This window comes from Girardinichthys multiradiatus, chromosome 9 (assembly GCF_021462225.1).
Source record: "Girardinichthys multiradiatus isolate DD_20200921_A chromosome 9, DD_fGirMul_XY1, whole genome shotgun sequence".
Taxonomy (NCBI): Eukaryota; Metazoa; Chordata; class Actinopteri; order Cyprinodontiformes; family Goodeidae; genus Girardinichthys; species Girardinichthys multiradiatus.
The window spans coordinates 36940858-37081764 of NC_061802.1; the positions used below are offsets into that span (position 1 = coordinate 36940858).

Here is a 140907-nt window from a genome sequence, read left to right on the forward strand (position 1 = left end):
TCCAACCCACTTGATGAAGCTGCATGTCGCAGTTAGGAGGAATTTGTTACCTCCTGTTAATTTTGGAGCTGGTTCGACCCAGTTGGTCTGAAGGAGGAACCAAGGTAATGTAACCCCCCTTCGCTGAAGCGGAGGTTGACTGGTTGGCTGGGATGGCTGAAACTGGCGGCAGGTTAAACATCCTTTGATGTAGACCTGGGTGTCGTGAGACCTTGGAGGCCAGTGCGCCATCTGCTGGAGGGTGTGGAGTGTGGCTTTGTAGCTCCTATGGCACCCTACAGGAGAGTAATGGGCGTCGGATAACGTGACCCCCCTTTGGTCTGTTGGAACAATGTCCACAGCATGGGAGATCTGTTTGATGCCAATCTGCACACTGGCTGTCTTGAGGAGAGGGCGGAGCCTGTCTACTAAAAGGAGTGTGTGGCTGTGTTGTGCCTCAGTTACAAAGGGGTCTTTTTGGCACAAACGGTCATACAGCTCTCTAATGGTTGATGGATGTCCCAGCCAGAATGCTAGTAGCACTTCTGGTATGAACATGGTTTCCAGGTGTACACCTTCCACCACTTTGGGGTTGTAAGTGTCCACACCTGGGTTCTTTAAAGAGCCAAGCAATGCATGACCGCCTCTGGCAGGAGTTTTCTGGATGGCTGGGTGCAGCTGTGTCTCGGAGGTGCACATGACCGGCTCTGATGAGGGCCTGAGAGGTCCTTCGGGCTCCTCTAAGCTGGTGACCTGATTGGTCACAACGAATCGTTCGCTGCGTGCACCCCGTCGGTTTTGCACCTCCGCCTGGACCCAGAGTTGGTCCTGGTGGCAGTCAATGAGTGGGGCCAGCCTGTCCAGCAGGTCCTGGCCACCAAGACAAAGGTCTTTGTTTAATGTGCACCTATAGATGGGGTGCACCAGAGCCGTGTCTTCGAGTGTAATGTCCAGCTCCACCCAATTAGTGATGCATGATCGGTTTTGGGTGCAGCTGGTGATACTTACATCACGAAATTCAGCCTGAAGTGGTTTACTGAGGGAGAGCATGGCTCTACTCGCCTCCTCAAACGAGACCGAGAACAACAGGCTGATCTCTGATCCTGTTTTAAAATGGAACCTCAGTTTGACATGTCCTCCTATACTGGTGAGATAGTATAGGTAACCTATATGTTCATTATAGTTCAGTTTACCTAAGAACCTTGGAGCAATGATTTGTGGTGTTTCTCCTGGAGAAGTCCCAAGGGGTTCTTGGAGTTTCCCAGGTTTGTCTCCCCATCCGATCAGGTAGACTCTGTTGGCTGTGGAGACTGGGTCCACGCCTAGTCATGCTGACAGGAAGTTTGGGTCTGGTTTAACTAGGTCAGCTTCCTGTTTCAAGGGTTGTGGGGGCATGGTGGCCTGACGCACCGCTTCCGTCACCATCTTACGCAAGGCCTCCTCCATCTCTTTCCCCATAATCCCTTCTGCGTGTCGGTTCCACCCTCTTCCATCAGGTTTACCTTTAGGCTTCACGTGATGGTCAGGTCGTCTGTTCGACCGGAAGTGGTCCGGCAACTTTGACTGTGGTTGGTATTCAGTACCACCCCCCCAGTCCAGCTGACCAAACCTATGTTGTTCCCTGAACCTGTTCTTCGCATAGGTTGAAGGCCTTTCCTGGCCTTCTAATGCATGGCTGGTTCTTTCAGTCTGGACCTGTAAAACCCTAGCCTCGATCTCCGATCCCTTGGTCGGGCGAGCACGTGTTTCCCACGCCATCTGAGCATATTTGCGGATCTCTTGCATGCTCATGGCCTTGGTTCTGCAATACATAGTCACATCGTATCGCACACTTTCATGAAGGTTGTGGAGGAACAGGGATTTAAAAGCATGTTCCTCCTCAATGCCTGGCGCATTGCGTCCTTGGAAGTAAACGGCTCTCAAGCGCCAGTAATACTCCCTGGGTGCTTCGCTTTTCTTTTGCTGGATCGTGAAAGCACCAAGTGTGGCTGAGGCCCGGTCCGTGTACACAGAATATTCCTCCCTTAAAGCTTCGCAAAGGGTTGAATAACGGTCTCGGACTGCGGGTGTCAGGCTCTCCATGAAAACATGGACACTCCTGGACGTTGTCTTCCAGATGAGCTTCAGTTTCTCCCGTGCTGATGGGCAGTACAAATCTAGAAGACAGCGTTCCACTTCCCTAAGGTAATCATCAATGTTTGATTCTGCTTTATTAGGGTCGAAACGCTCTATGTCTTTAGCAAGGGACTCAACCTGGCGGGTGCACAATCCCCTCTCAGGGATTGGTCCCGGCCCATCTGAGTCATCATCGGAGAGTTCACTCCGGCTGCACTCAGAGGGTATTGGTGCATCACGCCTCATCCTCGGGGGAGGCAGTGGAGGCTGCTCCCGGTATAACTGTGGGCCCTGTGCTTCCCGGACTCGGGTCCTGGGCAGCGGTTGAGGGCGGTAGGAGCCACCTGAATCCCAGGGGCGGCACTCCTGTCACCGTGGCGGAGGTGAGGGATTGTAGAGGACCGTACTGCGAGTCACGTTTGACGGCTGCTCGTATCTGAACCGTGAACTATTTACACCTGCTGGGTCCCCAGCTAGGTACCGTTCATGGCTGCTGATTGCAGTGGGGTGGGGCACCGCACCACTGAACCTATTCTGACTACTTACCCCTGTTCTTGCCTCGGTGGATGCCTGGGGAACCCTATGAGCCTGGAAAGGTAATCTCTGGAGAGCAGCTTCTACATCCTCCAGATCTGACCTGCAGGTTCTCTCAGGGTTTCGCAGGTGTGGCTCACCTCCAAAGGTTTCAACCTGTGAGGTGGGTTTCGGTTCGTCCCCCCATTCTTCCAGGGGGGGCGGGGTAGCATGGCTACCCTCTATTGCTTCCAATCTATTTCCCACTTCTGTTATTTCACCTCGAAGGACATCCACCGTCTGCAAAGTATCATTCAGCTCGAACTGCAGTTTAACGCGCTGGTCAACTTCCAACATTAACCTTCGCTGAAACAACAGAGTGAGCTGTCCTAACACATCTGAGACCCGTCTGTCCTTCGGTGGGTTTTTAATGACTTGGAGCAACTCCTGAATCCTGGCTTCACATTGCTCGATGCCATAATCATTGAGGCCTTTACGCTCCTCTGGGGACAACAGAATCAATGACCCAATCACCTCTTGCGCCTGCATTCCTATGGGGTCCTCCACCATACACACATCTCCAGCTGCAGTCTGGGATGTTCCCTCCATCTTTGGCCCAAAATGCACAATGCACACACACAAACTGTTTATTTATGAACCACCACTAAAGAAATTAGCAGCAATTCAACAGGCTAAGCTATTCAGTGATTAACGATTGCTAAATTAATTAGCTGCACACAAACAGGCTAAGCTATTCAGTGATTAACGATTGCTAAATTAATTAGCTGCACACAAACAGGCTACGCTGTTCAGTGATTAAGGATTGCTAAACTTAATTAGCTGCACACAACAGGCTATCAGTGATTAAGGATTGCTAAACTTAATTAGCTGCACACAATAGGCTAAGCTGTTCAGTGATTAAGGATTGCTAAACTTAATTAGCTGCACACAACAGGCTAAGCTGTTCAGTGATTAAGGATTGCTAAACTTAATTAGCTGCACACAAACAGGCTAAGCTGTTCAGTGATTAAGGATTGCTAAACTTAATTAGCTGCACACAAACAGGCTAAGCTATTCAGCTAGCTGTCTGATTCATACCTGTCTCTTCCAGGTGTATGGGTTTGCTTAAAATGGGCACACAGGTTTGACCGTTCAAACTGTGGCTTACCCAAGTCTATGCTTTAATGGGGTTAATCAAGCAAACATGCAAAAAAGGGGAAGAAGGGAAAGAATTTTTTGAAATAACCCAGAAACCAAGTTCAAAATAAAATTTTTAAAATGGGAAAACGAAACTAAACATTCAATGCTGTTCTTAGCTTCAAATAAATGTTAGTGTTCTCTAATATGAATCACCTACCTTCCTGTTAGACAACTAAGTTAGTTTTATGAGTCAGATCAAAACATGCTTCACACACTAAAACCCAGCAAAAATGCTTAAATTTTATCCAAAAGTGGTAATGAATGATCTGTAACTTCAACTTTCACTTTAAGTTATGTCCTTTTGATCATAGGTGATGGAATAATCTGACTGTGTTAATGAATTGAGTGATTTTAAAAAAATATCAAAGTAGGAAATGCAATTCGCACTAGTGACCACCAGATGGTACTGAGTGCAGGTCTGCGGTTTGGGAAATCCAGCTGCAATCTGTAATCTATTAAATGGCCACCAGATGTAGGTGTTGTTCTCTAACTGACTGGGAGAATGTTGGTCACAACTGTAATTACGCCCAGCGGACACTGGGGCAGGTCTGCTGCTTATCAGCGCTGGTTTTTACAGCTGCAGCAGCAGGCTGGCGACTGGAAATTAACTTTAACTTTTCCACAAGTTAAACCAACTTTCACCTTGCATCCACAACAAACACCTCTGAAAGCTAATGTTATCCTTTGCAGTAGAACTGAGCACAACCTAATCAAAATCCCCTAATTCACAAACGTTCTGTGCGAAACTCAAGTCTCCCAATAAACGTCTTGTTAACGGAGATCACAACTGTTCATTCTGTGCAACAGTGATTTGATGTCTGTCTTTTTAAGGCCCACCCAGGGACGCCATATGTTGGGTTTATGATTATTGATTGAATAATCTTGATCAATAATTATAATTACAAATCATAATCTGACAAAATCAATTTCTTAACCATAAATCCTCATTTACGAATCGAGACCAGAGATGTTTCTGGTGTTGTAATTGTGGCTCAACGCCTCTGACAATTACAACCGTTAAATACTCCGTAATAATTAATAACTATTGCCGGAGATGTCACTGTTTAATTGACCGTTTCTGCCGAAACGTGTGGAACTTGAACCTTATTTTACTGACACATCACTTTTTGCACACAATGAAACACCAAACGCTCTCTCTTTATCTATGTGAATATTTATTAATTTTCACCTACTCAACATGCAAAATTCTACAAACACAGGGGTAACACATCTAAATAAGCAAAATCAACAAACGGTAGTGGGTATGTATTGAGTCAACCAGCAGTTTATGGCACTACAGACGAAGGGAGAGGGGGATATGAGTGGTGGCGAGTGGTGGGGGTTGGAGCTCAGCTCCGACTGTCCTTATGGTCTTCTGATCATAAAACTTCCCCCTAACTCCTGACCACAAAGGATTGATAACTTTTGGCGGCAAGCTAGCACAGTGAGATTGAAGACAAAGGTAAAATGGAGAATTTTACCATGAGGTCGTTTTAACAGTCCAGTCTTGCAACACACCCGCGTTCAGATAGTAAACACAAACAGCTCTGGGGGACACGGCGGATCCTGATATTACATAACACATCAAAGTTTCAACAAGCAAGGTTACATGCACATATTATTCAGAACACATGAGATCCTAACCAGCAATTCTGATCACTTCTACAACCTCTGACCCTGCCCAGGCCTTCTAATAAAAAAATAAAAGATGGGTTTTACTTGTGTCGTCTTCTTCCAAGTGAGGGAATTCAAGCGAGGAAAAGTGGGGCTAAGTTAATGTGCGTCCACAATTAACTTCAGGGGAGCGGTCAGTCTTTGTCCTTTGGTCTTCTTGACAAAAAGGAAAAAATATGATCTGACCATCAAAGTCGACTTGAAAATGAAACACGATAGCGGTTCGTCTCTCCGAAACTCCGTGTCTCCAGTTACGTGTTAACTCACGTCTTCGATTATGAATGGTTCGTTGTCCAACGAGAGAGAATGAATGAAACTCTGCACAGAGCTCTTCTCTTAAAGTGACGCGCTTCAATCGCCAGACCGGTTTCTAGCAGAAGGCAAGTTTTCAAACATGAGCGCCTCCTATATAGCACCCTGTGACGTCAGACTGGGGACGCCCAGTCATATCAGTCGCAATGCTCGATGGGATATGTAGGAGCGGGCTGTCCTGGGTACAAAATGGCCGATGCCATTGGAGGGGCACAGTGACGACCAACAACGTGCAGATAATCCAATGCTCAGCAAACAAGTGGTCCAACAGCGGCGTGGCATGGAGGCAATCAGCCTGTGGCACTGCTGAGGTCTTATGGAGGCCCAGGAGGCTTCAATAGCGGCCTTTAGCTCATCCAGAGTGTTGGGTCTTGAGTGTCTCAACGTTCTCTTCACAATATCCCACAGATTCTCTATTGGGTTCAGGTCAGGAGAGTTGGCAGGCCAATTGAGCACATTGATACCATGGTCAGTAAACCATTTACCAGTGGTTTTGGCACTGTGAGCAGGTGCCAGGTCGTGCTGAAAAATGAAATCTTCATCTCCATAAAGCTTTTCAGCAGATGGAAGCATGAAGTGCTCCAAAATCTCCTGATAGCTAACTGCATTGACCCTGCCCTTGATAAAACACAGTGGACCAACACCAGCAGCTGACACGGCACCCCAGACCATCACTGACTGTGGGTACTTGACACTGGACTTCTGGCATTTCCTTCTCCCCAGTCTTCCTCCAGACTCTGGCACCTTGATTTCCGAATGACATGCAGAATTTGGTTTCATCCGAAAAAAGTACTTTGGACCACTGAGCAACAGTCCAGTGCTGCTTCTCTTTAGCCCAGGTCAGGCGCTTCTGCCGCTGTTTCTGGTTCAAAAGTGGCTTGACCTGGGGAATGCGGCACCTGTAGCCCATTTCCTGCACACGCCTGTGCACGGTGGCTCTGGATGTTTCTACTCCAGACTCAGTCCACTGCTTCCACAGGTCCCCCAAGGTCTGGAATCGGCCCTTCTCCACAATCTTCTTCAGGGTCCGGTCACCTCTTCTCGTTGTGCAGCGTTTTCTGCCACACGTTTTCCTTCCCACAGACTTCCCACTGAGGTGCCTTAATACAGCACTCTGGGAACAGCCTATTCGTTCAGAAATTTCTTTCTGTGTCTTACCCTCTTGCTTGAGGGTGTCAATAGTGGCCTTCTGGACAGCAGTCAGGTCGGCAGTCTTACCCATGATTGGGGTTTTGAGTGATGAACCAGGCTGGGAGTTTTAAAGGCCTCAGGAATCTTTTGCAGGTGTTTAGAGTTAACTCGTTGATTCAGATGATTAGGTTCATAGCTCGTTTAGAGACCCTTTTAATGATATGCTAATTTTGTGAGATAGGAATTTTGGGTTTTCATGAGCTGTATGCCAAAATCATCCGTATTAAGACAATAAAAGACCTGAAATATTTCAGTTAGTGTGCAATGAATCTAAAATATGTGAATGTTAAATTTTCATCATGACATTATGGAAAATAATGAACTTTATCACAATATGCTAATATTTTGAGAAGGACCTGTATGTGCTTGAATGGCCCAGTCAAAGTCCAGACCTGAACAGAGTTGAGTCTCTGGCAAGACAAAAAAATAAAAATGTGCTAAACCAATTTTCAAAAAAGGGCTGGCAGCAAAAAAAAAAAAAAAAGAAAAGTTTCATTTTTAGTCTGCCTTAAATAATGCACAATTAAATAAATTCAAGTTTGTGGCTGTACCACAAGTTCAAGCGGTATGAATGCTTTTGCGGTACAATGTGTTATTTTCAATTTCCTAACCCCAATTTAAAATATGGTTAATAAGCATCAGCAGACTGAAATTACACAAAGATGACACCAAAAAACTTACATATGCTGTAAGCTCTATATTTCTTTATTGACTTTGTCCAGTGCATCTTTTTATTTGGAAAAGAAACAAAAACCTAATTTTCTATACAATTATGCATTTCACATTTTATTGATGATGTTGGTTGGATTAAAACAGACAATGGGCCTTTAGTTCATTCTTTTTGCTTTAATGGGATGATTGAGGAACATCTACAGTTAAAAGGCAAACAAAGGTATGATGGGGGTGTAGGGCACAAGTTGGTCTAAGCTACTTAGAGGCTGCAGGCCTGTAGTTTTTGGTCTGCAAGCTTTAGAGACACCCATGTGTTGAGCATGGAGGCCCTCAGCTTGGACCACACCAGGTGGTTGCTCAAGCCGATGACCTGCGCGGCAAACTGAGCAGCGGCATCAGGAGAGAGGACTGTGGAGCAGCCCAGACCTGTGGAGAACATGGAACAGAGGAAAGATTAGCAGCTGTGACAGATCAACCCGCCTCTGACTAATGGTACAGCAAACAAAGCACTAAGAGCTCTGCTCACCACTCGGCAAACGGAGGGATGACCAGACATCTTGTGCTCCCCAGTCTGGAGTGAGAGGAGGGCAGTTGATGACGGGATAAACAGTGTTTCCAGACATCACGGGCCCCAGGCCGTTACTCCTACCCGCTACAGCCACAAATATGGTGGGGACCCCATCACCTATGGAGAGAAAACGTATTGAAGATAAGGGATGGGGCAAAAACACCACCCATTTCCCCATCTTATCTTCAAAAATAATAATGCAGACCTTCATATTCTGCTTTAATACGGAGTGTCTCATCTGGGCCTTTGTGAGCAGAGGTGACCCTCAAGTTGCAGGGGAGTCCATAGGAGGTACAGGCCTTTTTGATTTTTTCACAGTGAGCCAAATCAGAGGTGGAGCCCATCAGAACCACCACCCTCCCGCTGGCTTGGGGCTCCAGGAGGAGCTACAGATAACAGAGATCAATACCCATGTTTAGTACACTGCAAATGAACCCAGAAGACTAACAGCAAACAAAGAACTGCTCAGGTACTGATTTTAGCAAGTTCAATCACACCTGGACCCTTTCAGAAACCCATTCAAAGTTTCTCTTCACCATCTGCATAGCTTCTGGAGTAACTTCTTTCAGGTCTCGGTACACCTGAAAAAAATAAATAAAACACACACAACCCTTTTACTCTTTACAATTCACTGAAAATGTATTAGAATAAAATATAGATGATTATAATCCCTGACCTGCTTATCTTTCTGCTGGCTCCGATCTCCCGCCGGCCACAGCCTCCACGAGTCGTTGTCGATGACGTCGGCGAGAACAATCTCCCCCGTCTTAACATTCACGCCAAACTCAATCTACACAGTTTTAAACAAGTTAAAAAAAAACATAAGCTGCATTGCTGGGCAGAGCAAATGACCAGCAGAGGGCGACACACGACTACATGCCTTCATGTCCACAAGTGTGCAGTTCTGAGTAGCCCAAGCCTTCTCCAGAATCTCAAAGATGGCCACGGTGCTGCGGTTCATGATGTCCACCTCACACTGACTGATGGTGAGCCCAGCTAGGGTGAACTTAGCTGCCAGCAGCTGCTCCTCGGACCACTGAGGATCGTTGTTGGCATCATCCTGAAGAGAAGAACAATTACTGAGGTGATACCCATTTAGAAACAACCGACTTTAATCATTACGAGGCTTCACGCTTACTTTGAAGAACATCTCCATCTTCAGCGGGGTGAAGCGGTGACCCTCTTTGACTCCCGGATTTCTCTTCAGAAAGGACCCAGTCGCCACTCTGCGACACACCCACTCAATGGGAATCATCTCACAGTGGGCAGCAATGAACGCAGTCTCCGAATGTTGCTTCACAAAGGCAGTTTTAATACCTGGAAAACAAGGCAGATGTTCAGAAACGCCCTCAAACTTTATATTATATATATATATTATATATATATATATATATATATATATATATATATATATATATATATAAAAATTTTTTTTTTTCCCCCAGGTACATTACAATAAATTCAGTTTTGATTTTTGTATCAAGATAATGATCTTATGAGATGAATTATGAGAAGAAAGTCACAAGATGGACCTCTCTGCTACTTGATTCCCACATAGCAAACTTCAGAGGCACATGGCTGCAATTTAGCCAATTCCTTCTGCATAAAGGCATTTAAAAAAAAGAGTGATTTGGGGATCCATTCATAACTGCTAAACTTGGGGGGTGGGGGGGAAATAAAAAACGGACATAACCCCTACAGGGTACTTAGGAATTTGTGTGAAACTTGCTTGAGGGCAAGAATGACACATCTGTCCCAGCTCACGTTGCAGCCTGCAACACCAACACCTTCTAAACAACTTTACAAACTTCATCGAGTCCTCACCAGATTCCTGGAGCAGTTTGAACACGCAGCACGTCGTTTTGTTGGCGATGGCAGCCTTGCCCTCCATCTGATCCTTCCTCACGGCATTCCCAGCGGTGATCTGGTCTTTGGACTGCACCAGAACCAGTCCAGGCTGGCCCACTAGCTCAAAAATCTGCTTCGTCTTCCCCTCATTGAGCTTCTGGCCGATGTTCAACTCTGAAAAAACGCACAAAAGCAAACAGTGAAAAGAGAAATCAAACAAGTTTAATTTAAGCATTAAAGCATGAACTCATTATTGTGCAGTACCTGTGCTGGAAGCCATCGTGTTGGTCGATCTCAAACTGTCCTAGAAGACAAACCAAAGAAAGTTGCTAGGAGCAGCAGCAGCAGGGAGGCGCGCTGGCACGCAGCAGGAGAAGGGAAGGAAACGATTGCACTCTTACTTCCAAAGATAACCAATCGCATCACTCAACAGATTCTCTCAGCCAATCACAGCAGCGCTTTGCAATCACATGGTTTCGGGACGCTCCAACACCTAATTTTAAGTAGGAGAAAAACTTTGGCGTGCCACCATTTTTTAGTTCGACAAGACAATCGATCTGTCGAAAACTCGATCAAGATGGAACAGCAGGTCCTGTGACCAAGCAGAATAGTACAATACGTGTGTTTGTGATCAAGTCCGGGTTGATTCATTCATTTATTATAAGAGTTAGTGGCGCCTTTCCTTCGGTGAAAATCGCATTAACTTTTTTTTTCCCAACTCTTGATTGAATTAGTGTTTTTCGGGCTCGTGATGGCGAGTTAAAACTGTCAGCTGACCGGTTTTTTTGTCCGCCACGTTGTGTCACACAAAGCACGTGTTCGCTTAACCGTGCACGCGCCCGCGCACGCTGGGTGCTCGTAGGCGCGAGACCGTTCCGTTGGGGTAAACGGGGTAACCGGAGGACAGCGGCTGGGGCAGCATGGAGTTTGAGGAGTCCGGGATCGGGGAGGAATGCGGGGTTTTCGGCTGCGTGGCTGCCGGAGAGTGGCCCACGCAGCTAGAGGTGGCTCAGGTCCTCAGCCTGGGACTGGTGGCGTTGCAGCACAGGTTAGTATCATGAAGGGTTTTAAAAATGACTTGAGTCAGCTGAGCTTTTTTTTTTTTTGTGACGTTTTGATTTCAGTTAATATATCCGAGTAGAAACGGCGGGTTTAAAGGCTGAAAAACCGTTAAAGCTACTACTAAAAACTTTTCTTTCAAATCTGTCAAACTCACTTTATATCTAGTTTTATACAAATAATACAACATTCCATATTAGTTGTGCTATTTTGCTGGCAATCGTTATTTAATAAAAAGTCTACCCTCCTAAAAACGAGCTTATCGGTGGACGTGCCTCTTGTGACGTCACATAAGGCAAGTCATCAGCGTTCAGTTCATCCTTTTGTATTTTTCTTGTAGTTCTTTTGATGTCCGCCATATGTATTTATTTAAATTCCTTCTTCAAAGGTGTTTACTAATGCCAGCCCTAATCAGCTCAGTCCATGTGATGACATTGACCCAAATAAGCACAAAGGAGTATTGGCAAGTTTTTTGTTTCTTTTTCCTGGGCACTTACCAAAAGCATTGTAGTGAAATCCTGCTGTGGTAATCTTACTTCACTAACCAGCTGTGTTCTTGTTTTTGCTTGATTGTTTCTTGAAATGATTTAACGAAATTCTAACCATTTTTAAAATGTACCTACTTCAATCCATTAGGTCAATTCTAACTAATAGAATAAAATGCACTTATGATATATACACACAGCTATAAAAAAAAAAAAAAAGACGACGGTGTCGAATAAGTTATGGAGCTTTTTTTTGTTTTTTTTTTGTTTTTTTTTTTTAGAAAAACGCTAATTTAGGTCAGTTACCAAAGCAAGTTGCAAACAATGTCAGTGTACTTATCGATGTATTGTGGCAGTTCAAATAATGCTATCTCAGCTACATGAAGTATCTTACTGTAGATGACACTGATTTGTAAAATAATACCTGTGTTTTCGGGGGTAGATTAGAGTGGGCCATTGAGCACACAGATTTGATCTTTATTATGGGAACATGCTCCTGCTCCTCTTTGCACTTGGCCTCCACCTGAGCAGCAGAGTCGCGGCCTGCGTTCAGTTGTTTTGCTGGTTTCTGGTACGCAGAGTCTGAAAGTAAAAACATCAGCATGCTGTGATATCATTTTGTTCATGCTTTTTTTTCTATTACTCCTTGATTGTAATATGGCACCAGAATTTTTGTCCTTCATGCAAAAATAACATCTTATCTTATTAGCGGCTAATCTTACATTGTGCATTTTGTTACAATTGTGCCCTTATCCGTAATGCCATTATCAGTCTCCTTAGCAGATCATGAGACCGAGACAGAAATGATACATCATGTGACATGCACAGCGGTAAGAGAAAGGAGAGATTTTCGAAACCTTGATCCACCGCTTTTCTCTTCGTTTCTCTCTTTGCTGAAAAGTTGCTGTCTTTTCCCAGCAGAGTTTCAGAGGGGCCTACAAGCATCATGCAGCAAACAAAAAAACAAAAACAAATAGTGAAAAGACAAGCACAACAGTTTTTGTTTAAAAAAGATAGTCCTGTCATTCTTTTTAGGTAAACGGATTTTATGGTAACTGCTGTTATTCAAAACACCGGCATTGATACAGTGAATGTTAAAATAAGTTGGTGGACAATTGAATTAATCCGACTTGAATATTGGGTACTTTAGTAATATGTTCTGACTTTATTTTAAAAGATTAAAGGGTTAGTGTACAGAGAGCATTGCTTTATTAGAGCAATGCAGTACTGACATTTTGATCCTGGAAGACAATGATATTGAGGGTAAAGTGAAGCCTCATGTTTATGGTTGATTTAAGTCAGTTTTTTTTTGTTTAGCTAAAGAACAAAAGGTCAAATAGACAAATTATGATTAGCTCACTCCTTGGGCTCTGATGTTGTTCTGACTGGTGCTCCTTGATTCCTTGCAGGCTCAGCTCATCAACGCCTGTGATTGGGACAGAATCAGAGGTTTTCTCATCCATGACTGCTACTCTGTTTGTCTTTGCCAAACATACATCAACCCTACGGTTTTCCTCACAACTCTGTGGGATAGCGAGTGAGCCCGAAGGTGCGGGGTCGGCAGCCCCCGCGCCACGTAGCGAACCGTTTGGGGCGTGTGTCATTATGGCGTCCACTTCATCATAAAACCTCATGAGGCGTTTCCTCTCGGCTTCATCCGTCTTGCTCCTCTGAAGGGACCGGTAGAGGTACTTGAGGTTTTTGTACTTGGTGTGGCACTGTTTCCAGTCCCGCTCAATGCCTTGCTGCATGAGCCGGTTGGAGATCTGGACGAAGATATCCCTCTTTCTAGTCGAGCTCTCCAGCTGTTTGCATACACGTTCGTCGGACCAAACCTGGATGAGAGCTTGCACCTCTTGGTCGCTCCAGTTCCGGCCGGTGTCCGACACTGTGACCACTTGGAACTGGTCTGAGCTTGGTGAATCTGCTTGTGTCAGATGGGCCTCTGTGGTACAGAAGAACAGAGAAACAAAACCTCTCAGTAGTTTGGGGTCATTACACATTTGCCACGCTAAAGTTCCATCATTTTCCAGTATTATAAATCGGATGGATGGATACAACGTTTAGATAATATTATGGAGAATAAAGCCTGGAAATACAAATATTTTTCCATACTATTTTCTTCCTTCATATCTATGGAGAAAGAAAATGACATTAAAACACTTCAATGAAAATGCAAACCTAAAAATGCTTAAATGACATTTCTTAATATTCCAGACTGTGTAGGAATCCTCCAGAACACGCAGTGAATTTGATTAAACCATTTGTATCATACCTGTGCCTCTCCATTGTGCTTCTATGTCTCCATCAATATCATAATCATCGCTGTTGTCATCTGAAAATAAAATAGAATAATGAATTCTCTTGAATTTGAACGTATGATGGATAATAAATCAGAACTACCTACCATCTTCTATTTCGATGATGATCTCATTGTCTGATGCTGTGATCGATCTTGTGTTGCCTGGTGGTGTCTGTAGCCGCCCCTCTGTTGTGTCTCCGTTGTACAACCTCTTCTGCATCTCCTCAGTTCCGTTTTCCAGTACCTGGTCAAGCAAGATGGCTTCCACCTCTTCAAAAAACTTCATGTACCTCCCAGGACCTCCTGCACTGCTGCCTGCAGCGGCGTGAGCACTTTTTGCCGTCTTGTAGTCATATTTAAGATTCTTGTATTTGGTCCGACACTGCTTCCAGTTGCGTACCACCCCGAACTTCCTCTGCATCTGGCGGGCCATCTCCTGGAAGATGCACTTGTTGCGCAGCGTGCTCTTCAGGCGCTCCCGGACGCTCTGGTCGGCCCAGACACACAGCAGTGCCCGCACCTCGTCGTCAGTCCAGTGGCGCCCTCCTTCTTCAGTCACGTTTGGTGTGAGAGGAAGACTGGGATGCATTCGAGCCTTCATTCCTGCAGACACACAGAGACTTTTATCTTTGTCTAAAGTTTGATATGGAGAATTACATCAGTTTTAGAGCAGGAGAGCAAAAACTTGCTTAACATTCTTGTTCTTTTAACATAGCTGAATGTTTTAGGCAGTTGTGTTAAACCCAGATTTACCTTCATTCATTGACACTGAGACTGAGGAAAGGTAGATGGCCTCCGCCGGCCTTCCATCCAGTCCCGGGCCATAGCTAGCTGACGTGCCTGCTGCTGCATCAGCCCTCCTGCTCTGAAGTCCCAGACTTCTGCTCTTAGCCTGACACTCCCTCCAGCTGCGCACAACGCTGAGCCGCCTCAGCCGCTCTGAAATCAACTCAAACGTGCCCCTGCTCTCTGCTCCGTGCTGAGTTCCAACCTCATCCCACACTGACACGAGAGCCAGCACCTCTGCTTCCCCCCATGGTCTCTCCTTCGAGCCTTTCTCCTCCACCACCTCCCTGTCTTCCCCTCTTTGTCTCTCTGCTCCTCTCTCCATGTTTGAGCTGACCTGGAAACGTTTTCGTTTCCTCGGCCCCTTCTGTCTCTGCTGCCCGGTTCCCTAGGCAACCAGGCGGTTAAGCCTGAAAGCAACGCCTACTCGCTGAAAAGCAGTCTCACCACTGGCTTAAGCTGTGTGCAGAGGGGGCGGGATCAAGTGTAATCTGAGAAGCAGCTTGGTAAATGGACTGAAACTGCAGCAAGACGACTCCCCATAAATGGCAGCTCCACGTCTGAGAAGCGCTTTTGTTCTCTGACTCTGGCTCCTTTTTTATTTCATTGCTTAAGTCAAACTGGTTTGATCTGCCTCAAGGCACATTAACTGAGGTCGTCGGGGTATGTCCAGTCTTGTTGAAGGCTTTTTATCATGCCTTCATCTTAACACTGATGATTGACCATTTTCATTTTGTTTTTGTTTTCTCAGAGGTCAGGAAAGTGCGGGGATTGTCACAAGCAATGGAGCCTGTCTGCCTATATACACAAGCCACAAGGTGGTTGAGTATTCCTGACAAGTTCAATTCACACATGCATCAAACAAGTACACTTCACACTGAATCGGTTGAACAGCTGTTCAGGCCTCTCCTGGTGTGTTTTGAGGCCTTTTCACATCACGCTGGCATCTCAATGTCTGCTTTTCGATTTGTACAAACAATGATCTCTCTTGGCATTTCTCAGGGCATGGGATTAGTGAGCACCGCTTTCCAACCGGACGCTCTGCTCAAACTGCGCTACGGTAACCTTGGGATCTGTCACACACGTTATTCAACGACCGGGATCTCGGAGCTGCAGAACTGCCAGCCCTTTGTGGTGGACACGCTGCACGGCAGGATTGCCGTGGCGCACAATGGAGAGCTGGTTAATTCCCGTGCCTTGCGGAAAAAGGTGAGGATGACCATGTGCTTCTGGTGACAGTGTGAGCTGCATTTTGTTTTTGTTGCACTCTGTTAGTTTTTATATTTACAATTCTTCAAAGAGTCATCTGTTATAAGTTAAAGCTGTAGGCTTTTACAGTGCTTTGGGAAAAATATTCATAGCCTTTACTTTTTTTTAAGTTTACAAATACAAACTATGTGTTAGACCAAAACTAGGCAGGGTATAATTGTGAAGGTACCAAGTTTTCAAACGTTTTTTTGGAATAAAAATGCGGCTACAGAAGACTAGAGAGTGGGATAAAGGTTCGCCTTTCAGCAGGAGAACGACCCCAGAACAAACGGTCAGATCTCCGATACAACTGTTTAGATCAAAGAATATTCATGTGTTAGAATGGCCCAGTCAGAGCCCAGAACTAAATCCAGGTGATAGTCTGTGAAAAGACTAGAACGTTGATGTTCAGAACTCTCCATTCTGTCTGATTGAGCTTAAGCTATTTTGCAAAAAAGAATGGGTCAAATGTTCAGTGTCTAAATCCTGAAAGCTGTTAAGCTTATGCCCCAAACTATTTGTAGCTGCAGCAAAAGGCAGCTCTTCAAATGACTGATTCAGGGGACTGCCAACAAATGCACTCAACACTTTCCGGATCTTTTAGACACTTCTTTACTGATTTATTCCAGCATTTATTCCATTTTGAAAATTGTTTATAGCCACATTGCATACACAGAGACCTGAGTCTGAGTTTAAGATGTTTGTGTGATAATAAAGCTGAGTCTGAGGCGTTAAATCCCTCACTATGTTTTATATTATGTCGATTAGAACCTAGCAGAACAGCGGCTTGGTACATGTTCTGTATAAGATGCTGCGAGTCTTAACTTTGTTGGACAGGTAATGCGCCATGGAGTCGGCCTCTCCACCGGCTCAGACAGCGAGCTCATCACCCAGCTGCTGGCGCTGACTCCACCCATGGAGGAGCTGGACACACCTGACTGGGTCGCTAGGTGACTACCTGGTCTGGATGCTGTGGAAATGTTCTTATTCTCTTGACATGATTTCCTTACCTAACTTCACATGTCTTTGATTACAGAATTAAAAACCTGATGTCGAAAACACCCACATCATACTCACTGCTGATCATGTACAAAGATGTCATCTATGCAGTGCGTGACCCTTATGGAAACCGACCCCTCTGCATTGGAAGGGTTGTTCCTATCTCTAGGCTCCACAGTTCAGGTATTTGAATAGTTTTTACTCTTTGTTTGTACTTGTCTGGAAGTTACACAGAGAATCTACGACACTCGTATTGTGAAACACCGAGCTTATTAAGAAACTTGTTTTGGTGGGAAGCCAAATTAAGATTGCTAGTGTGGAAAAACGTTGGATGAGAAGGTTTAGAGGATGTGTTTTATTTATGGTCTTCATTGTATGAGCAGAAATTTGCTCAGAGAGCTCATTTTCTGACAAAGATGGAGCCTCACAAGAGCTCAGCACTTTGGTTGATGATGTTATCAGAGGTCAGATAGCTGCTGGTGGATGATTAACTTGACTCTTTGCTCCCTGGTTAGGAGCAGGAGAGGAGGACACTGAAGGATGGGTTGTGTCATCAGAGTCCTGCAGCTTCCAGTCCATCGGAGCAAAGTGATGTTTTTTTTTTTTTATACTTCTTTATAAGTGTAGGCTGTATTGCTTTGAGTTTCTAACATTATCACATCCATCGTAGGTATTACAGGGAGGTCTTACCAGGAGAAATTGTTCAGATATCCAGGCATGGAGTGAAGTCTCTGAGTGTCGTTCCTCGCCCTGAAGGAGACCTGCCTGCCTTCTGCATCTTTGAATATGTTTATTTTGCCAGACCAGACTCCATTTTTGAAGGTAACACACCTGCTAAATATAATAAAAACCTAACCATACAGCTTGACTGTGGAATTACTGAATATTGACGTACTGCAGGGCAGATGGTGTATACTGTGAGGCAGCGCTGTGGTCGACAGTTGGCCATAGAAGCTCCAACTGATGTAGATCTGGTCAGTACGGTGCCAGAGTCTGCGACCCCTGCTGCTCTGGGCTACGCTCAGCAGGTCTGTCCTTGAGTCATCTGCTTAAAGATAAGACGTCCCACCAGCCGGAGAACGTCAATACTCACACGTATGTTTCCCTGTTGTCATCCTCTCCCAGTCTGGCCTCCCATACACGGAGGTTCTGTGCAAGAACCGCTATGTAGGAAGAACGTTTATCCAACCAAATACTCGTCTGAGGCAGCTTGGAGTGGCCAAGAAGTTCGGGGTGCTGACTGACAACTTTGCTGGGAAACGAGTGGTGCTCATTGATGACTCTATCGTCAGGGGCAACACAATCTCCCCTATCATTAAGCTGCTGCGGGAAGCTGGTGCAACAGAGGTTGGTTTCATGCAATTGTAGCAACTCTAGATAATTGTGGTTTTTTTTTTTTTTGTTGGGGGGGTTTCCACTGGTGCAGAGACATAGATGTTTTTTTTTTGTCTGCTCCTGGATACAGTGGGGAGAACGAGTATTTGATACACAGCAGATTTTGCAGGTTTTCCCACTTGCAAAGCATCTAAAAGTCTTAAATTTCTATCATAGGTACTTTTCATCTGAGTGAAGGAATCTAATACAATAATCCAGAAAATCACATTATGTGATTTTTAAGTAATTCATTTGCATTTTATTGTATGACATAAGTATTTGATTCATCAGAAAAACAAAACTTATTATTTGGTACAGAAACCTTTGCAGTTACAGATATCAGACGTTTCCTGTAGTTCTTGATGAGGTTTGCACACTGCAGCAGGGATTTTGAACCACTCCTCCATACAGATCTCAGGGCTGTCGCTGGGCAATACGGACTTTCAGCTCCCTCCAAAGATTTTAGGTTGGGTTCAGGTCTGGAGACTCGCTAGGCTACTCCAGGACCTTGAGGTGCTTCTTACAGAGCCACTGCTTAGTTGCCCTGGCTGTGTGCTTCGGGTCGTTGTCATCCTGGAAGACCCAGCCACGACCCATCTTCAATGGCCTTACTGAGGGAAGGAGGTTGTTGGCTAAGATCTCCCGATACATGGCTCCATCCATCCTCCCCTCAATACGCTGCAGTCATCCTGTCTCCTTTGCAGAAAAGCATCCCCAAAGAATGATGTTTCCACCTCCATGCTTCACAGTAGGGATGGTGTTCTTGGGGTTGTTCTCATCCTTCTTCCTCCAAACACGGTGAGTGGAGTTTAGACCAAAAAGCTACATTTTTGTCTCATCAGACCACATGAGTTTCTCTCATTCCTCCTCTGGATCATCCAGATGGTCGTTGGGAAACTTCAGACGGGCCTGGACATGGCTGGCTTGAGCAGGGGGACCTTGAGACTGTGGTCCCAGCTCCCTTAAGGTCATTGACTAAGTCCTGCCATGTAGTTCTGGGCTGATCCCTCACCTTCCTCATGATCATTGATGCCCCACCAGGTGATATCTTGCATGGAGCCCCAGACTGAGGGAGATTGACCATCATCTTGAACTTCTTCCATTTTCTTATTATTCCTCCAACAGTTGTTGTCTTCTCACCAAACTGCTTGGCTGTTTTCCTGTATCCCATCCCAGCCTTGTGCAGCTCTACTATTTTGTCCCTGATGTCCTTCCACAGCTCTCTGGTCTTGGTCATTGTGGAGAGGTTGGAGTTTGTTTGATTGAGTGTGTGGACAGGTGTCTTTTATACAGATAAGAAGTTCAAACAGGTGTAGTTAATACAGGTAATAAGTGGAGAACAGGAGAGCTTCTTAATGAAGAACTAACAGGCCTGTGAGAGCTGGGATTCTTACTGGTTAGGTGATCATAAACATGCGCAATAAAATACAAATTAATTACTTAAAAATCACCCAATGTGATTTTGTGGATTTTTGTTTTAGATTCCGTCACTCACAGTTGAAGAGGACCTATGATAAAAAGTAAAGACTTTTACATGCTTTGCAGGCAGGAAAAACTGCACAATTGGCAGTCTATCAAACACTATGTGCGATAGTTTTACCAGCTCACAGTTACGATATGACGTTTCTGTTTCTTTCAGTAAATGTCAATTTCAGGCTTTTTAAACCTTTTAAACACTATTATGAAATAAGTTGTAGATCTATTGAAATTACAATAAAATAACTTAAGCAGGTTTAATATACCTTTTATTCACATCTAAGTTTTTAGTTCTGGATTTGACTTCAGGTATTTTAGTCCTGTTGGTTAATTTCCAACACTGTATACTATTAGCTTGAGAACTGTTACTGCCGACAAGTTTAACCAACTTCTACAATCCTTATTTTGAAGCTAAACACTTTTGCTTGACAAAGGAAGCTGGTAAGTAGATAATCAACAAGAAATGGGTTTTTTTACGACACTAGAGGCCTCTATTTTTCTGAATTTTTACAACAGTAAACCGACAGGAAAGGGTGGAGAGAGTGGGAAGACATGCAGTAAAGGTGGAACCCACAACAGCTGCATCGAGGACTGTTTTGGGGCACACGTACCCTGTGCCACCTCCGCAGCCCAACAAGAAATGTTTTTAATTCTCTTAAGAAACCACAACATGCCAGCTTTTTTCAGGGGTTATGAGAATGTGTGGCTTTAAATTCCTTCTGACGGAACCGTTTAATTCCCTTTGCAGATTTGCCATGGGTTAAAAACGACAGAATTCCTCGACAAGAATTACAACAGAACGGATGCCGCTGAAAGTGTTTGTTAAGCTTATAAAATATAAGTTACAAAAAGGATTGCCCTAAATAAACCTAAGTACAGAAATATGGGTTAAGATTTAGACTATAAAAAACCCTTTAAGACTCTGTGCTGGACTAACAGCATCGTTGTCGTGGGTCTGCTCACACTGTTTTTTTGAGAACAGCATGAACACAGCAGATGAACTCGGACAAATTCACTCAGCGCTTCACAGGAAGAGTGTCTAGCATGCTCCCTGAACTTCATGCTTTAACTTATTTAAGTAGTTTGCTAGAATGTCTCTGTTTTTAATAAAGACACAGAGGTTCCAGTGCTGGGTGGGTTGTGTGCTCCTGCAGAATGTGGACATAACGTGAAGTCAGCACATAAAAATAAAAAGCTAGAGACAACATGGTGGGTACATTGTGAGTGAATGCAGTGCAGACAGAAATCAGGAAGTTAGTTGTTCATTTAATATACAGCAGCAGTTGGACTGCTTGTAATTTTTTCCAACACCTTCACCTTCTGCAGATTTCTCATGTTTCACACCGAAATTCCTTCCTCATTCCTGAAAAATGCAAACCTTGAAGTTGTTTTTATTTTTTTAATCATTTGACCTTTTCTGTGCAGGGAACCTCAGATATGATGTGACATGATTTTGTAGACAGACCTATTTCAGCTATGAAACAGATGTTCTACAGATGGCAATCTGCATAGCTGCAGTTATCAGTGAAAAGATTTATACTAACTGGGAGTAATATTCACAAATAGTGAATACCAAAAATAGTATTCACTATTTGTATGTTAGGTGTGTAATGACTCATAATGTATTTAACAAAACTGTGATATTGACTGAAAATGTTGTGACTTGATCCCCGCTGTGCAGGTCCATATCAGGGTGGCATCTCCACCCATCAAGTTCCCCTGCTACATGGGCATCAACATCCCAACCAAAGAGGAGCTCATTGCCAACAAGCCAGAGTTTAAGGACATTGCTGGTTATATTGGTAAGGCTTAATGAACAGCTGGCCGTATAATTTAAATGTTCATCTCTGCTCATATTCCTTCTGCTGCGTAGGTGCTGACAGCATTGAGTATCTAAGTGTGGAGGGACTCGTATCCGCTGTCCAGGAGGGAATCACCTCCTTCCAGGAGAAGAACAACTCCCGCAAGAGTGTAGGCCACTGCACTGCCTGTCTAACTGGGAAATATCCAGTGGAACTGGAGTGGTAACTGGAACAGCAGCGTGGTTGGAGTGCTGAAACTGTTTCACAACTACAGCACAGGCGGTTCTTCTCTGCAGTCTCTGCTCACAACTTTATAAAAATGTCGCTTCAGGTTGAGCCTTACAACACTGTATTTTTTTGTCCTAAATTACTGGATGGTGTGAGTATTTTCTTGAGCACACCAATAGACCCTATGTATATTTGTTTCCTTTCTATGTTTATGTATCAGTGTATTTAGCTGTTTTTCAGCGTAATCCAGGCATTTGCATGCAGAGCATTAAAATATGTCAAGACACACAAGAGCAAAGAACAAAACCTTTATTTTACTTAATACTTTGGGTCACTTGAATTCAGTGTATTTTTGTCAACTTGAGTTAACTCTTCAAACTTTAATAAAGACAAATCTAAATTTGTGCAATGGGATGAACAATATATGCTTCATGAAACTGCTTATAACAAGCCAACAAAAATTGACATTAAGATTCAGAAGGAATATTTAAAATTCAGCTATAATGGTCTACAGAACAGCCTAGGAAAACAAACGCTACAATAACAGCAAAACAGACATACAACTAGACTGCTTTAACAGCTACCCTACACACACACAAACAGTGCAGTGTGTAATTAAACTATCTGAAACCGACGAGCTGTAATGCATCTTCTGCACAAAAACTTCAACAACTGTAGGCATGTTCTTGTTAGTCTTGATTTATCTCCAATTTCTAATGGAAAAGGAAAAGCGGGTGACTAAGGAACACAAAGACATGGAGGTCAGGGAAAACCGAAACATCTTGCTTAGGACTTAAATGACCTGGGAGACTGGCCGTCGAATGCTTTATTCTCAAGTGGACCTCCTGTTGAAAGAGGCAGAAAAATGATTTCAACACATTGGTGCATCTTTCAGGATTAAAGTGAACATTTCAGTTACTTCAGGTGTTTGTTTTTGCTGACTGTGGCTTTCAGTGAATGGAAACATAACGTTCAGTTTCTAAGACAATTTAAGCATCAAATTGTGATCATGTAGGATTAGTTTTCTGAGGTTGGCCTGCTGAAAAGTATGTCTGTGTACTGCATAGTGTTTGAACTGATAAAACACTGGACCAACACCAGAAGATGATACGGCTCCACAAATCATCGCTGACGGTGGAAACTTCACATCAGACTTCAAGCAACATGGTCTCTATCTCTCTTCACTCATTAAGACTCTGGGACCTTGACATCCAAATTAAAAGCAGTTTAGTTTCATCTTTAAATAAAAAAAGACGTGTACCTTTGTCTGACACACTTTTTCCTTCCAATTATCTTTCCTTGTTTCTAGCCAGGTTCTCTAGCAATGACCTTTTGTGGCTCAACTGTCAAGTCTTCCCCAATAATTTTCTTAAGCACGTGTAACACGTCCTTCATTAGTCTTATGTAACATTAAAGATATGAAAGCCATAATCAACAGAAATATATGAAATGAATGAGCATTGAATGAACTTCTAACTTATTGCAATACGCTTGTATAACCCAACATCTATTTGATCAGGTAGATTCTAACTAGGGCTCACCCAAAGAGGAAAACCGAGGGTGGTGCCGGCCCATCCAGGCCTCCAGGTATGCTGCAGATTGCTGGCTTCTTTGTTTACTGGGGCTGTAAGGGACAGCACTGGGGGTGCCCTCCATCTCTGATTGAGAGAGGCAGCGTCTCAGCATCTCATTCTTGTGTCGTTTGGACCCCGGGGAGTGGGCACAGGACTGGTCCCTGAGGCGCTTGGACTGTGGGAGGCTGTCGCACCTCTGCTCCCTGTGGCGTTTCCTCAGGATGGAGCGGTGGGGCGACAAGGCGAGTGCCGCCAAAGATGTGGAGGGGAGGACCCTCCTGGCCTCAGAGCTTCCTCCACACAGATGACAGGGAAGGGTGTTGAAGATAGTGGATTTATTCTGGCACACAAACTTGTGATAAAGCTTCATGAAGTCCTCGTCTACTTTCTTTGGTGAATGAAAGCCAGAGCTCGACAGAGAGGAGTCCAAGGAGAGGTTCCGTCTGATCCGGCGATGGCTATTTGCTGCCTGGGCCGGCAGAGGTGAGGGGGGCGGTGGCTGGGAGGACTGATTGCAGTCTTGGGGGTAAAGCATCTTACACAGCACAACGGGCCTCTTTGGAGGAGAGGACATGGAAGTGGATAGTGATCTAGGGTTCATTGGCTCTCTTGAACAGTGGCCATCATATTCTCTGGGGCTTCTGGAAAATGCAAGAGGAGACCTGCTGAGGTTGCTCATCCTTCTTGCCTTGAAAGGACTCTGCCTGACGGGGGAACTGTAGATATCTGGCCTCTCTGGGACAGAGGGAGTTTCTGCTGCATAGGTTGACACCTCTGCTGAGTGTGAAGAAACAGAAAGCCTCCTAAACCTGAAGGGTGGATCCACAGATGATTTCGCAGTGGTGTAGGGACGCTGTGAAGGACTGGCAGAATCAATGGGAATCTGCTCTACAAGGTGGGTTTGTTTATGTGGGGACAGCTCAGACACAAAGAAAGTCTTATTCAGCGAAATCTCTTTTGGTTTAGCGGTGTCAGAGAAATTTATTAAGCTGATGAGACGTGGGGTCTCACCACTCAGCAATCCCCTCTCCCTACCAGGAGACCATTGTCCATTGTACAGGCTCGTCACTGGCGACAGGACAGGACGAGGTGCCATTTCAGTCCACATCCTCTTTGCAGGACTGCCGGAGCCCTCTTCAAAAAGCCTCTTACTAGTCGTCATCTTTGGTTGATCGTCAGCAGATGTCACTGTGATGTCAAGCATGTTTCGGAGGCTTCTTCTAGGTTGCTGCCTCCATCTATGGTACCTCCTCAGCACAGATCTGGCTGCCACAGAGACGGTCTGCCGATGCCAGGCTCTTTCTATCCGACTAACCATTGTTGGGTACAGCTCCGCCAGGGAAGTGCACCGACTACTCAGGGACATTTGCAGAACTTCATCTTGGTCCTCCGGCAGGACCTCGCTCTCTGACGAGTTCCTCCAGCTTCCATCCAATAAACTCATTGTTCCCTCTGCTAGATGTTAATACAGAAAATAAATATCACCTCCATTCGAACATCAGACCTTTACAGTACTTCACTGAAGTATTCACACCCTTAAACTTTTGCCTAGGTTGTCCAATTATAACCACAAACCTCAATGTATTTTATGGAGATCTTATGTGATGGACCAAGATAAACTGTGCATAATTGTGATATGGAAAGAAATTGATACATGGCTTTCAAATGTGCAAGTATGTTGGAATCTGAAGCAGCTTTACACATCTAGAAACTGATCTGGCCATTCTTTTCTAAATAGCTCGATAGGACCGGAAGTTCACACATCACATTCTGTTATGGTATTAATCACAATAACCCCGAATAAATTAATAAAATAATAAAAAGTATTTTAAAAATCCATTGCAGTCTTTTTTTGGAATAGATTGTGTGACTGAACATCACTGCAGTCAGATCCCCACAAAGTCGGCTGTTAAAAAAACAACACACAAAAACTCAACATGAATTAGTTACAGATTTTTGAACAGGCTACTTAGAAAAGCAGCTACATTAAGGACAATTTTATGGAAAACAAGGGACGACTGCATCTGCTCACATTTCAGATATTGATTTACTGCTGCTCTCACAGAACCAACAGTGGAAAAAAAAATCTCACTAATGTTTTTTTTAGGAGTATGGAATCGGGGGCCCTTTATTAGGGGCCATCCGGTCCCTGTACGAGCGGAGCAGGAGTTTGGTCCGCATTGCCGGCACTAAGTCGGACCTGTTCCCAGTGCATGTTGGACTCTGACAGAGCTGCCCTTTGTCACTGGTCCTGTTCATAACTTTTATGGACAGGATTTCTAGACGCAGCCAAGGGCCGGAGGGGGTCTGGTTTGGGGACCAGTGGATTTCGTCTCTTCTTTTTGCGGATGACGTGGTCCTGCTGGCCCCCTCTAGCCAAGACCTACAGCATGCGCTGGGGCGGTTCGCAGCCGAGTGTGAAGCGGCTGGGATGAGGATCAGCTCCTCCAAGTCCGAGGCCATGGTACTCGACCGGAAAAGGTGGCTTGTCCTCTTCAGGTTGGAGGGGAGTTCTTGCCTCAAGTGGAGGAGTTTAAATATCTCGGGGTCTTGTTCACAAGTGAGGGAAGAATGGAGCGGGATATCGACAGACGGATCGGTGCGGTTGCCACAGTAATGGGGGCGCTGTGCCGGTCCGTTGTGGTGAAGAGAGAGCTGAGCCGAAAAGCAAAGCTCTCAATTTACCGGTCGGTCTACGTTCCTACCCTCATCTATGGCCATGAACTTTGGATCATGACCGAAAGAACGAGATCCCGGATACAAGCGGCTGAAATGAGCTTCCTCCGTAGGGTGGCCGGGCACTTCCTTAGAGATAGGGTGAGGAGCTCGGCCATCCGGGAGGGGCTCGGAGTAGAGCCGCTGCTCCTCCACATCGAGAGGAGCCAGTTGAGGTGGCTCGGGCATCTATACTGGATGCCTCCTGGACGCCTTCCTCGGGAGGTGTTCCAGGCACGTCCCACCAGGAGGAGGCCCAGGACATGCTGGAGGGATTATGTCTCTCAGCTGGCCTGGGAACGCCTTGGGCTCCCCCCGGAGGAGCTGGAGGAGGTGTCTGGGCATCCCGGTCCCGGATAAGCGGAAGATAACAAGTACGAGTTTTTAGTTTGGGGGCGGGGGTTGCAGATACCACTATGTGGGGTTTATTATCAGGAGAAGTGGAAATTCTTATGACCATAAAAAATTTCCTGGCAATCCCTAGGATGGTGTGTTCAGGTTGATGTGCAGTGATGGTTTTCCAGCATAGCAGCAGATGCAAGGATGGCATAAAGTTCAGTTCTGGTCTTCTGTGACGACAGCACCGCCTTCCCCAGGTTTGCTTTTTGTGCTACATGGCTTGTGATGGACATCTGCTGGATTCCTTTAGCCCCACCTTTCTTCTTGGCATCTTTATATAAAAGCAAGATTTGCAGAGCCCATGACTAATAGTCGACTCTGATCCTTTATTAAAAGGTATTTAGTAATATTAGTAAGAAAGAAAGTTGTGTGCAACCTTGTTTTAGTATAACTCATAAAATTCCATCAAAAATGAATGAGGCTTGTGGTGGTAATGTGACAAACTATGGCAAAGTACAAGTGATATGAATACTTTAGCAAGTGTATTTTTATTTTTTTAAGTGCAGCAACTTTTTGTGTTCCTACCGCTATCTTCCTTAGGAAATTCACTGCTGGAGGCACTATCATCATCTGCTCCATCATCTTTACATGGCCAATTTAACTATTAAGAAAAACATACTCTTTAAATTGAACTATTACAGATATTTTTAGCAGAAGTGTCAGATAATCACAAATATATTTACCTGAGAGTGTGTTGAACTGTGTGCTGCAGAAAAAGAAATTGTTTAAGACAAACCAATGCAAATAAAAAAAAGAAAATTTAAATATCAGTTTCATTTAGGGATATGTAAACTTACCACTTAACGAGCGATCTTTTAGATATGACTGGTTCTAAGGAGAGGGTGCACATAGGATTCAGATTGATTATTTAATTTAAAAGACACGCCTAATGAATCTGATGAATGAACAAATCACAAACCTTTGACCCAAACTTCTGGAGTTTATGTTCAGACTCTGATAAATATTTGGAAAGCGCTGAGCAAAAAAAAAAAAAAAAAAACAGAATTAATTAAAATGGTATCAGAAATAAATTATTAAGTTACAGTGGTTTGTCAAATATCAATACATTAAGGTTAATAGTCAATTTAAAAAAGAAAAGACGCTTCATGTTTTAGCTGGCGTGCAATAGCAGTAAGTAAGTCGCCGATAGGCGGAATCAAAAGTAACATTTTTTAATTAATAAAAAAAACAGTCAAGATCATAAACATAATACAGTTTACTCACTTTTCAGCTCTATTTTGTCGATATCCACCTCTAGCACGTCGTCTTCATCCTTAAATTTTGAATACTGTTTAAAGAAATGCAAATATTAGCAAACATCACTTCTGCACCGCTTTGAACTTAAAACAAAGAGTTAGTTCCGCTAACAAACCTTATCAGCGATTCGATCCAGAGATCTCTTAAAGTTGGCGGTATTTCTATCTAAATACTGAGATAAATACGGATCCATGCTGCGCGGTAATAACACTTGTTTGTAAAGCTAAAAAAATATTTGAAAAACTAGCGGGCGACAGCCAAGAAAAGCGCTCTCAGTTTGAGTTTCTTCTTCTTCCTCGTTGTGTGTGTGTTACGGGCGCCAGGGAAACAGCGAATCGATATATTAGCCCCACCTGCTGGTATGGAGTGTAGAACCAAGAGAACCCTCTAAAATAAAGAAAACACAACTTTAACGTCCTGCTCAGACCTTTAAAGTCGCTGTTTGTTTTCTTCTTTTAATATTCAAATACAATTTGCTTTGATTTTACTTAATTAAACTAAATCAGTTGTATTATTTCATTTTCGCACATTTAAAGTGAACACCCCATCGAACTAGCTGCATTTTATGACATTTGTCACTACCGAAAAATAACCATGGGACTCATCTTTTAGTGATTTCTCTAACATATACATTAGGGAAAAAATCCTATTCTCGTGGAATCAACATATTAAAGCAGTTCAGAAATTAGTGCCTGCACACAGGGACAAGTTAAATACCTTCTCCAAAACGATCTCGTAAGTTCAGACAAGAAAAAAAAAACTATTTGGCCTCAGTGACAAGAAGGAAGTTCCGTGTGAAGCAGTGTCGGCAGCACCATGTAATAATGTTTTGCAGCCAAAATAACCTGTGCATTGTATTTAGTTGTGAGATTAATAAAGAAGGAGACTTACTCCAAATGTTTCTTTTTTTTTAAATAGGGTAACGTGATTGGACAACTTACAAACGGTACCTTCGAAGACAAACACGTGGATGTAGATAAATGTCTTCCGTAAAGGACTATGTTTGTATTCAAATTCAATCCATATTTGATTGCTTTAATTTCAAAATAATTTCAGATGGTTGGCATTTTGAGCTTGAATAAGACGTTTCATAGCATTTGAGATAGTTAGAACATTTGACAAATACTATATAATGTTTTACTAATTCTCACAAAGAAATACAGCCTTAAATGTAATTATTCCATCTGTTGTTGTTGTTAGTAATCAGAGACCGAATAGAAAGTAAAATTTCTGAATATTGGAATGTCCGAGCTTTCAAGGAGGGCATTTAATGCATCCCTCATTAAAACTTCAGTCTCCATTTGTGCGTCATCTGCACTCGCCAAACGTGATCCGCCTATGTGAAAACAGTAACACTGATGAGACTGATATCAGTCAGAGAATCTGGACGAGGAGGCGGTCAGTGAACGCCTCATCACAATGCCTGCTCGGACCCTCCAGGAGCTTGTGTCCACCGCAGCCTCTCTGCACGCCGACCGAGCGGCAGTCCTGTATGACAGCGGCCCAGGAGGGACTGAAGCTTCGGGTTCTCTGCTCTACAGTGAGGTGGCTCAACTTTCTGATGGGCTTGCTGCTGTTTTACTGAAGAACTGTTGTCCTAGCAGCGGTGTTATCGGCCTGTACTGCAGCGATGATCTGCTGGTCCCTGTCTGGATTCTAGGGTACGTTTGGACCAGATTCTCCTCCACTATGCCTGTGTTTCAGAATTTGTCTCACCCAGCTACATTATCTGTCAGGATCCTGCAGAGTTCAGCTGCTTATGTCCCTCTGGACCCAGAGGCTCCAGGACTTCTCTCCGCCAGAATTATGAGACAGTGTGGCCTCAAGTACTGCGCTGTGAGGAGGGACCTTGTGCAGGTTGAATTCCTGTTATTTCAGTCATACTGTGCTCTACAAATGTATTCAAACCCTTTGGACCTTTACTGATTTTGTCATGCTACAACCACAAACCTCTATGGGTTCTGTGTGATAGCCCTACACACAGTCACTGAAGATTTGTGATACTGCCCATATGGGCAGTTGCCCAGGGCAGCATTAGAAAAGGGGGAAGACAAGTGCCAGATAATTAAATATAACTCATCAGTCTGTTTTGCCCTGAACAATACAGTAGGGAGATATGATTATGTGCTTTCTGCATGACTGCAGTCCATTTTATGCCAACCAAGAATCCAATATGTTTTTCTACATTGTGATTGGTTGAGGTGGGGGGGTCCAAGCAAACAAAGTCTGGTGTGTGTTTCTATTCGTCCTTCCCTAGTCCGTACTTTGTAGAACCTGCATTTGCTGTTACAGATGCAGTTCTTTCAAGGGTATGTCTCTAATAGCTTTGCACATGTAAACTAAGCAAATATTTTTGCTCATTCTTTTTTGAAAATTGGCTTGAGCTCAATCCAAATAATGTAGAGTGTCTGTAAACAGCAGTTTATAGGTTCTGCAGCCAGTTTTGCAGCCTCTGACAGGTTTTCTTCTGGGATTGTCCTAATCCATTTGACCATAAATTCAAGCCAGATTTCTTTTTCCCTGCTAAAGAAAAGCATCACCACGGCATGGTGCCCCCACCACCAAGCTTCTTTGCGAGGATGATGTGTTCAGGGTGATGGGCGGTGTTAGTTTTCTGTAACACCTACCGTTTTTGCATGCAGGCCAAAAAGCTCTGTTTTGGTCTGTCTGGTTTCTCTTTCACATGTTTTCTGTGTTCTCTAGATGGCTTGTTGTAAACTGCACATAGGACTTCTTATGGTTTTTTTCTTTGCCACCCTTCCCGTTAAAGGTCAGATTAGTGACATACATAACTAATTATATAAGGTTTATTTGTGTTTTTTTATGTAAGGCTTTTATAGCAAATTTATGTTTGTAAAAAATCTTGGTTGTTCATGTCTTTCTCCATTTGAATGTACAGGGGTTGGACAATGAAACTGAAACACCTGTCATTTTAGTGTGGGAGGTTTCATGGCTAAATTGGACCAGCCTGGTAGCCAGTCTTCATTGATTGCACATTGCACCAGTAAGAGCAGAGTGTGAAGGTTCAATTAGCAGGGTAAGAGCACAGTTTAGCTCAAATTATTGAAATGCACACAACATTATGTGTGACATATCAGAGTTCAAAAGAGGACAAATTGTTGGTGCACGTCTTGCTGGCGCATCTGTGACCAAGACAGCAAGTCTTTGTGATGTATCAAGAGCCACGGTATCCAGGGTAATGTCAGCATACCACCAAGAAGGATGAACCACATCCAACAGGATTAACTGTGGACGCAAGAGGAAGCTGTCTGAAAGGGATGTTCGGGTGCTAACCCGGATTGTATCCAAAAAACATAAAACCACGGCTGCCCAAATCACAGCAGAATTAAATGTGCACCTCAACTCTCCTGTTTCCACCAGAACTGTCCGTCAGGAGCTCCACAGGGTCAATATACACGGCCGGGCTGCTATAGCCAAACCTTTGGTCACTCATGCCAATGCCAAACGTCGGTTTCAATGGTGCAAGGAGTGCAAAACTTGGCTGTGGACAATGTGAAACATGTACAGGTCCTTCTCAAAATATTAGCATATTGTGATAAAGTTCATTATTTTCCATAATGTAATGATGAAAATTTAACATTCATATATTTTAGATTCATTGCACACTAACTGAAATATTTCAGGTCTTTTATTGTCTTAATACGGATGATTGTGACATACAGCTCATGAAAACCCAAAATTCCTATCTCACAAAATTAGCATATTTCATCCGACCAAAAACAAAAAAGTGTTTTTAATACAAAAAACGTCAACCTTCAAATAATCATGTACAGTTATGCACTCAATACTTGGTCGGAAATCCTTTTGCAGAAATGACTGCTTCAATGCGGCGTGGCATGGAGGCAATCAGCCTGTGGCACTGCTGAGGTCTTATGGAGGCCCAGGATGCTTCGATAGCGGCCTTTAGCTCATCCAGAGTGTTGGGTCTTGAGTCTCTCAACGTTCTCTTCACAATATCCCACAGATTCTCTATGGGGTTCAGGTCAGGAGAGTTGGCAGGCCAATTGAGCACAGTGATACCATGGTCAGTAAACCATTTACCAGTGGTTTTGGCACTGTGAGCAGGTGCCAGGTCATGCTGAAAAATGAAATCTTCATCTCCATAAAGCTTTTCAGCAGATGGAAGCATGAAGTGCTCCAAAATCTCCTGATAGCTAGCTGCATTGACCCTGCCCTTGATAAAACACAGTGGACCAACACCAGCAGCTGACACGGCACCCCAGACCATCACTGACTGTGGGTACTTGACACTGGACTTCTGGCATTTTGGCATTTCCTTCTCCCCAGTCTTCCTCCAGACTCTGGCACCTTGATTTCCGAATGACATGCAGAATTTGCTTTCATCCGAAAAAAGTACTTTGGACCACTGAGCAACAGTCCAGTGCTGCTTCTCTGTAGCCCAGGTCAGGTGCTTCTGCCGCTGTTTCTGGTTCAAAAGTGGCTTGACCTGGGGAATGCAGCACCTGTAGCCCATTTCCTGCACACGCCTGTGCACGGTGGCTCTGGATGTTTCTACTTCAGACTCAGTCCACTGCTTCCGCAGGTCCCCCAAGGTCTGGAATCGGCCCTTCTCCACAATCTTCCTCAGGGTCCGGTCACCTCTTCTCGTTGTGCAGCGTTTTCTGCCACACTTTTTCCTTCCCACAGACTTCCCACTGAGGTGCCTTGATACAGCACTCTGCGAACAGCCTATTCGTTCAGAAATTTCTTTCTGTGTCTTACCCTCTTGCTTGAGGGTGTCAATAGTGGCCTTCTGGACAGCAGTCAGGTCGGCAGTCTTACCCATGATTGGGGTTTTGAGTGATGAACCAGGCTGGGAGTTTTAAAGGCCTCAGGAATCTTTTGCAGGTGTTTAGAGTTAACTTGTTGATTCAGATGATTAGGTTCATAGCTCGTTTAGAGACCCTTTTAATGATATGCTAATTTTGTGAGATAGGAATTTTGGGTTTTCATGAGCTGTATGCCAAAATCATCCGTATTAAGACAATAAAAGACCTGAAATATTTCAGTTAGTGTGCAATGAATCTAAAATATATGAATGTTAAATTTTCATCATGACATTATGGAAAATAATGAACTTTATCACAATATGCTAATATTTTGAGAAGGACCTGTATTGTTCTCTGATGAGTCCATCTTTACTGTTTTCCCCACATCCGAGAGAGTTACGGTGTGGAGAAGCCCCAAAGAAGCGTACCACCCAGACTGTTGCATGCCCAGAGTGAAGCATGGGGGAGGATCAGTGATGGTTTGGGCTGCCATATCATGGCATTCCCTTGGCCCAATACTTGTGCTAGATGGGCGCGTCACTGCCAAGGACTACCGAACCATTCTTGAGGACCATGTGCATCCAATGGTTCAAACATTGTATCCTGAAGGCGGTGCCGTGTATCAGGATGACAATGCACCAATACACACAGCAAGACTGGTGAAAGATTGGTTTGATGAACATGAAAGTGAAGTTGAACATCTCCCATGGCCTGCACAGTCACCAGATCTAAATATTATTGAGCCACTTTGGGGTGTTTTGGAGGAGCGAGTCAGGAAACGTTTTCCTCCACCAGTATCACGTAGTGACCTGGCCACTATCCTGCAAGAAGAATGGCTTAAAATCCCTCTGACCACTGTGCAGGACTTGTATATGTCATTCCCAAGATGAATTGATGCTGTATTGGCCGCAAAAGGAGGCCCTACACCATACCAATAAATTATTGTGGTCTAAAACCAGGTGTTTCAGTTTCATTGTCCAACCCCTGTAAACTCTGGTTCTCCTTTACTCTCCTGTTAAGCGATTCCAGGAAGCTCTTGTCAATCATGTCTCTGTGGAGGTTTGTGTGGAGATGCCCCAGTTCAGATTAACCTTGATGCGCATCGAGCCCCATCCAGTCGCAAAGGATGGATCTCAGACAGCTCAGAGAGCAGGCGGCTGTGATCCCTGTCCTCGAACTTTTCTCCGAAAGGATTCAGGGTGCCCAGACTTGGCGTACGTGCTGCACACATCTGGAACAACAGGTCCTCCCAAGACTGTGAGGGTACCGCACATGTGTATTGTCCCCAATATACTTCATCTGAGGTAAGTCTGGCTGTTTTTATTTCAGAAGAACGACTTTCTTCTGTATGTATTCTGAAGAGGCCGATTGTTTTTCTCTGCTCAGATCTCTGTTCCAGATGAGCACAGAAGATGTGGTTTTCCTCGCATCCCCTTTGACCTTCGATCCCTCCGTGGTGGACATATTTCTGGCCTTGTCATCTGGGGCTTTGCTCCTCATAGTCCCTGCAGTGATCAAGAAGATGCCTAGTCGACTTGCCCAACTGTTGTTCAAAGGTCACAGAACTACAGTTCTTCAGGTAAGCAGCTGTGTGCACAGAGTTAGGCTCCGCATTGATGATGGAGGTTTTATTTGGTGTCATGTTTTTTCAGGTCACGCCCACTCTGCTGATGCGTTTCGGTCATCATATTCTGAAACAGGACGTGCTGTCGTCCGGATCCTCACTGCGGGTGTTGGCTCTGGGTGGAGAGGCCTGTCCTTCTCCGGCTCAGCTGAGTGGCTGGAAACACGAGGACAATAAAACCTGCATCTATAACATCTACGGCATCACCGAGGTCTCCTGCTGGGCTTCCTGCTACAGGATACCAGAACCTCTGCTGCAGTCCAGCAACCTGTAAGTGTTTGGAAATGTTCAAGATCCCTGCCTGTTGATTTTTCATCATTAAACATTGCAGGTCTTTGCAGCACGCCATCCTCTGTGGCCCTTGGGACTCCCCTGATGGACACTGTGGTGGAAGTCAGGGATGAAAATGGCTGCATGATCACAGAGGGCGAAGGCCAGGTTTTCATAGGTGGGACAGATTTTTAATGTTACATCCTAAATTTTACTGAAGACAACATGATGTGTTCTTTTTCTACCCAGGCGGAGAGGACAGGGTGTGTCTCTTGGATGGCGAGGACACTGTTGTCCCCGGGACGATGAGAGCAACAGGAGACTGGGTGACCATCAGAGACGCCCAGCTGTACTATCTGGGACGGAGAGACAGAATGATTAAACGGAATGGGAAACGGGTGAACTTGGACAGCTTGCAGCAAGTAAGATACTTCATTTAGAAATTTAAAATCATTTTTCTTGAACAGCTGTTCTGTCAAGGCCTCAGAGGCTTCATACAGAACTTCAGTGAACAAACAGCATCATGAAGACCAATGAACACACAGCAGGTCAGGGAGAAACTTGTGGGGAGTTTAAAGCACAGTTAGGCTATAAAACACTATTCCAAGCTTTGGTTATCGCAGAGAGCTCTGTTCAGTCCATCTCCTTAAAATGGAAAGTGTATGACACAGACCTACAGAGAAACTGCTGTCCCCCTGAACCGATGGCCTGGGAAAGGAAAGTCTTATTTAGGGAAGCAGCCCAGATGGCTATGGTAACTCTGTAGGAGCTGCTGAGTTCCACCACTCAGGTGGGAGAAGCTACACCTATTAGTCATACTTTCATGGAGGACCAGCAAGAAGAAAGGAGGGCCTTTTCCAGGAGGGCAACAACCCTAAACATGCAGCCAGAACTACAATGGATGGTTTAGATCAAAGCATATTTATGTGGCAGAATGGCTCAGTCAAAGTTTAGACCAGAAACCAATTGAGAATCTGGGACGAGACGTGAACATTTATTTTCACAAATGCTCTCCATCAGATCCGACTGGGTTAGAACTGCGATGCAAAGAAGAATGGGCCAAAACCTCACTCTAAATATACAAAGCTTGTAAAGACATACCCTTATACATCTGCAGCTGTAATTGCAGCAAGGAGGGTTTCTGTGAAGTTTGCTGCTGATAAGGTAGAGCTCTGAGAGTGTTTTAATGCAAGCAGTAAGGAACTGAACTGAAAGTGACAGCAGATGAAGCAGCTAAGAGTATTTGTTTTTTTTGTCTTACCTCTTCCAGCTGATCCTGAGCCTGCCTCAGGTAGAAGCATGTGCTGTGGGTCTCTATGAAGGCTTCCGACTCCTTGCCTTTGTCGTTCCCTCCACTAGTGAAGTTCATCACCACCAGGGGGAGCCGGATGGCGCAGACAGAGCTCTGCAGAGGCTCATCCTGAAGAAGCTGTCTCTATTGGTGTCCTCTCACTGCATTCCCGACACGCTGGTGCTCGTCCCGGCTGTATCCCTGACTCCTCATGGTGAGCATCAGGTTTACAGTCAATCTTCTAGTTCCGGAGGTTTTTTTTTAAAGGTTCTGATTTTTGCATTTTAACAGGCAAAGTAGACATGAAAGCTCTGATGAGAATATATGAAAAACAGAGAGAGTGGTTAAGGTTTTCACGGCTAGAGGTCGGGAGACTAAAGCAAACTCTTCAGGCTCTCTGGCAGGTATGTTTCAAACCACAGCTTAAATACTCAGTCATTAGGATTTAAATCCAAACTGTTCTGCACCGTTTATCATCAGGATGCTTTAAGTCTTCCTGCAGATGCGTCTATTGATGAGCGGTCCAACTTCCTGTTCAGTGGAGGGGATTCCCTGAAGGCACTGCATCTCTGTCAGGACATCCTTGCTGCTGTGGGAGTGTCTTCTCCACAGCTCCTGGAAGTTATACTAGACAGGACCTTTTCGGATGTTCTGCACCATGTAACACAAATTCTGTCGGAGAGGGACGGCTCCTCGTCGTCGACTGAGAAACGGGCCGCTAATCTACCGTCTGCGATTCCAGCAAAGAGAGGACGTAAATCTGAGAGGACGGAGGGAGAGAAACTTGGGTGTAAAGTTGTGAGACGAGGAGGCGAGGTGCGAGGAATGAACAGGAGGAACGTAGACGCTGGTGAAGAAATGTGGGAAGGAGAGAATGCTGAAAACAGCTCTTACAAACATGTCAACGTTTGCCTCAGTCTGAGCTGGTCCTCGGACACTGGCAGGTGCGTGGACGCCTCCCCGGTGATTCTGGTCCAGGATGTTGCCAATGGGACATCCAGAGCCACAGTGTTCATCGGCTCCCATTCCCACAGGATCCAGGCGTTGGACCTGCTCAGCGGGAACCTTCTGTGGGAGCGAGTCGTCGGGGACAGAATCGAGGCCTCGGCCACCGTGTCTCACTGCGGTTCCCTCGTTGTTGTCGGTCAGTATCGGTTCTCTAAAAGTGTCTCAGTGACACGTTTAAATTTCGGATTACTCCACCTTGTTCTTCTGCAGGTTCCTATGATGGCTGTGTTTACTTTTTATGCACCAAATCTGGCGAGACCAGGTGGATGTATAAGACAGAGGACGCAGTAAAAAGCTCTCCTGCTGTAGACCCTCTCACTGGCCTGGTGGTGGTGGGCTCACATGATGGGCACGTTTACGCCCTGGACCCACAGGTTAGTGTGTCCACCAAAGCAATCAGTTTCCTCTTAAAATCATTCAACAACCTGGAGGAGACAACAGAAAGTAGACATTTGATTCAACATGAAACATACAGGCTTTAGCTGCTTGTCCTTTCTCCTGAGAGCATGGGGTATTTCCTACTGCAGTGAGACCCACAAGTGTTCAAAACCTGGCAACATCTACATAAAGGGGGAACAGAGCAACCTGAGGCTTAAGCTAACTATGTACCTCCATACCAGCAGTGGGCAGCATTAGCAATAGCATAGTTACAGTTAGGTTTATAAATGCATATTTCTTTTGTACAAGCAACACTTAGAGATGCACAGAGAAATCGGCTGGTGAAAGAAACGACTAACGACAATTTTCAGCTTGGTCAGTCGTGACCAGTCAGAAACTAAGAAATCGGAACTTTTCCCGATAAGTGAATGCACCATACTAAAGTGCTGCCAGGTTGTTACTGTGGGGAGAAGACACAAAGTTTAGTATGCATGAGGCGTTTAAAAATAAAGCCAGATGGAGGACAAAAGGTTCAAAAAGCTATTTAAAGATAAAATGCATTTTTAAGACACTTTGAGACATGTCTGCAGCTCACTCAGGCTGTGAGAGAGACTTCAACAGATAACAGGAAGGCTAAGCCGAGTTTGCTTCTTTTATCCCTTAGAGCTTTTAACTTCTGTCTGTCATGAACATGCTGGATTTTATTTTGAAATCTTAGACTCTTGTTTACTGGGCTAAGTGCTAATATAATTTGCTAAAGACAGTTTAAAAGAGACTAGATATTTTGGGGTTTTAAAATGATAAAATCCAATCTTATAGCCACTTTTGGAAGAAAGCCTTGAAAACAAATATTTTTAATTTTGTTCCAATATTTTCTTACTCGGTTATTATAACTACATAATGCACAGTTTAAACAATTTGATTACTTGTAACCTTGTGCTAGTTCACATGTGGTGTTATGGTCTTTCCTTCACTCCCTTCTCACTGTACTGAAGCTTAACTTTAATGGAGATAAATGGAGATGTGTGTGCTGTGCTGCTTAGCTTCGGCAGTGTGTCTGGAAGCGACACTGCGGCGGAGGAGCTGTGTTTTCTTCTCCGCACCTTCAACCATCTCATCGACGGCTGTATGCAGCATCGCTGGGAGGACACCTGCTGTGTCTCAATCTGGTGAGACTCTACTCACAGCCTTTATGATTCGTCCTCTGATCTTATAGAGAACTCTACAAGAAGGGGAACAATTTGAGAAGAAGTCAGTCGGGTTTGAAGACTTTCAACAATCTGGCTGTCTTGATGATTGATTTATTAAATATTTTGAGATCAAACTCTGAAACAAATATGAGCATCATCTGGGTATGTTTGTGTCTCCTCCAGGACAGTGGTGATGTCCTGTGGTCCTACTGTAGAGACAAACCTTTCTTCTCCTCACCGACCTGCTTCTGTGGACACATTGTGATCGGCTCGGTGGATGGAAACATCTGCTGCCTCAGCGACACCGGGGAACTGGTGAGAAAGCAGAACTCTGATTTTTTTAACTTTATGGTTTTAGTTGGACTTTTGTCTGTGTTTCAAATGACAATAATCTATTGTCACTTTTGATTATCACTTGAGAGAAACCTAAAGATCTGGCCAAAAGTGCATATTTTTAGTGTGGTTTATTTATTAGCTTCTCAGAGCAGCTGTCATGGGGAAAACTTAGGATTCCCCACAACAGCATGTGTTTCCAACATATGTGGACATTTCATATCAATTTGACCAATACTTAGAAATTCAAGTGTAATTTTCATGGGAGTGAACCTTTGCTCACTAAGAAAAAAAGACTAGACTGAAGTGTCTTCTTGGAATTTTGTTTTAAAACTAAACTATTAGGTTATGAAATACTGCACTTCAGTAAAATAACCTCATACCAACTGCATGCTGGTGGAAGTGTCATGGTTTGAGGATGCTTTGAGGAGCCAACTTGCCATCATACCTCCATGAATTCTACCGTTTATCAGAGGGTGTTTGAGGAAAATGTGTAGTTTAATGAATAAAACAAGATTATTTCTGTTTTACCAGTAATCACATCACTTTCTTTTCTAGAATTATAGATGACACTTTGATATGTAAACATTTTTTTTGGAATAGATCAATATTTACTGGGCGGTTCTAATTTTGTACAAGATTACATGCTGAAACACAGAGCTGTAGGATACCTCTGAAAAATAGAAAAACTAAAACTCTTCTCTGGAAGGTACACTCATGGAGATATCCATGCAGGCTGTTCTTCAGATTGGTGCTTTCAGAGTCCCACCTCCACACTGAATGACAACCCAATCAGACCTTTTAATAGGGTCATTAACTTGGTTCTAACATGTGAATTAAACTGCAGAGGTTGCATCTTTATTTACTGAAAAATGCCGATTTAGATGCCTATTTTGCATAAATTCATTTTAGTTTTAGAGGCTCGAAGGATTCAGTCCTAGGTTTGAACCAATATTGTCTTTGATATATCTCATCTGATTCGCAGCGACAGTTATTTAGTGTAAATATAACTTAATTTTCCACCCTTATCTTATTTTACTTGTAGCCACAGCTCAAGTAATTTGAAAAACAAGAGTGAGATGCTTAAACATGAATTTATTGTTGGTTTTCCCCTAATCCTCATCATTTTAAAACTATACATGCAGGGTCAAACACATATCTACATCCCAAATATTTCTGCAACTTAGCAAGTTGCAGAAAAAAAACACCAAGGGATGAGCTTAACATTAACCAGAATTAGGAACGTACCGACCAATAGAGGAGCCTCTGCTGCAAAACTGAATCTAAGCTGTGCAGAACGTTTTAGCTGCCCACATGTCAAATGTCTTTTAAAGAAAGGTTTTATTGTCACACAAAAACAAAGATTCAGCTGTGTGGTCATAATGACAAAAACAATAATGTTTGGAGGAGTCAAAGAAGTCATTAAAACCTAGAAAACTACCAACAGTCAAGCATGGTAGTGGCAGCGTCTTGCACAGGGTGTGTTTCCCATTCACTGGTTCTGGTGCATCAGACAAAGTGGAGAACTACCTCCGAATTCCCTAACTTCATCTCAAACCAACAACGGCATGTTTAAAACATGTAAAAAGATCCAGCCAGAATGATGCCAGAAGCCTGTTGGTAAATAAAGAAAATCTGTGGTTTCTCAGCAACTTGCTAATGGACATTTATACTAATATTAGTGGGGTGTATGTATATTTTTTACCCTTTCATAGATAAGTGAAAATCCAAAAAAGCTCTAAACTTGTGTGCCCATTTCCTGTTTCTTCAACCCACCCTGAAAGGACAGCTGAAATTTCTCCTTAAAGGCCTAAATTTAATGAGATTGACCCAAAAATAATACGACCACATAAAACTGTGCTCAATACGCAACAACTTCTTGTTTTTTTTTTTGCAGCTGTGGCAGTTCCTAACAGAGGCACCAGTTTTCTCCTCGCCGAGCTTTGTACCAGGACAGCAGACGCTTCTGTGCGGCTCACATGACGGTCGGCTCTACTGTCTGAACTCTGCCGACGGCTCCTTAATTTGGAGTTTTCAGGCATCGAGCAAGGTGTACTCTACTCCCTGTGTGTTTGAGGGCTCTACTGTTGGCAGCAGGGGGGTTCTGGTGGGCCTGGCCTCCACAGATGGCACTGTCTGGATCCTGGACGCAAAAGATGGACATGTTCTGGCGTCGCACGCCCTGCCCGGGGAGCTGTTTTCATCGCCAGTTGTATGGCAACAGTCTCTTGTTATCGGGTGCCGTAATGACTATGTGTACTGTTTGAACCTGACTGTCAATGTGGAGAGGTCATGATGGATGTCTGCACTGATTATACAGTTGTTTTCAAAGTAATATCAGCTCTAATAAGGATCAAAATCCTTAGGCAAGCTATTTCCATAAATGCAAAATGTAGACCATTGTTTTTTTTAATAAGGAGACTATCTGGCAGTTTCGTGCTCATATGCTTGACCTTGGTATCTTTTAATTGTTACAGTGCTCACAGGTAACTATAAACATTTTTGGGGTCACCCTGGAGCTCAGATCACGTTTCTGCACTTCTTTCGGTGTTTTCCCATTTCCAGTCATCTTTTTCATCGAAGGACACTGTTCCCGGAACAATCCATTTTACTCGGTTCTTTAGCAGGTACCTGAGGCCCACCTGTGTTTTCATAGAATGAATGATCTCACTGACTGACCTTCAGTCTATTATTGTGAAAATGCCCATTTCAATTATTGATTTAACACAGAATCAGCAGCATGTGTCATAACTGTTAGATGTGGTGGTTTTCTATTACTCTACTATAGCTACTAGTAAATCATTTGCTATATAACATATATATATATTTTAACAAAAACAGTGATAGATCTTGTAAGTGATGTTGGATTACTATTATTTCATTATAAACACAGTTCCAGTGAAATAACCAGCACTTAATTCTTTGGTACAGACATCAGTATTTAATTTACATTATTGATAACATTTTGGATCTGTTAAAGAACTTTGCCATGAATATCTTTAAGTGGGACAAAAAGTGCAAATAATACCAAACATTTTGTTTTTTTGTTACATTTAACACTGCGTACACTACACTATTGTGCACGACCAAAGTTAGAAACAAAGTGACTCAGATTTCTGGGTCTCTTTCAGAGTGAATACATACTTACAGATGATGGAGTGAGCGGCAGGAATGAGAATGAAGAGGTTTACTGATTCATACAGGAAATGCTGTGTGATCGGATTACCGTACATTAAAGAAGAAGTGGTGCTGTAAGTCTACAGCAGGACATGCCAGAAGAATTGTAGCAGGTGTGTTTGTCTCTAAAGTCTACTGTCACACAGCTGCGAGGATTTTGAGCACTTAACGTCCTTCACGCTGCGTTTAAGTTCAGTTTGTAGTTCTGCATCTGGATAAGAACCAGTCTGTCACAGTCATCACGGACACAGTGAGATTTGTTGTTTCCAGTATGACTTAAAAAACAATAATAAAGAAAAACAGGAGACCTTCCCCCCCCCAACAAAACAAACCAGGCTCAGAGAAAAGCTACAATACAGTTTCAGTGTAGATAAATCTGCTGCTGTACATAATATGGAAGAGGGCAGAGAAGGTGCCTGTAGCACTTCCAGGAGCTGTCCAGAGGAGACCATGCTGGGATTTCATTTTTTACTGGTAGCCCTTAAAACACGATTCAGACGGATACCCTCTGTTGATTAAGCGCTGTTGTTCATCTGAGCTGTATTGTGTCGAGCACAGAATTTATTACAACCATGGTGACCCAGCTGGCTCCAAAATTACAAAAAATAAATAAAAAAAGGTTGGCTACTGCAATGGTCAGCCATGGTTGTGATCGGTTGCTGAGGACTTTGTCTTTTGGGGACAAAGAGTTCTTGTGATTGGATACAATACATGCATGCTCTCATCAACCTTTTACATAGCATCTGTGCAGCTTTATTGTAATATCTGAAGGTGAAGCGCACTTTAACAGGATAGTTATAGCAGCCAGTGTGTGTCAAGAGGAGTTTTCATGTGCAGGGGAGAAAGTGATCCTCTGGCTCCGTGGGGAATGTGCGTTCTCCATGCATGCCGTGTCAAACTGGCATCAGGGTTGTTTATTTGATGATCTGTGGACAGTCGCTCCAGGCTTTGGCCTTTCGTTTTGCTAGTGCCAGCCAGGCAGGCTCTGTGGACAACTGGGGAGAGTCGCTGGAGGGGAATCGCTTTGACATGTCCTTGACAGCAGGTGGCGACGGTGTTGAGTCTGAGATTTCAACTGGAATTACATGCAATCATAAAAGATGAGTAACACATCTGCAGGGCCTTACATACCCTTGATCTTTTCCACACTGTCACAATGCACCCACAAACTGTATTTCATTTGGATTGGATGGGTTAGACCAACACAAAGTAGCTGGTAAGTGAATTAAGTGAAAGCAATGATTCTAAAAGATAGTGCGCACATTTATTCAGCCCCCATTTAATCTGACTCCCCCTAAAGAAGATCAAGTGAAACCAATTGGAATTAAAAATATAAGCTTCATGGAAGAATGGCAAGAAGAAAGACATTGTCTAAAGAGAAAATAACAAGACCCATATACAGCCTGCCACAAGCCATGTAGGAGGCAGCAAACATGTAAAAGAACACTACAACCCTGAACACTACAGGGGTTGGACAATGAAACTGAAACACCTGTCATTTTAGTGTGGGAGGTTTTATGGCTAAATTGGACCAGCCTGGTAGCCAGTCTTCATTGATTGCACATTGCACCAGTAAGAGCAGAGTGTGAAGGTTCAATTAGCAGGGTAGGAGCACAGTTTTGCTCAAAATATTGAAATGCACACAACATTATGGGGGACATACCAGAGTTCAAAAGAGGACAAATTGTTGGTGCACGTCTTGCTGGCGCATCTGTGACCAAGACAGCAAGTCTTTGTGATGTATCAAGAGCCACGGTATCCAGGGTAATGTCAGCATACCACCAAGAAGGATGAACCACATCCAACAGGATTAACTGTGGACGCAAGAGGAAGCTGTCTGAAAGGGATGTTCGGGTGCTAACCCGGATTGTATCCAAAAAACATAAAATCACGGCAGAATTAAATGTGCACCTCAACTCTCCTGTTTCCACCAGAACTGTCCGTCAGGAGCTCCACAGGGTCAATATACACGGCTGGGCTGCTATAGCCAAACCTTTGGTCAGTCATGCCAATGCCAAACGTCGGTTTCAATGTTGCAAAGAGCGCAAATCTTGGGCTGTGGACAATGTGAAACATGTATTGTTCTCTGATGAGTCCACCTTTACTGTTTTCCCCACATCCGGGAGAGTTACAGTGTGGAGAAGCCCCAAAGAAGCGTACCACCCAGACTGTTGCAAGCCCAGAGTGAAGCATGGGGGTGGATCAGTGATGGTTTGGGCTGCCATATCATGGCATTCCCTTGGCCCAATACTTGTGCTAGATGGGCGCGTCACTGCCAAGGACTACCGAACCATTCTTGAGGACCATGTACATCCAATGGTTCAAACATTGTATCCTGAAGGCGGTGCCGTGTATCAGGATGACAATGCACCAATACACACAGCAAGACTGGTGAAAGATTGGTTTGATGAACATGAAAGTGAAGTTGAACATCTCCCATGGCCTGCACAGTCACCAGATCTAAATATTATTGAGCCACTTTGGGGTGTTTTGGAGGAGCGAGTCAGGAAACGTTTTCCTCCACCAGTATCACGTAGTGACCTGGCCACTATCCTGCAAGAAGAATGGCTTAAAATCCCTCTGACCACTGTGCAGGACTTGTATATGTCATTCCCAAGATGAATTGATGCTGTATTGGCCGCAAAAGGAGGCCCTACACCATACTAATAAATTATTGTGGTCTAAAACCTGGTGTTTCAGTTTCATTGTCCAACCCCTGTACAATACAATGGTTTAGATCAAAGCATATCCATGTGTTAATATGATTCAGTCAAGGTCCAGACTCATACAATTAAAAACCTGTGGCAAGACTACCATAGCTGCTCTTTATGCAATGACTGAGGTTAAACTATTTTAGAAAGACGAATGTGCAGAAATGTCAGTATCTAGACCTTAATAGACACTAATGTAATTGCAGCGCAAGGCTGTTCTTGAAAGTATCTACCCAGGGCGGTAATTCAATTCAATTCAATTCAATTCAAAGATACTTTATTGATGATTGAGTTGGTATTGGAACAATGTGTTCAACATCAAGCAAATTTCCAATAAAAAATTCAATTGAAATTCATTATCACTCCAAAATTACTGATGATCAAATGAGTGATTAACGGTTGTAGGGTGGGGTCCCTACCTGTGACTGAGCTCGGCAAGGTGCTGGCCTTTTTCAGGGGATCTCTGCGCTCAAATCGTCCCAGCAGGCTGTCGGGCCTCTTGGGCTCCTCTGGTGTCTGGGTTTTGGAGGAAGGACTGGTGCACCCACTTTCTTTACACTCTGTGGGACTCACCAGTGCGACCTGCAGAAAGAGATTTGAGAATAATTCATAGGATTGTAAACTATGTCAGGGTGAGTAAAGGACACTGGGTAAATAGAGATCTGGGGCGTATACACTATCTCTCTCTCTGGCATGCTTCTCTGCTAGCTTGGCCTCTCTTTGGCTCCGACGGTCCTCGCGGCTCTGCTGTTGCTCCCTGAAGCCTTTCTGCTTCTGCAGGGCAAGAGTAATCCATAAGGGCCCAGCTTCCTTCTCCTGGACCCTGGCGCTGTCCAGTGAGAGTCTGGCCTGTAAGGAAGGTTTTTCTGCAGAAGAACAGACATTTGATTTTTACTATGGCTTTTGTAAATGGACTAAGCTTCCTGGTCTTCACTACAATTCAAAGCACTTTTACTGTAGAGCCACATTTACTCAGTTTTATAATTTCATACATCAATACGCAGATCGGTAGCAACTTGGGGTTACCCTGCCCAAGGGTTCATTAACATGTGGCATGGGAAGCAGCTGCAATTAAACCCACAACCTTCTGATTGCAAGACAACTGCTCTAGCGGCCCACTATAGCATCTTAGATACACTGAAGTCCTTTCCCCATAACCACAGAATGATTTCAGCTGGTATACAGCTGGTTCCTGGTCATGGGCACACTGACCTCGTCTGATAAGTTCTGCCTTCCTGTCTGCCTTCTCTCTCCAGGGGATGTTGATGGAAGGGAAGAAAGACCTCTTCTCCTTTGGCTCCTCCTCTCCTTGGACAGGACTGTGGTTTCCTCTGTGCAGCTGGGCCACCGTGGATAGTTCTTCACTCCTACCGGCCTGCTCCTGGACGGATAAATCTGGGCTCCCCGTCCTCTGGTTCACATCCTCACAGGGGAGCACGTGGGCTACTTTTGGTAGTGGAGATGGAGGAGGTGTTGGAGTGGCTCCAGAGGGTTTGGGTGATGTTGCTGGTCTTCGGTAGAGTTGTGGTTTTGAAAGGACTTTCTCTCCTTCATTATGCACAATGGGGCTTGTCGGCTTGCCCAGCTTCCCCCGGGTTATGGCAGGAGAAGCAGATGCGTGTAAATACTTGCTTAATACTCCCTCCTTCTGAGGTGATGTGGGACTTGATTTGTCAGAGAAGACCGAGGAGGTGTCAGAGTCTGGCTCAATTGGGGTGAGCGGTGAAGGGACGCCATCAAAGCTGTCTCCGGCGCTGTAGCGCTTCTTCCTTTTCTCTGTGGACTGCTCACTGTGAAAACGCAGAGAATAGTTCGTCCTTCTAAGCTTGATTCCAAAAGGTGAGGGGTTATCCTCACCGTCCTGTCCCTGCTCCTCCCCCTCCTCTGTCTTGCTCTGAAGATGGCTCTTTGCTTCGGAGCCCTCAGAAATGTCCCCCGGGCTGGGAACCAGGAAAGACGGGAGGTCTTTGGCAAACATGCACTCCTCTGAGGCTCGCTCTACAATCCGAACTGTTTTGCTTGTCCGGGTGTGAGGTTTAAAGGTTGGAGATTGGGATGCTGGTGTGGGACTATCAGATTGAGATGCTTCCTCTTTACCATCTTTATTATCTGCATTGAAAACCTCAGAGTTTCTGTTTGAGTCCCCAAACTTCTTCTTTGCAGGGGTGATGGAGAACTTGGCACTGGCGGACATTGTTTTTCTGAGGCTGGTATGAGAGAAAGAGGGCTGCTCTTCACTGCTGATCTGAGGCTGATTCCTGCTCGGAGGGCCTGGGTACTCATCATACTTCCCATCCTCTACCCCTTTAAATATTTTCGAGCGGATGCTCGCCCACTCTGCCAGCACGGCTGCACTGGACCGATCCGGGCAGAACGAAGACTCACTGAGCGATTTGGTTTTCCCAGATTTGTGGTCTGGCGAGCTCTTGCTCTTTGCAGAAGGTATTCCTTGGGCCCTTCTTTCTTCTCCCAAACCCAGCAGGGATTTACATGCAGTGTCTTTGATCTGGTCTAAATTGACAGCTGTCCCACAGAGCTGGGCGCCTGTCACCAGGATGGCTGTGTGGGGCACATATGAAGATGCCGGCAGGTTGGGGGGGTCTTGCCTTTCCAGGGAGTAAGCTGTAGCTCCTTCCCTTTGATCAGCGTCAGCAGCGTTCTGGTGGCTGGAGGCTGGAGTAACAGGGGTCAGGTTGACCTTCTGGAAAAGAATCTGTTTCTCTCCAGAGGAAACCTTGAAGGAAAAGGGTCTCTGTCGCTCCTCCATCTCCCTCCAGCGCTGCTCCTCAGCTCTCCGCTTCCTCTCTTGTTCATCAGAGCTCCCAGCATCTTCTTCTGTCAACATCTTCATCTGCTCCTCCAATGCCAGCTGTTTCTCTTGCTCCATCTCCCTCAGTCTTAGTTTCTGTTCATCTTTTTTCTTTCTTTCCTCTTCTTCCTCTTTTTGCTTTTTGCACTTCTCTGCCTCAAGCTCCTGTTGCTTCTTTGCCACCTCCTCCTCTAGCTTCCTTTCCTCTTCCTCTCTGTGCTTCTGCTCCTCCAGGCGCCTCCTATCTTCTTCCTCACGCTTTCTCCTTTCCTCTTCCAGTTTTCGAATTTGTTCTTCTTCCTCTTGCCTCCTCCTCCTCCTTTCCTCCTTTTCCCTGATCCTTCTTTCTTCCTCTCTCATCCTCTCTGCTTCCTCTCGCATCTTCCGTTCCTCCTCCTCTCTCCTCGTCCTCTCTGCTTCCTCTCGCATCTTCCGTTCCTCCTCTCTTTTTCTTCTCTCAGCCTCCTCTCGCTTCCTTCTTTCTTCCTCTTCTTTCATCCTTCTATCCTCCTCCTTTCTCTGTCTCTCAGCCTCTTCTTGCCTCCATTTATCCTCCTCTTCCCTGGCTCTCATTTGGTCCTCTTCCTCTTTCATCCTCCTCTCTGCCTCCTCTCGCATCCTCTTCTCTTGTTCTTCCTGCTGTCTCCTGCGACACCTCTCTTCCTCCAGTTCACGTATCCTCATCTCTTCCCCCCTCCTCCTCCTTTCCTCTGCTTCTTCTCTGAGCTTTTGCTCCTCCATCTCCCTCCTCCTTCTGCCCTCCAGTATGTCCTCCTCATAGAGTCTCTGTTTCTTCAAGCTTTCTTTGGATGACTCCAGAGATGCCCTGCGCTGGTCGTCTGAGAACACACCGGCTGCCTCCATGTCCTCCTGCATGACTCCAGGAATAGACACCTCCTGGAGGTCCTGGAAATGAAGAGGTAGGATTAGTTTAAAGTTTTAGACAGAGTGCTACAGACAGAGTGCTATAACATGTTTCACGCTTGCTTGAGCTCAAATTAGTGTCTTCCTTACCAGTGTGAACCGCCGGTGTTTGCGGGAAATCCTCTGGTTTTTCGGTTTGACTAAGAGTTTATGCTTGGCGGCGGTGTTGTCCAGGCGAGGAACAGACTGGGGGACGGCATCTAGATTGATAGACTCAATGGTACCAGTTGGTGGGAGAACCCGTTTGGACCTCGGGGACTTTACTGGTGTGCTGTACTGCCCAGATGATTGAGCTCCCTGGACCTGAATTTTCCACAACAGACAATGTAGTTACAGTGCCTTTCAAAAGTATTACACCCCCTGACTTTTCTTCATTTTTATCACTTTACAACAACTAGTTTCAATGTATTTAATTAGGATTTTTTTGTGGGCGACCGACACAAAGTAGTGTATAATTGTGAAGCAGAAGGAAAACTTTCAAAACTGAAAAATCTTAAATCTTGCCCCTAAATAAAATCCAGAGTAAACACTAGTAGAGTTAATCTGTGTGTTATCACACTTAAACTATCAATACATACTTGATTTGGCCCTACTCAACTCAATACAGTTGTTTCCATACCGGTACCTAGTTTTTTGGTCCCTACTCCTGAGCGGGTCCAACCAGGGCTGAGTCTGGACTACATGTGACGGGAACAGACTGCTGTTCACTGATTGGTCATGGGACCAGGAGAAATGAGGAGGTTTTCATGTAGGTGGTGCAGAGAAAAGTTAAGAAAACTCAAAAGTGACTACAATAATATTAAGGACCACAATGGCCAGATTGAGTTGTATTGAAATATAATTTTACTATTTACAAATTATAAAACCATGACTGAAGGCTGAAAGAAAAGAAAAAGGAACCATCAACATTCTGACTTAAATTCAGGTAGGCAGCGCTGTATTTAATAACACATAAAATCAGCTGTTCAGACGCACAATTTCCCCCAAAACACATAAAACAATCCCACCATGAAACAACATGTTTGGTTCAGAAATGTATTGACGTCTGCAGGAGGAGGGAGCAGGCAGAGAGCAGCTGCCCATAATTACACTGCCTTCTTCCAATGGATCCAATGGGAAAAAGATCCCGGTGAATCCGCTGAGCACAAATATCCAAAATCCAACCTAAAACTAATTTCACTGCAATCAGAAGTCCACGGTTTTGCGCTTTAAAATCTGTGTCCTTGATATTGCCATGGCTGGAACAAAAACTTCCTCATAAAGCCCAAAATTGTAACTTCAGACAAACTCGGCAGCATTCCCAGTCCAGACAGCAGCATCTCTCCTCTCTGCTTCTCCTGCCACATCCCCCTCACATCGGAAACCCTGAGCCTTATTTTATTTTAAGTTCTAGCTGGGCTGTGGTCCAGATAATTATGTCAGTGGATAATTTTATACATGAAAAAAACAAATATAAAAGATTTTCTTGCATATACAATAATACAAGCAATATTTGTGATTTGTTTATTTATGCTTTTATTTTCAATTAATCTTTTATCGTTTCATGCAATTACTTTAATGTGGCAATCTCACATAGTAACGTTAATAGCAGCACAGTGCACTACATTGACGGCTAGAGTCGAGGCTTCAGCCAGCAGTGGGTCAGTGAAAACACAACAGGTATCGTACCAAGTAGAGCGAAACTAAGTGGAGCGGAGCCAAGCCGCCTAAAATGAGCCAGTGGAAAAGGGGCATTAAAAAACATTAGAGAACACACAGCATCATGAGGACTGATGAACACAGCAGATGGGTCAGGGAGAAAGCTGTGGAGAAATTTAAAGTAGGGTTTGGTTATAATACCATCTACCAAGTTTTGGACATCTCACAGGGCTCTGTTTAAGCCATCATCTGAAAATAGAAAGAGTATGGTACAACCGCAAACCTACCAAGACATGCCCACCTCCAAATCTGACCGCCCAGGCAAGCAGAGCAGTAATCAGAGAAGCAGCCAAGAGTCCAATAGTAACTCTAGAGGAGCTACAGAGATCTACGGCTCAGGTAGGTGTTAGGCTGACAGGACAACTATTAGTCATGTTCTCCACAAATCTGACATCTATGGAAGAGAGGAAAGATTGTTGAATTGTTAAAATAAGGGGTTTGCTACCAATAATGTAGATGACAACACAAGGTGCTCTGGGCAGGTGGAAACAAAATTAAGCTTTTGGCTTGTAAGTAAAACACTCTTTCTGGTGGAAAACTAACCACCTAAACACAACATGTCCACCATGAAAGATAGTGGTGGCAGCATGATGCTGTGGAGATGCTTTTCTTCAGCAGGAAAGAAGCTGGTCTGAGTGGATGGGACAATGACTGGGGCTAAATACAGGGCAATCCTGAACAAAAACCTGAAACTGAAGTGGAGGTGGGCAAAAATTTCAGTCCAGAGCTGGTAAATACATTCCACAAAGACCTGCAGGTATATCTGGAGAAAAACTGTGCTTGTATAACATACTAACACATGGAATGCAAATGCCACACTCAGATTTAAAATCATATATCACTTTCATTCCACGCTACTTTGTGTTGGTAAAATACAAAACAAATCCCTTAAAACAAGTTTAAGGGTATTAATACATTTGAAGGCACAGCAGCTCTAATAACCCAAAATAACACATCATTTTAAAGGACTAGGACTAAAGACTAGATGAGCTCTACATTTTGCTTCATGAAAGAAAGTTCAAACCTACAACCTTGTTTCCCGCAAACTACACTCTTTACACTGAACATCAATGGAGTTCAGTAGTTACCTTTGGTTCCATTTTTGGCGGCTCAGCTTCTACCTGGGCCAAAACCTTCAGAGGGCTTCGGGGAACCTCTTCCTCATCTGAACTTCCCTCATCCCCCTCACTTTTTCGAAGCGAAAGAGGCCTCTGGCCGAACTTTATGCCTTGTGCAATCTGCCTCTGTGTGGTGCACACAATGATTAAACATTACTATAAGGTGAGATAATTTGATCTACTTATCATGGTCATTAATGTCATATATATTTTAGGCTTTAGATGATGCACCTTCCTCCCTGGGTGGAACACATCTTCTGCAAAGTTTCAAAACAAGAAGTTTGATTTATTTTTCTTTGACTGTACATTCAGACTCAAATATATACATACATCCCCACTAGTATTAGGTTAAATGTCCCTGAGCAAGTTATACATTGACCACAAATGTTTGTAGTCATCGTCAAGTTACTCGTGTTTTTCTAGCAGGATATATGACCACTCATTTCACTTAAACTAGCTGGTTGGATTCCTGGCATGGACACCAGCTTTAAGGTGTGTTTGGGGGTTTCTCCAGTTGGAACAGCCAACTGTGTCCATGTTTCAAACATCTAGCTGTGGATCTGAGATGAAGTTGACAAATTTGGAAGCAATTATCCTCCTTTGTTATTCCATCTGCTTTGCTCAACTCAACAAGTACCACTGGCAGCAAAACTGCCACACAGCATGATGCTCCCACCTCCATGCTTGGCAGCTGGTACGCTGCTCTTAGTTCTGAAATTCTCACCCTGATTGTTCCAAACAGACGTTTTGTCATCATGACCCAATAGCTCAATGTTTGTCTCCACTGACCACATGGCTTTTTTTCCAGACAGAACTGGGTTTGTCCATGTGGGGAACTGCAAATCTGAGTTGAGTATTAAGGTGTCCATTTTGGACCATGGATTACTTTTTTAGTCATGATATCTCAGTCCCGATCACGACGGGCTTATACCTTGGTGATTCCTGGACCGTTTCTGACTATTTTAACCAGTTTTCCTTTCCTTTCCAGATGTCTGGACACTGATTGGTGTTCAACCTAGAGAATGACCCAAGACACACATTAAATCTCATTTTGGAATGGATAAACCAAGATATTTTTAAGCCTTTGGGATGGTCCCAACCTTAACCCAATTCAATATTTATGGGCTATTTAAAAGCCCAGCTTGCAACAGGGTCAATTACCATTATTCAGACAGAATTGAGCCAGAAGCAGAACATTTATTGAGGTACAACTTGCTAAGGGGAAATTTATTCAAAAATTAAAGGGGATGCATGTATATTTTTGAGCCTGTATGTATAATTTTTATCATGTGGATAGGAGAAAATCTATGAAAAATTCACCCCTGTCCACCCAGTTTTATAAAAAAAAAAAAAAAACACTGGATAAGTATGTTGTATTATCAGTCCCCCCTTGAAAAGGAACAGTTCAAATAGATCCTCTAAAACTCAACATTAATGGCATTCAAACAAATGATGAGTGCATGCAAACCTCTGAACCTCATTATATGTAATTCTATGGTGAGCTCAGAGAAGCTTAGGATTTGTGTGAGGTCCACCTGCAGGTTCCTAACTTTATCTGAAACGTTTTCCTGGGACATGCTGTAGTCCAGACTGAGTTCCTTCAACGGCCCTTCTGGGATAAAGACGCTGTCGTGGGAGAGAGCTCGAGATCCGATGGGATTTAAATCCCTGCAGAGGAGGATAAATCACAGTGAAGGAAATCAGCTTTTTACACTCTGGCAGTTTCATCAATTTACAAATTATTTCATTTTACTGTTTATGATGCAAAGTTGCAGTTTAGATGAATTACTTTCAAATGTTAGAACTGTATGTGTTCAGAGACTAAACTGTATTTTACACACAGCATTTTGCATAAATATTACGACCCATTTGAGTGTCTTGCTGAATCATTCCCTGTAATAAAATAATCAATTTATTCACCTCAGATTTTTATTTGACTCCTCATTGTCAGACACGACTCCACTGCACACTTCCCCAGTTGAAAAACTTGCTTTTAGCTCTGCTCCATCAAAGCTCCTTTTAGCTTCCCGTTTCTTCTTCTTCCCAAACAGCCGTCTGAAGGGCTGGAATTTGCGCTGTTGTCTTCGCTCTGCCAGGTGGGGAAAAAGAAAGTAGATGATAGCCACAGCTCCATGCAATGACATCAACCCCTTTATCTCACATTTTGCTAAGATAATGAGCAGGATGATCCCTGAGGGCGTATTTAATGTGTGTATCTGAGCAGATAATGAATTGCAAGCGACATGGTTGAAATAAAATGAACCAAAATAGCAGATAGGATGATAAGTGAGATGATAGTGAAGAAGTCAACCTTGGCTTCCAGTTGTAGAAAATGGTAAAGATACATCTCAAGCCTTAAAAGCAGGGAAAGAAATGCCAGATAAACATCCCTGACCAAAGCTGTGGTTTAATGGAAATGCACAACATCTAGAAGCAGAAAACAGCAAGTCTCACAAGTCAGTGAGACAGCCCAGTGATTCACACAGCTCCGAGAGCCGGTACCAAAAGTTTGACTCATGTCACATTTGACCTGCATCTAAGTGTTTTCCTAATGTTCTATTCACATCACAGTAAATCACTCTGTTAGTAAGTAATCTCTTTAACTGTGTCAGATTAAAACAAGAGCCAATGTGCTGCCAAGCCTAAAAATGCATCAACTTGTAGCATTTAAAGTGAAAGAAAGCCGCTGTAATAAAATCTTTAATGGCAGTTCATGAGGAGCAACAGATTAACTTTGGACTCTCAGCTAGTTATAAACTCTTACACATAAACATGTTTCTCATCAGTCAAGGCAGAACAATGAAATTCACTGTTACAATCACTGATCATATATCATCCACAGCTGTGCTCATATCTGAGTTTCAGGAAATATTAGTGCAATTGTCTAGAATCTATTTTGTCTGACTGCAATCGAATGTCTTGCTTTGTGTTTTGCTTTTTCTTTGTGTTTTTGCAGCTGATGTGTCTGTATGCTTGTAAGGATGCACCCGGTGAAGTATGTGGGTGAGGTTACAGAGCTGCGAAGCTACTCTACACCACTGCACAGACAGACGATCTCAGGCTCAGTGGGTGTCCCTTTCAGAGCTATAAGTAGCAACTGGTGTGGGATTTCACTGCACACACTGCTCACTAAAACCGAGGCATGATGGGAAGTGATACAGTAAACTAATTTCTCCACTTAGATTTTTTGACCCTAAACTTTATCTTTCTGTGGGAAAAAAGAAAATGCATGTGCATTACATTCTGGATTTTAATATACACTACACATATATTTACAGAAATATGGGAATCATGAGTGGGATTTGTGCTCATCTCAATTTATAAGATATTCGAAGCAATATTTTGTCATTTTGTTTTAAAGTTTAAGTTTTCTCTGTGAGTAAAACTAGTTTTTGTATCCAAACGCTTCAAGTAAAGCGGTCGCTGTAGTTGAATAGCTAAGTTAAAGCTAGTCTCTGTAAAAGACTGCAACAGCTAGCTTTGTACATTTAATCGGTTCAATTTTTTAAATAAAAACAAACAAAAAAATAGCAACCTTTTGCACTTTAGTAAACTAATGAAACAATACTTTAAAATTTTGGTTAGTACATGTCGTACATAAACTGCAATGCTTTCCGACGGTTAGCCTTACTTAGCATTCTGTGATGGAAACTGCAAGCTCTGTTTAAGAATAAAAACCAAGAAAAACAACCTTGCTTTTCTCTTAAAAAATAACAGGAAAAATAAATAGTGATGTCCCAATGCCTGATTGTTATCAGAGTCCCATACTAAAACTCAACTCATGATATGTTGGTACATTGTCAGTGATTTAGTCTTCGGCACCCCAAGAGAGCCGTGCCGTTTTGTTGAAACGAATAACTAATTATTAACTGAATTAACTTGAATTATACTAATATGTTTCCAAACATACATGGAATGTATCGGATTGGTACAATGTATCAGCAAATGTCTGATGTTAAATGACTTGGAAAACTATCGAGGACCAAGATAATCTTAATTGAGACATCTCTAATAATTAGCTATTTTAAATAAGACATTGTTAATTTTGTCTCTGAACCTTCTGATGTACATATGCGTGACATAAAGCAGTATTATCACACTTTCATCTCAGCTTAGGCTGTGCGGATAAATGGTTCGCATTGCTCTGCCAAGTGGTTGGAAAAAAATAAAAGAATGGATAAAGTCACTAATATCCTCCATTTAAAAAAAATAGACAATAAATTTTTTTCTTTGTGACTAAATCTACTTGAGTTTAGTTAAGTCAGCTTAACCAGCTGTACTAAAAAGCTTTACAGTCAAGTGGTTAAAAGAATTACAAGCAGTCATTCACTATCTTAAAGAAATAAAAACAGGATGTTTTTTTCCCAGTAAACCAGTGTGTTTGCTTTAGGTCCTGTAAAAATACATCTGTAGAAGTCAATGGTACTATAGTTAGAATGTGTGCTTTTTATTTTCTTCTGTGTCATATTCCATAAAAACAAGACATTAAACTTGGTGTTATACGGTTTCAAGGGAGGAGAACTATTTGCTCAGTTTTTTTGTGTTTATAGAAATGGCTGACTGCAGGATTGAAAACATGACTGGCTTTTTTGTGCTATGAAAATGGATGGTATGGAGTAGTGCTCTGTGGGACCTCTTCACTCACACTAATATCAAGGTGCAGCACTGATGTTCTGCTTCCCTACAGCATGTTCTCCCAGCATCTCTGCCCATCCAGTGGCACAAAGCCCATAATGCACTGCTATGGGCACACTCAAACACTCATGCATGAAATAAGACAGGACATTTTTTTTTTTTTCTGTAGAGTAGACAATGCGGCAGCAGGATACCACAGAGCTCCAGCCAAACGTAATTTGAAGGTTAATTCTTGCCTTCTTTAAACTTGCAGTGAAGTGCATTTTAACAAGTTGTCTAAATTTAGACCCTTGCTGGGCTTTACACTTTAACTCACTGATGAGGGATTATTTGCTGTCCAATTAGGGGACTGTCTTTAATACATTTTCAATATAAAGATATAGGTTACAGCTGCTGTAAACAAGGATTTCCATAGGCGTTAATGTAGATCTGATGCAACTATTTAAACTGGAACACCCTAACAAATAGTCAGATATACACCTTAAAGAAAATGTAGAGGTATTTGGCAACGTTATTGTTATGGACATTTTGTTAAAATTTTATTTAGAATTTTATCAATCAAATGAAGATTTCTAGAAAACAAACATGCATATTAAACAAGCATAAGCTGCCGTTATCTCTTTTACTCAAAATGAAACCAATATTTTAAAGATAATCATACCAAAATAAAGAAATTAAAGAATTAAAAAGTGGTGATTAGGAATTTAAAACCAAGCACTGAATATATAAAATGAGTGAGAGCTACAGTCTACTTTGTAATATTTGATTTCAAAAGTAATTTTTTACATGAGGTACTCCTAGTAAAACAAGGTGATAAAATCTTCTCCTGTGTGATCTATACAGACTCATAGAACTACAGGGGTTGGACAATGAAACTGAAACACCTGTCATTTTAGTGTGGGAGGTTTCATGGCTGAATTGGACCAGCCTGGTAGCCAGTCTTCATTGATTGCACATTGCACCAATAAGAGCAGAGTGTGAAGGTTCAATTAACAGGGTAAGAGCACAGTTTTGCTCAAAATATTAAAATGCACACAACATTATGGGTGTCATACCAGAGTTCAAAAGAGGACAAATTGTTGGTGCACATCTTGCTGGCGCATCTGTGACCAAGACAGCAAGTCTTTGTGATGTATCAAGAGCCACGGTATCCAGGGTAATGTCAGCATACCACCAAGAAGGACGAACCACATCCAACAGGATTAACTGTGGACGCAAGAGGAAGCTGTCTGAAAGGGATGTTCGGGTGCTAACCCGTATTGTATCCAAAAAACATAAAACCACGGCTGCCCAAATCACGGCAGCATTAAATGTGCACCTCGACTCTCCTGTTTCCACCAGAACTGTCCGTCAGGAGCTCCACAGGATCAATATACATGGCTGGACTGCTATAGCCAAACTTTTGGTCACTCATGCCAATGCCAAACGTTGGTTTCAATGGTGCAAGGAGCGCAAATCTTGGGCTGTGGACAATGTGAAACAGGTATTGTTCTCTGATGAGTCCACCTTTACTGTTTTCCCCACATCTGGGAGAGTTACGGTGTGGAGAAGCCCCAAAGAAGCGTACCACCCAGACTGTTGCATGCCCAGAGTGAAGCATGGGGGAGGATCAGTGATGGTTTGGGCTGCCATATCATGGCATTCCCTTGGCCCAATACTTGTGCTAGATGGGTGCGTCACTGCCAAGGACTACCGAACCATTCTTGAGGACCATGTGCATCCAATGGTTCAAACATTGTATCCTGAAGGTGGTGCCGTGTATCAGGATGACAATGCACCAATACACACAGCAAGACTGGTGAAAGATTGGTTTGATGAACATGAAAGTGAAGTTGAACATCTCCCATGGCCTGCACAGTCACCAGATCTAAATATTATTGAGCCACTTTGGGGTGTTTTGGAGGAGCGAGTCAGGAAACGTTTTCCTCCACCAGTATCACGTAGTGACCTGACCACTATCCTGCAAGAAGAATGGCTTAAAATCCCTCTGACCACTGTGCAGGACTTGTATATGTCATTCCCAAGACGTATTGACGCTGTATTGGCCGCAAAAGGAGGCCTACACCATACTAATAAATTATTGTGGTCTAAAACCAGGTGTTTCAGTTTCATTGTCCAACCCCTGTACTTTTACATTCAACAACTACCACAGTCCAGGCTATAAAGTATGACAACAGATACAACACAACATTAATGACTTTCTGAAATGTTCTGGCTAGTTTATAACTACACCATGAAAATTAGACCCAAACTTCTTGGACTGATAATGGGGTGTTATGATATGTTATAATCAATGTATATGTTTGCCTCATGTATTGCAAGCGTACTGATTAAAGATTTTCCCGTTGCACAAAAACTGCATCGTTTGTATTTCTGTGTAGGTATTCTGGCTGACTTTACAGTTCAGATACTGTAGCCACATCAGACAACCTTCTGGTCTTTGTACAGCATGTATGTTAAAAGGCACGTGTGCAATGGCTTTATTGAGACTGTAACATCTTTTATATAAATGTTTTTTTTTAAATATGAATTACTTGATATATTGGGATTTTGTAGTGACAAGATATGAAATACAGATACTGTCGTTAACTTTTGGGATTGCTTCTGTTCTGTATTGCATTGCAATTGCACTTGTGGGACACAACCAGCTTTCTGATTAAGCATTAAAAGCCCACTTTATTTCTAATCTTTGATCATTTTAACCAGATACACCTGGCTTTTCAATCAGCCTATTAATTATCTTACAAGGATCAAAGAAAGGCAGGAAAAAGTTTCAGAAAGATGTCAGAAATGTGAACTTAGTATATCGAAGGGAAAGCCTTCTCTATGAAGTCAAACCCATCACCACACCATGCAGCCCTTAAAGAGACAGTGAACCAAACTGAGGCCATTTTGTGTCTGGTGAAGCATTTCTGTGTTGATCTGGCCGTATGTTTTAGATCATTATCCTGTTGTCCAATAGTGACACATTTTCACTTAACTGAGAGAGTCTGTCACATATTTATTTTAAATCATCTGGTATTTCAAAGAGTTCAATGTCATACACTCTAACAAGTCCCTTGGGGCCTTTGGAAAAGAAGCAGGCCCACAGCATCACAGATCCTTCACCGTACTCAACAGTGGCAATTAGGCTCTCTTTCAAAAGGCCATTCTTAGTTTCATATCGCATGTTTGTTTGATGTGATTCATTTATTTAATACCACTGTCTCTTTAAAAAGCCCTTAAATGCACTCGTTATTTCCTATTTACCTGGGCCTCTGGGTTCGGTTACCTCTAAAAGCACATCATGGTTAGTTTCTGTTGCATCCATTGCCATGGCAAACTGCACACCTTGACTGTAGTGAGAGAAAAAGAAGGTGAACATGAAAACGGATGCTGTTACTTACTGTTGAGAGCAAGCAGAAGCTTTTTATTGAGAAAGGGACCTGGGAAAGAGGAAGAGGCACTAAAAACGGCCTGCACAAAAACCATCCGGCTGCTCAACTTCCCCACGTCCTGCTTTTCATTTAACTCTCCACTGCCTCCAGCATTGTCATCAGAAAAGGTTGGCATTGTTAGCTCTTGCAGAAATGCTCTTGATGACTGGGGTCGGATAAAGCCTTTGCTGAAGTGCAACATGAGCTCTCTGAGACCACTCTGTCGGGTCATTTCTTTTTTAAGTCAACTGGGGCTTCTTACAAGCTTTCCATTTGAAAAATATTCTATGTTTTCTAACAGTTTTTAAAGGCTGTCTGAACATTTGAGTAAAAAAATTATTATGAAAGTTTACAAAGCTTTTAAAATAATTATTAGGGTTCACACTGTCACCTAAATGAGACCTCGTTTAAGGACTTCAAGCTTGAAACCCTAATCTAAGGTCTAGGAGACCAGAAAGCAACGAGAGTGCCTGCCTTGTTTTAATGGATGTGCGTTTACAATACTGTGAAAAAGTATTTACCGCTTTACAGACTTCTTGCTTCTTTGTTTCTTTTTAACACAACCATTTTAAATCAAACAAATTTTATTATCAGACACAGATCATCTGAATAAATACAAATTGCAGTTGTAAAAAGACAAATTAATCGGAATTAATGGAAAAATAATCTATCTGAACCAAACTAGTCCTACATGAAAATGTAATTGTCACCCTTAAATCATGAATTAACTGTGATTAACCAGATTTTTTGGTTGAATTTCACCAGCCACATCCAGTCAGATTACTATCAGAAAAGTCAAATCAAACCAGGATCTTAAAAAGCAATCATGGCCCAACTTAAAGGAACTGACATCTATCACTCTGAAAAGGTTTACAAAGGTATTTCTAATACTTTTGGAACTTAGTGAACCTCAGCGAGAGCCGTCATCCAGCAATGGGAAAAACACAGAGCAGTGGTGAAACTCACCCAAGAGGTCTCAACAACCCAGAACCTAAAGCACTGAATGCATCAACCTCAGTAAAGGTCGGTGTTCATGATTCAAAAATAGGAAAGAGATTGGTAGAAAAAAAGCATCAGTGGGAGAGTTTCAAGAAGAAAACCTCTGCTGACTAAGAAGAGCACAATGACAATCTCCAAGACTTATGGGAAAATATTCTGTGAACTGACAAGATAAAAGTGGAACTTGTTGAAGGTGTGCATCCTGTTACTAAAATTATCAGCATTTCAGAAAATGTTTATCATACTGAAAGTCTAATAAGGTGGTCTGGGGCTGCTTTGCTTCTTTGGGTCCTGGCCAGCAGCCAGAAAATCCTGAAGAAGAATGTTTTGCCATCAACAGTTATGGACCAGGAGAGGCAAGTGCACCTTTGTTTGGAGGGGGCTAGTCAAAGTCAGAAATTAAATCAGAGTGAGATGCCCTGACATGACCTCAGGTAATTCGCTCATGATCAAAACTCTTCAATGTGGTTGAAATAAAATGATTAAAATAAGAGGCCAAAATTCCTCCATAGTGATGTTAAAGACTCATTTACATTTATTGCAAAGACTGGCAGTGAAGGGTGGCACAACCAGTTATTAGACTTATGAGCAATTACTTATTTAACACAGGGTCAGGTTGGTTTAAAAAATGTCTTTTGTATTAATCGGGTTAACTTTGTCTAATTCAAAAATTTCTGAAGTTCATAAGTTTGACAAAAAAAGACAATAAATACTTTTTCACAGCACAATATCACTATTGTTATTTGGGTAAATCAAAAGCTGAAACCATCAATGAGGTCGACTAAAAGTTAAGTTGTGATGTGGCTAAGAGAAAGGAACAATCAATGTTCAAACTTCTTTAAACTGGAGTAAGAAATAAAGTCTGGCAAGCCAAACATTTGTCCAGGTCAGTTTTGTCTTTTTCAGATTGTTTTAAAAGATGAAATAACATTCCAGACATTTGATTGGGTTCCTACACAAGAAACCAGTAGGAACCCAGTCAACTGTACATCTTAAATGACCATTCCATTAACCTACAGCATGCCTGAATGACCATGTTTACAAGGGCTACAGGATGACCTTTTGTATTATCATATGATTAAGAACAGCACAAAGCACCCAAACAACTACTGCCAGGAACAATGAGATCACAGCCTCCTAAAAACCTGCCTTCTCTGTTCAAGACCTGGCTACAGAGCATCACCCAAGCTGCAGGTTTTCTGCTGTACTGCATGAATCATATGCAAAGCAGCTGCATAAAACCAGACAGTGCATAAGGCAGTACTGACACCGCCTGAGAGACTTCTGCCATCTCCAGTGCTTCCTTCCTTAGGACAGGCCAACGCTCTCAGAAATGTCTCCTCACGAAAAAAGTCTCTTTGTCCAGTCAGAGCAGAACAAGGAGCAAACAAGCATGTTTGGTAGTAGGAGTGTATGAACACAGACAGACTGTGCACTTGTGTCTGCTGCTACCAAGAAAGATTCTGTTGATTTTATTGTTTGCGTCTTTGGCTGGCCAGTCCTAAATTGGTGTTTATTGGTGTGCAGTATGTGAACTACTGCAGAGGACGTTGATGGGATGAGATAAGCATGGGGAGTAGCCATGTGCTCTACAGTAAGCAAACAAGTGCCTTGGACAAGGATACAGCTGCATCACAGTATGGCAGTGGGATAACACAGTGCATCACCTTATAAACAACCCAGCACCACATCGTCCCTTACCCAACGCAACTACCAGTGTCCTGATGGTGTGTGTCATGTGTTGAAGCAGCTAAATGTCATGACCTTACAGCACCAGCAGCTTGCTGACGAAGCAGACAGACAAATGCAGTGCCGCCTTAAAACAGTTTACCTATTTCAGCAGCACAGCTTCAGGTGGCCAGGCACCACTGCAGTAAAACCCGAGGGAACATCGATTTGCTCTTTATCACAAAGCTCGTTTTACCCAGATGAATGTCGCTGCCGTCTCCAGTGAGGCTTTGGGTAAAAAGAAGGGAATAAATACAGAAACAGAACAGCAGGTTTGGGTTGTAGAGGTAATGTTAGTGTCAAGTGCAGTAAAAGTGAGGAACATGAAAATGGCATTAAAGGATACCCAGGGGGTGGAGGAGTGGAGGATGAAGAAGCCCATCCAAACAGATGACTACAAAGTTCTTTATAGCGCTGGTAAAGACACTTTATACTATATTATATTATATTATATTATATTACCAAACGTTCACCTGCCTTGACACACATGAATTTGGGTGACATCCCATTCTTAATCTATAGAGTTTAATGTGATGTTGGTCCACATTCTTGAGTTTGCCACAGATCTTCTCAGAAGGTTTTCCACACGGTTTAGGGGTGTCTTTATAATGCAAACGTTTGACTATTCTTCCAGGATTTCATTTGTGAGGTCAGACAATGAGGTTGGACGAGAAGGCCTGGATCATACTCTCCGTTCTACTTAAGAAATAATTGTCTGTATATGTTACAGACAGGACTAAGTACAGGACAGTACTTAGTCTTCCCACAAGGTAGCTGCTTAAAGAGAGAGGGAATTTTTGTTCCATGTCCAGAGTTCTGGATCCTCTCTTTGATGACCCGTTTTCAGTTTTCTGGCAGAGGACGATGTATTGTTTTTCAGAAGAAGAGTTCATGGTGTTATGCATTCTAACAAGGTCCTTATGGCTTTTGGTAGAGAAACATTCCCACAGCATCACATATCCTTCTCTATACCTAATAGTGAGCATAAGGTGTCTTTCCATATGTTCGTCCTTTCACACCAAATCTACCTGATGTTTTGTTGTCTCATCTGATCAAAGCACAGAGTTTAAGTTCAAGTGCTTAGCAACTTCAACATATTTATATCTGTGACGGTAGGACAGAAAAGGTTATTTCCTGCCATCAATCTCAAGCTACTAATTAGACAGTGTCTAATGGTTGTTATGGAGACCTGGTGACCAAAAGATTTGACTCTTTGCTGCAGTTTTCTAACTGTGAATTTTGGAGATTTTTTTTTAACTCCTTTTTTATCTTGCTCACTGTGCATAGTCAGAAGGTAAATAGTCCCTAGAAAGTCTGATCATCTTTAAAGAGTAAAGCATAAATAAAAATCAATTGCTTCAGTAACATTTATAAACTACAGACTGCCTTAGGGACTATTTTGGATTAAAAGAGACAATAATTGTGCCACATAGGATTTTTTTCCCACTAAAAAAAAACATGCTCATAGTAAAGGCTGTGTTTTTCTAAATTTTCAGTGTGAGATCTTGCTACAATAATAAAAGCTAAACTTATTTCAATGTTTTTTACACATGCCCACAAAATGTGCCAACATATGAGGCTTTTAAATTATGAGGTGGTGATTCCAACAAACCTGTTCTACAAAACAAACATCTCCAGCATCACATTTAGGATCTACAGATACTTCAGGACCTGCTTATCTGTCCTTAACTCATTCTTCACTCTTCTCTGAAGGCTGAGAAGTATTTTTACTGCAACCAGGGTGGACAGACAGACGCAATGCTAAACCAATGCACACAACAAATCTTTATCACAACAAACAGCTGAAATGATTCTCCTGGTTCATATCTTCACATGCATAAACCCAGCTGCAGTTTCTCACTATCCTGTTCACCTAGCAGCGGCTGCAGGTCCGGAGCACAGAGACAATGAGCCAGCATGTAAATGCATTTGACATTTAGCCAAGTGTTGGGCAATTCTAAATGTGGAAATAAACATCAGTGCTTTGCTGTGATTAATCACCATCTGCTCGGTCTGTAACGAAACAGAAACCGTGAGTTCCTCACAGTAATTGTTTCAGACAGGTAAAAACAAAGTTCTTTGAATTCTCCCTTATTGGTTGGATAGATTTTAGTGATAAAATAGGCATACGTTTCTTTCATATTTCTTTGTTTTTGCATTTCAGTCTTCGCAAAGATATATTGAGAATTGAGAGTGGGTCTGGGTGGCGTACACAGACTTAAATATGTCCCTGTGGTATTTTCACAGCAGCCTTGAAATGGGTTATCCAATTTATTGTTCGTTCGTTCGTCGTCTTCCGCTTATCCAGGACCGGGTCCTGGGGGCAGCAGACTCAGCAGAGACGCCCAGACGTCCCTCTCTCCAGACACCTCCTCCAGTTCCTCCAGGAGGAGCCCAAGGCGTTCCCAGGCCAGCCGAGAGACATAGTCCCTCCAACGTGTCCTGGGCCGTCCCCTGGGCCTCCTCCCGGTGGGACGTGCCTGGAACACCTCCCGAGGAAGGCGTCCAGGAGGCATCCGGTATAGATGCCCGAGCCACCTCAACTGGCTCCTCTCGATGTGGAGGAGCAGCGGCTCTACTCCGAGCCCCTCCCGGATGGCCGAGCTCCTCACCCTATCTCTAAGGGAGTGCCCGGCCACCCTACGGAGGAAGCTCATTTCAGCCGCTTGTATCCAGGATCTCGTTCTTTCGGTCATGACACAAAGTTCATGGCCATAGGTGAGGGTAGGAATGTAGACCGACCAGTAAATTGAGAGCTTCGCTTTTCGGCTCAGCTCTCTCTTCACCACAATGGACCGGCACAGCGCCCCCATTACTGTGGCAGCCGCACCGATCCGTCTGTCGATCTCCCGCTCCATTCTTCCCTCACTCGTGAACAAGACCCCGAGATACTTAAACTCCTCCACTTGAGGCAGGAACTCCCCTCCAACCTGAAGAGGACAAGCCACCCTTTTCCGGTCGAGTACCATGGCCTCGGACTTGGAGGAGCTGATCCTCATCCCAGCCGCTTCACACTCGGCTGCGAACCGCCACAGCGCATGCTGTAGGTCTTGGCTAGAGGGGGCCAGCAGGACCACATCATCCGCAAAAAGAAGAGACGAAATCCACTGGTCCCCAAACCAGACCCCCTCCGGCCCTTGGCTGCGTCTAGAAATCCTATCCATAAAAGTTATGAACAGGACCGGCGACAAAGGGCAGCCCTGCCGGAGTCCAACATGCACTGGGAACAGGTCCGACTTAGTGCCGGCAATGCAGACCAAACTCCTGCTCCGCTCGTACAGGGACCGGATGGCCCCTAATAAAGAGTCCAACCCCGAGTCCCCAGCCTCTGTTTCCACCACGGAATGCGTGATGGCAGGATTGAGGAGATCCTCGAAGTACTCCTTCCACCGCCCGATAATGTCCTCAGTCGAGGTCAGCAGTCCCCCGCCCCCACTATAAACAGTGTTGGCGAAGCACTGCTTCCCCTTCCTTAGGCGCCGGACGGTTTGCCAGAATCGCTTCGAGGCCAACCGGTAGTCCTTCTCCATGGCCTCACCGAACTCTTCCCAGGCCCGAGTTTTTGCCTCTGCCACAGCCCGGGCCGCAGCACGCTTGGCCTCACGGTACCCGTCAGCCGCCTCAGGAGTCCCACAAGCCAACCACAGCCGATAGGACTCCTTCTTCAGCTTAACAGCATCCCTTACTGCCGGTGTCCACCACCGGGTTCTGGGATTGCCGCCACGACAGGCACCGCAGACCTTACGGCCACAGCTACGGGCAGCAGCATCGACAATAGATGCGGAGAACATGGTCCACTCGGACTCTATGTCTCCAACATCCCCCGGGATCTGGTCGAAGCTCTCCCGGAGGTGGGAGTTGAATACATCCCTGGCCGAGGGCTCCGCCAGGCGTTCCCAGCAGACCCTCACTATGCGCTTGGGCCTGCCAAGTCTGTCTGGCTTTCTCCTCCTCCAGCGGATCCAACTCACCACCAGGTGATGATCAGTGGACAGCTCAGCTCCTCTCTTCACCCGAGTGTCCAAAACATGCGGACGAAGGTCTGATGATACGACAACAAAGTCGATCATTGACCTCCTGCCTAGGGTGTCCTGGTGCCAAGTGCACTGATGGACACCCTTATGTTTGAACATGGTGTTCGTTATGGACAATCCGTGACTAGCACAGAAGTCCAATAACAAAACACCACTCGGATTCAGATCGGGGAGGCCATTCCTCCCGATCACGCCTCTCCAGGTGTCACTGTCGTTCCCCACGTGGGCGTTGAAGTCCCCCAGCAGAATAATGGAGTCCCCGGGAGGGGCACTATCCAGCACCCCCGACAGGGACGCCAAGAAGGCCGGGTACTCTGCACTACCACTCGGCCCGTGGGCTGAAATGATAGTCAGAGACCTCTCCCCAAACCGAAGGCGCAGGGATACGACCCTCTCATCCACTGGGGTAAACCCCAACACGAGACGGCTGAGCTGGGGGGCAACAAGCAAACCCACACCAAATTATTGTCACTACAAAAAATAAGAACCAATAGCGATGGGGACTAAAACTGGTGCTATAACCGTCTTTAAGATGAAAACTGTAGCATTCTAATGCTACAAAGATAACTTTAGAGGTAGAAGTGTGATTAGAATAACAGCTGACTTTAGGATAGTTAGGCTAAAAGAAGAACAACTCTCGGCTGTGTCCTTTTTCCTCAGCATACACATCCATTAAGAAACATGATTGTAAATAACGTCCATAATTTGCTGGGAATAAAGATTCTTGAATTAAAAAACTTGTATTTAGATTTTTTTAGTAAATGCATCAATGCATAGAAAATAAAACATCAAAACATTGATCTGTTTGCACATTAGCAATCTTTCCTGATAACTTCTCCTCATTTTCCTGACCTGTCTGCTGGTCTAGATGATGCTGTTTATTCACTCCTCCAACAAACCTATGATGCCTTCACAGAGCAGATTAATATATATACTTAAATTAAATAACACACAGAAGAAGTATATTTGTTAATTGAGGGATTTCGGAATTGCTTCACATACATTTTCCTTAGGGCTTTAACAGCAAAGGAGCCTGAACACAAACATAAACCACAGTTTTAAGAAATGTATTTGTAAAAACAAAGTTTCAAATTCATGCTTCGTTTTTCTTCCATTGAATATGTACTACTTTGTGTTGGTTTGCTACATCAAATCCAAATAAAATACTCTTCAGTTTGAGGTAGTAACAACAGAAAATGGGAAAGGGGTATAAATAATTTTGCAAGGTTAATGTACCTGTACACAACAATGAATATTAGTAATGCTAAAAGTTATTGTGGTACTGTTACTATATGCTACGATTCTTATAAAATCATCAAATTGACACACTTTGATCACATCACTGTTGTTTTGTTTTGTTTTATTATCTTTTAACCATGTAATTATTTTCAGTAACTTGAGTTTACGAAGCTATTGCTTTCAGCTATAAAGTGAGTAAGATCTATTCTCTCTGGGCCACTAGGCGAAAAAAGTAGTTGCCTAAACAGCTTCTTAAGTCTGGCTGAAAACCTTGTTAAAAGTGCAAGCAAAACGATGCAAATGAAAAACATTTAGATGCAACGAGCCTGAGGCAAACCTAACCAAAGTTATAGTGTTTATCATCTATAGAGATCCAAAGGGTGAATTAAAAGGAAACAATGGATTTGGGTGTCCAATGCAACCTGTATCGCATGACCATGGTTATATTTTCCACTGTAGCTGACAGCTAAGTAACAATGTTCAAGCATGAAAGCAAAAAAGCCCCGACGGCACACAAACGTTGTCACTTGTGATATTTACTTGGTACAAATGTAACAAAAAAAATAGGACCACAGAAAAACAAACTTAAAATAAACAAACGTGCAAAATTAGCTACCAGTAGCAGTTTTTTTTTTCTCTATCTCTCTTCATTTAACCTGCAGATTTGTTAAAGCAACAACCTACCGAGTGTATTGAGATCCAAGGCTAACTTTGTGTACCAGAGCTCCTTCTTACAGTTCTGCTGCTGTGTATGAGGGGATCTGAGAGTGTGGCCGTTCCACCTGCCTGCTGTCACTGTGGATCTAGGGCATTACCTGGAGTCAGGTGTCAGGAACTCGCTTGTCTTTGTGTGTTTTTCTATGTATGTGCATGCATACAGAAGAATAAAACTGTAAAGGCCTCTGACAATTCTCAGATTACTGTGAATTTAATTGTGCCATTACATTGACTGGAACATCAACTCACATCAGTGAAGGGGCTCTGGAGTGCACATGTGTACTGGAGAGGAGAACATGTGCAGTCCTAGAAGAGGAGGTGTGTCTGCTGAGGCTGGGGTAGTGCTGACTGAGGAGAGATTGGCGTCCTCCTGTGTCTGTTAGTGCCACTGTGCTGAGGAGGCACAAAGTGACACTTTGTTTCTCCGTCAGATAGCCTGTGCAGGAAAACAGGGTGGCATTCATCATTTCTACTGACTGATGCACACAAAGGCTTTCATTGTGGCTCCACAGCAATATGCATGTGTGATGGTAATGGTTTTTAACAGAAGCCACAGCTGCTTGATGGCATTATGGCAACAAATTTCTAGTATATCAAAAGTCTCTGATGCTCCAGCTTTCAGAGCCTACCCTCTAGCTGCCGTTATCAGACACAACCTGTTAGTAAAAGCAAACATTTCAATGTATTTTAAAAACCAAATAACAACTTAGGTCTTTATCCTCAGTAGCACACAGTTAAACAACATCCTCACAACAGAATATGGTTCCGTTTACTCTGGATCATAATGGCTGTAAGGGCTGCTCCCCCCACTCTCAGGTTTTGGTAGGATCACACTGTCGCCTCACAGGGAAATGGTAATGATGGGGCTTTACCGCCCTGACTGCTGCCTATATTAGAGCAGCACAGCACTTCAAAGACAGACGGCTCTCTGACTGACACTGTGCAGGAATAGCAACACTAAGCAAAGCAGCGCAAACATGCCCTCGCACCAGTTAGTCGCAGGTTTTCACACATGCACAGCCGACAGAGGCTCTTAACGGCTCGTGCTTGTGTAAATAAAATGCCATGGTCACACACTTTCAGCTATGCTAAGTGAAAGACATCCAGCAACACAACCATTCACAAATTCTTATGGAAATATTCCATAAGTGAAATTTCTTTAACCTACATCTCTAAAAGATGGGAGTAAAATGATTATATTATGAGAATCTGGAATAGATAAAATACTAAAAGGAAAATCGTTATGTAATGAAGTGTTATGCACGCATGTACAGAGCCTTGTAGAAGTATTCATAGCCCTGGAACAATTTGCTACCACATGATTTTATATAATGATTGGATGAAGAGCATTTGAAGAACAGCAATTTTAAAAGTCTTGCCACAGATTCTTAATTTGATTCAGGTTTGGACTTTGACTGGACCATTTGAACACTTGAATATGCTTTGATCTACACCCTTCAATGGTAGCTCTGGTTTTATGCTGAGGGTTACTGACATGCTGGAGGGTGAACCTCCACCCTATTCTCAAGTGTAACAGCTTGTCTTTCAGGATTGTTCAGTATTTATCTACATCCATCTTCCCATCAACTCTGACCCGCTTCTCTGTCCCTGCTGAAGGACAGCATCTCAACAGCATCATGCTTCCACCACAATATTTTATGGCAGCCATGGTTTGTTCATTGTGATGTGCAGTGTTAGTTTTCCTCCTTTGCATATAGAGGTGAGTCTATGTGACTTGTGGCAAACAGCAAATGGATCTTTCCTTAGCTTTCTTCTTGCTATACCATGTGCCTCCTGCCTGCTTCTTTAATTAATGTTATCGGGGCTTGTAAGATTAGGTAAATGGGTAGTTTTTGGATGATGATTTGGGTAGTGCTTGGTTGTAAATATTATGCATATTATATTGAGATTAACTTAGAAAACAGGATGGTTTTTATTTACTTCTGATGACAACTGGTTTACAGGATTTTACCTAGAAGTGGGGTTAGGATTAAGATTTTTAGGATTTAGGGTTAATATTTGTTTTTGAAAAAAAATTGAAACCAATGTATACTTTTACCTTAACTTCACAATTATGCACTACTTTGTCTTGGCCTATCACATAAAATCCCCAAAAAATACATTACAAATTATAATATTAACAGGATAAAATGTGAGAAAAAATGGGTATGAATGACCTTGCAAGGCACTGTAAGGCCAGGGGACATATCTCTGAGGGCATAATTAGCTGCATCAAGCAGAAGTGAAGAGAAATGCAGACAGTCTTCATTAAAAAAATGATCTAGTATACATTAGGTACACAATTTTGTTTGAGCTGAGCCCCTCAGGGCAAATATCGTTTACATATTAAATATGTGGTGGGTTGCAAACCAAATATTTTTTTGTGGATTTGATGTAGGAATGTTTTGGCATACAATCCATGACCTGAATACATGTTTGACTAAGACGGACACAGAAAGAAGAGTGAAACTGCAAAGAGTAGAGGCATTGAATGTGGATGAGTGGGTCCCAGAACACTTTGTCATCTTTTACATTTTCTGTCTGTGTAACTTTGACTGTGTTGATGCAAAACAGAGAAAGCAAACAGAAAAATCTGCGTCTCTCTGGCCGTTTTTTTACACTGACTCCGATATCATATTAATATTTTTAACGCACTACCATATCATCCTGACTATATTTTCATGTCATTTGTTTTTCATTTTGTGGTGTTGAAATCTCTCCAAAATATCTTGTTTTATTGTTTTTCACTAGCTATAGATGTTTCTCATGTACTGTCAATCTACCAGTTTGCATATATGAGGTGGTGAAAAGTGCTTTTAGATTACTTTTACTAATAATATTTCTAATTACGACATATATCTTTTTTTGAGTCCAAGGGAAACAGGTGGAGTACTACATAAAGGAACTCCCTTAACTAAAAGTACCTGGGGTCAGCTACTTAAAGCAATGGGTAGTGTGAGGTAAATAGGAAAGTGCAAGCATGGTGGAAGAGTGGAGTATGAGGGGAGATGTTTGACAGGGATAGCTGTAAAACGTTTTTGGAAATACTTTGACATTTTAATATCAGTATAATTACAAAATTACTGTACTGTGCCACAAACATTGAAAACGAGCTCATACAATTGAACAGATGCTCATGGAGTGACTGGCTTACACTGCTTGGTCAAATTTAAATGTAGGTGTTTCATTAATTCAGCAGACAGAAGGAAGTGAGTTCAGACAGTATGAATAAATGTGTGGCACTGAGAAGGCTCTGTCCATGTCTTGAGAAGATATCATTCAGTTATGGGAGTTTCATGACAACAGCCAATTGCATTGGATCTGATTCTCCAAACCATCAGGCTGGTTTAAACTGGTTGATGGTGTTCAATCACATGGTGGAGTCTTTACATTCACAGCCCACCAATAAACCACGCTGCATCTAAAGGGCACATCTTAGGTGCTGTGGTTTATTCTTTACTCTTTAAAGCATCCAGCAACTGATACATCCTAGGTCTACATATCGGACTCAGGGACCAAATGACAACCCCTCAAGAAAAAAATAGGAAATGAAACAGACCAGTTTACTTCATGCCAGCACCCTGATGAGCACACCAGCAGCAATGTGAATTCATCCCTGGAAAACTGCCATCTATTCTCCCTACCTCTGTGTTTCTCGGCAGCAAACTACCGACTGGGCCAGAAATACAAGCATTGATTTAAAAGGCTTTAAATGACCCGTGGAAAAGCAAATGTATAATTTCATTTTTGTCCAACATGTATACCCGCACCAGACGGCCTGTGTGTGGTTTGGAGCTGACCATCATCCTAACGTTTCAGATGCTTGTACTGAGCATCATATATTTAAAAATTCAGTCATTGCTTCAACGAAAGAGTCCATCAACCTAGACCCTAAAGGCACCAATCAATACGCAGCCGAACCGTTAATGGCAAATTAGCGGATGCTGCCGCACAGGGATTACGGTCTATTAATTGCCATTCAAGGCACACGAAGAACAAAGAATCTGGAATCTGTTTTTCATACATATTGTCACAAGCGAGATCCAGAAAGCCTCCACATGATCAATATTACTTTGGTTTTATTAGGAAAAATGAATGCAATTTTGGCCTGATGCTTTTGCGCATTTCAGGTCGCATCAATTTGCAAATATTCCATTAACAGTACACACACACACACACACATCTGTAGGAGGGATGAAGAAGAACAGTGCAGGTCAATTGTAAATGAGAAGTGGGTTGTAGTGACAAGGTCACCAGCGTCGTGCAGATGGGAAAAAAAAAACAAAAACAGTCAGCATAAACACAAACAACATGGAAGAAGAGGAAAATCCGAGCACCTTTGTTTGAGAACGCGGCTCTTCCCTCCGATCGGCGCTGAGGTAAACCCTGGCCCCCGGCAGCTCCCAGCCCTTTTGTGTTGCTGATGCTGCGGGTGCACGATATGCAAGACGCACGCACCGGTCCCGCACAGCTGCCCGCGTGCCAGACGGAGACCGAGATGGTGAAAGGGGAGGGTGTGGCTGCGAGAGCAGGGCGAGCGGCGGCGCAGCGCGTAGCGTCACGACGCGAGCGCGGTCCAGTGGAAGCGCGTGCTTCTTAGGAGTGATGAAAGAGACGAGATGACTGGAAACCCAGACAGCATCTAATGGAAACATTTAATGACGGCAGAAACCCTGCAGCTACACTCTGTATATAAGTGGTTCGTCAAGCCTGTAGTCGAATATCAAGAAGGGCTTATCTTCGAAAATATGTCAATTGTTTCATGGTTCAAATGTTGGTTTTCCCTTTATTACATAACAAATGTCCGAATAACTGGATCTCAAACAGAGCCACCATATTCACATGCAGTGACTGGTACAAGTATTTATCCTACTTATACTTTACTTTATTTTATGTAGCAAAACAACGTAAAATAGGGCGAGTGGAGGAAAAAAGATACAAGATTTTAACATAAATCTAAAAAGTGTGGCATTCATTAAAGTATTTTTGGGTAAAAGAAAGTTGATTTTGCAAAATAGCCGAGGCTCACTGAGACTGGATGGAGAATGTCTATAAACATTGATTTTCAAGCCTTGTGACAGATTCTCAATTAGATGATAGGTCTAGACTTTGACTGTGCCATTCTAACATATGCTTTGTTCCCAACCATCCCATTGTATCTGGCTGTATGTTTAGAGGTGAGTCTACTAGATGTTAACCTCCATCCAAGTCTTTTACATCATCTAACAGGTTTTCTTCCAGGGCTGCATTGTATTCAGCCCTACACAACTTCCAATTATCTCTGACCAGCTCCCCTGTAACTGAAGAAAAAGCATCCCCATCTTTTATTGTGTGTTTTTGTGTGTGTGTGTAGGGGGTCACTTTGATGGGCATTCTTAGTTTTCTGTCACACATAACATTTTAACAATGCCTTACATCTTACCACTCTTCCACGGAATGCTGGAGTGCAACAGATGACCTGTCAACAGAGTCGTATGCCTGATGTGGCTTTCTGCAGCTCCTCCTGGATCACAATAGGCTAGATGGCAGCTTCAGTTATTAATGCTCTCCTTAACTGGCTTGTCAGTTTGGGTTGATGGCCATGTTTTGGTAGATTTGTATCTACCATACTCCTGTTTTTACATTATGGATTGAACAGTGGTCCTTAGAATTATTGTTTATAATGTAAGCTATCTTTAAATTTGATCACAGCCTAATCCCCGACCTATGTCCCTTAGCCTTCATGCTGTTTGTTTATTAATGTTCTCTAATGAGACTCTGAGGCAGGGGTTTCCAATGACATTCCTCAAGATCTACTGTCCGGCAACTTTTCGATGCATCCCTATTCCAACACACCTGAATCAAAAGAATCGCCTGTTACCTGTTAACTTGATGTCAGGCTAAAGAGGTAATTCAATCATTTGATTCAGCTGTGTTGGAGCAGGGATGCATCTAAACGTTGCAGGACAGTAGCTCTCGTAGCTTCTCGGAGGCCTTCCAAGAACAGAAGGATTTATATGCACATGTATGTACTCTATTTTCTGATTAGGTGACTTTTAAAGGCTCTGGGTATAATTCTCTTACAGTTATAATCAATCATATTTTAGTTATTTCAGAAAACATATTTTCATGTAGAGTGAAAGTCAGTTATTCATTTGAGTAGAAGCGTAGCAGTCATGGTAGATTAAGCCAAGTCACAAACAGGTGATGGACTTAAAAACCAGCTTGCTGGGGTTATTTGGATGACACCATACATTTCTAGCAGGGTGGCAGCGGTTCACTCAAAGGCAAAGAAATATGCGTGCTTTGGTCCCAGACAAAAAGCTTTAGGTGTCATTCCAACTAGGCATGTGTTAGTTACAGGTATCCAGGAATTAAAAGCTAAAATAAAAAGCCGTACCATTTCTATGGTTATAAATCATTTTCAAGAGAAGCCAGAGAAGGTGTCAAGACTGTTCTTCAGCAATCTGAAGCAGGAATGCAGCCTTGCCCCTCCCAACCTGTTGCTGTACACTGCCAATCAGCTGACTAAAAGTGGGCTACTACACAATTGCCTCACAAGATATTTGGCGTTTGTAAACATGTCTTACTGTAAAAAACACCAACTCATGGTGTCAAAACTAAAGCAGCGCCACCTATCAGTTTTAATAGGGTAACCCTGTTTTAAAGCTGTATTGATTAGGCTTGGAGCATTTTGTCTAAGTAGCAGACAGTGTTTGTTCTATATTTTTGCTTAGTACGAAAATCCAAATAATAATTAAATGGTACATGTAACATTATCATATCTCACATTTAAGGTGCTAAGTTACTGTCAGGTTTGACTCAAAGTTATCCTGTAAAATCCTCATACCGGCCTGTAGCCAATTGCAAAATAAAGTGCATCTGCAGTTTTTTCATTGAGCTAGACGCTGAATCCGGATTGCAATTTAAAAAAGGGAAGTCTGGTTTATCTTGAATGAAGGACAGACAGCATTCCTCTGAAATGTAATTAAATACAGGTCCTTCTCAAAATATTAGCATATTGTGATAAAGTTCATTATTTTCCATAATGTTATGATGAAAATTTTACATTCATATATTTTAGATTCATTGCACACTAACTGAAATATTTCAGGTCTTTTATTGTCTTAATACGGATGATTTTGGCATACAGCTCATGAAAACCCAAAATTCCTATCTCACAAAATTAGCATATTTCATCCGACCAATAAAAGAAAAGTGTTTTTAATACAAAAAACGTCAACCTTCAAATAATCATGTACAGTTATGCACTCAATACTTGGTCGGGAATCCTTTTGCAGAAATGACTGCTTCAATGCGGCGTGGCATGGAGGCATTCAGCCTGTGGCACTGCTGAGGTCTTATGGAGGCCCAGGATGCTTCGATAGCGGCCTTTAGCTCATCCAGAGTGTTGGGTCTTGAGTCTCTCAACGTTCTCTTCACAATATCCCACAGATTCTCTATGGGGTTCAGGTCAGGAGAGTTGGCAGGCCAATTGAGCACAGTGATACCATGGTCAGTAAACCATTTACCAGTGGTTTTGGCACTGTGAGCAGGTGCCAGGTCGTGCTGAAAAATGAAATCTTAATCTCCATAAAGCTTTTCAGCAGATGGAAGCATGAAGTGCTCCAAAATCTCCTGATAGCTAGCTGCATTGACCCTGCCCTTGATAAAACACAGTAGGACCAACACCAGCAGCTGACACGGCACCCCAGACCATCACTGACTAGTGGGTACTTGACACTGGACTTCTGGCATTTGGCATTTCCTTCTCCCCAGTCTTCCTCCAGACTCTGGCACCTTGATTTCCGAATGACATGCAGAATTTGCTTTCATCCGAAAAAAGTACTTTGGACCACTGAGCAACAGTCCAGTGCTGCTTCTCTGTAGCCCAGGTCAGGCGCTTCTGCCGCTGTTTCTGGTTCAAAAGTGGCTTGACCTGGGGAATGCGGCACCTGTAGCCCATTTCCTGCACACGCCTGTGCACGGTGGCTCTGGATGTTTCTACTCCAGACTCAGTCCACTGCTTCCGCAGGTCCCCCAAGGTCTGGAATCGGCCCTTCTACACAATCTTCCTCAGGGTCCGGTCACCTCTTCTCGTTGTGCAGCGTTTTCTGCCACACTTTTTCCTTCCCACAGACTTCCCACTGAGGTGCCTTGATACAGCACTCTGGGAACAGCCTATTCGTTCAGAAATGTCTTTCTGTGTCTTACCCTCTTGCTTGAGGGTGTCAATAGTGGCCTTCTGGACAGCAGTCAGGTCGGCAGTCTTACCCATGATTGGGGTTTTGAGTGATGAACCAGGCTGGGAGTTTTAAAGGCCTCAGGAATCTTTTGCAGGTGTTTAAGTTAACTCGTTGATTCAGATGATTAGGTTCATAGCTCGTTTAGAGACCCTTTTAATGATATGCTAATTTTGTGAGATAGGAATTTTGGGTTTTCATGAGCTGTATGCCAAAATCATCCGTATTAAGACAATAAATAAAAGACCTGAAATATTTCAGTTAGTGTGCAATGAATCTAAAATATATGAATGTTAAATTTTCATCATTACATTATGGAAAATAATGAACTTTATCACAATATGCTAATATTTTGAGAAGGGCCTGTACATTACAGGAGTGCAATTGTGTGCAGTGGTTAAGAATCTAATTCATCTGTAAAATAAACATGTTTCTTGCTTACTTTTGAAGACTCTGAGACTGGAACTGTTCTAAAAGGATTGACATTAAAAAGGCCTCTAATCTTAAGGCGCTGAGTTGTAGAGTGACAAGATTAAACTTAATGGGAACCGTTGAACAACATAATAATTGCGTAAAGAAACTTCCCAGCTGGACATTCTTAAAAAGGAGGAGTTGTGAGGTGTTTGCGGTTACCTCATTTCACAAAAACCTTCCTGACAGCACATATTAAATATACACATCTGAGGCTCTACCTTTAAACCTTTTAAGGCTTTAATTTATAGTTTGTTTTTTAGTGTAGCGACTAGTATATTTTATGTGATTTTATTTTGAAGGTATCGATTTGTAGGTTTATAAAACATAACCTGCGAGAGAAAAATAATTGAGACAACTGACATGTGAAACTCTCCACAGTATAGAACACATTTAGTTTATGTTCTCCACTGAAAATGTGGAAACATTAACGAGATTTTATTGTGATGATCCGAACAGGATTTTTGAATTACACGCTTGCAAACTTACTTTAAACCTTAGCATGGGTACGTGTTAGGGACCAAGCGGAAACTTCCACACTGAACTGCCAGCGTTTAAGGTTAAAAAGCTGGCAGACGCCGGACACCGTCATGATGCTTCCACGCAGGCAGGACTACGGCAACGGGCTGCGGAGCGGCCCCGTTACAAGCTTCAGGAGCGCGGGGAGCCCGAGCTCTGTCCGCCGCAGCTCCGCCGTGCTGCCCTCGGTGCTAACCTTCCTGGTGGTCGTAGCCTCCGGAGGCCTGCTGCTCATGATAGAGAAGGGAATGCTGAACGGCATGGAGACGCCGTCTCCTCGGGGTAACGCAAGGCGGCTGGAGCTCTTCAGAGAGAGCCGAACCCACGGTTCAGACGACGTGGACTCCGAAGTAAGTTACTTGAAGAGTCTACTTCTAGACCTTCTTCCTGAAAGACTTCACGCAGTCTGTCGAGAGGTTTGGTATGTTTTCTTTTAGCAAAAAGCTGTCAAAAAAAGTTAACTGAAAAGTTTTTTTTCTGTCTGGATCGCATTTCGTGTGTAGGAAAATCATTGCAAATGCAGTTAATACAATTGGCTGTAAAAAAAAAGTCGCATATTGTTTTTACACTTTACACAAAAGGGTAACATATACAAGGCATAATGTATAATCTGAAGCTCCCAGACATGTGAGGTCAGACATTTGTGTTCTGTCGACCTGTTTAAATCACCTAACAGCAAATGGCTTTTTTATGCAGCTTTAGGTCATGATTTAAATTCCCAGGAACAATGAATAAGATTTCCTTCCCTATTTTTTTATTAGACAACTTCACAATTTCTGTCAAAGCTTTCATACCCTTAAAACCTGTCCACAAACTTAAATGTAGTTTATGTGATGGACCAAAAGTGTGCTATTTCTTTGTTTTCAGACTTATTCAGTCCAGTTTTGTGTAATTTCATCTAAGTGTAAAAACAGCTGTTCTGTGAAGGTTTGTTAGAGAACATTAGTGAACAAACGACACCAGAGAAACAAAGAAACTCAGCAGTTTAGGGATAAAGCTGAGAAAACCCTGATAACACCATCCCTGTAGTGCAACATGGTGGTGGCAGCATCATGCCGTGGCGATGCTGTTCTTCAGTGAGAATAAGCTGGTTAGAATTAAGATGGATAGTGCTAAATACAAGGCAATCCTGGACAATAACCTTAAAGTCTACAAAGAATTTCAGAATTGGGTGGAGGTTTATTATAAACATATAACCAGAGCAACTGTGGAATGATTTATATCAAAATATATTCATGTGTTAGAATGGCCCAGTCAAAGTCTAGACACAGGACAAAATCAACAGAGTTTGAGCTATTTCGCAAAGAACAGTGGGCAAACGTTTTAGTCTTCAGATCAGCAAAGATGCTGCTGTTGGGCAAAAAGTTTCACAAAGTATACACAAGGAGGGGCTGAATACAAATGCATAGCTCAATTTTCAGACTTTTTTAATTTAAAACCAAAAAAAAAAAAAAGCTATCCCCTTACTTTTACAATTAAGCCTAAATGGAAGCCTAAATAGACTAACATTTGAGTTTGTAATGTGACCGAATATGGAAAAAGTTCCATGGGTGTGAATACTTTTGCAAGCCACTGTAAACTGTGGAACATATTCATTTTACCTGGCTCTTGTTCACACTTAGATCCTCCAGGAGATCCGCAACCGCACCATCAGGACCATGTGCAGCCAGAAGAACATGCCCCACAGCATCTGGTCCCTGAGCCCCCTGCAAAGGAAGACGGTGCTGCAGCACATCCTGGTAAATGAAGAGTACCGCTTCCTCTACTGCTACGTCCCCAAAGTGGCCTGCTCCAACTGGAAGAGAGTCCTGAAGGTCCTGAGCGGCGCCCTGGAGAGTGTGGACGTCAACATCAAGATGGATCACCGCAGCGACTTGCTTTTTTTGTCCTCCCTGAAGCCAGAAGAAATCCGCTACCGCCTCAAGCACTACTTCAAGTTCATGTTTGTGCGAGAACCTATGGAGCGACTGCTTTCGGCCTACAGGAATAAGTTTGGAGAGATCGAATCCTACCAGAAGAAGTACGGAGTGGAGATCATAAAGCGGTACAGAAAGGGCCTTGCCAAGGATGCATCCGTGAAAGGAGATGATGTGACCTTTGGAGAGTTTGTCCGTTACTTGTTAGATGAGGATGTGGAGCACATGAATGAGCACTGGATGCCCGTTTACAACTTGTGCCAACCTTGTGCTGTTTCTTATAATTTCATCGGCTCTTATGAGCACCTCGAAAGGGACTCCGAGTATGTGCTCCAGCGCATCGGTGCACCTCCTTTTGTTCACTACCCAGAGAGGCAAACATGGTACAAGCCTGTCACCACAGAAACGTTACACTATTACTTGTGCACTTTGCCACAAAAGCTACTCAGGGAACTCCTACCCAAGTACATTTTAGACTTTTCTCTATTTGCTTACCCCTTCCCAAACACAACCACCGAACACTGCCGGCATTAAAAGTTGATTGGTTTGCCAATTTTTACATTTTTGTTTTTTTTTATAGAAATTCATTTTGTATTTTTGCTTCTGAAGTTTTGAGAGATGTAAAACAATTTAAAACCACTAAAGCTTTTAAATAAATACATGAGAAAAAGGTCACTGAATCTTAAATGAACAGTTACAGTGAATAGACCAATTTGTTTTCTAGTGATGGATGTATTATTGTACTGCAGATGTTGGTAAAGGTAAATAGCCTCTGTGGACATTCTGTGGTTTAGCAGGCTAAAACACGGTTTCTGCATGAGGTTTACATACATTCTTCATCTGCATGAATCTCAGTAATTTAGTTCTGTGAGTGATTTATTTGAACTGTTATTTTTTTTTTCAGGTGGAACGATGATAAATGATCATTTCAAGGAAGTTTAAAAACAAAAAATTGGCTGAACAAGTTTGAATTTGTTTATTTTCTCTAACCCACAGACTCAAATGTATGTACACTGTTAAACACTTTGTAATCAGAGTATATAGTATCAAGTCAGGTAAACATCAGTCAGTTCAGTAGTAGAGGGGGTTGTTAATCAATGTCTGCTGTTTTGGTGTTAATGAAATTAACAGGTGAACTAAAGGAGCAAAAATGAGCTGACCCCAAAATAGTAATTGGCTTTGCCGGTGGAGTCCACAGACATTTTTTCTTAATTTCTTTGACTGCTTTTCAGTAGTTTTACATCTGATCAGACTCTGTGTCCCTATTCGTAGCATGAGGCGATACCTGGACTGTCTCCCAGCACAGCCTCAAGAACATGGAGGTAATTCTAGGAGACGGGCAGTTACTCTAGGAGAGCTGGACAGGGCCAGCAGAGGCTCTGTGCTTAATGCCTGGAACCATGGAGCTCGACTACAATTTGCAAGAGATCACCAGAATTGGCAGATTTCGACCGGCGCCCTGTTCTCTGAGCAGGTTCACTTTGAGCACATGTGACAGATGTCAAAGGGTCTGGAGAATCTGCGGTGAACGTTATGCTGCCTGCAACATTGTTCAGCATGACTGGTTTGGTGGTGGGTCAGCGTTGGTCTGGGGAGGCATTCCCATGGAGGGACACAGACCTGTACAGGATAAATGATGGTACCATTAAGTATCAAGAGGAGATCTTTCAGCCCATTGTTAGACCCTCTGCAGGTGCAGGGGGTCCTGGGTTCTTCCTGGTGAATGATAATGCCCGGTCTCATGTGGTAAGAGCATGAAGGCAGTTCCTAGAGGATGAAGGAACTGATACCATTAACTGGCCTCCATGTTCACCTGACCTAAATCTAATAGAACATCTCTGGGACATCATGTTTAGGTCCACCTGACACCACTAGGGGACCCCTCAGACTGTCCATGAGCTCAGTGATGTCCTGGTCAGGATCTGGGAGGAGATACCCCAGGACTCTCTGGGTTGATGGTTTGCATCAAATGATGCAGCATCTCTTTGTTCACAACACATTACCTGTTCCATATCAGTATGGAGCTCTAGCAGCATTTTTTTTCTAGTTGAGATCTGATGTTTTCAAAGTGTTCCTTTAATTTGTTTGAGCAGTGTGCATACAAAACCCTCACTAATATTTGGATAAATGTCCCTTGGCTAGTTGCTTAGAAACTGCACTCTTTGTAGAGATCAACACGCTTCTGGCATAATTCTGGCTGGATATCTGACCACCCTTCTTGCCTAACCTGGTAAAGTTAATTAAATTTGGATTTATGGCACAAGCAACTTTTAATGGTCCAAAAATCATCATTTGGATTGAGGTTGGATCATTGTCCAGTTGTAATACTCGCCCAAGTGTTAAAAATCTAGCTGTTATGGGTGAAGTTTATACGTTTGGAGGTAACTCATCATTTTCATTATTCTATCCACTTTTTGCAGTACACCAGTACCACTGGCAGCAAAACAGACCCTTAGCATGATGTTACCACTACCATGCTTGACCTTTCTTACTGTGTTCTTAGGTTTGAAAGCCTTATCTTGACTCCTCCTGACATTATAGCCAAAGAGCCCAATCTCTGTCATCTCTGCTTATTTCCAGAGGACATTTAATGCGTCTTGTGTTGGAAGCAACAACATTCAATTGTGCTTTAAGGTGTTACTGATGGAGCAGAGGCTTCCTTCTTAGTTACCACCTTCCCAATCATCGATGATATAAAACTGGCTTCAATGTAGACAGCGACATTGGTGTTCCTGTTTACAGCAACTTTGAGCCTTGGTGGTTCCTGGCAATTTCCTCTCATCTGAGAGCGACAGTTTAGGTCAGATGGTTGAAATTGGATAACTGTGTTTCAGCAGTAAAACCATCCCTAACACGCACCACGTTTTTTAGAATGGAAAAGCCAGAATAAGATCATGCTTCTTGAAGGGCCTCAAACCTACTCAAGGTTTGAGGAATATACTTAAAAGCTGGATCAGTAATTTTAATATGGCTCTACCATTTCTGATGAGACAGGGAAACTAACCACCGTGATGGCTATAAAAACCCTGTGGTCAAGGTGCAGCTTGATAAGGGACATTTAACCAAATATTACTGGGGTTGAAGTATGGATTTAAGCCTGCATGTATAATTTTGACCCTGTGTAGATTAGAGAAAATCCGCATTACAACATTTTTGGTTTTAAAATCCAGGTAGTTGTTGCTCATTCAAATAAATGATTTAAAACCCCAAAACAGGACATTCATGTCGATGAGTCAATCTAATGTTCTGACCTTGAACTTACGTGGTTTTTTTCTCTCCCTTACTTTTCATGCAACAAACTGTTTCTCATTTAATAAAACTGAGAAACATTTTTTTTTATCATGTACACATTTTTTATTTGATCCTTAATCTCTTTATTTTACCAAATAATTTATTATTTAAAAAATATATATATAAAAAGCAATATTAAGTATAATCCACAAAACTCAACATATGTAACATTTCATTAGTTAAGTGTTTGAGATTAGAAATGCTATGAATAAACTTCATTTCAGACATGTTTGATCTGTGAAAGTACCTGATACCAACAGTTTGTAAGTAGAGTTATTTAAAAAAAAATTAACATTTGGAACAGGAAACATTTTTTTTAAGTCTTCCAACAGCTTTTATCCTGTCCTGAGACGTTGGCTCGTACACTTTAGCAACACTGAGATAAGCTTCAGGCTACTTCATGCCAAGGTCGGTGGAAGCCTTCATATCCAAACTTAAACATGTAGCGTTTATCTGACTCACTGCAACTTCATTCGTCTTTAGAGGTTAATCCTTGAAACTAACACTCCTGAAATGAGGAAGAAAAGGGGTTTCAGCATTTAGCGCAAAAAAAAAAAAAAAGATTCATCATTTAGTTCAGAATCTTCCTGACCAAACCGTACTTGTCTGTAGACTTGTCCGTGGAGTGTTGACTTCGGAGGATGGAGCGATCTGCAGAGCTGTGGTGAGAGCCGCCTGATAAGCTGAGAGGAGATGAAAATGACAGACCTTGTCTACGCATCTCCTGAACCGCTCTTTCACTGAGGAGAGAAGGACAATGCCACAAATGTTAGGATTTACATTCCCATCTATGCAGCTACACACCAGTTAGCCGAGGGGCCAAATCTGAGGATGTACAATCCTGAACATTTACAGTGAAAGTGATCAGTAAATTTGGTAATTATCTGCAGTTTGTGCTATTTATCAGTTTCATGTCTGACCGGCCAAACTTAATTTAGAACTCAGAAACATGTTTTAAAAAAAAGGTTTATTTTCAACATAAAGAAAAAATATTGTTAGAAACTTCTAATAATGGTAAACTAACACTTTTTTACCTTAAAACAACTGAAAGTCATGTCTAATAAGGATTAAGGGGAAGTACAAACTTATAAAATTGATCCCAGTGCTATTCCAACCACATTTTCCAAGATGAGCTTTTCAACATAACTTGCATACATTTTTATACATCTACAAATTAAATAAGCTTTTATACTGAATGTTGAAATATTCTGCAAGAACTAATGAAAATCCAATCCCTGAAGCTACCAAGTTCTTCAACCAGCAACAAGAGGAGGACACTTCCTGCTTCAATGTTAACAGGGCATAGTCAGTGAGGTCAGCATCTAAACAATAATGCTTTTTAAATACAACGCTTTTCTATAAATCACTTCCCTGAAAATAAAGGTTTCAACTTAATGGGTCACAGTTAAACTAAGTGATCTCCTACAAACTTTAAAGCAAATATTTTCGATAAGTATACAAGTAAGCAATTGCTCAAGAAACGTTTCCAGTTTTTTGTGCGACAACAATGGAAAAACAGAGGATGGATCGACAGACACATGGATTGTAGATTATGGAAAAATGGACAGAGATGAATCAACAAACAGACTGACGGATGAAAATTGACAAGGCAGAGGGATAGGGAATAAACTTTTTCCAATCTGTATTTTCTTTTCCTATAATTTTATCCAGACCTGGGAAATACTTAAATTCCAAGCTTTCCCCCAATTGTGGAGGAACTATTTAATAACTTCAATACATATAATTGTCAGCAGATTAAACGAGGAAGTTTTTCTCCAAACATAAATAAGCTCACCGTTCGAAGCGCTCTGTGGTCAGCTGTCTTTTCAGGACGTCCATCTCCGTCTGCAGCTGGGACACTTTACCACGGAGTTGGGACACCTCTCTTGCGTGCTCTGCACTTTATGCACACATGAAAAAAGTATTAAACTTTCTCTACACAAATATATTTTATTAAGCTCAAACCAGTATAGTGAACTGGATTTGTCTTTTACTTTTTGCTGTCAGCTAGAGTGAGCTTGTCCTGCAGGACTTTCAGCTCAGACTCTCTCTCGCTGGCAGTCAGATGGGTCTGAAACTCTTTCTGCCTGTTGGTAGACAGTAGTGTCTCAAGGTTGCGCACAGTCAGCCTCTCACTGGATAGTTGCTTCTTCAGGACCTCAACCTCTGACCGAACATCCTCCAGTTCTCCAGTGACCTTAGAATAGAAAAAAAAAACAACCATCACAAGAGTGAATGACAGATGCAGAAGCAGGTTACATGCTCCCACGGTGGAATGCAACATTTTTCTGCCAAGGGTGAAAGGGTTTAGAAAAACAATTCACCCTCTCTAGGTCCATGCTCTTGGAGGTCAACTGTCGTGCAGTGAGGTCCTTTGCAGAGTCTAGTTTGACACAGAGCTCCCTGATGGAAGCTAGATCAGAAAGGAGAGCAGCCTTCTCCTCCTGTGCTTTGTGCAGCTCCTCTTCTAGTCGGGACATCCCACGAGCCAGTGAGGATACCTGGACTTCATAAGCTTGCAGTGCCTGTATGTGCTGGGAGAACCAGGAGAGGGAAGCTACAATAAGACACTGATCATTTCATTTTATTACACTGAACTTAAAGAGAAAACACAACTTCACATATCTGCTTAGAGAACATTTGGATTTTGTTTCTTCACCTTTTGGATCTCTCTCTCTTTTTGCCCGACAGTATCCCGGAGCTGCCGGCGCTCTGTGTCCGAGGAGAGCAGCTCCAGGCGGATCGAGTTATTGAGGCCTTCAGCCTGGTGCAGCTTCTGCTCCCTTTCCTGTATCCCGGAGTGGACCATCCTGAAGCGCTCCAGTAAATCTCTGTTCTCCTGTTCCTGGGGATCACCAGGAAACAGCAGATGTACTCTCCAGAGTAAACAGAAACTAACAGAACAAACCAAAGCTACAGGCATGAGGACATTCTTACCTTTGTGGCCATCAGCTTCTCTATTCTGGACACTTCAGAAATGTAGGAGTGGACCCTCAACTTCAACTCATCCTTCTCATGCAAAGCCTCCTCCATTTCTAAATGTACAGCCTGGACAAGGAGACATTTTTTCAGCTTACGTTTAGATCCACATACTTTCAAACACAAAAGACAAAACAAAAAGGGATTTAATATTTCCGCCTACCTGGTTCTCCCTCGTCATAGTGGCCAGGTCATCCTGCAGCCTCCTGTTTTCTCTCAGTATGACTTCTTTGTCTCTCCTGAGAGCAGCCAGCTCCTCCAGAGATGGATCCAGCTGCCTCCTCAGACTGCTGATCTCCCTTTCACGGCTCTTCAGGGCTCCTTGTAGCTGACTGAATGAATGAAAGACAGAAATCACATCGGTGAAAAACATGTAGCAACCCTACTGCAGCGGCTTCTACTGTTGAAATACGGCACAATTAAAAGCAGTACTCACGCTAGTGAATTGTCCATATTTTTGACAGTGAGTCTCACATCTTCAAGGACTTTTTCCTGTAAGGATACCAAAGTATTGCTCCTCATTAGTACTAGCCACAACCTGCTTTGATAAATAAACACATAATTTAGCTGATGCTGTATGTAACCAAGCAGCTAACAATGGTTCAGGTGGTTCACATAGACGCACTGAACGTGAGAATCATTAACGTTTCACACAAATAGTGTCTCATATTTACACTGCACACCATTTCGATTCTATTTATGTTGCATTTTGTCGCATATATAAAATGAACATCGTCTGGACTTTTCAGAAACTTAGTGATAGCCCGCCTCATCAGGTCCAAAAGCAGTTCTGATACGTTTGGGATCATTATCGTACTTAAACAGTCTAACTTTTGAAACTGGTGAGGTAGTCTTCCTTCTCATCATTCCATCCACCTTACGCAAAGCATCATCACAGCTAATAGTATACCAGACCATGAGCAAGATGCTGAGGAGATGTTCTGGTGATGTCATAAAACATCTACAACCAAGTCTATTCATTGCACAAACAGCAGATGTAGTCAGATGCAACTTTCTAAATAAAACCATGTTGTTGAGATCAAGATAATAGATTTATTTTCTTCCCCAGGACCTGGAAAGTCTATCCACTTTCTGAGATCTATATCTGCAATAAACCCATCACCGAAAGACATTACCACTGTGTAGCCAAGTCCAGTTAATCCCCAAATCAGTCACACCCTGTTTAGATAAGAATTGGTTTATTTATCACAAGTCATATCTTTACTGACTCGGCTGCAGCGATTTAAAACCCACACTGGTGTTTCTGCAGATTCTAGGTGTTAACATGTTTGGTGGTTCCTGGGTTGTTACCTGAACATCCTAACCAAATTTCCAGGCACAGCAGGGTTTTCATCTCCAACACACATCATTCATGGTTTTTTTTAATTGTTAAAGCAGACCAACATTCAGATTCTGGATTGGCCCCAAGTTCATCGCTAAGCTAGCTCTGTGTCTTTAAACTAATTATTTTGATTGAGTTTTTACCATTTCCAACAAGAAGCCAGAATTATACAAAAAGCTTGTTAATGCTACAACAAGCCTGCTGTTGAGGTGAAACCTGCTAAAGGATATGTACTGAAATATTTATGGGTTTGTGTGTAAGTATGATTTTAAAGAATTTAACAAAAATCCACAAAGGAAATTCTAACTTGTGCTTCCAGTTCTTGTTTTTAAAATGCATTAAAGTTGTATGCTGCATTATCATTTCAAACACCAAAAATAACACTCAAATAAATCATAAAATGAATGTCATTCGTGCCCATGATCAGTGTATATAGACTTCTGGCTGGATATGTGCATGAATATGTGAATATTGATTTTATGAAAGAAATAGACTTATTCTTTGACAAAACCTTGTGAACTAAGTAAAAAACTGTTGTTGCTACCTTCTGGGTCTGGTCATTCTGGAGAGCAACCAGTTTTTCTGTCTTCTGATCCACCTCATCCTGCAAGGCATCTTTCTCTCTATCCAGCACAGAGATTGACTTCTGGAGGGAAGCTACGTCTTCTTTGTGTTTGGAGCTCTGCTGACTCAGCTCCCCTGACAGGAAACAACAAAAAAAATAATCCAAACTTTTAAGCTGCAAAATAAAAAACAAAACAAAACCCAAAACAGAATCGAAGGTTTACAACATCCACCAGAGAAGCACATTCACCTAATCTCTCTTCAAGTTTTTCAATCTGCTCGTGGGCCACATGCAGTTCGTTCATCTTCACCGAGAGCCTTCGTTGGGCATCAGACAGTGACTGCTCCATCTGCTCCTGTAGCAGCCTAGAGACATGCAGACATATAGACATGTAGGTGCAAACAGAATCATAACTTAACTCTTTAACGGGACAATATGACAGATCAAGTTGAGATAGGCCAATCAATGAGCAAGCGAACAAAAACAATCATGCATCAAAACTAGGGACCCGTAGCATTTTAGTCTATGAATGCAACAATCAAAAGCATGTCTTTTGATTCATTTATTTAAGAAAATGTAAGAAACTTGATTTAATGAATTAAACAGGGATCATAATGTAGTTACTTTGTTTTCTGTTGAATTAAAAAAAAATATGATTGAACAGGTCAGACCTCAAAGAAAACCATAAATCATTATCAGAAAGAAAAAGCCTGATTGATGCACCTCTTCTTCAAGAATACATACTGAGAGAATTGTTAATATAATTTCATAAGATGTAAATAAAAAGTTACATCCCGCTCTGGCAGATTTACAGTAGAACTAGTCGATCCTACAGCAGAAAAAAAAACAGAGCAGATATAAACAGAACATCACCTCAGAGCACTCGCCTCGGCCCTCTGCTGGGCGACGTTTTCTGTGTTTTGGACCAGAGCAGTGGACCGAGCCTTCAGCTCTTCCTCCACGGCCTCCTTGCTCTCCTTCAACAGACACACCTGAGACCGCAGATCCAATCTCTCCCGCTCCAGCTAAACCCCAGAGAACTCCAATTATGATAAAATTATTTACTACCTTTGCTGGGAGATAATATCTAAACATAGATAAGACTCACACTCTTCACAGTGTTCTCCAAGTTGAGAATCCTCCTCTCCTCTCCCTGTCTGTCTGTGTGAGCTGATGTCTGGGCAAACTGTAGATTAATAACAATGGAGGTAGGGGCCCTTTATAAGCGAGTAAACAGGAGGCTATTTTGGGTCTGGGATTTATGAGATCATTTCTTAATCAGTTAATATCTAGATTACTTTTTAAATGAACCAACTGTTGAGATAAAAACTTTACCTTTAACCTCTCCATCAGAGAGTCTCTTTCAGAGGTCATCTGCCCAAGCTTTTCCTCTGCTCGTCTCACCTCCTCCTGCTGCCTCAAGATGTCAGCCGACAAATCTGCCCTGTGGGCCAACTTTAGCTCATCCTGAGCCTTTATGTACAACAATCAATAAAAATTAGGGAGTATCTTTGTTTTTTAATTGGACATTTTCCAGTATATTTGTATTTAGAACATACTTGCTTAAAAAGGGCTTTGAAATGGTCTCTCTCATTACTGAGGGCTTTCACGTTGTTCTGAATGTCCTCCATGTGCTTCTCAAAGTTCATCAGAGCTGCCTTGAGCTCATCCCTTTCTCTGACTACACGGAGCAGTTCTGCCTCTGGAAAGCTTCCCTGAAAAAAGCCAATATATGAGGAGACATTTGGCATCAGTTTATAAAGCAAATTTAAACCAAATAAAGAGATCCTATTTAAGCTTTTCAACAAAAATAATCGTTTTTCTCCACACTGCTCTGTGAGTTCGGCTTCAGCCATTGGTCGGCTTAGCCCCAGTTTATGCTATGCTTCAGTGACCAATGAGGAGGGTTCTCAGAGTTTATTCCAGTTTACTCCAAAGAGCCGAGGGAGTCTAAAGTATTGGGTTGCTTCAGGTAAGGTGCCAATATGTCGGGTGTTTGTGAGGTTTCTTGGTTTAACACCGAAGCACCAGCCTGATGCTCTGCTAATTAAATACGAGGATGCTTTTAATCCCCCGTTTGATTAATTAACTATGATTGTGTGCATTAACACGTAGAATTTAATATGTTAATATCTAAATTAATTATATGTAGACCAGATACATTTCTAAAGAATATATACAGTTAAAATGCATTTATGCTGTGCAGGGAAATGTGACAGTCTCCATTATTACATTTAAATAAAAGGTTTAATAGAAACAAATTATTTTCCATACTGAAATGAGCCCTATCTTTGTACAGTGTCTTGCGAAAGTACTCGGCCCCTTGAACTGGTCAACCGCTTGCCAGATTTCAGGCTTCAAACATAAAGATATAAAATTCAAATGTTTTATGAAGAATCAACAACAAGTGGGACACAATCATGAAGTGGAATGAAATTTATTGGATGTGTCAAACGTTTTTAACAAATAAAAAACTGAAAAGTGTGGCGTACAATATTATTCGGCTCCCTTGAGTTAATACTTTGTCGCGCCACCCTTTGCTGCAATTACAGCTATAAGTCTCTTGGGGTTTGTCTCTATCAGTTTTGCATCAAGAGACTGAAATTCTTGCCCATTCTTCCTTGCAAAACAGCTGGAGCTCAGTGAGGTTGGATGGAGAACAGCAGTCTTCAGCTCTTTCCACAGATTCTCGATTGGATTCAGGTCTGGACTTTGACTTGGCCATTCCAACACCTGGATACGTTTATTTGTGAACTATTCCATTGTAGATTTGGCTTTATGTTTTGGATCATTGTCTTGTTGGAAGATAAATCTCCGTCCCAGTCTCAGGTCTCTTGCAGACTCCAACAGGTTTTCTTCCAGAATGGTCCTGTATTTGGCCCCATCCATCTTCCCATCAATTTTGACCATCTTCCCTGTCCCTGCTGATGAAAAGCAGGCCCAAACCATGATGCTACCACCACCATGTTTGACAGCGGGGATGGTGTGTTCAGGGTGATGAGCTGTGTTGCTTTTACACCAAACATATCGTTTTGCATTGTGGCCAAACAGTTTGATTTTGGTTTCATCTGACCAGAGCACCTTCTTCCACATGTTTGGTGTGTCTTCCAGGTGGCTTGTGGCAAACTTTAAACAAGACTTTTTATGGATATCTTTGAGAAATGACTTTCTTCTTGCCACTCTTCCATAAAGGCCAGATTTGTGCAGTGTACGACTGATTGTTGTCCTATGGACAGACTCTCCCACCTCAGCTGTAGATCTCTGCAGTTCATCCAGAGTGATCATGGGCCTCTTGGCTGCATCTCTGATCAGTCTTCTCCTTGTTCGAGATGAAAGTTTAGAGGGACGACCGGGTCTTGGTAGATTTGCAGTGGTCTGATACTCCTTCCATTTCAATATGATTGCTTGCACAGTGCTCCTTGGAATGTTTAAAGCTTGGGAAATCTTTTTGTATCCAAATCCGGCTTTAAACATTTCCACAACAATATCTTGAACCTGCCTGGTATGTTCCTTGGTCTTCATGATGCTCTCTGTGCTTTGAACAGAACCCTGAGACTATCACAGAGCAGGTGCATTTATACAGAGACTTGATTACACACAGGTGGATTCTATTTATCATCATCAGTCATTTGGGACAACATTGGATCATTCAGAGATCCTCACTGAACTTCTGGAGTGAGTTTGCTGAACTGAAAGTAAAGGGGCCGAATAATATTGCAAGCCCCACTTTTCAGTTTTTTATTTGTTAAAAACGTTTGACACATCCAATAAATTTAATTCCACTTCACGATTGTGTCCCACTTGTTGTTGATTCTTCACAAAAAATTAGAATTTTATATCTTTATGTTTGAAGCCTGAAATGTGGCAAAGAGGTTGACCAGTTCAAGGAGGCCGAATACTTTCGCAAGGCACTGTACATTGTTCCAAGTCTCAACATTCACTACTAACTACCATATACATAACATCATGTAGTCTTCATTGAGTTTATTTTTGTCATTATGGAGTTGGCATTTAATACCTCTCTATGTCATTATTTAATGTGTCCTGAGTCTGTGTTCATTTTATTTTGTAGTAAGTAATAAAAGCCAATTTGGATGCTAAAACAAAGTCCTGATTTTTGAAAAAACCACAAATTGTTTAGATTAAGGAGTGATTGAAAAATCCATTTATGAATTAATCAAAATAAAACTGTCTGGCAGCCCTAGTCTCTTACCTTGACATCTTTGCCTTTCGGACTCCTGCCTCTGTCTGGACTGCGACTGGGACTCAATCCCGGTCCACCGGCTCCTCTGGCCCTCTTGTACCGCTCAGCCTCATGGCGATAGAAATCCCTCTCCTCCTCTAGATTTTTGACGAAGGCGTCTAGACGAGATGGGGAATGCTCTCTGCCACAGACACCATGTTTAGCACGCATAGCCTCCAACTCCAGCACCAGCTCTTTATCTGGGAAGGTCACCCAAAACAAAAACATAATGCAGAGCGTTAGCCACCTGAGTTTCAGCAACAGAGCTATAACAAACTGTTTCCTACCAGCTGCCATCATCTTCTCCACTTTGTCCTGCAGCCTTGTTTTCTCATCTTCTAGGAAGTTCACCAGTCCCTCCATCTTTTCGTTCTGCTCCTTAAGCTCCACCAGCTGATCTCTTAAGCGGTCTCTTTCATATTCTCCTTCCGACTGCTCCTGGATTCATTTGTAATATTGAATAATTTATATTTACTCTAAATAATCCAAAAACAAAATTATTTTTATACCATCTACTATACTGACCCTTCTTGTCTTTGTAATAATTTCCTCCAAGTCTTTAATGATTTTCTGCTGCCTTTCAATTTCTTTCTATTCAGAAAAAAAATTTTTTTTTTTACAAGAAGCATTTATAATTTATTGCATATTTGCTTGTTATTCGTTCTCTTACTTTAGTTTCCTGTAGTTCCATATCAGCATTCTCCAACATGCGCTCCTTGTCCATCTCCATGCACTTCGCAAGGTGATCTATGTGCGTCAGTTCCTCACAGAGCTCCAGGTTCTTTAAGGAGAGATCTGCCACCTCCGTGGAGACGTCCTTCTTCTTTTGCTGCAGTCCTTCTATATTTTGCTCCAGGTTCCTGTTGGTCTCCTGCAGGTACTCAATCTATAAAACATGAAGCAACAGACTATAGTCACTAAAATCCTACTACCTTTCACAACCCTTTTCTGTGAATTTTGAATTTTATCACTAATGATGGCTGAACTTGCCTGAAGGTTAAGGTGGGCGATCAGTTTTTCGTTGCTGATGTTCTGGGCTTCGAGAGAAATTACATCATGAGGCCGTCCTCCTTGAAGTGCGCGATTCAAACGCTCAATCTCTCTGTTCCTTTCTTCCACCTTTCAAAGAAATGCATTACTAGATTTAAAGAAATCACTACACCACCCAACAATGCATAGATTAGCCTCCCTCACCTGAGTGCTCAGATGTTTTATGCCATCTTGGGCATTTTCCAGGTCGAGTTTGAGTTTGATAATGTCTTCCTGTAGTTCATGAATCCTACAAACCAAAGTTATCATGAGCTGAGAAGAAGTCATCCAAATACCACCAACAAACTACTGTACAAAGTAAAAATACAATGACTCTTAATAGCTATAAAGCAAACCTTCCATCGGCCAGCTGCAGTAGGTCAGCTATATACGGATCGTCAGGCAGCGGGACAGGATAGGCTGATTTAGAGGAAGGAGGAATAAGCTCATCAATCTGCATTCTCTGTCGTCTAAAAGGAATACTGTGCTTCTTTCCACCTGGGAACGTATAGCAGCACAAAAAAGGGATTTAAATGTGCATATAAATGTCAAATATCCCTTCCTTAATACTGCCAGAGAAATCAGACCAGCGATTACCTGGCGTCTGCACAACGGCTTGCATGTTCTTCTCCTGTAGCTGCTGGATCCGCTCAGCTTTAGCCTTACTGTCCTTCTCCAAGCAGCGTACCTTATGCACATACTGATTGTTTAGGAACTTCAGATCAGATGTCTCATGGTCCAGTTTCTTGATGTGTGTTTTGAGTTCTGGAAAAACAAGATTGTGAGCGACTGGTGCACCACTCACTTAAAATCCGCAGGTTATAAAAGGGGGAAGAAGAAAAAAGGAGGAATTCATCTTTACCTCTAGTGACGTGATCTTTCTCGTCCCTCAGTTTCAAGAGCTTAAGATGCAGGTCGTTGTTTTCCTTGACCACTCTGGCGTTCTCTGCCCTGTAGGGCTCCAACAGGGCATCAACATTTCTGCTCTCTTTCTCCGTCTTTCCTGCTGATAGTTTGGCATTGCGCAGGCTCTCAGTTGTGTGGATCAAGTCGCTGCAGGACAGAGGATGATGATGAAGATGATGAGCAGCATCTTACATGTGTTTACTGGGTGAAGTTGATAATTAAGCTTAAGGAGAGATCTGCCACCTCCGTGGGTCTTTCACCTGAACAGTTTCTCCACTAGCGGCAGCGACTCTATTCCAAGAGGTTGTCTGTAGCCCAGCTGATCCAGACGTTTCCGCAGATTGACGAATTTCCTCTCCGCGCTGCTGTTCATTTTTGTAATGCTTGCAGACCGCTAACTATTGCTTAAACGTCCAGTGTTTCATTTATAAAGTAGAATAACTACAACGGATGGTAAGGAAGTGGATAACATTAAAATGTACCGCTAATTATTTTAAATGATTAAAACAGTAGCGTTTTTCCGTGAAACATTGGGCTAGCTGATTTAGCTATTTCTCGGCCTCTCAAGAGCCATCTGAACTAGCTACTGATAAAAGTTTTTGTAGCGGCTAATGTTAGCTTAATAAACGGAAGTATAACGCTACATTACCCCTTATGGTGACATCTCTCGGGTGAATAGCTTCTCTCAGCTTCATGCTAAGGTTGTATATGTTTCACAAATGACGTTAAATAACGATAAACGTGTCGAAATTAAACCGTTTCCGCGCTGAAGTGGTTTGAAAAGAGCGCCGTTGATCTCTGGCTTGGATTCGTCACCATGGAAGTAGAAGGCCCGAGGAGCGCGTGTTTTGCCAAGCGGGGTTGCCCCGGCTGAGGCTGGATTAGTTATTCTTGAAAGTACATGGTCGTACGTCATCGTCTTGGCGTTTTTGTTAAGACACGGAAAATGTATGGAGACTTAATAAAGACAGCTTGAATTGGCATTAAAATTTGTTCTAAAAAGAAACACTGAATGAACAATGCAATTTTTGTCGCCTTTATTTTAGCTTAATAAAAAAGCTGTTCAAGTCAGTTCTTTCCAAGGGCTTTAGGTCAAGCTATGCGACTGTGTGGTGTGTTGCTACCATACGTTTATAATCGGACCAAACCTGTCCCGTTTTAGGCCTTTCAGAATTACCAAGTTACTTCTTTTTGCTTAATGGCATATTAATTAGTGAAAAACATTTAGTAATATTAGTGTATGTAAACTTCTGATTTTGAAGAAAGTAGTATATATGTCCTCTTTAAAATTTCCTTCTCATTTTTCTGGCATTTAGCAACTACAAACGAATTTGCAAATGCTGACCTAAAACAGGAAATGTTTAGTCTGATTTTATGTCAATTAATAGGAGAAAAAACATTTGTCTTTTTATACCATGTATATAAATACTTAGATTTTGGCTGTATGTATTGATTGGACACTTTTAACTGGGAAACTCCCACAGTTCACTGGAGGGGCTATAAATAGTAAATGGACTGAAGTTATATAGCGCTTTTCCAGTCATACAAACTGCTCAAATATGGAGGTAAATTTGTCTCAAAATTATTCAAACAAAAAAAATAATCTCAATCAAAAAAATAAATTGTGGTCAAAACTTTTGGAATATTCAATCAAAAAAACTAATCTCAATTAAAAAATATTAAGTTGTGATCAAAACTTTCAGAGTTGTAACGATTTTTTTTTTATGGAATATTTTATTTTGGGGAGAAAATAAATTGTTTGAAAAAACTTTTTTTGATTAAAATGACTCATTTTTTCTTACAAAGAAAAAAAAGTTATTTGCAAAACTTTTATTTGCGCATGTCAAAAATCTTTGGTTACGACTCTCGCTCTTATATTTGACGCTCTCTCTTTTTGGTTGAACTCAAAGAATTTTGAGTTCTGGGAACATGAACATCCTGGGCCCTAAAGACGAGCGATGTAAGACGTTTCCCTATTGGTTAGCGCTGACTAAAGCGGCCGCTCGAACTGCAGGGCTTGCAGCGTCGCTTCAGTGAGGAGACATCAACTGTACAGAAGAAAACTGCGGTCAAGTGAGCCGACAGTCAGAAATACGCGGTGACGCCAGCTGACACCAGCTCTCTCTTAAAGATTAGCGTCGCGCATACAAGGCGCAGGGTCATCTATATTATAACCAGAATTAGTATTTCATAATTTTACTGTAAAGGTTTGGAGAAATACACAACTACCCCAAGTGTAGTATAAACAGAGTCCATGTCGGGCAGACGGCATCCCATAATCTTGTGTGTTGTCCTCACAACCCGTGATACTTCCTCTCCTGTGCAGTTCCCTCACCACACTGTCCTGCTGAGACACAGAGTGCTTTCCACCGTGGCCCTGCAGATATCTGTAAGCAGCTGAGGAGAGAGAACAGTCTGTTTTTATTTCCTGATGAAGAAGAGCTGTTGTTGCACCTTCTTCAACAGGCGAAGGGCGTTTCTGGTCCAGGAGAGGTCAGAGGAGATCTGGATGCTCTTGCACTTTAAGCTGTCCAGACCACTTCCCACAGGACCTCATCGACCTCACCAAAAATAAGTGTTTGTGGTACTTTGTTGGGGTAGTTGTGTATTTCTCCAGAAACCTACAGTGAAATGATAAAATACTAATTCTGGTTATAATATAGATGACCCTCTAATAAGATCTGAAGAGATTGTGTTGTCACCTCTCATGGTTTTGGAGAAATAAATTCCTGAAAGTGGGACAAATGCATATAATGGTTGAGCATTTTGAGGTACATTGAATTGTGTATTTCTCCAAAACTGTACAGTCCAATATTAAATATTTATTCTTTTACATAAAACATGAATGTGAAAGTTGTAAAAATGTAACTAATATAAATGTTCTGTAGGTTACTTTTCTGTTTTCCTCTTATTTTCTCAACCGTTGCCAGGATCGGGTCCTTTCTGCTCCATTACCGTAATGCACCTTGTATGCGCGACGCTAGGATTATGGGATGCCGTCTGCCCGACATGGACTCTGTTTTATACTACACTTGGGGTAGTTGTGTATTTCTCCAAACCTTTACAGTAAAATTATGAAATACTAATTCTGGTTATAATATAGATGCCTTGTATGCGCGACGCTAATCTTTAAGAGAGAGCTGGTGTCGGCTGACGTCACCGCGTATTTCTGACTGTCGGCTCACTTGACCGCAGTTTTCTTCTGTACAGTTGATGTCTCCTCACTGAAGCGACGCTGCAAGCCCTGCAGTTCGAGCGGCCGCTTTACGCTTTAGTCAGCGCTAACCAATAGGGAAACGTCTTACATTGTTCGTCTTTAGGCCCCGCCCAGGATGTTCATGTTTCCAGAACTCAAAATTCTTTGAGTTCAACCAAAAACAGAGCGTCAAATATAAGAGCGAGAGTCGTAACCAAAGGTTTTTGACATACGCAAATAAAAGTTTATATTTTGCAAATAACTTTTTTCTCTTCGTGAGAAAAAATGAGTCATTTTGATCAATAAAAGTTTTTTAAAACAATTTTTTTTCCCCCAAAATAAAATATTCCATTAAAAAAAAAAAACATTGTTACAACTCTGAAAGTTTTGATCACAACTTAATATTTTTTGATTGAGATTAGTTTTTTGTTTGATTGAATAATATTGAGACAAATGTACCTCCATATTCAAAGCGCTTTACACTAGAGCCACATTCACCCAATCGCACTCACACATTCAGGCAACTTGAGGTTAAATGCCTTGCCCAGGGGCACATCGACATATTGCAGGAGGAAGCTGGAATCAAACCCACAACCTTCTGATTGCAAGACAACTACCCTTCCTACTGTGCCACAGTTGCCTCAGATACTGTGTATCCTGTCTAGCCTGGGAGCACCTCAGGATCCCCCAGAATGAGCAGGTTTTTGCCAGGGAGAGGGATGCTTGGTTTTCCTCCTTGACGTAAAAATGATAATGTATTTTTATTAATATTACATTTATAATGTACTCATAAAGATTCAAGGGGGTTCACAAGGGGTTGAAATAGATTATTGCAGGGATGCTTCAAGTGCAAATTTATTTTGTACAAGACATGCTGAAATAGAAATGTGACAAACAAATTAGTGTATGGAAGAACTGACTGCTCAAGCAAAACATACAAGAACACAAGTAGTGTTGCAACGTCTGCAGAGCCACTCATTGTACATATTCCCTTCTAATGAAACAGTCATAAACACGAAATGATTATACTTCAAGCACGGTAGTTAATAAATGTTCAGCCAATATGAGGCAGTTTTGAATCATTAAGGGACTGTGTTTAGCAGCTAAACTAATGGGACTGGGCAATGCTGGAAAAGTACTCCAAAATGTCCTGGATGGTGAACTCCATGGTGATTCCAGATCCAGGATAACACCTCCCTATCAAACCTTCAAAGTGCTTGTACTGACGGATGAACTCGTCTTGCATGGAGTGCCACACCACCTGGTGGAGGTGACAGGGAAGTGCAACAGTTAAGAATTAGCAGGAAGAATTTATTTTAAGATTGGTAATATCTCCCAAAGCTGAAAGTTTCTCACCTGCAGTAAACTTTCCTCCTCACACAGATGTTTGTCCACCTTTTTGTAAAGATTGTCAAGACCCCTTTTCACCTCTTTGCCAGGATACTCTTTGATAACTTTACGCAGCTCCTGTTTGTTGAAAGCCAGCTGGTAGCTCACCTCCTCCTCACGTACGCCCTGAGCCACACGTGCCTCAACCCCTTCAAAGAAATGCTGCAAGAGAGATGATAGTTTATGGATTATAACAGCTCTGAGCATGTACATTTTTAAATAAATGAAAGACAATTCTCCTTACATTGAGTTTCTCCAGTGGCTGACCAAGGGAGTTGATTACATAAGACTGCAGATGGTCTGTGTATTTGTGCTTGGCCTCCCGTCTCTCTGCATCCAGGCAGGAAATCTTTAGACGTGATAATGTGGAAAAGATGTGGTGGAAGTTTTCCATCATGACAACGTCCCGGGGTGTCTTCTGGCTTTCACTGGCAACCTTCTCCACTAAAAAGACATCAAATGTTAGATATTTTGTATTCAGACATTACTAGGAGATTTTTGTATTTTAAATGAGCTGAAGTCTTACCGTTCATGAAAACAGCTCTGATAAGCTTCACATAGGCTTTATCCAGGTCTCCTCTGCGCTCTGCATTACGGAAGATTGTCTCAGCAAGTTCAGCAAACTCTTCAAATCTTGTGACAAAAGGCAGGATCCCAACTTTGCTTTTCTTAGAAATCTTCACTTCTTCCATCTGTTTAATCTGACCGGACTGTATCAAGAAGACAGATTATAACTTTTAGCTTGTCACACAACATGTACTTGTGCATGACAACACAAAAGCCACATTTCTATTACATAAACAAATGATTTCCCCTGCCTGTATTGTCTCTACTCACAATGCATTTGTCAAAGTTCCTCTTTACAGTGACCAGCACATTTCCCAGGGTAGTGCTGAGGAAAGAGGCTGGATCAACGTTCTCAGCAGTCCACACATGGTGACTCATCTTCACCAGCATGTACAGAGAGTGGAAGCTGTCTATCTTGTCGCCCAGAGCGATCAGGCTGTTGAGCTCAGGTTCGATGCTCTGGAAGATTTTATTCATCATCAGCCGCACCATGTCTTTCCTTTAATCACAAACAGAAGTGAGTAGTTCTTATTAATTTCATTTTCATATATATACAGTACAGACCAAAAGTTTGGACACACCTTCTCATTCAAAGAGTCGTCTTTATTTTCATGACTATGAATATTGTAGCTTCACACTGAAGGCATCAAAACTATGAATTAACACGTGGAATTATATACTGAACAAAAAAGTGTGAAACAACTGAAAATATGTCTTATATTCTAGGTTCTTCAAAGTAGCCACCTTTTGCTTTGATTACTGCTCCGCACACTCTTGGTATTCTGTTGATGAGCTTCAAGAGGTCGTCACCTGAAATGGTTTTCCAACAGTCTTGAAGGAGTTCCCAGAGATGCTTAGCACTTGTTGGCACTTTTGCCTTCACTCTGCGGTCCAGCTCACCCCAAACCATCTCGATTGGGTTCAGGTCCGGTGACTGTGGAGGCCAGGTCATCTGGCGCAGCACCCCATCACTCTCCTTCTTGGTCAAATAGCCCTTACACAGCCTGGAGGTGTGTTTGGGGTCATTGTCCTGTTGAAAAATAAATGATGGTCCAACTAAACGCAAACCGGATGGAATAGCATGCTGCTGCAAGATGCTGTGGTAGCCATGCTGGTTCAGTATGCCTTCAATTTTGAATAAATCCTCAACAGTGTCACCAGCAAAGCACCCCCACACCATCACACCTCCTCCTCCATGCTTCACGGTGGGAACCAGGCATGTAGAGTCCATCCGTTCACCTCTTCTGCGCCGCACAAAGACATGGTGGTTGGAACCAAAGATCTCAAACTTGGACTCATCAGACCAAAGCACAGATTTCCACTGGTCTAATGTCCATTCCTTGTGTTCTTTAGCCCAAACAAGTCATTTCATCTTGTTGCCTGTCCTCAGCAGTGGTTTCCTAGCAGCTATTTTACCATGAAGGCCTGATTCACACAGTCTCCTCTTAACAGTTGTTCTAGAGATGTGTCTGCTGCTAGAACTCTGTGTGGCATTGACCTGTTCTCTAATCTGAGCTGCTGTTAACCTGCGATTTCTGAGGCTGGTGACTCGGATGAACTTATCGTCCGCAGAAGAGGTGACTCTTGGTCTTCCTTTCCTGGGGCGGTCCTCATGTGAGCCAGTTTCTTTGTAGCACTTGATGGTTTTTGCGACTGCACTTGGGGACACTTTCAAAGTTTTCCCAATTGTTCGGACTGACTGACCTTCATTTCTTAAAGTAATGATGGCCGCTCATTTTTCTTTACTTAGCTGCTTTTTTCTTGCCATAATACAAATTCTAACAGTCTATTCAGTAGGACTATCAGCTGTGTACTGTATCCACCTCCTGCACAACACAACTGATGGTCCCAACCCCATTTATAAGGCTTGAAATCCCACTTATTAAACCTGACAGGGCACACCTGTGAAGTGAAAACCATTTCAGGTGACGACCTCTTGAAGCTCATCAACAGAATGCCAAGAGTGTGTGGAGCAGTAATCAAAGCAAAAGGTGGCTACTTTGAAGAACCTAGAATATAAGACATACATTGGTTGGACAATGAAACTGAAACACTTGGTTTTAGACAACAATAATTTATTAGTATGGTGTAGGGCCTCCTTTTGCGGCCAATACAGCGTCAATTGGTCTTGGGAATGACATATACAAGTCCTGCACAGTGGTCAGAGGGATTTTAAGCCATTCTTCTTGCAGGATAGTGGCCAGGTCACTACGTGATACTGGTGGAGGAAAACGTTTCCTGACTCGCTCCTCCAAAACACCCCAAAGTGGCTCAATAATATTGAGATCTGGTGACTGTGCAGGACATGGGAGATGTTCAACTTCACTTTCATGTTCATCAAACCAATCTTTCACCAGTCTTGCTGTGTGTATTGGTGCATTGTCATCCTGATACACGGCACCGCCTTCAGGATACGTTTGAACCACTGGATGCACATGGTCCTCAAGAATGGTTCGGTAGTCCTTGGCAGTGACGCGCCCGTCTAGCACAAGTATTGGGCCAAGGGAATGCCATGATATGGCAGCCCAAACCATCACTGATCCACCCCCATGCTTCACTCTGGGCATGCAACAGTCTGGGTGGTACGCTTCTTTGGGGCTTCTCCACACCGTAACTCTCCAGGATGTGGGGAAAACAGTAAAGGTGGACTCATCAGAGAACAATACATGTTTCACATTGTCCACAGCGCAAGATTTGAGCTCCTTCCACCATTGAAACCGACGTTTGGCATTGGCATGAATGACCAAAGGTTTGGCTATAGCAGCCCGGCCGTGTTTATTGACCCTGTGGAGCTCCCGACGGACAGTTCTGGTGGAAACAGGAGAGTTGAGGTGCACATTTAATTCTGCTGTGATTTGGGCAGCCGTGGTTTTATGTTTTTTGGATACAATCCTGGTTAGCACCCGAACATCCCTTTCAGACAGCTTCCTCTTGCGTCCACAGTTAATCCTGTTGGATGTGGTTGGTCCTTCTTGGTGGTATGCTGACATTACCCTGGATACCGTGGCTCTTGATACATCACAAAGACTTGCTGTCTTGGTCACAGATGTGCCAGCAAGACGTGCACCAACAATTTGTCCTCTTTTGAACTCTGGTATGTCACCCATAATGTTGTGTGCATTTCAATATTTTGAGGAAAACTGTGCTCTTACCCTGCTAATTGAACCTTCACACTCTGCTCTTACTGGTGCAATGTGCAATCAATGAAGACTGGCTACCAGGCTGGTCCAATTTAGCCATGAAACCTCCCACACTAAAATGACAGGTGTTTCAGTTTCATTGTCCAACCCCTGTATTTTCAGTTGTTTCACACTTTTATGTTCAGTATATAATTCCACATGTGTTAATTCATAGTTTTGATGCCTTCAGTGTGAAGCTACAATATTCATAGTCATAAAAAAAAACAAAAAACTCTTTGAATGAGGTGTGTCCAAACTTTTGGTCTGTACTGTACATCAATATCTACTCGCCTAAATACATAGTCAGATGAACAAAATTTTAACAATGCCTCAACCGCATGTAGAAAATGCCTCTTCTTTGATAAGCATGTATTGTGAAAGCAATAAATTCATATCATGTAAAGCATATTAAGTCTATAAATAATCTCATTGTGTGTTGCTTTTTATTAATTGTTACTGTAATGTCTAAATAAATTCAACTAACGCAAATGATGGTGAGTGGTTTACTCTTAATTTCATCTTTGTTGTAACGTAATAATGTATAGTGACTCGCAAAAGTATTCACCCCCCCTTGGCATTTTTCATATTTTGTTGCCTCACAACTTTGAAGACGTATTATTTTTATTATTGTGAAGCAAACAACAAATAGGACAAAATAACTTCTGCATGCAAAACTGTTCACCTACCCTAAAGTGAGTAATTGTAGAGCCAATTACAGCTGCTAGTCACTTTGGATGAGTTTGTATGAGCTTGCCACATCCTGCCACCGGGGCCACTCTTCCATAAAGCCAGATCTATGGGCTGTATAGCTTATTGTGGTCCCATGGACAGATACTCTTCTTTACAACTGTGCAACTCCTGCAGAGTTACCTTTGGTCTCTGTGCTCCCTCTCTGATTAATGCCATCCTTACCCGGTATGTGAATTTTGGTAGGCAGCCCTCTTTTAGCAGGTTTTTGGTGGTACCATGTCTTTCCATTTAAAGATGATGAGAGCTGATGGAGCATGAGAGAGCATGAAAGATTTCGATATTTTTTTATAACCCCACCCTGACTTCTCAACAACTTTGTCCCTCACTTTTTTGGAGAGTTCCTTGGTCCTCATGGTGTAATGCCTCTTGCTTAGTGGTGTTCATGTGACACTTAGATTGCACATGGGGGGACTTCCTTTCACTAGTTGTGGGACTTCTCAAGCTAATTTGTTGCACAAGACCTTTTTACTTAATAGTAAAGGGAATGGAAAAATATGCACACAACAATGTGGAATTCTTATTTCACTTCACCAACTTAAGACTATTTTCAGCAGATCCACCACAGAAAATAAGAGTAGAAAACATTTAAATTACAGATTGGAATGTAACAAAATAGGTAAAAAGCCAAGGGGGGTAAATATTTTTGCAAGGCACTGTATGTTAATAATAATAATTTTAAAAGACTTTTGGAAAGAAATGGCACTGGTTTATAAATATCAAAGCAACACTTAGCACCATGAAATAAAGTATATATGAGATTTGTACTAAAATAGTTATTAAGCATGTCAAAGTACTCACTCTGATGACAAGGAGTGTCGGTGATCAGCCTGGGGAGGAATTTTTGACTGGATGCTTCCATCCGCCTCTTCTGTTTCAGGCTGACAGGACATGCAGAAATAAAACAATGACAAGTCTTATTAAACGTCTAGTGACAACTACATGTATGATGCTGTCACTGAAAACAAGCCAGCATCTGTTACTGTGACTCCCTGTGCTTTCAGAGGGGAAGCATGTCCAAGCATAGGACAGAAAAACGAATGAATGTTGCTGCTGGGTTTAACGAACATCATTCATTTGGATGTTACAGCAGTTTCCATTAATAACAGATGTACCTGTGCGAGAGGAGGCAAAACAGTCTGGTGCTGCTGCAACTTAAAATATTTGCTGATGAAGTCTTGTTCTGCAAGACACAGAGGCTCCAGCTCACTCAGGACCTGTTCAAATATCTGCGAACACAACAACACTCCATTTAGTCTACATGCAAAACAACAACACAGAGGCATGGAGTAAATGAAGGAAATAAAGCATACTCTGGCCCTCATCATGTTTTAATATTTGATAATACTTCCTCAGAAATAAAAGTTATTTCACACTGTGTCCACATTCAACTAAAAACTAAGTTAACTTGCAGAAGACCAGGTACAGCATGTACTCTCTCTAAATTGCTCAGGGGGGCAGGGGAGTTTGGTTCGCCTATTTGGTTTTGAATCTAATGGCTTACAACTTTCTCCCTCCAAATCAATTTGCAAGGGGTGCTACTACAGAGGTACAGTGGGGAGAACAAGTGTTTGATAGACTGCCAATTGTGCAGTTTTTCCTGCCTGCAAAGCATGTAAAAGTCTTTACTTTTTATCATAGGTCCTCTTCAACTGTGAGTGACGGAATCTAAAACAAAAATCCACAAAATCACATTGGGTGATTTTTAAGTAATTAATTTGTATTTTATTGCGCAAGTTTATGATCACCTAACCAGTAAGAATCCCAGCTCTCACAGGCCTGTTAGTTCTTCATTAAGAAGCTCTCCTGTTCTCCACTTATTACCTGTATTAACTGCACCTGTTTGAACTTCTTATCTGTATAAAAGACACCTGTCCACACACTCAATCAAACAAACTCCAACCTCTCCACAATGACCAAGACCAGAGAGCTGTGGAAGGACATCAGGGACAAAATAGTAGAGCTGCACAAGGCTGGGATGGGATACAGGAAAACAGCCAAGCAGTTTGGTGGGAAGACAACAGCTGTTGGAGGAATAATAAGAAAATGGAAGAAGTTCAAGATGATGGTCAATCTCCCTCAGTCTGGGGCTCCATGCAAGATCTCACCTGGTGGGGCATCAATGATCATGAGGAAGGTGAGGGATCAGCCCAGAACTACATGGCAGGACTTAGTCAATGACCTTAAGGGAGCTGGGACCACAGTCTCAAGGTCCCCCTGCTCAAGCCAGCCATGTCCAGGCCCGTCTGAAGTTTCCCAACGACCATCTGGATGATCCAGAGGAGGAATGAGAGAAACTCATGTGGTCTGATGAGACAAAAATGTAGCTTTTTGGTCTAAACTCCACTCACCGTGTTTGGAGGAAGAAGGATGAGAACAACCCCAAGAACACCATCCCTACTGTGAAGCATGGAGGTGGAAACATCATTCTTTGGGGATGCTTTTCTGCAAAGGAGACAGGATGACTGCAGCGTATTGAGGGGAGGATGGATGGGGCCATGTATCGGGAGATCTTAGCCAACAACCTCCTTCCCTCATTAAGGCCATTGAAGATGGGTCGTGGCTGGGTCTTCCAGGATGACAACGACCCGAAGCACACAGCCAGGGCAACTAAGCAGTGGCTCTGTAAGAAGCACCTCAAGGTCTTGGAGTAGCCTAGCGAGTCTCCAGACCTGAACCCAACCTAAAATCTTTGGAGGGAGCTGAAAGTCCGTATTGCCCAGCGACAGCCCTGAGATCTGTATGGAGGAGTGGTTCAAAATCCCTGCTGCAGTGTGCAAACCTCATCAAGAACTACAGGAAACGTCTGATATCTGTAATGGCAAAGGCTTCTGTACCAAATAATAAGTTTTGTTTTTCTGATGAATCAAATACTTATGTCATGCAATAAAATGCAAATGAATTACTTAAAAATCACACAATGTGATTTTCTGGATTTTGGTTTTGATTCCGTCACTCACAGTTGATAGAAATTAAAGACTTCTTACATGACTCGCAAGTGGGAAACCCTGCAAAATTGGCAGTGTATCAAATACTTATTCTCCCCACAGTATAGGTTGACGGGGACAGCCATCTAGTCCTTGTATAATCAAAGAAAGAGTTGTGCCTGCATTCTCAACAAGTGATTCCCAGGTAATATGAAGAGGTCAGATTGAGAGTCAGCTTTTCAAGTCATAGGCCTTAACCAGAGAGTGTGGATTTCTCCTTGTAGGTCAGGTTTAGTCTCTGCCTCAGACAGTGGAGTTTAAGTTCCTTGGTGTTTTGTTCACAAATGATATACCAGAAATGTAAAACTGGATTGAGGCCTTGTCTGCAGTAATGTGGGTAATGCTCTGGTCTGGTGTGGTGAAAGAAGAGCTGTGTAAAAACGTTACGGTCTCAATTTACCAGTCCATCTACATTCCGACCCTCACCTATGGACTTTAAGATAGGTTAAGGGCCTATGTCATCTGGGGGTATTTTGAAGGCAGTCAGCAGAGGTGGGTCGGGAGTCTGTTTAGAATGGACCCTGGCCCTGACCCAGAACTCACTGGGAGGACTATAGATTGCATGGGGAAGCATTGGGATCCTCCAGAACGTGGTGGTGAGAAATGTCTGTTTTTTTTCCCTGACCTGTGACCCTCTGCTACCGCATAAGCAAGAGACTGTGTGGTGTGGGGTGGGTAAAAACAGATGGCTATGTGGTCATAATTTAAACTTATTATGTGTCTGACCTAAGCAGTCTTTTGCAATACTGACGAGAAATTTTCAGCTAAAGGAAAACTTTTCACATTTATCTTTGAAAATCTAAACATGTAATTCATCCTAAGAAAGCATTAGCAATGTAATTATTTTCTTCTTATTAAATAAATTATGCATTGTTCTTCATTTAAATTTTACTCCAGGAAAAAGCAGCCATTTTTTTTTCTATGCTTATCTGTATTATACATTGAAAATTTAGCATCACCTTATCAAACTTGGTCCTGTCTGCTACATCTAGGTCAGATGCGGACATGTTGCCCATGTCCAGCAGGGAGGAAGACTGGGATCGCCGGCTGTTGGAGCCCTGCACAGTCAGCTTGTTTAGGCTTGAAGTGGAGCCCGTAAGCTTCCCAGAGCTGCCATGCAGGCCTGACACAGCACGGTAAACACAATATGGTGTAGGTTGGTGTTTAGTATGAAAAATGTTCACTCTTGACTTTTACATTATTAAAAAAATACACACCAAGGATTAAAATGCATTGAGAAGTTTTAACACAAACCAAGCAATTACACAGTGAGGTAATAGACTGTATTAGGTGGAGAAAGTTTGAGGATAGGATTTATTTTAGTGCTGGGATAGAAAGCACACACTGTAACAGACAGCTCAATCCAAATATCATACTTACTTTCTGTTTCCTGTTTGAGTGCACTCTCTTTCCGAGGAAGCGTGGCTGCAGCCAGTTAAAAAGGCAGGCATCAAAGACAGACATAGGTTAAAACATGCAGCATGGGAAGGGGGAGGCTTGATGTTAGGTGTACCAGTTTATGTTAACGCTCAATAACACTGCAGTGCATTTGGTAGCAGTTTAGACAAACCTTTTGAAAACAAATTCTTGTTTTTTGTTTTCAGAGGAAAAGCTAATAGAGTGCAGAAAGCAGAGATGTATATTTCTGCCAAAATCAAAGCTCAACTGAGGGTCCTATGCAGACATTAAATATTCAGAACTGAGAATGAAAAGAGCCTGTGCACAGGGAAAAGAAGACATTATTAAAAGATAAAACACAAAGCCAGACTTTAGCTCCTGGGACGGCATGAATGAGTTGGTGAGATATATTTAAAAATTTTATGCAGAGAAGCTCTAATAGATTGAGGCATTGCTAGTTTCCTTCAACATCCCATATGACATTCATTTTTTGTGAGAGTAAAAGATAAGAAGAGACCTCAGAGAAAACTTACACTCACAATCAATCTCATTTATGGCAGAACCAAGGCGTACTTCATGTCAGAGTTCAAACAGTGCTCTTACCAAACTTGCCCTTCGCTTCTTTGGATGTACCCGCCATTTTGATTTTGGCGACCTCAAAGAAGTCTTTAATTTCTCGCTCATACAGTCGGTTCATATAATCGACATAAGTCTGCAAACAAGAACAAGGACATTTCTTCGTGTGTAAAAACTACAAGTCACACCCTTAATATCACGGTTTCACAGTATTTACACAAACATTTAGAGCAAAAGTGTTTAACATGATCTTACTGTTTTTAATAAAAGCAGAAAAGCAATAATTATTCCCTACTGATGCTAAAATAATATAACACTTTACCAGTTGTAATGTTATTTAGAACATGTATTTATTCTTGTTCTGAATTTTATAAGTACGTAGATTGAAGCAGATTTAGAATAAGCACCTGTAAAATTTAGAAACAGTGCTGAAGTTAACCTGCCTGCTGCCTAGAGTATTAGACCTTTTTGTCATTCTGCTTTTCATAGGGGGACGCTAAGAGTTTATGAAGCTCCGATTAGTGAAACTCAAATTTGTCTTTGTTGTAAGCAAAGGAACAGTGTAGTAGCCTTCTTTCAGTCGACTGCTTAGCAACATGCAGCAACATGCAACATGCTGCGTTGCCCTATACTCCATACTGAGAACTTTGGTCACTCTGGCAGCCATATAAAAAGACTTTAAATCACAGGAAAATTGTGAAAAACATTTTCATCAATTTGGAACAAAACCACTGATTTGAATTGGTGACTGTGGCTCAGGTGCCGGTTCGAACCCCCTTTCCGTCCGTCTCAGTCGTTGCCGCGACTGTCAGCTGTGGCTACAATGTAGCCTACCACTGTCAGTGTGTATGAATGGGTGGATGACTGATTGTTGTTTGAAGCTCTAAAGCTGAAGGGGGACCACCACCCTGGTCTGCAAGTCCAGAGGCACTGTCCCCGTCCGCCACGCAATGTTGAAGAGGCGTGTCAACCATGACAGCCCTACAACATCCAGAGTCTTGAGGTACTCAGGGCAGATCTCATCCACCCCCGAAGCTCTGCTACCCTGGAGCTTTTTAACCACCTTGGTGACTTCAGCCTGGGTGATGAAAGAGTCCAACCCCGAGTCCCCAGCCTCTGTTTCCACCACGGAATGCGTGATGGCAGGATTGAGGAGATCCTCGAAGTACTCCTTCCACCGCCCGATAATGTCCCCAGTCGAAGTCAGCAGCCTCCCACCCCCACTGTAAACAGTGTTGGCGAAGCACTGCTTCCCCCTCCTGAGGCACCAGACAGTTTGCCAGAATCGCTTCAAGGCCACCTGGTTTTTCTTCTCCATGGCCTCACTGACCTCCTCCCAGGCCCAAGTTTTCGCCTCTGCCACAGCCCGGGCCGCAGCACGCTTGGCCTCACGGTACCCGTCAGCCGCCTTAGGAATCCCACATGTCAACCACAGCCAATAGGACTCCTTCTTCAGCTCGACAGCGTCCCTTACTGTCAGTGTGCACCACCAGGTTCGAGGATTGCTGCGGCAACAGGCACCGCAGACCTTACGGCCACAGCTATGGGTGGCAGCATCGACAGTAAAGGCGGAGAACATGATTCACTCAGACTCTATGTCTCCAACCTCCGCAAGAATCTGGTCAAAGCTCTCCGGGAGGTGGAAGTTGAATACATCCCTGGCCGAGGGCTCTGCCAGAGGTTCCCAGCAGACCCTCACTATGCGCTTGGACCTGCCAAGTCTGTCCGGCCTTCTCCTCTTCCAGCGGATCCAACTCACCACCAGGTGATGATCAGTGGACAGCTCAGCCCCTCTCTTCACCCAAGTGTCCAAGACATTTGACCGAAGGTCCGAAGACACTACAACAAAGTCGATCATCGACCTCCTGCCTAGGGTGTCCTGGTGCCAAGTGCACTGATGAACACCCTAATGCTTGAACATGGTGTTCATTATGGACAACCGTAACTAGTACAGAAGTCCAATAATGAATCACCACTCAGATTCAAATCGGGGAGGCCATTCCCACCAATCACCCCTCTCCAGGTGCCACTGTCATTTCCTATGTGGGCGTTGAAGTCCCCTAGCAGAATTACGAAGTCCCCCAGAGGGGCACTATCCAGCACCACCGACAAGAAGGCCAGGTACTCCGCACCACCGCTCAGCCCATAGGCCGAAACGACAGTCAGGTTTTTATAACCATGAATTACAACCCGGGTTTTGTTGTGAATATAAATTGACAGAGGTGCTTCTCATCCAGGTCTCAGCAATAATTAAAGCACAGACATTTCAAACCATTTCTTTACATCTTTCAAAAGCTAGTTGTACTGACCCTCGACAGGCCTTCATACTTCTCCCTCTGGGTGTTTTTCAGCCACTCCATAAGCTTGGCGTAGCGCAACAGGTCCCTGTGGAGGGGGCTGTGTTTGGGCAGGGTCAGCTCCGCACTGTTCTGTGACAAGGTGGAGCTTTGATCATGCCCCTGAGGAAAAAAAAAACAAGGAAACAAACAAGAACACCCATTAGATTGGAAACCTACTTTTGAGACTAACTTCAGCCTTATGCTGGCATAACGTAGATTACTATTAATCTCAAATGTCTGGACCCATAACTTTCCAAGTGTTTAACTCTTATGGCCTCATTCCTTCTTCTGTCTATTAGTTTGTTCTCAATTCTTTTTCAGTGCAAACCATGCACACATAGCATGACCCAGGCACAGCATTTTATGATATGAGCTCATTGCAAATTAGCTAATGTGAGCACCCAAACATGAAAAGCCCTCAGCCAAGTCAGTGGTAAAGGAAGAGGAAAATGTACAGAGCCTCTTTAGCTTTGAGATCAGATGAGAGATGTTAAGTAGTTAGAAACACACCCCATGCAACAACTAATGTTCTGTGGAGGGAGAAGCCTGATATCTCATGGCATGTAAATTGGAAGTGAGAGGCCAAACATTAGCAAAGGAGGGAAAGTGGGGGGTTGCTGTGAGGGTACTCACTGGAAGTGACAGACAGGAAGACCTATAATACTGAGGGATGGTCATTTTGAAGTAACTGAAGTGGTTGAACTGACACAGAGACAGAGAGCAGAGTGGGATGATTCAAAGTGAGCAACAGAGAGTCAAGAATATGCAGGAAACAACACAGGAAACTCAGGAAGAGTGTGCTTGCTAAACAGGAAACTCGTGAGTGGAAAAAAAAGCCTGGAAAAGAGCAGGAGGGCCACTATGATCCATACTTTCAAAGCTCAAACACACAGGGTAGAAGTGCAGAAACCGCAAAGTAGGAATCTTATTCCCATGATTTTAACAGTTATGTTTGCTTATGTTTAAATACATCAAGGAGAGGGAGAAGAAATAAATATAAAGTTATGTTTTCAGAGCATCAACTCTTACATATAATGCAGTATTCATACTGTTAACTTCATCACATATAACCACAAACTTCAATGCATCTTATAGGGATGTTATGTGATAGACCAACACACAGTTGTGTGTAAAGAGGAAGAAAAAAAGTTTCTCAAGATGTTATATATTAAAAATCTGAAAGTTAATGTGTGCATTTGTGGTTAGTCAGTACTTCTCAAAGCAAACTTTTGCTGGAGTCACAGCTGCATATCTTCTAGGTCATGTCCCTACTGACTGAACAACTTGTATAACAACATATTGCAAAATAGGTCAAGCTCACTCAAAATGAATGGAGATTGTCTATGAAGATCAATTTTAAGGTCTTGCCACAGTTCTTAAATGGATAAAGATCTGACCTTTGCTCCGTTCGAACACATGGATATGCTTTGATCTACAGCATTCCACTGTAGCTCTGGCTGTATGTTTAGGGTTGTGCTCCTGCTGGAAAGTGAACCTCCACCCTGGCCCTGTATTTGGTTCCAGCCATCTTTCCATCGACTCTGACTAGCTTTCCTGTCCAGCTGAAGAAAAGTTTCTCCCCAGCAGGATGCTGCCACCCCAGCATGAGTTTCCCATCACAAATAGCCTTTTTTATGTAGACCATGGAATTTGATTTTGGTTTAATCTGACGAGATAACCTTGTATCACATCACAGAAGGTGCTGTGTAACCTTCATGGCTTGCGGCCAACTGAAAAGTGCAGTTCTCATGGCTTTCATCTTTCTACTATTTCCTAAAGGGCAAATTTCTGGTGTGTGCAAGTTTTCCTGTCAGCACATTCTGCCACCTGAGCTGTGGATTTTGCAGCCTGCTCCAGAGTTACCGTGTGACTCTAGACTGCTTCTGTTTATTGCCATCCTTCCCAGGCCTCTCCAGTTTGGGTGGACGGCCATATTTCTGTAAGGTTGAAGTGTGTCAAACTCTGTTCTTTGGCCTTCATGATGCTGTTTGTTCACCAACGTTCTTTAACAAACCACTGAGGCCTTCACAGAACACCTGGATTTTTACAGACATTTGTTTTACAGACTCAGTTTAATAATTAGCTGACCTCTGAAGGCAATTGGTTGCTTTGGATTTTATCCAAATTTAAAGGTATCAGATTATATGGAGCTGAAGACATAGGCAAGCCACACATATCAGATTTTTGCAAAACGTTTGGAAAATCATGGATCCTTTACCTTTTACTTCACAATTATGCTCCGCTTTGTGTTGGTCTACTACTGAAAGAAATCCAACAGAATACTTTGACATTTGTGGCTGTAATGAGTCAGATCTTTATTTAGTATTTATCAGCAAAGACAATCTGACTTTCATGTGACCTGCAGGTTTACTTCTAATTTCCTTTGATTTATTTGTCTGTCAAACTAGATTTCACACAAGTATCACAAACTGAAAACCTACCCTGAAAAAATGACACAATAAAGATTGTGTGCACCATAGACCATATGCCAATACTAATACAGTGCTGATGGCAATGATTAAATAACACTGAGGCTGTTACCTGGTGAACAAAAACATTATTGAGATGATTGGTGAGTCGACGAGCAAAAGTATCTCTCAGATCAGAGAACAGTTTCTGCTGCTGGTTAACAGCTGCCAGCTGCTCATGGCCTAGACAAAGAAAATGTCAACAATTTCAAGTGATTAAATGATAAGAAAAAAAGAAGATTTTCTTGGCTAATGAGTGAACTGACCAGGGTGTAGAGCCACATTTATGCACTGCAGCAGAGCTTCGGAGGCACTGATGCAGGCCTCTATACCTCTAGGCGAGGTCAAGTCTCCCTCCTGCAATGCCCGGATGTGTCCTTTTGACAAGTCCATATAGTTCTACATGAAAACAACAGAAATAATCAGATTCAGATAAAAAAAAAATTTGCCTTTAAAAATAAAATGTTAAATGAGATTCCTCCACAGTATCAACATTCATCCATTACTTTTAAAAGCCCACATGGTGAGAACCCCCTCACAAATGACTCACCACTAAGAACTGGATGTCATCCAGCAGCTTGCCGTTGTTGGTGTTGCTGATCTGAATGAGGCGGTTGCTCTGAGAGATCTGGTCCATTTGATCTTTGACGCTCTGAAGCATCTCCTCATAGCTGCTCAGCTTTCCCTCGATGGTGTCCACCTCTGCCAGAGCCTCATCCAGGAGCTGCATCAGGATGTTGACCTGTTTCTCTGACGCCATGATGGACTGAATGTTGGCCTAAAAGTATAAAGAAATAAAGACCCAGTAAAAACATGGTGACATTATTCTGGATTGTCATATCAAGATTCCTGTCGCTTTGCTCACCCCATCTAAGACCTGAAGCTCCTTGAAGAGCTTCTCTGCAAAAGCTTCCGCATTGGAGACGGCATACTCGCACATCTCCATCATGCTCTCGATGTCCTGCTCCTCACGAGTGCTGAGCTCCTGGTACTCTTCCAGGGCATCTTCATCACCTCCTGCAACGCTCTGACTCTCACCACTTGGCACTGACTCTAAAGTCATCAAAAACAGAAATGAAACAAAAGGACATGCAATATATTAGATCAATTATAGCATTAAAAAATTGGGGTGTGTTGGGAGTCATATGTTTCACATTTCTATAAAGCAAAACCACAATAAAGGTTTCGAGTAGAAGGAAGTGCTATTCTGACGGTTTTCTTGTTTTAACCACATAAACTATAGTTTTTTTGTACATTTGACCACCAGTGATGAACATGTAGGGATATGAGCGTAAAGTTAAAAGCAAATTTTGATAGTAGCATGAAGAATACTGTACTGTGCCTTGAAAATGTACTCATACCGCCTGGAATTTTCCAGATTTTGTCCCATTGTAACCACAAGCTTCAACATGTTTTATTGGTATTTTGTGAAAGAGACTAACACAAAGTAGAAAATGATTCGGTTCGTTAATGACATCATGAGGACCATGGAGGAGTTCATTTGTGGAGACATTTAAAGCAGGTTAAGCTAGGCAACCTGCAAATCTGACCTATAGAGAAGAGTGGCAATCAAAAAAAGTTACTGCTGAAAGAAAGCCTGTTTGGAGTTGGCCACAAGCTATGCTGAAGACTCAGCAAACATGTGGAAAAGGTTCTCAGGTCTTATGAGACCAAAATGTATGAAATTGGGCCACATATTATGCTTGGTGTACAATTAACACTGCAAATCCCCACAGTTCAGAATGGGGGTGGCAGTGTCATGTTGTGAAGATTCCTTTCTGCAGTAGGGACAGGAAAGCTGGTTACAGTGGATGGAATCACTGATGTAGGTAAATACAGAGCCATCCTGGAAGAAAACCTGTTAGAGGCAGCAAACGACTTGGTTTACCTTCCAGGAAGACGGCATATGCATACAGCCAGAGTTACACTTGACTGGTTTAGATCAAAGCATATTCTTACTGTAGAAGGGCCCAGTCAAAGTCCAGACCTAAATCCGACTGAGAAAATGCGACCAGACTTGATGTTAACAGATTGCCTTCATCCAGTCAGATCAAGTTTGAGATATTTTACAAAGAAAAACGAGCACACACTTCAGTCTCTGGATTGTCTGATAATGACAATGAACATAATGCACATCTTTGTTTTTACTAAAGTCCCACTAAAATACAGTGAAGATTGTGACTATAACGAGACAAAACAAGGAAAAGCTCAAGCCCTGTGAATGATTTGCAAGGCACTTTATACACTCAAACAATAATCTGTGAAGTCTTATTAACTAAACATATAATGCATTAATGAACATATGCTACTAAAGGATTATAATAACTGAGATGAAATGGTAAAAAGGCTGAAAGTAAATTAAAAAAATGAAACCGAAAATCAGCATAAATAAGAAGAAAGGCTTCCATGTTTCCATGAGCTATAAGATGTGAGAACCTCTGATGAGAATGATGGTTTGACATTATGAAAACACAGTGGAAAGAAATGAGGAAGGGGAAATTTATTCCTACCAACCTTCCGCTTTAGGAAGTTCTGGCCAGAGAAAGTTTAAGAGAAAAAAGTGAGAATAAAGAAGAATTTAACATGTAAAGAAACATAAATTGGGACAAAAAGATTTTTTAACATGCTACAAATAAAAAAAACTCTATATATTCCAGAAAAGCATTAACCTTCTTTAAAACTGAAAAGGTATACTGAATTTTAATTTATAGCACTTTAACACTTTCCTTTAGTCAACCCAAAGTCTTGGGAGAAAGACGCTGCTTTAAAGAAATCTAGTCATATCATGAAGAGGGACATGCAGCGATGGCTGATGACAGAGTGGTTTACACACCTTCAAGCAGCTGAGAACTGACATTGACAAACTCCAGCTTCTTCCTCAGATAACGCTGGTTCAGCTTCCAAATACAGGAAATGAAGGAGTTCTTCTCTGCTGTACTGCTAGCCAACCACTTGTAGACCTTCTCAAAATGCAGATCAAACTCAGGATTTTCCTAAATTGGAAAACAATGCATATTATTTCTGACCCCATGATCAGAAAATCTTGGCACACTCAATGAGAGCAGAAACTAACTTTGCTTGCATCTTTAGCATCCACTATTGTAAGGTCTCGGAGCTCCCACGTCTGCTGCCTCTTGTAGAAGTCGCCTTTGTCCGATTTTTTCACTTTAACCACTTTAACTTGTACAGGCCTCTCCGTGGTAACTGGCAGAACACATTTGATGTATTGTAAATAATTTCTTTTATATTAATTCATCATTCACAGATGGTACTCTTCCTCATACCTGTGGCACATAGGAAGCAGTTCTTCTTCTTCTTTCCTGCCTTGCAAACATTTACTATGCCGAGGAGACGCTCATCGTTGGGCGTGAAGATATCCCTCTGGAGAGCGTGCTTGATGGCTGTCATGGTGGATGCTGTCACACAGAACAGACTGATTACTAGGAACAGCCTACGTGCACTGTGTCCATCAATACAAGCCCTCGAGTTTTCTATACAACACAGGCAGCTAAGAGTCCTGGAGTAAAACACAACAATAAACCAGAACTTCAAACATTTTATGGCAGAACACCGATGACAATAAAAACATGGGAATATACAACACCAAAACCTCAATGCCGCATCCTGTTTTGTGTACTTTAAATGTTCCTTTCCCATGTTTAATGATATTAGAAATACAACAATCAATCAGCCTGAGCTCAGAATTGGACAACTGTCCCTTCAGTCAAATATAAATGTGAGTTTCTTTCTTTCTCATCATTAATATATAAATGGGGATGATTTTGTAATGCCTACATTGTATGAACTCTGCCAAATAACCTGCAGCATATTTTTTCTAATTTATGCGTTACAATCGTTAAATAACTTTTGAATTAGTCAAAACTGGAAATTACAGCATCATCCATTCGGACCTAAAAAAAAATCGTCAATCAGTATTGACCAGGAAAAGCCTGATCAGTGCATCTCTACGGGATATGTCCTGCATCTTATTAAAAGGGCATTAATGTCCATTTAAATAGAGTTTGCACAAAACTGTCAATAACACATTATTAACCCTTCTGGGTAATGGATATTGTAGTAACCCTCCTGCCTGCGCTGAACTGGATCTGAAGAGGCCTGAAGATAATATGTTGTTGAATAGCTATTTTTTTTATTCTGATTGCCCAGTGAGCTCTGAATGTTGTCCTTACAACAGAACCAGCCTCCTTTATCAGTTTGTTTGGCTTCTTTGAGCCACTGGCTCTGATGCTGCCTCCCCAGCAATCTCATTGTCCGTGTACTCCAGCATAAAGGAAATTCTCAGATTTTAATTAGGGATTAACAGGTTCTATTTGACTTTGTGAATTTGGTGCTTTTCCGCTACCTTGTTTAATACGATGTTTCAGAGAAAGATGAGACTAATGACACAACAAAATAAGCAGAAAGAAGTAACTAAACAGCACAAAAATATGAGTTCAACGACATCTTGGATTCGGTTTTCTGTACAGAAGTTCTTCCAACAATAACACAGCTGCTGTCTCGGCTAGCTTCATTAGGCTAACAGCGGCTAGCATCAGCTGCGCAGCCTACAGATGTCGAGCAAAAAGTACGGCAACCTAAAGGAGAAGACTAGCCAGAGCGCCGTTGGATTTGTCGAACAAAATACCATCTTTCGGAGTTTTTAAAGAATACAACCTAAACGCAGCGGTTACCTTAATTTTGATCAGCCCACCAGCCCTTCAAAGCACCGCCTTCTCACTTCCTGGTTGTCGACAGGAGTTGTCATGTGACAACATTCACTGGATGTGCTTTCTCCCGACAGTCTTCACCAGCGTTGCAGCTTTTCCAAAATATTCTAAGCTACGAATTTTCTCCTTTAACTTTAATTATTGGCAGAAATATCCCATATCAAACCTAAAACTAACTTCGTGGTGGTAGACTCTGCCGGATTTTTCTTTTGACATGCTTGCTCAGTATGAGGGAAAGTCAAGGTCACAATGCAATCGACTGTCCACTGTCACTACATGCTCATCCTGCAAGCCAGTGACTTGATGCAATCTGCTGGGTTTCCTTACATAGATAACTTTTTAACCAATTTGAATCATAAATTGAATTTGACTTCATTGTTAGATAGCTAAGATCAACTGGAACACATGTACTTGACTTGGAAAATGTATGAAGTGCCTTGAGATGTGTTGTGAATCGGCGTTAAATAAATAAACTGAATTGAATCGCAGGATAATTTATTTCAGGCACTTTTTTTTCTATATGGACTATTGAACGAGTTGTTTCACGGTGCTGATTTTCGAATACCTTCTCATTTCTCCTGGACCCATATGACCAATCAGTGAACAGCAGTCTGTTCATGTCACATGTAATCCCTACTGTGCCCCGATTGCACCACCAATCGAGTAGGTCCAAAAACCAGATACCAAGTGGAAGAACCAGTAATGGAAACGCTCACAAAACGGGCTGAGTGGCAAGTTGCACAAACTATACAACAATAATATATAAGACTGAATGAACAAGCCTGGATCAGAGCACGTTTATATTGTCATGATGCACAATGAACAGGATTTTAAGGGAGGTGAATTATAGACAATTGAAGCATATTCAATAATCTTCATATGTCTTAGATTGCAGCTTGTTAATGTAAGTGTAAATTCATATAGCCAGTATGTATAGCAGAATTTCATTTAATCAGCAGAGAATCATACAGAGCAGGGTAATGAAAATACATTATTCAACATGAATACGTTATACACATTTTTAGGATACCATTTATGCAATATTCTGCTTGTGTTTTGATGTTTATAAATTGTTTTTACATTTCTATCCTCTAAGGGCCACGTTGTCAAACAAACATTATCTTTTCAAAACACAAGGTGGCACTATTAATCCACAAAATTGTTAGTATTTAGTTTAATCCCTGTTTCTTCTGCTCCTCCAGATACAGGTCCTTCTCAAAATATTAGCATATTGTGATAAAGTTCATTATTTTCCATAATGTCATGATGAAAATTTAACATTCATATATTTTGGATTCATTGCACATTAACTGAAATATTTCAGGTCTTATATTGTCTTAATACAGATGATTTTGGCATACAGCTCATGAAAACCCAAAATTCCTATCTCACAAAATTAGCATATCATTAAAAGGGTCTCTAAACGAGCTATGAACCTAATCATCTGAATCAACGAGTTAACTCTAAACACCTGCAAAAGATTCCTGAGGCCTTTAAAACTCCCAGCCTGGTTCATCACTCAAAACCCCAATCATGGGTAAGACTGCCGACCTGACTGCTGTCCAGAAGGCCACTATTGACACCCTCAAGCAAGAGGGTAAGACACAGAAAGACATTTCTGAACGAATAGGCTGTTCCCAGAGTGCTGTATCAAGGCACCTCAGTGGGAAGTCTGTGGGAAGGAAAAAGTGTGGCAGAAAACGCTGCACAACGAGAAGAGGTGACCGGACCCTGAGGAAGATTGTGGAGAAGGGCCGATTCCAGACCTTGGGGGACCTGCGGAAGCAGTGGACTGAGTCTGGAGTAGAAACATCCAGAGCCACCGTGCACAGGCGTGTGCAGGAAATGGGCTACAGGTGCCGCATTCCCCAGGTCAAGCCACTTTTGAACCAGAAACAGCGGCAGAAGCGCCTGACCTGGGCTACAGAGAAGCAGCACTGGACTGTTGCTCAGTGGTCCAAAGTACTTTTTTCAGATGAAAGCAAATTCTGCATGTCATTCGGAAATCAAGGTGCCAGAGTCTGGAGGAAGACTGGGGAGAAGGAAATGCCAAAATGCCAGAAGTCCAGTGTCAAGTACCCACAGTCAGTGATGGTCTGGGGTGCCGTGTCAGCTGCTGGTGTTGGTCCACTGTGTTTTATCAAGGGCAGGGTCAATGCAGCTAGCTATCAGGAGATTTTGGAGCACTTCATGCTTCCATCTGCTGAAAAGCTTTATGGAGATGAAGATTTCATTTTTCAGCACGACCTGGCACCTGCTCACATTGCCAAAACCACTGGTAAATGGTTTACTGACCATGGTATCACTGTGCTCAATTGGCCTGCCAACTCTCCTGACCTGAACCCCATAGAGAATCTGTGGGATATTGTGAAGAGAACGTTGAGAGACTCAAGACCCAACACTCTGGATGAGCTAAAGGCCGCTATCGAAGCATCCTGGGCCTCCATAAGACCTCAGCAGTGCCACAGGCTGATTGCCTCCATGCCACGCCGCATTGAAGCAGTCATTTCTGCAAAAGGATTCCCGACCAAGTATTGAGTGCATAACTGTACATGATTATTTGAAGGTTGATGTTTTTTGTATTAAAAACACTTTTCTTTTTTTGGTCGGATGAAATATGCTAATTTTGTGAGATAGGAATTTTGGGTTTTCATGAGCTGTATGCCAAAATCATCTGTATTAAGACAATAAAAGACCTGAAATATTTCAGTTAGTGTGCAATGAATCTGAAATATATGAATGTTAAATTTTCATCATGACATTATGGAAAATAATTAACTTTATCACAATATGCTAATATTTTGAGAAGGACCTGTATGTCTGTTGTTAGGCCTGAGCCTGCAAGGGCCTATTGTAATCGTAGGATTTCTTTCTTTCTTTCTTTCTTTCTTTCTTTCTTTCGTTGCTTCTTTGTGGGGCAATTTGGGGACTTTGCCATGCACGAAAACTCACCCGATTTTACCCAAAAATTGCCCCCGCGTGAAATTCTTGTTCCTTAATGTCGTTGTCAGTGGGCGTGGCCAAACGGCTCTACAGTGCCCCTAAAGTGAGAAAGGCAGAACCGTAAGTCGTAGAGATCTGAAATTTGGCACATGGGTCAAGCTCCTCAAACCAAGAAAAAAAAATCTCTTGGGGGTATGCCCTAAAATGCACAGCAAGTCGGCCATTTTGGGTCAAAAGCCAATTTTTGGCAGTTTTTCACTTTCACTCACCTCGAACTTTAACAAACAGGGCAGGGGCACGAAAATGGCGTTCGCGCCCAAAGTGAAAAAATACAATTACTTTCCCAAAGAAACGCCAAATCACACCAAAGTTGGCATGAAGGAGGACCTTCGGGTTTCCGACGATCCTATGGGGTCATATGCTGACATCATCAAAGCCACGCCCCCTGGGAACAGGAAGTCACTTGTTTTACTTGGAAAGGTCGCTATCTGCCTGTCTACACTCAGTCTGCTCCAAACTGTGTCAGGTGACTGATAACTAGTGGGTCTAACTTAGTTTGAAGCACTGTGACTTTTCATAAAAGGGCGTGGCTGCGGTGGCGTGGCGAAGTTGGATGTCACGCCATGGCCATACATTTGGCTTTTATTTCCACATACATCATCTGATCTGCACCAAATTTAATGTGATTGATCCTAGTCCAGTCCCCAACAGAGATCCGATGACATATTTGGTGGGCGTGGCCTAATTTGTCCACAGCGCCCCCTGGAAAATAAAAATAAAAACAGCCCCAAGCCATGCTTTGGCCAAGGAATCTGAAATTTGGTGCACATATGTAACTTCTTAGGACCTACAATAAAGTCTCTAGGAGCAATCATCCACACTCAACAGGAAGTCGGCCATTTTGGATTGAAGTTGCCACTTTGACCCCATTTTTGCTGTTTCCAGCCCACGTATCTGAGCAAACTCCTCCTACAGCTTTTGACTTACAGACTTTGAAATCAATGAGTATAGTCTTAAGGCACTGGGGATTAAAAGTTATCAAAAGCTTTTTGCTACATGAAAGCATGTGGGCGTGGCTAAGCCTCAAAATCTAACTTCTCGCCATAAAAGACGAAATTGATATAGGTCCTACAAGGAAAGTCACAGAGACCTGAAACCTTCTGAGATTGATCTGCCTCTGGTCCTGAACAATATTCACTGACCAGATGCCCCGCCCCCTCAGAACAGGACGTGTCATGTTTTCCTTTAGAGAGTCAATTTTTGATGTTCTTCACCTAATCAATGTGAAACTGTCCCAAGTAACAGATAACATGATGGTCTAAGACAGTCGCCAGTACTTACTGCTTTAGCTGGAGGGTGTGGCTATGATGACGTGGCGAATTCTGATGTTATGCCACAGCCATACATTTGGCTCTAAATTACACATGCATGGTCCGATTCACTCCAAACTGAATATGGTTGATTTTTGTCAGCCCCCAAACAGCTCTATTGGATTACATTGGAATTTGGACCAACAGCGCCCCCTAGGACACTTCAAGGGCTATATCTCCCTCATACATCATTGGATCCACTTGAAATGTAGTATACATGATCATGACTTAATGATGTGCATGTTGCCACAGTCAGTTCATGACATCATATCAGCCCCACCCACTAATAAACAAGTGAGTGCAGCTTCCATCTGGAAGGTCGGACTCCCCCAAATTTTGAATACTTCTCGCCAGACCAGAATTCTTCATGAGTGAAGATCATGACATGACTCCAACAGCGCCACCTAGAGGTGACATTTGGAACTGAACGTTGGTGGCTTGCAGCCGGCGATGCCAGGATCCCTCGGTCGCTGCACAGGCCGAGTTGCGCTGAGGTGCGAGGGCCATCAAGGCTGCTTGCAGCTTTAATTGATGTTCTATTTATGAATGTTATTTCTGAGACAGTAAAAATCCTAAAACTGTTTCAATTTTGTTTCAAAGTCCACAGGACAGGAGGAGTCAAGCGTCTGCAAACTCAGTCATACGTGTAATAGAGATGGAAATCCGGGATTAACAAGTGATCTGCACACAATGCATTGAGGTGCAACTTCTATGTTTGAAGTTACTGTGCAGACATCAGCTAGTTTTCCCAGCTGTTGAATGTGTCATGCTCTGTCACACGTAGTTAAAGTCACAGCCTCGACCTGTGTGTGATGTTGGCTTACGATAAAGGTACCACAGCAGAGATATTTCAAAACAGGATGTTTTTGTCTCATTTGTTTCTCTTGTCATGTAATCTTTGCCTAATATGTCCAGGGTGCACTATAAAAATCATGCATTATTAATTCAAATACAACAGCATCACTGTAGTGAAAAAGGCTCTCTTTGGAGTCTTTTTGTTTTAATACATTCCATGTATTTTCCTTCACTTCTGAGGGGCGTTTAAGCATGATGTAGCTTAAATAAGTTGTATGTTTCATGGACATGATGTGTCACACTGTAACAGATTTATCAAGCTAATAGAGATTATGAGACAGGATTTCAAATCCACAGACTTTATGCCAAAAACATAAAGGACCCAAATGCATAATATAAAAGCTCAGGGTGCCGCACACTCTCAGAAGGTTCCCAGGAACTTTGGAGGAGAAAACAGGCCATCGCAGATCCTCCACCATACTTTCCTATGAGGATGAGGTGCTTTTCCACAGATTCATCCTATGTTTCATACCAAACCCAACTGGAGTGTTTGTTGTTGAAAAATTCAATCTTAGTCTCATCTAAAACTTTTCAGATGTACTGTTCCAGTTAAAACTGCACTAGAATTTTGATAACTTCATGATTTGTGATGGTAAGACAGTTTTTATTCTGACATCAGTCCAAAACATTTTGTTGGCACACAGATAGCTAATTGTTGTTAAAGTGACTTGACCTAAGGAACAGATTTTTGCTGCAGTCCTCCAACAGTGAAATATTTTACCCTTATTACCATCTTGTTCACTGCTTTTGTGATAAACATATGTCCTTTTCTAGCCTAGAGAAAGCGACCGCTCTTACGCCTTATTTATACCCCAGGGAAACAGAACATTTTGAATTTCTAATCAGAAGTTCCTAGAAACTCTGATCTGAATCAACCTCAATTACATTTATTTTATAGGAATTGTTGTACCAATTACCAATAGCTGTGCCAAAATTATCCCTAATGTACGGAGCCCGGAAAGTGTCAATGGGTAAAAAAAACAGGGGGGAAATCCACGCTTTACTAAACTACTCTCTGTTTTGCAATCTGTGTGCAAAGATTACAAAACTGTGCTCTTAGGTTTTTGCAATCTGTCTGCATGGGTTGATAAACAATGTGCTCCGTTTTGCAATTCGTACATGGCAGTGCTTTAATATAAGACAACAGATCCACTGAATTTACATCACAGGTGTGGGCCATGCGTCCAAACTCTCGCCAGATGTCAGTGAGTAATCTGCGCGCACGGATTGCAGAAACTGAGCGCACAGTTTAGTTAAGCGTGAGAACGAATTTCGACCGGCTTTGTTTTTATTCACCCGCTGACACTTGCCAGACTCTGTACTAATGATCCCAATAAATACATGTTCTTAAATTAAAGGCTGGATTAAAAAAAAAAAGTGTCAGATTAGGCTACTACAATACAACTAATATTAATGTATTTAAATAATTTAACTCATATTAAAAAGAGGTGCCAACAAACTTCCCCACATCAGAATAAGCAATACAAATCCATATAGGCATACATTTTTGAGGAATGTCTAAGAACAGTTGTTAGTGCCAACACTGACATTTTGACATGCAAAAAAAAGGAAAACACTTGCAGACATTGATGTGTATTAAAAGTTACAAACTGTATTTGTTAACTTGTGGAGGGAGGCAGAGCAGCTCCTGCAGGTGAGAGGTTTCCCCTCTAAATAAACCTGTCATATCACTGGGCCAGTAGACTGCCAAGAGATCCCCAATTACATACATGCCATGTGACATGCAGATTTGACATGTAAACAAAGAGGCATTTCACTGAGGTGCTGCATCATCAGGGAAAGATGATTTCCATCTGTATAATCTACATTTGACATTCCTGCTGGTGATTACAGGCAGATAGCATTTTCTAATTTGGTTTGGAATCAGAAACACTGGAGTTGCTATCTGGATGGCATTTTCTGCAGCCTTTAATAAGCTAGAAGAAGAGATCATCAGTGCTGGTTTAGACTTGATTTGTTTTGTATTGTCAGCATCTAGGCGGATATAAAAATATCTACACAAAGGATTTCGGGAAAAAATATTAATGCCTTCAGTGCTGGGAAAATGTTTGTTCGTTCGTTCGTCGTCTTCCGCTTATCCAGGACCGGGTCGCGGGGGCAGCAGACTCAGCAGAGACGCCCAGACGTCCCTCTCTCCAGACACCTCCTCCAGCTCCTCCAGGGGGAGCACAAGGCGTTCCCAGGCCAGCCGAGAGACATAGTCCCTCCAGCATGTCCTGGGCCGTCCCCTGGGCCTCCTCCCGGTGGGACGTGCCTGGAACACCTCCCGAGGAAGGCGTCCAGGAGGCATCCGGTATAGATGCCCGAGCCACCTCAACTGGCTCCTCTCAATGTGGAGGAGCAGCGGCTCTACTCCGAGCCCCTCCCGGATGGCCGAGCTCCTCACCCTATCTCTAAGGGAGTGCCCGGCCACCCTACGGAGGAAGCTCATTTCAGCCGCTTGTATCCGTGATCTCGTTCTTTCGGTCATGACCCAAAGTTCATGGCCATAGGTGAGGGTAGGAACGTAGACCGACCAGTAAATTGAGAGCTTTGCTTTTCGGCTCAGCTCTCTCTTCACCACAATGGACCGGCACAGCGCCCCCATCATTGTGGCAGCTGCACCGATCCGTCTGTCGATCTCCCGCTCCATTCTTCCCTCACTCGTGAACAAGACCCCGAGACACTTAAACTCCTCCACTTGAGGCAGGAACTCCCCTCCAACCTGAAGAGGACAAGCCACCCTTTTCCGGTCGAGTACCATGGCCTCGGACTTGGAGGAGCTGATCCTCATCCCAGCCGCTTCACACTCGGCTGCGAACCGCCACAGCGCATGCTGTAGGTCTTGGCTAGAGGGGGCCAGCAGGACCACGTCATCCGCAAAAAGAAGAGACGAAATCCACTGGTCCCCAAACCAGACCCCCTCCGGCCCTTGGCTGCATCTAGAAATCCTGTCCATAAAAGTTATGAACAGGACCGGCGACAAAGGGCAGCCCTGCCGGAGTCCAACATGCACTGGGAACAGGTTCGACTTAGTGCCGGCAATGCGGACCAAACTCCTGCTCCGCTCGTACAGGGACCGGATGGCCCCTAATAAAGGGCCCCCAATTCCATACTCCTGGAGCACCCCCCACAGGGCATCATGAGGGACACAGTCGAATGCCTTCTCCAGGTCCACAAAACACATGTGAACCGGTTGGGCAAACTCCCATGAACCCTCGAGCACCCTGTAGAGGGTATAGAGCTGGTCCAGTGTTCCACGGCTGGGACGAAAACCACACTGTTCCTCCTGAAGCCGAGGTTCGACTATCGGTCGGACTCTCCTCTCCAATACCCTGGCGTAGGCCTTACCAGGGAGGCTGAGGAGTGTGATCCCCCTCCGGTCCCCCTTCTTATAAAGGGGAACCACCACCCCCGTCTGCCAGTCCAGAGGCACTGTCCCCGACCGCCACGCAATGTTGAAGAGGCGTGTCAACCATGACAGCCCTACAACATCCAGAGACTTGAGGTACTCAGGGCGGATCTCATCCACCCCCGAAGCCTTGCCACCGCGGAGCTTTTTAACCACCTCGGTGACTTCAGCCTGGGTGATGAAAGAGTCCAACCCCGAGTCCCCAGCCTCTGTTTCCACCACGGAATGCGTGATGGCAGGATTGAGGAGATCCTCGAAGTACTCCTTCCACCGCCCGATAATGTCCTCAGTCGAGGTCAGCAGTCTCCCGCCCCCACTATAAACAGTGTTGGCGAAGCACTGCTTCCCCCTCCTGAGGCGCCGGACGGTTTGCCAGAATCGCTTCGAGGCCAACCGGTAGTCCTTCTCCATGGCCTCACCGAACTCTCTCCAGGCCAGAGTTTTTGCCTCTGCCACAGCCCGGGCTGCAGCACGCTTGGCCTCACGGTATCCGTCAGCCGCCTCAGGAGTCCCACAAGCCAACCACAGCCGATAGGACTCCTTCTTCAGCTTAACAGCATCCCTTACTGCCGGTGTCCACCACCAGGTTCTGGGATTGCCGCCACGACAGGCACCGCAGACCTTACGGCCACAGCTATGGGCAGCAGCATCGACAATAGATGCAGAGAACATGGTCCACTCGGACTCTATGTCTCCAACATCCCCCGGGATCTGGTCGAAGCTCTCCCGGAGGTGGGAGTTGAATACATCCCTGGCCGAGGGCTCCGCCAGGCGTTCCCAGCAGACCCTCACTATGCGCTTGGGCCTGCCGAGTCTGTCCGGCTTTCTCCTCCTCCAGCGGATCCAACTCACCACCAGGTGATGATCAGTGGACAGCTCAGCCCCTCTCTTCACCCGAGTGTCCAAAACATGCGGCCGAAGGTCTGATGATACGACAACAAAGTTGATCATCGACCTCCTGCCTAGGGTGTCCTGATGCCAAGTGCACTGATGGACACCCTTATGTTTGAACATGGTGTTCGTTATGGACAATCCGTGACTAGCACAGAAGTCCAATAACAAAACACCACTCGGATTCAGATCGGGGAGGCCATTCCTCCCGATCACGCCTCTCCAGGTGTCACTGTCGTTCCCCACGTGGGCGTTGAAGTCCCCCAGCAGAATAATGGAGTCCCCGGGAGGGGCACTATCCAGCACCCCCGACAGGGACGCCAAGAAGGCAGGGTACTCTGCACTACCACTCGGCCCGTAGGCTGAAATGATAGTCAGAGACCTCTCCCCAACCCGAAGGCGCAGGGATACAACCCTCTCATCCACTCGGGTAAACCCCAACACGAGACGGCTGAGCTGGGGGGCAACAAGCAAACCCACACCAGCCCGCCGCCTCTCCCCGTGGGCCACTCCAGAGTAGAAGAGAGTCCAACCCCTCTCAAGGAGATGGGTTCCAGAGCCCACGCTGTGCGTGGAGGCGAGCCCGACTATTTCTAGTCGATATCTCTCGACCTCCCGCACAAGCTCAGACTCCTTCCCCCCCAGCGAGGTGACATTCCACGTCCCTAGAGCCAGCCTAAGCATCTGGGGATCGGGCCGTTGAGGTCTCCACCTGGGAAAATGTATTTGGTCTTAACTGACTGACTGACTGAAAAAAACACATTAGTTATATAAAATGAGTTTAAATGAGGTAAAATAAAGTTTGAGACCTGGTACTACATAACCCACATAGAGCTCGCTGCAGCGATTATTCCTGTGTGTTATTTTGTTTTAGAGTAATTGTGCAATTTAAAGTGTTGTGTTGACTGCTTCTTCTCACCGATAAAAACACGGACCTCCGCGGATCAGCGGTTCTCTGCTTCACCGAGACATGGCTGAGTGAAAACATCCCGGACCGCGCACTGCTGATGCCGGACTTCCAGCTGTTCAGAGCGGATCGCAGCGCGGAGCTATCCACCTCATCCCAACCTACAGACAGAAACTAAGAGCTTCCAAACCCAAGGTTCACACTGTTAAGAAGTGGACTGAGGAATCAAAGCAGATGCTACAGGCCTGCTTTGAATGCACAGACTGGACTGTTTTTGAAACCTCAGCCACTGACTTAAACCAACTAACTGATGTGGTGACATTATACATCAGTTTCTGTGAGGACATGTGTGTGCAGACCAAGACCTTCTGCACCTTTGGGAACAACAAGCCATGGTTTACTCCACACCTCAGGAATCTGCGCAGGGAAAAGGAAGAAGCTCACAGCAGTGGAGATTGGGTGCGGTACAGGCAGGCCAGGAACAAACTAACAAAGGAGATCAAAGCAGCCAAGAGAAACTATAGTGAGAAGCTTAAGAACAGCCTTTCTACTGGTGACACTTCAGCTGCATGGACTGGTCTGAGAAACCTGAATGCCTACAAGAGCCCCTCCACCCATCCTGAACAGAGTCGTCTCCTGGCCAACCGTCTGAATGACTTCTACTGCAGACATGACAAGAAGCCATTCACACCTCAAATCATCCCGTCTACATCCCATTCAGGAACAAATTTGACCCGTAAAACAACCAACCCCCTACCTTCAGATCCTATGCCTGCACTAAAGATCTCCGAGGAAGATGTAAATAGGCTGTTTCAGCGCATGAAAACAAAGAAAGCTGGAGGACCTGATAACGTCTCCCCATCATGCCTGAAAGCCTGTGTAAATCAACTCTATCTGATCTTCACAAGGATCTTCAACAAATCACTGGAGAAATGTGAGGTCCCCTGTCAGGTTCAAACAACCTAAAATATTTATAATCATCACAAAAAGAAAAGAAAGACAAATAATTAGTTATTTCACTCGCTGCGAGGAGAACGGACAGGGATGTGCTTTCAGTTACAAATCTCCTACCGCTCTGTAAGCCATCTGTCCGCACCTCTCTTTTTATTATCTTTGGGGGTTCCCTAGTTACAATGAATGTCGCTCTCTAAAGGATGGGAAAAACAGCTGCATCGTAAACAGGTCATAAACACCATTATCTTGTAAAAACACACTTCCACAGTCTCCCCCATCTTAAGATCAGTGTGTCTTCTGTTCAGCACAATCAGCCACCCTCTTTATGACACCCTCATCTGTGACTGCTTCCTTCTCAGCTCCACCTTTGATCCTTGCCTGCAGACAAACTCATCACATTTTTACTCATACATACATCATGAAAGGTTATAAAGATCAAATAGTCAAGTTAAAGAAAAGGAAACAGAATATAAGATGAAAAGAAGAATATAAGATAAAAACTATATATACAATTATTCCAACATCCCCTCCTGCCTCAAACGATCCACCATCATCCCAGTGCCCAAGAAACCCACCATCCTAGGATTAAATGACTACAGGCCTGTAGCCCTGACGTCTGTGGTCATGAAATCCTTTGAGCGTCTGGTGCTGAAGCACCTGAAAGACATCACAGGCCCCCTGCTGGACCCCCTGCAATTTGCTTACCGAGCAAACAGGTCAGCAAATGATGCTGTTAACTTAGGTCTACACTTCATCTTGCAACACCTCGACCACCCAGGGACATACGCCAGGATCCTGTTTGTAGACTTCAGCTCGGCCTTCAACACCATCATACCAGACATCCTCCACCAGAAGCTCACCCAGCTCAACGTCCCAGCCTCCACCTGTCAGTGGATCAACAGCTTCCTGATGGACCGACAGCAGCAGGTGAGACTGGGGAGCATCTTCTCCCGATCCAGATCAATAAGTACTGGTGCCCCCCAGGGGTGTGTTCTATCCCCACTCCTCTTCTCTCTGTACACAAATGACTGCAACTCATCGGACTCATCCGTGAAACTCCTTAAGTTTGCAGATGACACCACTGTCATTGGACTGATCCAGGACGGTGATGAGTCTGCATACAGACAGCAGGTGGATCGGCTGGTACACTGGTGCGGTCAGAACTCCCTTGAACTCATCCTACTCAAGACTGTGGAAATGGTGGTGGACTTTCGGAGAACACCACCCCCATACACCCCCCTCACCATCCTCAACAACACTGTATCGGCCGTGGACCACTTCAAGTTCTTAGGAACCACCATCTCTGAGGACCTGAGATGGTCTTCACACATAGACACTGTTCGAAAGAAGGCCCAGCAGAGACTGTACTTACTGAGGCAACTCAAGAAGTTCAACCTTCCACAGGAGCTGCTGGTCATCTTCTACACTGCCATCATTCAATCTGTCCTGTCTTCATCCATCTCAGTGTGGTTTGGCTCATCCACAAAACAGGACAGGTCCAGACTGCAACAAATAATCAGGACTGCAGAGAGAATAATCAGAGCTGACCTTCCCTCCATCCAGGACTTATTCAGGTCTAGGGTCAGGAAAAGAGCTGCTAAAATCACTGCAGACCCCACACACCCTGCACATAAATTGTTCAGAGCTTTACCTTCAGGCCGCCGCTACAGAGCACTGTTCACTAAAACCAGCCGCCACAGAGACAGTTTCTTCCCCCAGGCTGTTTCTCTGTTGAACATTTAATAGAGTACAAAACAACAGCATACAGATGTTGCAAATGTACCTTTTTATTATATATGTGTATATTGTAAATTGTAAATTTGTATATTCTGTAATGCAAAAACAAAACAAAAGAGCAAAGTGTACCGGAGTCAAATTCCTTGTTTGTATGTACGAACTTGGCAATAAAGCTGATTCTGATTCTGAAGAAGTTCAAGATGATGGTCAATCTCCCTCGGTCTGGGGCTCCATGCAAGATCTCACCTGGTGGGGCATCAATGATCATGAGGAAGGTGAGGGATCAGCCCAGAACTACATGGCAGGACCTAATCAATGACCTTAAGGGAGCTGGGACCACAGTCTCAAGGTCCCCCTGCTCAAGCCAGCCATGTCCAGGCCCGTCTGTAGTTTGCCAACAACCATCTGGATGATCCAGAGGAGGAATGAGCGAAGGTCATGTGGTCTGATGAGACATAAATTTAGCTTTTTGGTCTAAACTCCACTCACCGTGTTTGGAGGAAGAAGGATGAGAACAACCCCAAGAACACCATCCCTACTGTGAAGCATGGAGGTGGAAACATCATTCTTTGGGGATGCTTTTCTGCAAAGGGGACAGGATGACTGCAGCGTATTGAGGGGAGGATGGATGGGGCCATGTATCGGGAGATCTTAGCCAACAACCTCCTTCCCTCAGTAAGGCCATTGAAGATGGGTCGTGGCTGGGTCTTCCAGGATGACAACGACCCGAAGCACACAGCCAGGGCAACTAAGCAGTGGCTTTGTAAGAAGCACCTCAAGGTCTTGGAGTAGCCTAGCGAGTCTCCAGACCTGAACCCAATCTAAAATCGTTGGAGGGAGCTGAAAGTCCGTATTGCCCAGCGACAGCCCTGAGATCTGTATGGAGGAGTGGTTCAAAATCCCTGCTGCAGTGTGCAAACCTCATCAAGAACTACAGGAAACGTCTGATATCTGTAACTGCAAACAAAGGTTTTTGTACCAAATATTAAGTTTTGTTTTTCTAAAATATCAAACACTTATGTCATGCAATAAAATGCAAATTAATTACTCAAAAATCACATAATGTGATTTTCTGGATTATTGGATTCCTTCACTCATTGTAGGACATAAAATGTTATCTCACTGCCAAAGCTGGGGTGACATTTCATGTCCCTAGAGTGACATTGTGACAACAGGAAATGGCACACACAAGGGCCCCGCCCACACTTGCATCCAGCCTCGATGTCCCTTCCTGCTGGTGATGTACTCACATTAAGGAGGTTTTCTGTACTGGCCTGAAAACGTTTCAAGAGTCAAAGCTCTTGCTCTGGACTCATAAATAATCCAAGTGAGGTTTGCCAAGTATTGTGATAAGCCGAGATCTAGATCGAGAAATGACTCCTTGACAGGACAAACCACCAAGCAAAACATAATAAAGATCGACAACAATGAGCCTATTATTTCTGTCAGGTATTTATTACCTATACTCTTCTTGAAAATACATTTGTACCAGTGTAAAAGAGGAAAAATGTGGCACTTCAGTTAATTGTCAGAGCTTTCTTCTACTGCAACATGTGTCATACATTACATATGTCTGTAATGCATAGTACGATAGTCAGCAAATCTGGTCCCACATAAATCACAGGATGACATCACAGTGTAAATGTCCATTAACTCATGATGCATTAAGAGATAACTAATCACATAAACAGGAAATGCTGGAACACTGCCGTATTGAAAGATTTTAGTTTACAAATTTAGCTTTTCCTTTATTCAGGCAGTATATCAGTAGAAAATACCTTTAAATATCATAATTCATTGTATTTGTTTTATACGCTTGTCCTACATCTCATTGGAAGTTGAATTGTTATATGCTGCAAGTGTCAGGCTTTGCTTTTCTATTTGGGTTTTTGTTCTCATCATCTCCCTGCTAATATTTGTCGATTCCCCTTGGTTAAGTGTTCCTTGTGTCTTAGTTTAGCTTTGTGTTAATAAGTCTTCCTCCTTCAGTCTCCCTGTTTACCTTCTGCCTCAGCTGCTCCACATCAATCTCTGAATAACACACAAGCTTCCAATGTCTTTTCCCACACTTCTCTCAGTATTTACGTTCACTGTTGGTCATTGTTCTCTGTTAGATCCTCCGTTCTACTACCATGCACCATGATTTTCCATTTAGTCTTCCTGTTTTCTGACCATGCTCATTCTCCTGTTCTCCTTATGCCACAACATTTGTTTGTTTAGTTAATAATTAAATCCTTCTATTCAATATACTGCTTCTGAGTTCCTGTCTGCATTTTGGTCCTGTACATATCTCATGTCACATGACAGAATTTGTAGTAGGAAAGAATTAGGAAGAACAAATTCCTGTTAAATCTCTGTATTGTGCAAATTGTATTTATTATTGCTTGAGGAGGTTGATACTGCACTGCTGTCATCCATTTAGCAGAGTGAACCAACTTGCAAACTGCACATGAGGAAAAAACAATGCTAAATGCAATACAGACAGAAAGGCTTTAGCAAATGTGTCAGCCAACATAAAAAAATAAAAATGCATTTATTTTTTAGAAAATATATTTTCATATAAAGCAAACTGTACATAAACTGTAAATAAAGCAAGTTTCTTTTTTAAGTAAAATAGCTTGCAGCATACTGGTGTAACAATTCAACTGTTACTGACAAGAAATGGTGAAAGTATTTTTTAACAGTCTGAAACACAATAAAGAAGGAGTCATAGGATATTTTGCAGAGTTAACAAATGGTGTTGGGAGGAGGATGTGAGTTGTTAATGAAAGACTCATCCTGCTCGTTTTCCAATCATGAACATCATGGATGTGTTTTGGTTCATCTGAACTGATGACATTAGGCTCAATGATTGCATACTAAGGCGGTTTTCTGTTCGTAAGTTTAAGATATTACAGAAAGAAGTGTATCTCCTAATTGTTTATACCACATTTTAGCAAACCACCTTGAAGATATTACAGTTTTTGTTTCAACAAAACAAAATGTGTACATAAAACATGGCAAACCCTTTAAGTTGTAATTTAAATACAATACCTGACAGATATGTCTGAGAAATGTAAAATTTACTGTTCTGAATGTTACACACATCTAACACTACAGAGCCCGAGGATGTGGGAACCGCAGCTGCAGACGTAAGAATCACACTCTATCGCAGACCTGCTGGAAAGCGGGAGGCGCTGGAGAAAGGGTAGGTGAAGTTGCTGCAGGTCACGCTGGATAGAGACCTGAGACCAGGAGCCGGCTTGGGACCTGGGGGCCTGAGGCGGGGAGTGGGCTTGGGATCTAAAGGACCGAGACAAGACCTTTCAGAATGCAAGTGGAGGTGCTGGCCAGATCCTCTGGAACAGGAGTGGAGGCGCCAGCCTGACCCTCCGGAATGGTGGGTCTTGTCTTTCGCGAGAGGAGGAAACTGAGACCGGTGGTGGAAAAGGTGACTGAGGCATTGGACCATCGCGATCCTAGCGGAGGAACTACAAGTTGTGAGATACGTTTTCAGGCTGCATGGTGACACAATGATGCCGGTGTCCTCAGCACCGGGCTGATGGCTTATGCAGAGAGCAGACAAACTAAGAGGCAGGGTAAAATGTCACCTGAAAACGTTTGGGACCATAACCTGATTGCACCAGTTTCATTCCAAGGAAAGGCTCAGTCCCGCTACTTCTCTTCCAGCATCAGTGGAGAAGACAGGATTCCCAAACTGTCTCTTTACAGGCTCCTCCATCTGCTGCTGTATCCAGTGGTCTAACCCAACAGAGTCCTTTGGCCAATTGCTTGGTCCATCTTTTGGCTGGGTCCTTCTCTAATAATGTACAATTTTTGAGCTGGACCAATGGGCAGACAGGATCTCGGGAGCGGCACGGTGAATTAAAGGATTTTTATGCAAATAAAATGACAACAAAATCTTATAGCATGCACAGGGAGATCGGGACATGGGACATGGAACATGGACGGAGCAACAGACATGGAACACACGGAAGTAACAGGCATGGAAAAAGAATGCAGAGCAAAACAATCGACATGCAAATGGAAGGATCCTGTGGGGAACAATGACAACCAATGAGTATCTATATACAGAGGAGATAAGCCTCATGGAAACCAGATGAGTACAATCAACAGAATGCAGAGCAGCTGTGGGAGAATAAAAGCAGGGAACTGAGGGAAGGTGACTAATTAGCATGAATGGGGTTGAAACGGGATACACAGAAACTTTTAAACTGAGGGGAAAAGTCTAACAGAGAACAAACAGGAAATAACTAAAAGTACAAAGAACATAACAAAAAAAATGTGAAGCTACACACAAAAGAATAAACTACTACACGTAAGAATATTGAGCACAGGAATTGAAGAAGGAAAGACCTAAGGAACATAACAGGATGACCAAAATAGACACAAAGAAAAAATCAAAACCCAAACACCTCCAGATCGTGACAGGATATTTGGCTTTAGCCATGTCATAGAGGTTTATTTCTGGTTCCCATCTTTGAAAAATTATTAGAAACAGATCACAGTGAAGCCCATAATCTGTGTTATGTTTTCACTGTGTAATACTGTCTCAATCACACATAAATAACCTTCCCATTGGAGGCTACCTTTTAGGTTTTAATTCATTATAAATTAATAACAATATGAATTTAATTAGAGCAGCGTATGTAAATGCCAAACAACTTTACAACAACTTAACTCTTTAAAGGTCATGACATTTCAAGTGTTATCAAGAATGATGGACCAAATGATAGCAGCAACCACATTATGTGATGAAACAAACGAACAGTCCCTTTACTGTATGAATTCATGTATCTGGTGACTGACCTGGGAAAAGCAAACATCTTGTTGAGCTGTTGTTATTGCCTGCCCCCTGACCCACTGTCAGAACTTAATTTATGACAGAGGGATTAGTGTAGGAGGATTACAAGGGTGGAGATGGATCAGATGCTTGATTAAGATGATCAGCTGTAACTAAAGCTAATATGGGAGGAGGACCTGTGACAGCTTTCCTCTATCAACAGCTTGATGTTTTCACATGTACTATTTTCAAGTTTGCTTTTGCTTTAAACAAATTTCTCTCTCCATGTAGACAATGATGTCAGTTTATCAAAAGGGTATATTAACTTCATAAGTGAAACTGACAACACACCTTATTGAAATGGAAACAACACCCTACAATAAAACCCACATTTTATCCAGTAAATCTAGCAGAATCTGTCTGCACAACTTCTTACCATATTTCCCACACCTCTTCTTCATGGGACCTTAATACAATCCTAAATTCCTTGTATCTGTGAAGCCACTTTCAGTGAAACCTAATCCACCTTATTCTGTATTCATTTATTAATTCCTCCTGTTTTCATTATGTTTTTTTTTTTGTTTTTTTTTTTGCAGGGGACACCTACATTGTGCTGTAGCTCTTTATAAATATATATAATTATGTTTTCTGATTTATGGCAAAAGATCCAGATAAAAAGAACTACTGAGGAGTGATTCTGCTTCCACGAATGGCTTTGCAAAGGCCAACAAAGCACCTAAGTGCTATGAGACAAGGTAATTCCATAATGACTGATAATGAGTTTCTCTACAATGAAGTCATTTAAATGTATTACAAGTTTAACAAAAGTACAATGTGATTATATATATTAATAGTTGTTTGGTGGTCTGACCTAAAAAATGGGAGGGCTATTACTTTTTCTGAATTAACAGCAGTGTTTTACAGTAGGTTGTGCGCTTCACTGATGTTAGGTCACAACTTTTTCATAGTTGATGTTTAATTAAGTAGAAGTTTCACTCATAGATTCTCTATGGGGTTCAGGTCAGGAGAGTTGGCAGGCCAATTGAGCACAGTGATACCATGGTCAGTAAACCATTTACCAGTGGTTTTGGCACTGTGAGCAGGTGCCAGGTCGTGCTGAAAAATGAAATCTTCATCTTCATAAAGCTTTTCAGCAGATGGAAGCATGAAGTGCTCCAAAATCTCCTGATAGCTAGCTGCATTGACCCTGCCCTTGATAAAACACAGTGGACCAACACCAGCAGCTGACACGGCACCCCAGACCATCACTGACTGTGGGTACTTGACACTGGACTTCTGGCATTTTGGCATTTCCTTCTCCCCAGTCTTCCTCCAGACTCTGGCACCTTGATTTCCGAATGACATGCAGAATTGGCTTTCATCCGAAAAAAGTACTTTGGACCACTGAGCAACAGTCCAGTGCTGCTTCTCTGTAGCCCAGGTCAGGCGCTTCTGCCGCTGTTTCTGGTACAAAAGTGGCTTGACCTGGGGAATGCGGCACCTGTAGCCCATTTCCTGCACACGCCTGTGCACGGTGGCTCTGGATGTTTCTACTCCAGACTCAGTCCACTGCTTCCGCAGGTCCCCCAAGGTCTGGAATCGGCCCTTCTCCACAATCTTCCTCAGGGTCCGGTCACCTCTTCTCGTTGTGCAGCGTTTTCTGCCACACTTTTTCCTTCCCACAGACTTCCCACTGAGGTGCCTTGATACAGCACTCTGGGAACAGCCTATTCGTTCAGAAATGTCTTTCTGTGTCTTACCCTCTTGCTTGAGGGTGTCAATAGTGGCCTTCTGGACAGCAGTCAGGTCGGCAGTCTTATCCATGATTGGGGTTTTGAGTGATGAACCAGGCTGGGAGTTTTAAAGGCCTCAGGAATCTTTTGCAGGTGTTTAGAGTTAACTCGTTGATTCAGATGATTAGGTTCATAGCTCGTTTAGAGACCCTTTTAATGATATGCTAATTTTGTGAGATAGGAATTCTGGGTTTTCATGAGCTGTATGCCAAAATCATCCGTATTAAGACAATAAAAGACCTGAAATATTTCAGTTAGTGTGCAATGAATCTAAAATATACGAATGTTAAATTTTCATCATGACATTATGGAAAATAATGAACTTTATCACAATATGCTAATATTTTGAGAAGGACCTGTAAATGATGGCTGAAGACCTTTGATGGTGAAACCACATTTCTGTCTGCCCTGGTCCTCTTGGCAAATGTTTTCCTGTTACAAGATTTTCATGAAATTCATGCAATCAAGGTTGTAATTTGCAGGGGCGTTAGGAGGTTACGCCCCCCCCATAAAATTATATCATTCTGATTTACAGAAATATCTTGCATGAATAACTTTTGATTTTATTTTATTTTTTATTTGCCAGCAAAATAGCATCATGGTTAATTGTCTTGTAATGTAACCCCCCTTCCTCCTCCCAAAAACATGGTATCACCCAACGCGCTTTCCCTACTAAGCATTCACGGATGAGAATGGTTGTACTTAGATAACATGAAAAGAGTGCCAAAAAGTGGACATACATTGTGCACCAACAGGTCAACAATAACCCCATTGTAAAAAGAGGAAGAACCAAAATGAGGTAAATATACAATACTGTGTAAAAGTTTTAGGCAGCTGTGAAAATGCTGTAAACAAAGAATGCTTTCAGAAATATAAATGTCGATTATTTATTTTTATCAATTTACAAAATGCTAAGTGAACAAACCCAAACATTCAGCCAAAGTCATTAAGAACTATCTTCAGCGTAAAGAAGAACAAGATTTACTGGAAGTGATGGTACAGCCCCCACAAAGTCCTGATCTCAACATCACCCAGTGTGTCAAGAATTACATGAAGAGAACGAAGGACATGAGAAAGCCTACATCTACATAAGATCTGTGGTTAGTTCTCCAAGACGTTTGGAACAACCTAACAGCCGAGTTCCTTCAAAAATAAGTGTACCTAGAAGAATTGGTGCTGTTTTGAAGGCAAAGGGTGGTCACGGCAAATATTGATTTGATTTAGATTTCTCTTTTGTTTGTTCACTGCATTTTGTTGATTGATGAAAATAATTGATTAACACTTCCATTTTTGAAAGCATTCTTTGTTTACAGATTTTTTTCACACCTGCCTAAAATTGTTGCACTGTACTACATATGTATTGTTAAGTTAGCTGATAATTTGTTGACTCTATGCTGCTTGCACATGCCTGTACATGCAGACACACTGTGAATGCCGGTGCATTTAGGCTAGCTCCTAGTTACAGTGGTAACTCAGGCTGAAGTTAGCAGTAAAACCTAAATGCCAGCTCAGAACGGGTTAATTGTAAGGTACAGTTAACCACTTATTTACTCTAATGAGCAGGGTCATAATGAGGAACAGAGAGTAGAGCGACCTTCACCTGAGCTACAGGTAGAGTTAAATGGCCTGGCCGTGATGGAAAACAGTAGAAACCCTCTCTATGAGCTTCTAGCTGGATTTGCATCATGATGTGAAAAATATCTGGTCCTTTACATCAGTCAAAATAAAATTATCTACTCATAAAGTTACTAAACACCTTGCAAAAGGTCCTTCAGATCACACTGCATCTCATCGCTGCAACTTGGCCTATAGTCCAGTTCTACATGCAGACAGAAAAAAGTGTTGCTCAGTAAACTGGAAAAATATCTCCTGGTGCCAGTAAGACATAGTAGAAAGTGCAAAAGTAAGCCTACCTCTTCTCTTTCATAGCTTCGTTGCTGTTTCTAAACATACAACCCTAGGTTGTTTAAAGGTGCAGAACTTAAAATTTTGAATAAAAAAAAATTGAATTATAGCAATTAAGTACAGGTGGATAATTAATTAGTGAACTCTTTTGTTTTTCTGGATATTACAGGTAATATGTAAAATTATATAAACTAAACTCATGAAACAGTTTTACTCAAGTTAATACATCCATACCACTGTATGTATGCATTTATTAATAACTGTAATATTAATTCTAATAACAGGACAAAATGTTAGAATCCAAGAAAGGTTCAGTTTAAGGCTCTGTGTTATATTTCAAACACCTTTTTTGTTCTAGAAAGTGTTTAATAGTAAAGACTGCACTAATGACTCACATGCTCAGTTGAGAAAAACAGACGGTGTTGTTAAATGTTTAATTTATTTTTGGCAGTTCAAATGAAAATATATCTTCATAAGTGGAATGAAGGACTAGACAGATGGCAGTAAGAACAGAACAGGTTCATGAAAGAAGAAGCAATTTTATTGAATTTTTTGGAAAGCTGTCTGCATAATTAAAATAAATAAACGTGTTTTTAGGATCCTATCATTTGACTTAGATTTAAGAAAATCAACTTTATACCAGTTTCCTTTTTTGAAATAAAAAATTAAGACCATGGCATGGAACAATTTGTTGAGAGAGGAACATTTAAAACGGTGATTTACGTAGATGAGAAAAGAAGCCCATTTATTTGACCCATAGTAAACAACGTGTTTCTGAATTAAAGAACAACTTTTGTCAGATGGACTGAGCATAAATTCAGATTACGTTTTTTCTAAAGATCACAAAATTAATTATCTACTTTAGCAAAATGTTTTTTCATCAATCCTGAACTGCATTTATCTTCATCCTTCAAGTCAACAACTAACAGAAAATATAAACCAAGTAGAATTATTGTAAACCTTTTTTGTTAGATTCACAATAATTTTGCATTCAGTGGAAACCCAGCCAAGGCAGAGAACTACAACATGTCCTATGTTATTCTAACATTATATGACTGCTGTCTTATGAAAATTAAGCTATTTAGGGCTTGGTCTTCAAGACCCTAAAAATGGTCCTGGTGGTACCTCTAGTTTATAACTGAATTTGTTACGTGATGGAGCTATTAACTGGAATTATCCATATGTGGAATCAATTTCCTCATTGAAATACAATTAATATGTGCCAGTCCACCAAAACACCACAATGCAGGAATCTTGAATATGAAGGTGCTGTAAAAATATTAAATATTTGGTGCTGTGTTTGAAAAAATATGAAAGAAATTACTCGTACTCGTACTTGTCATCTTCCGCTTTATCCAGGACCGGGTCACGGGGGCAACAGACTCAGCAGAGACGCCCAGACGTCCCTCTTCCGAGACACCTCCTCCAGCTCCTCCGGGGGGAGCCCAAGGCGTTCCCGGGCCAGCCGAGAGACATAGTCCCTCCAGGGTATCCTGGGCCATACCCTGGGTCTCCTCCCGGTGGTACGTTCCTGGAACACCTCCTGAGGAAGGCGTCCAGGAGGCATCCAGTACAAATACCTGAGCCACCTCAACTGACTCCTCTCATTGTGGAGGAGCAGCGGCTCTACTTCGAGCCCCTCCCGGATGGCTGAGCTCCTCACCCTATCTCACCCTATCTCTAAGGGAGTTCCCGGCCACCCTATGGAGGAAGCTCATTTCAGCCGCTTGTATCCGGGATCTCGTTCTTTCGGTCATGACCCAAAGTTCATGGCCATAGGTGAGGGTAGGAACGTAGTCCGGCTGGTAGATCGAGAGCTTTGCTTTTTGGCTCAGCTCTCTCTTCACCACAACGGACCAGCACAGCGCCCCCATTACTGTGGCAGCCGCACCGATCTGTCTGTCGATCTCCCGCTCCATTCTTCCCTCACTCGTGAACAAGACCCCGAGACACTTAAACTCCTCCACTTGAGGCAGGAACTCCCCTCCAACCTGAAGAGGACAAGCCACCATTTTTCGGTCGAGAACCATGGCATCGGACTTGGAGGAGCTGATCTTCATCCCAGCCGCTTCACACTCGGCTGCGAACCGCCCCAGTGCATGCTGTAGGTCTTGGCTAGAGGGGGCCAGCAGGACCATGTCATCTGCAAAAAGAAGAGATGAAATCCACTGGTCCCCAAACCAGACCCCCTCCGGCCCTTGGCTGCGCCTAGAAATCCTGTCCATAAAAGTTATGAACAGGACCGGTGACAAAGGGCAGCCCTGCCGGAGTCCAGCATGCACCGGGAACAGGTCCGACTTAGTGCCGGCAATGCGGACCAAACTCCTGCTCCGCTTGTACAGAGATCGGATGGCTCCTAGTAAAGGGCCCCCGATTCCATACTCCTGGAGCACCCCCCACAGGGCATCACGAGGGACACAGTGGAATGCTTTCTCC

At 42.8% G+C, this 140907-nt stretch overlaps 8 protein-coding genes across 24 annotated transcripts; 3 read left to right on the top strand and 5 right to left on the bottom strand.

The window, feature by feature from the left end:
* Nucleotides 1–7666: 7666 nt before the first annotated feature.
* On the bottom strand, nucleotides 7667–15086 carry paics (phosphoribosylaminoimidazole carboxylase, phosphoribosylaminoimidazole succinocarboxamide synthetase). Of its 2 annotated transcripts, XM_047373860.1 has the most exons (16): nucleotides 14672–15084; nucleotides 14024–14521; nucleotides 13892–13951; nucleotides 13136–13561; nucleotides 12977–13042; nucleotides 12474–12551; nucleotides 12041–12198; nucleotides 10337–10376; nucleotides 10049–10246; nucleotides 9363–9541; nucleotides 9105–9284; nucleotides 8901–9014; nucleotides 8722–8805; nucleotides 8430–8610; nucleotides 8183–8341; nucleotides 7667–8082 (listed from the first exon to the last, which is right to left on the bottom strand). In XM_047373860.1, the coding sequence occupies exons 1-16, from the start codon at nucleotides 15027–15029 to the stop codon at nucleotides 7916–7918; spliced, it is 2946 nt and encodes a 981-aa protein (XP_047229816.1). In that variant the 5' UTR covers nucleotides 15030–15084; the 3' UTR covers nucleotides 7667–7915. The 2 variants fall into 2 exon arrangements, with proteins under 2 accessions (XP_047229816.1, XP_047229815.1); XM_047373859.1 differs by having other exon boundaries at nucleotides 12977–13561; nucleotides 14672–15086.
* ppat (phosphoribosyl pyrophosphate amidotransferase) lies at nucleotides 10544–22235 on the top strand. Of its 2 annotated transcripts, none has more exons than XM_047373864.1 (11): nucleotides 10544–11120; nucleotides 15456–15522; nucleotides 15707–15913; nucleotides 16790–16902; nucleotides 16989–17134; nucleotides 17467–17539; nucleotides 17622–17773; nucleotides 17852–17979; nucleotides 18077–18298; nucleotides 21483–21603; nucleotides 21675–22235. In XM_047373864.1, exons 1-11 carry the CDS (start codon nucleotides 10993–10995, stop codon nucleotides 21827–21829), a joined length of 1512 nt encoding a protein of 503 aa, XP_047229820.1. In that variant the 5' UTR covers nucleotides 10544–10992; the 3' UTR covers nucleotides 21830–22235. The 2 variants fall into 2 exon arrangements, with proteins under 2 accessions (XP_047229820.1, XP_047229821.1); XM_047373865.1 differs by lacking the exon at nucleotides 10544–11120 and adding an exon at nucleotides 15228–15367.
* si:dkeyp-117h8.4 (uncharacterized protein LOC572032 homolog) lies at nucleotides 22125–28614 on the bottom strand. 2 transcript variants are annotated; one of them, XM_047373862.1, is made up of 9 exons: nucleotides 28494–28614; nucleotides 27892–28163; nucleotides 27744–27807; nucleotides 27439–27494; nucleotides 27317–27350; nucleotides 27203–27225; nucleotides 27045–27120; nucleotides 23373–24857; nucleotides 22125–22676 (listed from the first exon to the last, which is right to left on the bottom strand). In XM_047373862.1, the coding sequence occupies exons 2-9, from the start codon at nucleotides 27967–27969 to the stop codon at nucleotides 22618–22620; spliced, it is 1875 nt and encodes a 624-aa protein (XP_047229818.1). In that variant the 5' UTR covers nucleotides 27970–28163; nucleotides 28494–28614; the 3' UTR covers nucleotides 22125–22617. The 2 variants fall into 2 exon arrangements, with proteins under 2 accessions (XP_047229818.1, XP_047229817.1); XM_047373861.1 differs by having other exon boundaries at nucleotides 23373–24860.
* Nucleotides 28615–29073: 459 nt separating this feature from the next.
* On the top strand, nucleotides 29074–41183 carry aasdh (aminoadipate-semialdehyde dehydrogenase). Of its 3 annotated transcripts, XM_047373858.1 has the most exons (15): nucleotides 29074–29437; nucleotides 29513–29633; nucleotides 33587–33870; nucleotides 33953–34145; nucleotides 34219–34460; nucleotides 34532–34638; nucleotides 34710–34882; nucleotides 35731–35965; nucleotides 36043–36155; nucleotides 36232–36695; nucleotides 36786–36895; nucleotides 36970–37133; nucleotides 38181–38306; nucleotides 38511–38642; nucleotides 40558–41183. In XM_047373858.1, exons 1-15 carry the CDS (start codon nucleotides 29196–29198, stop codon nucleotides 40954–40956), a joined length of 3105 nt encoding a protein of 1034 aa, XP_047229814.1. In that variant the 5' UTR covers nucleotides 29074–29195; the 3' UTR covers nucleotides 40957–41183. The 3 variants fall into 3 exon arrangements, with proteins under 3 accessions (XP_047229814.1, XP_047229813.1, XP_047229812.1); XM_047373857.1 differs by having other exon boundaries at nucleotides 29075–29437; nucleotides 33596–33870; nucleotides 36232–36895; XM_047373856.1 differs by having other exon boundaries at nucleotides 29076–29437; nucleotides 36232–36895.
* Nucleotides 41184–41581: 398 nt separating this feature from the next.
* cracd (capping protein inhibiting regulator of actin dynamics) lies at nucleotides 41582–72405 on the bottom strand. 5 transcript variants are annotated; one of them, XM_047373850.1, is made up of 10 exons: nucleotides 72203–72405; nucleotides 58982–59067; nucleotides 53018–53186; nucleotides 52648–52765; nucleotides 51068–51223; nucleotides 48372–48584; nucleotides 45761–48263; nucleotides 45224–45414; nucleotides 44968–45130; nucleotides 41582–42912 (listed from the first exon to the last, which is right to left on the bottom strand). In XM_047373850.1, the coding sequence occupies exons 2-10, from the start codon at nucleotides 59046–59048 to the stop codon at nucleotides 42752–42754; spliced, it is 3741 nt and encodes a 1246-aa protein (XP_047229806.1). In that variant the 5' UTR covers nucleotides 59049–59067; nucleotides 72203–72405; the 3' UTR covers nucleotides 41582–42751. The 5 variants fall into 5 exon arrangements, with proteins under 5 accessions (XP_047229806.1, XP_047229805.1, XP_047229808.1 ...); XM_047373849.1 differs by having other exon boundaries at nucleotides 52633–52765; XM_047373852.1 differs by lacking the exon at nucleotides 58982–59067 and adding an exon at nucleotides 68115–68301 and having other exon boundaries at nucleotides 52633–52765.
* A 4412-nt stretch (nucleotides 72406–76817) lies between these two features.
* chst14 (carbohydrate (N-acetylgalactosamine 4-0) sulfotransferase 14) lies at nucleotides 76818–79668 on the top strand. Its single transcript, XM_047373866.1, has 2 exons — nucleotides 76818–77427; nucleotides 78700–79668. Exons 1-2 carry the CDS (start codon nucleotides 77149–77151, stop codon nucleotides 79525–79527), a joined length of 1107 nt encoding a protein of 368 aa, XP_047229822.1. The 5' UTR covers nucleotides 76818–77148; the 3' UTR covers nucleotides 79528–79668.
* A 2698-nt stretch (nucleotides 79669–82366) lies between these two features.
* Nucleotides 82367–94207, bottom strand: cep135 (centrosomal protein 135). 2 transcript variants are annotated; one of them, XM_047373854.1, is made up of 26 exons: nucleotides 93998–94207; nucleotides 93609–93789; nucleotides 93305–93495; nucleotides 93040–93207; nucleotides 92799–92940; nucleotides 92608–92692; nucleotides 92404–92532; nucleotides 92084–92299; nucleotides 91939–92004; nucleotides 91701–91851; nucleotides 91384–91613; nucleotides 88730–88885; nucleotides 88506–88643; nucleotides 88279–88356; nucleotides 88044–88195; nucleotides 87420–87535; nucleotides 87150–87304; nucleotides 85700–85755; nucleotides 85427–85595; nucleotides 85222–85332; nucleotides 84944–85129; nucleotides 84609–84818; nucleotides 84279–84481; nucleotides 84080–84184; nucleotides 82887–83024; nucleotides 82367–82792 (listed from the first exon to the last, which is right to left on the bottom strand). In XM_047373854.1, exons 2-26 carry the CDS (start codon nucleotides 93719–93721, stop codon nucleotides 82771–82773), a joined length of 3486 nt encoding a protein of 1161 aa, XP_047229810.1. In that variant the 5' UTR covers nucleotides 93722–93789; nucleotides 93998–94207; the 3' UTR covers nucleotides 82367–82770. The 2 variants fall into 2 exon arrangements, with proteins under 2 accessions (XP_047229810.1, XP_047229811.1); XM_047373855.1 differs by lacking the exon at nucleotides 93998–94207 and having other exon boundaries at nucleotides 93592–93726.
* A 3154-nt stretch (nucleotides 94208–97361) lies between these two features.
* Nucleotides 97362–117037, bottom strand: exoc1 (exocyst complex component 1). Of its 7 annotated transcripts, XM_047375833.1 has the most exons (21): nucleotides 116886–117037; nucleotides 115479–115610; nucleotides 115268–115398; nucleotides 115028–115187; nucleotides 114709–114726; nucleotides 113060–113247; nucleotides 112745–112972; nucleotides 112461–112593; nucleotides 112268–112377; nucleotides 110360–110428; nucleotides 109697–109846; nucleotides 107415–107523; nucleotides 106794–106838; nucleotides 106373–106536; nucleotides 103542–103655; nucleotides 103228–103307; nucleotides 98771–98999; nucleotides 98460–98643; nucleotides 98178–98377; nucleotides 97901–98095; nucleotides 97362–97805 (listed from the first exon to the last, which is right to left on the bottom strand). In XM_047375833.1, the coding sequence occupies exons 2-21, from the start codon at nucleotides 115600–115602 to the stop codon at nucleotides 97653–97655; spliced, it is 2784 nt and encodes a 927-aa protein (XP_047231789.1). In that variant the 5' UTR covers nucleotides 115603–115610; nucleotides 116886–117037; the 3' UTR covers nucleotides 97362–97652. The 7 variants fall into 7 exon arrangements, with proteins under 7 accessions (XP_047231789.1, XP_047231790.1, XP_047231792.1 ...); XM_047375834.1 differs by lacking the exon at nucleotides 114709–114726; XM_047375836.1 differs by lacking the exon at nucleotides 110360–110428.
* Nucleotides 117038–140907: the final 23870 nt, after the last annotated feature.

Coding starts and splice junctions, on each gene's coding strand:
- chst14 (XM_047373866.1), top strand. CDS start 77,149: ATGATGCTTCCACGCAGGCAGGACTACGGCAACGGGCTGCGGAGCGGC. Junction 77,428..78,699: donor CAGACGACGTGGACTCCGAA/GTAAGTTACTTG, acceptor GTTCACACTTAG/ATCCTCCAGGAGATCCGCAA.
- paics (XM_047373859.1), bottom strand. CDS start 15,029: ATGGAGAGAGGAGCAGAGAGACAAAGAGGGGAAGACAGGGAGGTGGTG. Junction 10,377..12,040: donor ATCTACCCCCGAAAACACAG/GTATTATTTTAC, acceptor TTTGTCTTCTAG/GACAGTTTGAGATCGACCAA. Junction 9,542..10,048: donor CAAACTGCTCCAGGAATCTG/GTGAGGACTCGA, acceptor CTTGTTTTCCAG/GTATTAAAACTGCCTTTGTG.
- aasdh (XM_047373856.1), top strand. CDS start 29,196: ATGCCTGCTCGGACCCTCCAGGAGCTTGTGTCCACCGCAGCCTCTCTG. Junction 29,438..29,512: donor GTCCCTGTCTGGATTCTAGG/GTACGTTTGGAC, acceptor ATTATCTGTCAG/GATCCTGCAGAGTTCAGCTG. Junction 37,134..38,180: donor TTTACGCCCTGGACCCACAG/GTTAGTGTGTCC, acceptor TGTGCTGCTTAG/CTTCGGCAGTGTGTCTGGAA.
- cracd (XM_047373849.1), bottom strand. CDS start 59,048: ATGGCAATGGATGCAACAGAAACTAACCATGATGTGCTTTTAGAGGTA. Junction 48,585..51,067: donor CGCCAAAAATGGAACCAAAG/GTAACTACTGAA, acceptor TGGAAAATTCAG/GTCCAGGGAGCTCAATCATC. Junction 48,264..48,371: donor AACACCGGCGGTTCACACTG/GTAAGGAAGACA, acceptor CTTCATTTCCAG/GACCTCCAGGAGGTGTCTAT.
- cep135 (XM_047373854.1), bottom strand. CDS start 93,721: ATGAACAGCAGCGCGGAGAGGAAATTCGTCAATCTGCGGAAACGTCTG. Junction 88,357..88,505: donor CTCTGATGGAGAGGTTAAAG/GTAAAGTTTTTA, acceptor ATTAATCTACAG/TTTGCCCAGACATCAGCTCA. Junction 85,333..85,426: donor CTATGACGAGGGAGAACCAG/GTAGGCGGAAAT, acceptor CTCCTTGTCCAG/GCTGTACATTTAGAAATGGA.
- si:dkeyp-117h8.4 (XM_047373861.1), bottom strand. CDS start 27,969: ATGGATCCGTATTTATCTCAGTATTTAGATAGAAATACCGCCAACTTT. Junction 27,351..27,438: donor TCCAGAAGTTTGGGTCAAAG/GTTTGTGATTTG, acceptor CCCTCTCCTTAG/AACCAGTCATATCTAAAAGA. Junction 27,226..27,316: donor AAAAGATCGCTCGTTAAGTG/GTAAGTTTACAT, acceptor CTTTTTCTGCAG/CACACAGTTCAACACACTCT.
- exoc1 (XM_047375833.1), bottom strand. CDS start 115,602: ATGACAGCCATCAAGCACGCTCTCCAGAGGGATATCTTCACGCCCAAC. Junction 107,524..109,696: donor AGTATGAAGGCCTGTCGAGG/GTCAGTACAACT, acceptor TCTTGTTTGCAG/ACTTATGTCGATTATATGAA. Junction 106,839..107,414: donor AGAAGCGAAGGGCAAGTTTG/GTAAGAGCACTG, acceptor AACTGGCTGCAG/CCACGCTTCCTCGGAAAGAG.
- ppat (XM_047373864.1), top strand. CDS start 10,993: ATGGAGTTTGAGGAGTCCGGGATCGGGGAGGAATGCGGGGTTTTCGGC. Junction 17,135..17,466: donor CTCTAGGCTCCACAGTTCAG/GTATTTGAATAG, acceptor CTCCCTGGTTAG/GAGCAGGAGAGGAGGACACT. Junction 17,540..17,621: donor TTCCAGTCCATCGGAGCAAA/GTGATGTTTTTT, acceptor CATCCATCGTAG/GTATTACAGGGAGGTCTTAC.